At 43.0% G+C, this 144,179-nt stretch overlaps 2 protein-coding genes across 3 annotated transcripts; both read left to right on the top strand.

Moving 5' to 3' along the window:
• Positions 1–24,847: 24,847 nt before the first annotated feature.
• CEP170B (centrosomal protein 170B) lies at positions 24,848–112,541 on the top strand. Of its 2 annotated transcripts, XM_030558614.1 has the most exons (20): positions 24,848–25,203; positions 28,806–28,941; positions 53,248–53,337; positions 55,983–56,061; positions 60,211–60,269; positions 61,661–61,799; positions 73,181–73,294; positions 74,141–74,617; positions 77,877–78,640; positions 79,959–80,147; positions 81,462–81,585; positions 83,403–85,199; positions 89,412–89,658; positions 94,903–95,062; positions 105,773–105,811; positions 106,783–106,926; positions 108,464–108,552; positions 109,303–109,396; positions 111,039–111,090; positions 111,727–112,541. In XM_030558614.1, exons 2-20 carry the CDS (start codon positions 28,837–28,839, stop codon positions 111,960–111,962), a joined length of 4,998 nt encoding a protein of 1,665 aa, XP_030414474.1. In that variant the 5' UTR covers positions 24,848–25,203; positions 28,806–28,836; the 3' UTR covers positions 111,963–112,541. The 2 variants fall into 2 exon arrangements, with proteins under 2 accessions (XP_030414474.1, XP_030414475.1); XM_030558615.1 differs by lacking the exon at positions 105,773–105,811 and having other exon boundaries at positions 24,849–25,203.
• A 7,488-nt stretch (positions 112,542–120,029) lies between these two features.
• On the top strand, positions 120,030–139,566 carry PLD4 (phospholipase D family member 4). The gene is made up of 12 exons (XM_030559353.1): positions 120,030–120,037; positions 121,241–121,394; positions 124,259–124,348; positions 127,563–127,771; positions 128,136–128,319; positions 129,366–129,486; positions 129,896–130,023; positions 130,263–130,463; positions 131,220–131,359; positions 135,953–136,118; positions 137,480–137,576; positions 139,050–139,566. The coding sequence occupies exons 1-12, from the start codon at positions 120,030–120,032 to the stop codon at positions 139,265–139,267; spliced, it is 1,716 nt and encodes a 571-aa protein (XP_030415213.1). The 3' UTR covers positions 139,268–139,566.
• Positions 139,567–144,179: the final 4,613 nt, after the last annotated feature.

Below are 144,179 nucleotides of genomic sequence, written 5' to 3'. Positions count from 1 at the left end.
AGCATGGCATATATTAAATGGATCAAAAACTGGTTAACTCTGGCTAGGTCTCAAAATGTAATTATAAATGGGGAGGTATCATCCAGCAGGCGTGTTTCCAGTGGGGTCCTGCAGGGATCAGTTCCTTCCTCTACGTTACTTAACATTTTTATCAGTGACATGTAAGAAAACATAAAATCATCACTGATAAAATTTGCAAATAGCACAATAATGCAGGGGAGCGGTGAATAATGAAGAAGATAGGTCACTGCTACAGAGCGATTGAATCGCTGGGTAAACTGATGGCAAACAAACAAAATGTGTTTAATAATGACCAAATCTAAAGTCATACACCTAGGAATACAGGATATAGGCCATATTTAGAGGGTGGGGGACTCTATCCTGGGAAGCAGTGACTCTGAAAAGGACATAGTACATGTAATCAGCTGAATATGAGCTCCCAGTGCAATGCTGTATCCAAAAGAGCTAATGACAGCCTTGGATGTGTAAATAGGAGATTCTCGATCGGGAGCAGAGAAGTTACATTATCTCTGTATTTGGAACCGGTGCAACTGCTACTGGACTACCAGGCCTAGTTCTGGTGTCCACTCTACAAGAAGGTGGTTGATAAATTGGAGAGGGGTCAGAGAAGAGCTATGAGAATGAAAAAAAAATGCTATAGAGTGAAAGATGCAAGGAGCTTAGTCTACAGACCTGATTAAAGAGAAGGTTAAGGGAGACCCGAGCACACTCTGCGAGTACTGACATGGGGAACAGAAATTTGACAGTAGACGACTTTACAATCTAGCTGATAAAGGGATAACAAAAGCCAATGGCTGGAAGTTGAAGCTAGATAAATTCAGACTAGAAATGAAGTGACCAGGGAGGGTAAATAACCATGGGAACCACTTAGCAAGGCTTGTGCTGGATTCTCCATCACTGGAAATTTTTAAAACAAGATGGGTTTGTTTTTTTTAAAGCTATGCTCTAGTTCAAACAAGGATTAATTCAGGGAAGTCCTATGGCCTATGTTGTACAGGAGGCCAGAGTAAGGTGATTAGAATGGTCTGATCCAGCTTTGTAATCTATTAATTGTTTGTGAGGTGCTTAGTTACTATGGTAATGAGGGCCATATAAGAACCTTAGACAGACATGCTGCTGAGCTACTATTGTAGCTAATAGGCAGGAGTACTGGCTGCACAGTGCTTCTCCCCCTGCATTGGATTTTGAGCCAGTGGAGCTGCATGGGGACACCTTCTTGTGGGCCAAATGACTGCCCCGCTCCTGATTCTCCACACTCCTATGCAGAGAGTCTATATGGAGCCTGGCTCTATGATGCACGGGGGGTAGGGGTGTGTATCTGTGTCAAATCCCACTGTGTTCAGGTTGTGTGGGGACGTTTGCGTTGTTACCCTCAAACAGAGCAGTATTTCTGTCCTAACACATTAGATCTATTGTGTGGGGGGAATCAGCAAAAATACGCTGTAGGGGAACTCCAGACCCCCACCCCCACCTTGCTGCCCAATGAGCCGAAGTCCCCTGTGCTAGGACAGGGGCATGGACAAAAACTCTGCAGGAGTCACTAGGAGGCATTTCCAAGTGGATTTTTCCATGGTCAGGCCATAATTGCTTATGTTACATCAAAAAGTGTTGCTCTGTTTCCCAAACAGGGCTCATCTTTGGGCTCTCTGCAGCTCCACAAGAAGAGTTAGTCATCTTCCAGCCGGCAGCGGGGATGCATGTAGAGAGGGCTGGAGCTTGCTAAGCTGAGCACAGGGCTGTTTGCCCCTTCCTCAGACAAATAAGTGGGATTTTAAAAGGCAGCCATTCACGTTAAAACTTGGCTGTGAAACACGCCTCTGCTTCTATGGAGGAAGTAGCTGGAAATAGGAAATCCTCCTATTTCTTCACAACACCACATCATTCCTTTGGAATTTATGCAGCGACCAAGTATGAGCCCAGCAGCTGCACACAGCTCCATAATATTTAGCATTTATATAGCACTCTCCTGTGTACAAACACTATCGAATGCATCCTCACAATACTGCTGTAAGGCAGATCAGTAGTGCTATCCCCATTTTACAGATGGGCAAAGAAACAGGCAGGTAGAGAAAGCAACTTGACCAAGACCACACAGTGACTCTGGATTTCCAAGAGAACATGCTTGGGAAGCATAGTTCCAGACTTCCACCTCGTCCTCTGGATCATGCCATCTCCAGCAAGGGACTGGTAAACTGGTTCAGATATAAAAGAACATTCAGCTGAAATCAAATCAAACTTTAGGTTGTGTAATGGAGAAAACTTGTGTGGGCCACTGAAGCAGGAGTCAGGCAAGGTAGGTTTCTTTCCTGGTTCTACCAGTGACCTGCTGTATGAGTTTAGGTAAGTCATTTCAGCCCTCTGTGACTGTGTATTTCCTCCTACTCTGATCTATTTAGATTGAAGGCTCTTTAAAATAAAAGTGCAGGGGGTTTCACTAAGTGTTTGTACGGTACCTAGCACAATGGGTGGTGGCCTCTTGGTAATTACTGTAATATAGTTAGTAGTCAATAAATTGAAGTTGCTACTAGTCAGTTTTAACTGCTGCTTTTCAACTTTGCTCTTCTTTGTCATATTTTTAATTGAGAAAAACTATAGAGATTTCATTTACAATTGGAATCAGACAAAGGAAGAGAAAACAGATGTTGCTTTATCAGAGCAAATACATGATTACCGAGAGCAGGGATCACCTAGAATGTGGAGACGTTGAGAGGTCTGTATAATCAAAATTGGGCAAGGATTGGTTACTTGGAGATTCCGCAGATGGGGTGTAATTTGAAGTGACAATAGAGGTTCAGCTGTAAAATGCTCCCTATTCCCAGGCCAGGAAACAGTATCTGTTTCTTACTAGTGATGGCACTGATACATTGCTCTATGAAGAATCAGTGTTGAATCAACTCCTGGAAAAAAATAACAGCAAAGCGAGGAATCCAATGTAGATGTCCAAGGTGATTTTCTAAATATGGGCATCTCCTGACCTGATCAACCCTATGAAAGAATAGAGCCTTTAACTCCACAATCTGTTACATCTGTGAGAGGACTGAATCCATGCAGTCTAAGTTTGTTGGTATAATACATTTTATATATAGCCCATTACAGAGGAATTATTTGATACTATATGAGAAAAGCTGCATACCTTCCCCGACTGCTGTCTTTTGTTAAATCAGTGACCAAGTCAGACTGTGGGCATATATTAACTATATAAGGTCAAACTCAGGGATAGATTTTCAAAAGGTAGAAGACTAATGTAAAAATGTGAATGCAGTCAAGTACCTAACTGGTATTTGCATCTGCATACCAATTAGATACATGTGCACACTCACTCTTGCACATGGGCCTAAATGTCTGACTTTTTTATAATCTGGCCCTTAGTGTACAGTATAAATCCTATCAAGCCTAGTTTCCACCGACAAAATTAATTCTCACTAAAAATTCATATATTCTATGTAGCCATATGTTATGATCCCATAGCTGAAGAGAAAATAGACATCTTTGAACATATGGGGGTCTCTGGAAGTTCACTAAGATATCGTCACAGCCTTGTCGTAAAGGCAGCCTCGTGGTCATCAACTGACATATATATTTACCCTATATAAATACATTTTGATTTATCAACATTAGGTCAGAATTTAAAGCAGCTGTTTTGTAATGATGGTGGGAGGAGGTGGTTTTGGATGGATGTACTAAATCATCACCTACAGGTAAAAACTGATCAGGAAGTACAGAGACCTGGACCAGGCTGTACTCAGAGATTGGTAAATATGATCAGATCTTATTTAATAAAAATAAGAGGGAACATTCCATGTGTTCTTGCTGGTCTCAAACTATATTTACTATCTGACCACCACCCACTTCTCAGCAGCAGCGTCCATTCAGACTAATGCAATGTTGTGGGATGCTTCTTCCTTGCATGTCTTCAGCATAGATCTGTTTGCTCCCAAGCACGATGCTCTTTGATGGAGCCTCACAGTTAGGATAAGGGCAAAGTGAGCACCTATCCTGACCAGGTTAAAAGAAAAAGTATTGAGCCAACAATGCTGTTAGAACTTGTTCTGGGACTCGATCCAGCACCACTTAAGTCAATGGGAGTTCAATACTACAGATGTCTGTTGGAGTCAAATCTGACCACTAATGAGCTGCGGTATGATCTAACCGTTCTTCAACTCTTCAGCTTAATGCTACTGATAAAATACCATCTACCACATTGATTCCATGTTTAGTGTTTACAATAAGCTTCTCAAAGATCTTCTCCCCTTGATTTAGCTAATCCCCACACAGTTAATTCTCTCTGAGGCTCTCTCTAGCCAGGCTTTCCCTGTTCACTTCCATTGCCTTCTCTTATTTCTGCCTTTTCTAACCTGATGCTTCTGACCCTAACATACTGTGCCTGATCTTGCAAGATGCTGGTGCCCAGATCCACAAGGGTGTTTAGGCCCTGATTCCCATTGATTTCAAGGGGAGCCAGACACCTCTGTGCCCTCAACTCTGACTGAGATCTCTGGCAGTTGAAGGCATTCAGCATCTTGCAGTGGAAATTCTGAACCCTGCAGGACTGGGCACTTCTGTATCAGTCATTGGATCTTCTGCTTCCTTCCCTGTCCCAGAAATACCCCTCTGAGTAGCCCCTTCTGTTACCATCTGCCCTCAGCAACTACTCTTGTCTTTGCATTCTCGGCTTCTAGCTGGAGCATTCCCTTGAACAGCCTCAAGCCGCTCTGCCCCAGCCATTATGCAGGGCTTGTGCTAACTCCAAAGTCCATAATCAGACATGGCTGCTAAATGTCTTTGAAGCCTCTCCTCTCCTGTGTAGGTTTAGCATTTACAGGTTCCTTTGTATCCATCTCTTGAGTGCAGCGACACCGATGGGAAGCTTTCCAGGGCCACGTCGCCACTTGGATGACACCTAACCCAGGTGAGTCACCAACACCATCGAATGCCAAGAAATCAAAGTAACCATCCAAAAGCTGTAAAGAAAGACAGAGAGGAACAAGTCGACTTGCAGCAGGATCTTTTAATCAAGCAGGTCTTTTAAGTGTAATGTACCTTTAAAATATAGGTAAATTTTGCCCTCACTGACACACAGGAAACACCAGGGTGTGCAGGGGTTGCACGTGGATAACTGAAGGCAGAATGTGGCCCATCAAGATTTATCCCCCAAGCTCACTGATCTCCTGCTGTCCAAGCTGAGAGCTGGAATGTGGACCCCACATACACGGAAGTACTAGCCCTCCACAACATACCTGAGGTGGTGCATTTCCTGGTGATTAAAAGCACTCTGTTTTGCCTGCTTCCCTGCTGTCATAACATGTGAAGGAGTCTTTCTATATCTGAGTATCCTGCCTGCTGTCAAGAATGGTGCAAGTAAGCACAGTGTGAGGCATAGGCCCGAAAACCAAACCACAGCTGGTAGATGTAATTTTAAGTCCCACTGACTTATGTTTCCCTCTAAATAGCTAAGAGCCTAAATCAAACCCCAGTCCAAACACAGCACAGTGGGTACTTGTATTAGGCAAGGACACAAGTGGGGAAAGCCTAGCCCCATTGAAGTGAACGGAAGTTCAGCTAGTGACTTCAATGGAGACAGGATCTCACCTCCCCACATTCATTCCTATTATATTCCAAATAAGGGAGAGAGAAAAGTTCTGTGTAACAATCATAAAAGTCAGTGGATTCCTCCATTTTAAAGCACATAGAGAATTTATAAGCTTTGGACCAAATCCATTATTAGTAAACAGAGGTTGTGTTGAAATCTACTATTTACTACAAGACAAGCATAAATATAGCACGTATTTTAGTTTTTAATTCATGAATGAATTTGGTCTTCCTCGTGTGACTTTGCTGTGCCTGTCCTGCTCCTAGTTTAATTATTTCAAGGCTTACTGGTCCCTAAATATTCTGTCAATCTTTCACAGACAATAAAATAACTATTATCAAACAATAGTGGTAACTATATTGTAATTTTTTTTCTTCTGCCGTCCATAAAGTTGTGTTAACTTTTTGTAAAAAAAAATATAAACTCAAATGGTCACCTCAGCTCCCTTGTTGATGTAAATTAACCTAAATGGAGCTACACCTATTTACACCAGCATAGGATTTGGCCCAAATATTATACCAAAAAGAGAGGAGAGAAAACAAATCCTCTGAGAAATTCTGAGGATAAGGTCTCAGGACTGAGAACCCTCCTGTTTACTGGGATTAATATTTCTCTGTGTGTGCATTTTAATTGCCTTTAACTTTTATTCTTATGCTGTCCAGCAAGCCTTCTGAGTAGACAAGGCACTACCAGAGAATGTCAGTCTATACTAAAGTCTGTCAGTTCCCAGTTTTGCTGTTTTGATAGTCCAAAACCAGAACCTCAAATCTCAACTTCTTTGCATTCTGATGGGTGTTGATGGGAGATTTCAGATCGGAATGAACTAATCCAAACCTTCCCAAGTGGTTTTAGTTTGGGTTGGAACCAAAAGTGGAAGGGGCCCATTTTCAGGTTTAGGTGCCACCTGAAATCACACGAGAAAAGCCATTTTCACAACATTTTGGGCTACAATGGCCAAAATATTGCAAGCACAGCTGCTCTTGTCTGATTTCTTTCATTTTTGGATTAAAATTTCACATGAACATAGAGTTTAAGGCCAGAAGGGATCACTGCATCATCTAATCTGGCCTCCTGTATCTGACAGGCCTTAGCACCTCACCCAGTGACCCCTATAATGAGCCCAATAATTTGTGTTTGACTAAAGCATATCATCCAGAAAGGTAGCCTGTCTTGACTAAGATTTCAAGAGAAAGAGAATTCACCACTTCCCTTGGTAGCTTGTTCCAGTGATTAATCACCCTCACTGGTAAAAATCAGTGCCTGATTTCTAATTTGAATTTGTCTGGCTTCAGCTTCCACCCATTGGTTCTTGTTCTGCCTTTCTCCAATAGACTGAAAAGCCCTTTAGTAACTGGTATTTTCTCCCTGACGAAGGTTCAACACTGTAATCTAGTTACCCCTCAATCTTCTTTTTTTTAATAAACTAAACAGATTGAGCTCTTATGTCTCCTACAGTAAGGAAATTTCTCCAGCCCATGAATCATTTCTGTGACTCTCTTTTGCACGCTCTCCAATTTTTAACATCCTTTTAAAAATGTGAATACCCAAACTATATGCAGTATTCTAGTATCTGTCCCACCAATACAGCGTTCAGAGGATGAAATCACTTTCCTAGTCCTCCATTCAGACATTCAAGGACTGCCCTTTTGGCCACAGAATCACACTGGGAGCTCAAATTCAGATGATCCCAGGAGTCACTGCTTTGCAAGACACACTCCTCTGTTCTGTACATATGGTCAGCAATCTTTGTTCCTAGATGTCCAATCTTGCATTTGGCTGTATTAAAATGCATTTTGTTTGAACAGGCCAGGCTTACCAAGCAATTCAGATTGCCCTGTGTGACTGCCCTGTCCTCAGTGTTACTTACCATTCTTTCAATGTTTGTGTCATTCTCCAATTTTATCAGCAGTGATTTTATATTTACTTCCAGATCATTGAAAGAAATGTTGAAAGGCATCAAGTCTAGAACTGATCCTTGCAGAACCCTACTAGCAACAACCCCATTTGATGATGATTCCCCACTGACAACTAATTTTTGAGATCTGTCAGTTCGTCAGTTCTTATCTCAGTTAACGGGTGCTTTATAGATATTGTCTAATGCTAATTTTCAATGAGAATGTCACATGGTAATAAGTCAAATGCCCACATCTACATAGTTACATTTATCAACCAAACTTATAACCTCATCAAAAATGAAATCAGGTTTGTTGGAAAGGATCTATTTTTCATAAAACCATATTGAAGGGCATTCATTATATTCCCATCCTTTAATATTTTATTAATTGAATCTTGTATCAGCTTTACTATTGTTTTGCCTGGTATTGATGTCAGACTAACTGGCCAATAACTACCTAGGTCAATCCACTTGTCCTTTTTGAATATTGGCACAATACTCTTCCAGTCTTCTGGAATTTCTCTGGTACTTTGAGATTTATTAAACATTAACACCAGCGGGCCGGAGATATCTTTAGCCAACTCTTTTTTAGCATTCCTGGGTACAAATTATCCTGGCCTGCTGATTTACATGTTCATTCCTAGGAGATGCTGTTTAACATCCTTCTAGTTATTAATGGACTGGAAAGTGCTTCCATCATCCTCATGTGATACGAGTACATCAGCCTATTTCTTTACAAATACCGAACAAAAACATTTATTGCACACTTTTATATTTTCTGCATCATTAACATTTTTACCATCTACATGTAGTACTGTTTCTGTCATGCTAGCGCTCTCGAAACAAACCCCAACGCAAATGTAAGCTTGATCCAAATGCCAGCTCATTTTCCCATCTCTGTATAAAATAACTGTGACCTGTTTAGGGCCTGATCTTTCAAGACAGCAGCAATGTGAAACTCCCAGTGAAACCCGCAGTGAAACCACAAAGGACATGCAGTACTGGACTCTGCTCCTAATGAGATTTTTGGCGTCTTTGTTATTCAACATCAAAAATGATTTACATGATGAACTGGGCAATTTGATTACTATCTCACATGAGCCTATTGAGTTCGTTAACACCAAAAATGGCTGGCATTAAGTTTTAAAGTAGCCTACAGTGGATGAATTGCTCATTTTTTTTAAAGCACTGAAATTGCCTAAAGGTTTTTATAATGGGATGTCTTCTTTATTTATATTTTTATAAATCCATACATTCTAGGCACCCATGATATTAGACAGGAATTCAACCAAATTAATGCCCAAACATGCCTAAATTTCTTAACTATGTGACTCCAAAAGGCACCATAATTGCAATGGGAAACTTTTATGTACATCATACAAGACTATAAAACTGCACAATTAGGTAATTGCTTAATAAACTTTAGTTTACTGACTACATCCTACAGCCCTGATGTTGCAACTTGATCCCTGAGGGTGCAAGTGTCTGCCCCCACATGGATTTGTTTGCAGCACTGGGACCTTCTTAAGCTCTTTTTATAGGCTGTAAGCTCTTTGACTGTCAGTTAGTGTATGTTTCTACAGTGTCTTAGCATGCTGGGACTCTGACTTGGTTGAATCCTGTAGGCACTACCATAATAGAAATGTTAAATAAAAGTAGCAATAAAGTTCAATTATTTCCCACTGCTTTTTTAAAAGAGGAAATTAAAAGAACATTTTAAAAAACAGTTATGAAAATATTTACCATATATACTCGTTCATAAGCCGAATATTTTTGGTAAAAAAGTGACACATCAAAGAGTGGGGGTTGGCTTATAAATGGGTCCACACCAAAATTTGATGATTTTAAACTCTATGGAATCATTGAATTGAATATCTAATACATTGTCGTTTTGTTTACCTGGAGTGTCTTCAGACAGGGAGCCCCTTGGCTCCCTGTGGCCGCTGTTCACGCCACTCCCCGCAGTTCCCATTGGCTGGGAACAGCAAACTGCAGACACTGGGAGGTGAGGGGATCTTGTGCCTGTGAATGCTCCAGGTAAACAAAACATCCAGGCCCACTAGCGGCTTACCCTGATGGGCCAGGAGCCAAAGTTTGCTAACCCCTGAAATATAGGGTCGGCTTATGAAAGGGTTATACAGTTTTTCTATTTTTACCTAGCCATCTTATGGGGCTGGCTTATAAATGAACGGGCTAATGAACGAGTATATACAGTACTCTGTTGTTTCTTAAAAGCAGGAAAATCCAGATCTTTTAAAGCCATTTTGTTCTTTTCCATTTGTAAAGACTGATCTGCTGACAAAAAGCAATTTGTAAACTGAATTGTCATTTCACTTTTCCTTCAAGATAAAACAAACCAATCTGGCAAATGATTGGCCAATATGCTAGCGAAATCACCGAGCATTATGAAATATCCATTTGAAGAGGACCGAGTTTTTAACATGTACAATAACTTTTTCTTCAAGTAATTCAGAAGGATATTTACATGAAAAGTCTGACAAACTCACTGAAAGGGGGCAGACACTACTTAATCTCTGGCACACATGGGGTTAAACTCAGCTGAGCTTTCATTCTCCCCTTGCTCAGGGCAGAACTGTAGACTGACTGCTTGGAACACAAGGGCCATAAAACGATGTTGTTCCCTGTGCTATTTCTATTTCCTGTTCTGTTTATGTCAACAGAGTATCTTTTCTGCTTCTAAATGTGAACTCTTAAGGAAAATACTTTACTCACTGAATTTCTTTTTGCTCAGCTACCACCAGTTGAGTCATCAATAGGCTTGGCAGATTTTTTTTTTTAAATGTTGACAGATAATGTCAATGTTAATTTTTAACCATTTTTTGTATTTTTTTGTTTAAACTTTCACAGTTATGGGAATTTATGGGGGGAGTCAGATGATTAGGCAGTCAGACAATTATTTAATGACAATAGACACTGAAATTCAAAAAGTTAAAGCTTTATAAGTGTTAAAACACGAATTGTCAACACCCCACAGCAAAATATACAAAGTCAATTTCCTTAAATCAAACTCTAATATGTTCTCAAGCAGCATTTTTCTTATCTTGCCTTTCTGTAAATTTCTATTATCATCGATGGAAATTTGTTTTTGTCTGTTTGCAAGTGTACAGGGAAATTGAAGTTTACTGACATTTACTGATAAAAATTGAATCTAGCCATCAAGGTAAGAAATTATAGACCATATGATCTGATCTAACAACCTTTTCTAGATCTTTACATTCAGGAGAGCCTAATGTGAATTTACAACTCAGTGTGTCCTATAATAGTTATCTAGTGACTCAGCATTGGTCTAGGTCGATCTGCTTGCTTTCACTGAATTACTATGACAATAATGCCGAGAGGACCCAACTGAGACTGGGCCTAGAGCACTGTACACACATAGCAAGAGACAGTCCCTGCCCCAAACTTAGTATCTAAACACACAAGACAGACAAAGAGTGGGAGAGGAAACAGATGAAATGCCTTGCTCTCACTCAGTGCAAGGAATACAACACTGTCTCTTCTGAATCCTAATCTAGCGACCTAACCACTAGATAATGTTGCCTCTCTTATGTGGTTATGTCTTTAGCGTTACAGTGAAAGGGTATCTCTTCTTTCATTCTGCATTTTCCTTATTTTTCCATCATTCCAGTTATTTAAAGAATTGTTTTACATCAATGTCATGCTGTAAAGTAGTGCTATGTACTTCCCTTTGTACTTCATAATTGCCTTATATTGGTAGTTTTGTAAGTGCAGATCCTGAGACTTAAATAACAGTAAAAAAGGGGAAAATGTAGATTACTGAGAACATGAGGAGACACTGAAAGGCAGAGATGGAAAGGCAGAATGCAATGTGATTGAACACATCTGTACATAAATATTGAGCTCCTGCCAACTTCTCGTGTCTGGGCCAAAAGGACTAAGGAAATCTGGACCCCGTATGAACTTAGGACCTAAAATGGCTAGACCCCAATAGGCTTAACGGAATAGATAATGTGAATGGTTCAAGTCACTGCATCCAAATTTAGCCCGTTCTCATATCTCAGCATTTGCTCATTGGGCAAGCCCATCTCTAGTCAGTGTTCAAGCTCCTATTCTTCCATGCACATTACTGGCTGGCTGGTACTCTTCCCCCCCCCCTTTCCCTACCATTTCTGGCACCCTCTTACGCCAGGGATTGGCTGCAATGGAATATACACTAACCAGTACGTCAATGAAACTCAAGGACAGTGGACACTATAGGGAAATAAGAAGTTGCGAGAAAAACCTAGCACGCCTGTGGGTGAGTACGGATTGTTTCCGACTGCCAGTGCAGAAAGCGAAAACTTTCACCCCTGTGACTAGCTGGCTAATACATCATACTCTTTGGCAGCTGTTAAATTCTCCAGCAGCGGAGCCAGCCAGTGAACTATCACACAACTTCTGGCTACAGTGGGATGTACCAGATAGGTGCTTCCTCTGTGCACCCTGCAAGAGTATTCCCTGCTAGAAGGCAGGTAAGGCAGTTCAGACTAAAATTGAACCTGACATTAACAAAGGCAGCCTCCACCATTCCCTCCTCTCCCAGTCAGCAGCAGGGGAGTGTGAACGAAGCCACAGTTTTATTTAGGGGGAAAAAAAACTATAAAAAGACCTTAATGCATCTTAATAAAGCCTATCAAAGAGCTGAGACATTTATTAGACTTTGCTCACTACACAATTAAATCAGGGACTTTTTTCTCTTATTTACTTCACCGTCTGCAAATCAGATCCAAGCTACATGGAGTCTCTTTGCCTCTTGTTCAATATGCCCCCCCAAAGTCCCAATTCATCGTCTGAGAATGTAGCCCCGTTAGCTTGTTTACCCTGAGCTGCTTTTGTCTAGTACTGTGCATGTACACTGAGGCTAGCAAAGGGGACAGTGCAAGTGCAGACAGGTCACAGGAGCTTTAATGTCTCATCCGGATCTGCTTAGGGCTGAGCTAGGATGACACAGCGATATAAACACCTACAGCTGCTCTCTCCTGGCATTCTCACCCATGGGAATCTTCCCATTGACTTTAAAGGGAGATGGATTGGTGAAATGTGCAGTGAAGGGAGGTTGTGCTGAGTATGCGTGAATAATTCAGAGATGTATTTTACAGGATGCACATGAGCTGAGAGGCAAGGGCTCTCCATTGAGGGTATGACAAGATGATCGAATTGCCGCGTAGCACACAGGAACCCAACCACTGCTAATGAAACAAGATTAACTCAAGATATCCTGAAGCTTGCAAAATAATGCATGTAAACTAGATGCACATGTCCTGTGCTCAGAGTACTTTTCTATCAGACTCCTCCTGGTTGCCCTCCTTTGCCTTTGATGCTTCTAATCCCTCCAGTCCCTCTCAAGGAACACAAACATTTCTCTAATGATTTATTTTCAAAGGTACAGCAAGCGCATAAACCTACTACTGAAGACACTTACGTGATCATTCAAGTTATTCAGTCCCCTCCACCCAGTATAAGCTGGCTAGCTCGTCCTGACAGTGATGACCTTTTAATATATATTTATGGCCATCTTCCTTCCCTCTGAGTAATTATAACAGAACAACACCATCAACCCATTATATAACAGAGGAAAAGCAATGCCAAAGGATGATATAGTTGAATCTGACTTTAACTTCCACAGCGCAGAAAATGGGTGTCAGTGAAAGCGGAAACGTAAATCATTCCTTGTACACTGTCAAACATTATCTTATTCTTGGTGCTAGGTTTTAATTGCTGTGGAGGATACAGTCGAGAGACGCTTCAATTTATATGGAACTATGATTCCATTTATAGAGCTATTAAATATTTCATTGAAGGCTTTCAGTTTACAGGCAACACGACAGTGCAACAGAACGCAATAAACGAAAATCAAATATACAGTTTCAAGCAAAAGTGCTTAGACTTGGAGATTTCCATTAACAGAAATATTACCATCTGGCACCGGTCAGACTGGCAACTACTTGTGACTAGTGAGACCACAGTTATGATTCATTTATGGAAACACCTGTCTCTGCAATAACCTTACCCTCACCTCACCCTCCCTGTTTGTTAACAAGAGCTGGGCAAAAACTTTCACAATTTTAACAAAACTTTGAATGTTGATTAAAAAACCAGGATGAAATTTTGGTGAAGGTTTTCATAAACATTACAGCCCTCCCCGCTGTATTGTTCAGTTATCGTACATTGTCTAAATCTTGGAGTGTGAGCTCTTAGACCCATTTATTTGCACAGTACCTAATACTGTCCCAACAGGGGTTGGGGACTTGTTGTATTAATAACAAGAACAGATGAAGAATTTACCTTCATCTTAAATTGAGATTTATATCTGAATCATAATCATTAGTACATTTAGATGGGTTGATTGTCAAGTTTTTTTCTCACAAATGTTAAACAGCAAAATGATTTGCCCCCAAAATTCTAAAGGCTGGGTGAAATTTACCAAGTGATAATGGATCCATACTAGCCACGCTGCTACCCCAGCATAGGATGGGGTGTGGCTGAGTAGCTAGGTGTTGGGACCTCTACAACCACAACCTGCCAAAACAAGATCTGTGCTGGTTGGCTCTGAATTTAGGGAAAAATTGGTGCTGGACTAGTGGACAGGGCCGGCACTATCATTTAGGCAGCCTAGGCAACCGCCTAGGGCGCCAGGATTATTCGGGGGGTGGCATTTTGCCGGGGGGGGCGTCAGGCAGCTCCGGTTGACCTGCCGCAGTCATGCCTGCGGATGGTCGAGTCATGCCTGCGGACGGTCGGCTTCTCGCGTGGCTCCGGTGGACCGCCCGCAGGCATGACTGCGGCAGCTCCACCGGAACCACAGAGCAACGGATCCTCTGCAGGCATGACTGTGGCAGCTCCACCGGAGCCGCGGGATCAGCGCAGGGGGCAGCGAAATGGCCGTGCGCCTAGGGCGCGAGAAACCCTGGCGCCAGTTCTGCTAGTGGAGGGATCATTTGAGCAGCATTAATTCAAATCCAGTACCCAGGAAGTCCTGCATCTGAGGGGGAACAGCAGAACCACCTTGCCCATAGGCTGGAGATTAACTTGTGTCCCTTCACTCCCTTGCATCACACAGCAGCTGCTTATCCAGGCTGGGTGAGAGAATTTTATCAATTATGTGTACTGGCAAGCTCAAGCTTGAGAAACTTACAAACCAAACAGAAAGTCAACTCATCACAGTAGAGAGAGCAACAACGTGGGCTGCTGAGGCCTGTCCTTTCCATTCTCCCATGTAGGAAACTGCAAAACCCTGCTGCTTCCCTAATGAAACCCATCAACTTTCCATGAAGAATGATTTCTTTAAACATAGAATTGAAATAGCTCTGGCTTACAATAGATGGCTCCTATTTAACAAACCACATGATATAACCATATATCCTTGACCTAATCTCATCAAACAGCTTGGTATCTTCATTGCTGCGCTTACTAATTACAGCTGCCCAACACTAATAATTAAAACACACCTTTTTTATTCTTTTCCAGCAAAGATTAACACTGCACACATCCGAGGTGAAACATTATAACAGGGGACCGTCACCACTCTTGTACTGATATTTCTTGATTTTACTGAGGTTATGAAAGGCTTACATTAAAAATAGCTTTATGATTTAGACTACATAATAAAAAGGAAATCATTATGCTAACTCTTTCATGGCATATCTGAGAGAAGGAATTCAACAAAGAATGGCATGTGTATCCTCACAAAAACTGCTAATGCCAAATAGATTTTATTTTAGTGAATTTCACAGTACTAACATTAAATGTCAGGCTGGTCTAACAGGGATATGAAGTCACTATAAAAATACAATGTATTGCAAAGTGAGAAGATATAGGGTCAAAGCCTCAATTGCTATAAATTGATGCTGCTTCATAGGCCAATACAGACCAACTGCAGGTCTGGTCCTACAGTTTTTAAATCATGGAGCTTAAAAATATTAACATTGTGGAAATCACGCATTAAATCCTCCAAAACGATACAGAGGCTTTTACCAGGCCTTGTCAATCAATCTATACATCTGAAGAAGTGGGTCATACCTCACAAAAGCTTATGCGCAAATAAATTTGCTAGTCTTTAAGGTGCCACAAGACTCCTTGTTGTTTTTGCTGAAACAGACTAACTTGGCTACCACTCTGAAACATATCCTGTTGCTCTGGCAGAGAGGGGGGAACTGACCCAAAGTCTCCCACTCCCAGCTCAGTGCTCTAACTTCTGGGCTAAATGCTATAAGGTGGGCTCCTCTTCTGGAGATTGGGCTGTGAGCACGCCTACTAACTCGAGGAGCCGAATGCCTGTCTTCCCTCAGTTTGTGATTGCTCTGGGGCTTAGGCAGGAGATAGACACCTGGATGATTAGAGGGAGACAGCGGGGGTAGGGGGTGCTCAGAAACAGAAATAGAGGTGCTCAGGGAAGTTTTACTCTGAAAAGCTTAGGCACTGTATGAGTTTAGGCAACTACAGGGCTCAGTGGGAGCCAAAACTGGGACTTAGGTGCCTAAATACCTTTGTGGCTCCTACCCTTAGGCCCCAGTGCTGCAAATGCTTATGCTAGTGACTAACTATGGCCCTCAGCAGTCCTCTTTAGTTCAATGGGATTACTCGAGCCTTAAGTATTTGGAGGATTGGGGCCTCTTGCTAGATGTAAAATAGACTGGGATATAATGTAAATGTTGGCACACAACACTGCCGGAATATTCTGCAGGGCTGGAGATAATACTTAGCATGAAAGGAGGACCTGATTCTCCTCACTGCCACTGCTGTAAATCAGGAGCCAGCAACGTGGTTACGCCAGTGTAAAACCGGAGTAAGTGAAAGGAGAACCAGGCCCGTAAGCTGTAGAACAATTTATCATTGAAATACAACTACCAAGAAGCTGTATTAACCATTCAAAGGGGCAGAGGTCAGGCTTTCAAAAGTGGCTAATGATTTGGGGGTGGGGGGCAAACTGAGACCCCTTTAAAGGTCTCTGGTTTGCAGAGGGCAGGTGCTCAGCATCTTTTGAATATCAGGCCCCTCTAAGGCATCTCACGTATGACACCTCAAAAAACAAGTCACCCCCATACAATTCTGTTTGAAAAAGGTGTTGATAGGAATACTACCCCCATGAAAAAGTGGGAGGGAGATGTGGACAAAGAAATTGATCTAGATGAGTGTGTATCTCTATGGGAAAGGGTATATTCATCTTCAATTTGCATAGCTCACAAAGAAAACTTTTATAAATTACTGTCTCGATGGCATTTGACTCCAGTTAAGAGCCATTAGGTTTTTGCTACCAGGGAGGCACTTTGTTGATGGGATTGTGGGGAACATACTAGCATATCTGGTGGTTGTGTTGCAGAAATTAGACAATCTGGGGAGGAAATTATTAAAGAGATTAATTTTATAACAAAATGCTGCTTTCCAGAGATTCCCTGACCTGCTTACTTAATGCTCCAGTGAGTAAAGGGTCTACATTTTAAACAGAACAAATTAACTTCTTTTATTGTTAACAGCAAAGCTTTGTATTGCTTATCACTTGAAAAATGTAACTTCTCCTGTAGAATTGTGGTATAGCAAAATATGGACTGTCCTTGTAATGGAAAAGCTTTACATCAAATATGGACACAAGAGGAGTGCCTCAAAGAGGTAATTTGGTCACCCTTTTTACAGTACTTGGAGGAGGAGAACACCCCAGCCAGCAAGCCAGAATCTTTAGCCAGGTTCTTTGGGTATTAACCTGATACTAAATGAAGTAGTAAGTAAGGTATGATTAAGTATTTTTAATGTTTTATTGTAACCTTGCCTTAATAAAAAGTTTTAAAAAATCAACTGACTTGTAATTTTGGGGGACCTTGGTGTAGGACTCAATTGTGCATGCCCTGCTGGAAGACAATGAATGTTTTGGATATATGAGGGATGCTGGATCAGGCCTTTTAAAACGCCCATAGATTCTTCCTCCTGCCTCTGACAGGATGTCTGGGAATACTGACCTGAGGTGACATGGGAGAGCTCCAGGCACACACTAATCAAGACAATATGCAGTAGCCGCAGGCAGCAGCAGCAGGACTCTGAAGAAGTGGTCCTCCTGCAATTAAGAAATCCTTGTTTTCTGAGAGACAGGTGACTACCCCAATAGAACTGTGCCCACTGGGTAGCAGAATGCAGCTGCGTGGAGTGGGTTAAAATTCATTTCAGACTCCATGACCTCTTGGGAGCCTTTACTAATGTATCTGAAAGTAAGTTATTCAAAAGTGGCTGAAAGAACCTGGGGGATTGGTGAATGGCTAATATTTATATAGTGCCTTTCATCCAAAGGTCCCAGAGTGCTCAGCAAATTTACAAACTGCACGTGTACACAGAGCTCACTCCAGCCTGCATGTTATGAGGTGGACTGTGGCAGATTTTAAGCAGTGCACAGTAACATTTTCTATCTTGTTTATTTATAAAAGGTATCTACCTGATAGTCGGAAGCCTGGGTTGCTGTGGCCTGAGCATTGTTGCAGAGAACTATTTCCTTGAAGGGGGGGAATCTGAGGTAGCTATATTGAAATCCATTATGGCATTATACATTGTGTTCAGGATACCAGCTGTACCATGTAAATTAGAGCAGTCTTAGGACAGTCTAGCTTAAATGTGCCTGCCAGCAATAACCCTGAGGAGCTGTCCTAGTAGCCAAAAATAGCAAGATTGCAGCAGGGCCAGAGCTTTTAAACCATTCAAAAATCAGCTAGAATTATTCTCCAGAGTCCGTTTCTACTAACTTTTTGCTCGCACTACATCATTGGAGCAGCACAAAGGGGCCATAACAGAATGTATATTAGGCCCTGCGTGTCTGCGTGAATGGTATTAGGATAGAAGGAAAGGTCCAAGGAGCAAGGACAAAGGTGTCTTCTATACTTTGTACTGTACTGACCACACTGACAGTACTCATGGTGGGTGTGTGCACCTACACACAAAATAATATCAATCTCAAAGGTACTAACCCTATAGAGAAAGTGACTAAAACCTTTTTATAGGTACTTCCGAACAAAGATTTGCCTAGAAGATAGTTGGCTCATGTAGAGAAATAAATTGTATCACTATAGTCCTATTGGGTGATTAGGCCAATAGAGAAACTTCTCAAGTGTAGTTCAACAGGAAGTGATCATACTTATGAGATAAACTATACAATAGAGAAATCAACCATTACTGCACAACACAACCAAAGCATAAACCAAATAATGCAGGAAAGGTCACATTTATTTATAAAGGCCCTGTAATAAATTATACCAATATTCCAAAAAATGCACAAGCAGATCTAAAGGGCCAATGAAAATGGCTCTAGAAAGGAGAGTGTTCTTCACCTTGTCCACCTACAGAGAATCTACTGCTGGCTAAAGTGCTAGACTAAATACATGTGCCTTGCACAAGATCTGAAAGGACACCAAAGGCAAGGGCTTGCCACTGAGAAAGCTACTGTCAGTCCCATGGAGCTCAACGCTGGAGCAGACAAGAAGAAGAGAATCCTAGCCAAGGATCACTCCTGCAGGAGAGGCAGTCTCAGGCACAGCTGGATTTTAGGTCAATTAGGTCTCGGAAGAGAATCAATGCATTGAAATATATTTGGACACCAGGTTTTTCCCAGAGAAGAACTCAAACATTGATTGAAGTGGGTAATCATAATACAAATTATTAATAACTACTACTTTTAGAGTGGGAGAGGAAGAGAAGAAACGCAGTCTCCTCTCCCAGTTGTGCTGTAGCTTATTTCTCTCCCCTAACTCTGGGACTTCCAATCAATGGCCTTTCCTCCTGGTAAGCATGATACCTACTAGTATTCACAGAGTGCTAATCACTGTATTATCTAGACATAAAGATATGAGAATGGATTCCGAATTCAGTTGTGACCAGTGTAAATCGGGGTAGCTCCACTGTAGTCAATGGAGTTATAATGACATAAACGGTAGAAGTTAGTGTCCTCTGTAGCCTGTGTCACCATCTCCTACTATAAATAGTTGGTTATGTCCCTAATTACAATTCTTAAACATAACAAAGATGCCCAGGTAGGTTCCTGGAGACCACATTGGTCCTGGTTTTCTGAGCTAGGTACTCAATAGCCACAGCTCTCATTGATCAGAGGGGTAGCCGTGTTAGTCTGGATCTGTAAAAGCAGCAAAGAGTCCTGTGGCACCTTATAGATTAACAGACATTTTGTAGCATGAGCTTTCATGGGTGCATCTGACAAAGTGGGTATTCACCTACGAAAGCTCATGCTCCAAAACGTCTGTTAATCTATAAGGTGCCACAGATGGCGTTCACCTTTCGAAGCGGGGAAAGGCCTTATTTGCGCACAGACTGGCTAACCTAGTAAGGAGGGCTTTAAACTAGGTTCGACGGGGACAGGTGAGCAAAGCCCACAGGTAAGTGGGGAACAAGACCTGGGAGATGGGTTGGAAACAGGAGGGAGCACGGGCTATAATGGCAGAGAGGAAGGAGGGTCAGGGCGAAGCTGGGAGGCAAGATCAAACCAGTATCTTAGATGCCTTTATACAAATGCAAGAAGTATGGGTAATAAGCAGGAAGAACTGGAAGTGCTAATAAATAAATACAACTATGACATTATTGGCATTACTGAAACTTGGTGGGATAATACACACGACTGGAATGTTGGTGTGGATGGGTATAGTTTGCTCAGGAAGGATAGACAGGGGAAAAAGGGAGGAGGTGTTGCCTTATATATTAAAAATGTACACACTTGGACTGAGGTGGAGATGGACATAGGAGACGGAAGGGTGGAGAGTCTCTGGGTTAGGCTAAAAGGGGTAAAAAACACAGGTGATGTCGTGCTGGGAGTCTACTACAGGCCACCTAATCAGGCGGAAGAGGTGGATGAGGCTTTTTTCAAACAACTAACAAAATCATCCAAAGCCCAAGATTTGGTGGTGATGGGGGACTTCAACTATCCAGATATATGTTGGGAAAATAACACCGCGGGGCACAGACTATCCAATAAGTTCCTGGACTGCATTGCAGACAACTTTTTATTTCAGAAAATTGATAAAGCTACTAGGGGGGAAGCTGTTCTAGACTTGATTTTAACCAACAGGGAGGAACTTGTTGAGAATTTAAAAGTAGAAGGAAGCTTGGGTGAAAGTGATCATGAAATCATAGAATTTGCAATTCTAAGGAAGGGTAGAAAGGAGTACAGCAGAATAGAGACAATGGATTTCAGGAAGGCGGATTTTGGTAAGCTCAGAGAGCTGATAGGCAAGGTCCCATGGGAATTAAGACTGAGGGGAAAAACAACTGAGGAAAGTTGGCAGTTTTTCAAAGGGATGCTACTAAGGGCCCAGAAGCAAGTTATTCCGATGGTTAGGAAAGATAGAAAATGTGGCAAAAGACCACCTTGGCTTACCCTTGAGATCTTGCGTGACCTACAAAATAAAAAGGCGGCATATAAAAAATGGAAACTAGGTCAGATCACGAAGGATGAATATAGGCAAATAACACAGGAATGCAGAGGCAAGATTAGAAAAGCAAAGGCACAAAATGAACTCAAACTAGCTATGGGAATAAAGGGAAACAAGAAGACTTTTTATCAATACATTAGAAGCAAGAGGAAGACTAAGGACAGGGTAGGCCCACTGCTCAATGAGGAGGGGGTAACAGTAACGGGAGACTCGGAAATGGCAGAGATGCTTAATGACTTCTTTGTTTCGGTCTTCACTGAGAAGTCTGAAGGAATGTCTAGTATAGTGAATGCTTACGGGAAGAGGGTAGGTTTAGAAGAGAAAATAAGGAAAGAGCAAGTAAAAAAGCACTTAGAAAAGTTAGATGCCTGCAAGTCACCAGGGCCTGATGAAATGCATCCTAGAATACTCAAGGAGTTAATAGAGGAGGTATCTGAGCCTCTAGCTATTATCTTTGGGAAATCATGGGAGACGGGGGAGATTCCAGAAGACTGGAAGGGGGCAAATACAGTGCCCATCTATAAAAAGGGAAATAAAAACAACCCAGGAAACTACAGACCAGTTAGTTTAACTTCTGTGCCAGGGAAGATAATGGAGCAGGTAATCAAAGAAATCATCTGCAAACACTTGGAAGGTGGTAAGGTGATAGGGAATAGCCAGCATGGATTTGTAAAGAACAAATCGTGTCAAACTAATCTGATAACGTTCTTTGATAGGATAACGAGCCTTGTGGATAAGGGAGAAGCGGTGGATGTGATATACCTAGACTTTAGTAAGGCATTTGATACAGTTTCGCATGATATTCTTATAGATAAGCTAGGAAAGTACAATTTAGATGGGGCTACTATAAGGTGGGTGCATAACTGGCTGGATAACCGTACTCAGAGAGTAGTTGTTAATGGCTCCCAATCCTGCTGGAAAGGTATAACAAGTGGGGTTCCGCAGGGGTCTGTTTTGGGACCGGTTCTGTTCAATATCTTCATCAACGATTTAGATGTTGGCATAGAAAGTACGCTTATTAAGTTTGCGGATGATACCAAACTGGGAGGGATTGCAACTGCTCTGGAGGACAGGGTCAAAATTCAAAATGATCTGGACAAATTGGAGAAATGGTCTGAGGTAAACAGGATGAAGTTCAATAAAGATAAATGCAAAGTGCTCCACTTAGGAAGGAACAATCAGTTTCACACATACAGAATGGGAAGAGACTGTCTAGGAAGGAGTATGGCAGAAAGAGATCTAGGGGTCATAGTGAACCACAAGCTTAATATGAGTCAACAGTGTGATACTGTTGCAAAAAAAGCAAACATGATTCTGGGATGCATTAACAGGTGTGTTGTAAACAAGACACGAGAAGTCATTCTTCCGCTTTACTCTGCGCTGGTTAGGCCTCAACTGGAGTATTGTGTCCAGTTCTGGGCACCGCATTTCAAGAAAGATGTGGAGAAATTGGAGAGGGTCCAGAGAAGAGCAACAAGAATGATTAAAGGTCTTGAGAACATGACCTATGAAGGAAGGCTGAAGGAATTGGGTTTATTTAGTTTGGAAAAGAGAAGACTGAGAGGGGACCTGATATCAGTTTTCAGGTATCTAAAAGGGTGTCATCAGGAGGAGGGAGAAAACTTGTTCACCTTAGCCTCCAATGATAGAACAAGAAGCAATGGGCTTAAACTGCAGCAAGGGAGATTTAGGTTGGACATTAGGAAAAAGTTCCTAACTGTCAGGGTAGTTAAACACTGGAATAGATTGCCTAGGGAAGTTGTGGAATCTCCATCGCTGGAGATATTTAAGAGTAGGTTAGATAAATGTCTATTAGGGATGGTTTAGACAGTATTTGGTCCTGCCATGAGGGCAGGGGACTGGACTCGATGACCTCTCGAGGTCCCTTCCAGTCCTAGAGTCTATGAGTCTATGAGTCTTTGCTGCTTTTACAGCTCTCATTGACTTCATCTGGAGTTGTGCACACTCAGCACTTCTAAAAATCAGATCCTTCTCTCTACCAGCATCAGCACACAGCTGGATACATTCAGTACTTCTGGGCTTGGCACTTCATAGACCTGGCACCTCTGGGCTTGCTATGTCAGTTATGAAAGTAAAAAAAAATTGCTTTAGCCCCGGCAACTCTTTCATTACAAATTAAGCACTGGATGCATTATAATAATACTCAGTGGCTCCAGTTTTCCTTCAACAGAAAAAAGCTGCCTGACTGCTATCCATACCAGTGAGCATCAGTGATTTTCTAGTTACATTTGTAGATCACTATCAACGACATGTGTTTTCCTGAACTTGTTCCTTTAACAGTCTCTTCTTCCATTCACAAACTCTCCAGATTACTCCAATCCCTTGTCGATCAAGATATGTTCCTTCAAGGAGTAGCAGCTAAGGATTCTAAGTAGGATAAGCATGCTTTAAAAATGCATGTTGAATGGAATTTCAGCCTACTTCACTAAGCCAAAGGAGGTATGTCCAGGGCTGGCCCTTCCATTAGGTCACCCTAAGCGGTCGCCTAGGGCGCCAGGATTCGGGGGGCGGCATTTTGTGCACTCCCTACGGGGCGCATGGGAGCTTCCAGTTCTGCTCCCATCACGCCACCGAAGAAGGACCTTCTGCCGATGTGCCACAGAAAACAGTGGCAAGCAATTGAGCAGCTCAACGACTGCCGCTGTCACCTGCGGCATTTCGGCGGAGGGTCCTTCTTTGGTAGTGCGATGGGAGCGGAACCAGAAGCTCCTGCGTGCCTTGTGGGGAGCACACAAAATGCCGCCCCCCGAATTCTGCCTAGGACGCCAGAAACCCTGGCGCCGCTCCTGGGTATGTCTACACAGCAGTGTAGCCCAGGCTTGAGCCTGGACTCACACCTAATCCCCCTTGCATTCACACAGCAATTGAGTTAACCTAGGGCTCAGACCTAAGGTCCCAAGACCCTGCAGGGCTGGAAGGTCTAAGCACGTGTTAAGCTGGGATCCAGGGTCTGAGCCCTATTGCTTTCCCATTTGCATGTAGCCCTGGCTTGACTTGGGTCCTGGAAATCTTCTGGATGTATCCCAGAGTTCCTTGGGGAAACCTGGAGGATCAGGAGCAGTGCTGTCTGTTGGTATCTACTGGGGCACTGGGTATCAGAACTCCATTCTTAATTCTGACACTCAATTTGCTGCATTCATTTTATAGCCTTGCAAACTGAAGATAAAACAGTCTACATCACAGAAGTGTTGCAAAGCTTAATTAATGTTTACAAAGCCCTTTGAGAACCTCGAATGAAAAACACTATAAAAGAGAAGTACGTTACTATTATTATTAACATTCATTATGAATGGAAAAGTCAAGTACCCAGCAATCAGATTAGGATCTGCCTACTGTGCCATTACATTGGGTGTTCAGATACCAGGATGAGAGGCACCTTTGAAATACCAGTGAGAGCTAGATAGATCTCTTCTGCATCATCAGCTAAATTTGGCACAACAACCAGCTACTAGCCTGCCAGCTGTTAAGGGAAAGGCCTTCTGCCAACATTTTCATTAATAAATGGGTGAAAGTAGACGCACACCCTGGCATGCTCCGACTTGTGCATATGCAAGGAATGGGTGTGCTCCTAGAAGCTGGGGTTGCAGATGAGCATCTGGCCAACTTTTTATGCACATTGGGCAATGTGCCTGCAAGCAAAAATGCCCACCCATTTTTGCACCCATGCTTTTGACAATGTGGGCAAATTGCATACTGTAGCATTTACTGCAAAGCCTGATGCACAGCTACGATGCCCTATAAATAATAATCAGAGTGTAGCTCAGAAACGGGGACTGGAGGAAAAAGCCCTGCCCATTATCACGTCCTAACTCTTGGTTGGAACATGTCTGCTCCTTGCTGAACACACCCAAGCGCGTTGCATGCCCGGCTGCAAACAACTTCGCCGTGACTGGGGTCACAGCAGAGCTCAGGCTGCAGGCACCTTTAATGTTTAAACCAGCTTGTCACCTGACCTAACCTGGATTGTCTGCTCCGGGGAGGGCGGCTGCAGGAGAGACGGGCTCGGGGGTGGTGGAAGGGGTAGGAGCCGCCTACTGACGTCTAGAACCTGCTGTGCAAGTGCAGGCGGCGCTGCCTTCCCCTGGCAGGAGAGGGAAGGAGCCCGGCGGCCGCTGACAATGTGCAATGCCAGAGGAGCGGCCAGTCGGGCAGGGAGAGCCGGCTAGAGGCAGGCGCTGAGCCGGTACCTGCCGCCACCCGCAGCTGGCGGAGGGGCAGGGGCAGGCAGCCGCAGCGGGCTGGAGCAGGTACCGGGAGGCCGGGCCGGGGAGCGAGCCTGCGGTGGCGGGCGGGGGAGGATGGATCGGCAGCCGACAGGAAACAGCTGATCCTCAATGGCTTTGGCCTGCGGCCTCCGCCACAGCAGCACCTGGCTGGATTGCAATGCACCAGCCGGCCCGGGCCTGCGGGCGGAGTGGGGAGGAGAAGCGGGGCCGCTGCCCGCTCGGGGCCGTGCCCAGGGGGCTGTGAGATGCGGTGGGGAGCCGGCTGCCCCCGGGCAGGGGCAGAGGCGCGGGGCAGTGAAATGCGGAGGGGGGGGGTCTGGGCTACCGTGCAGAGAGCGGGGCAGGGGAGGAGGCGCAGGGCGCTTGGACCGAGAGATCTGCCAGGCTGTGGCCCCGGGGGAAGGCGGCCGGGCCCCTTTCCAAGTCTTGGTGGCTGCGATTGATCTGGGGGAGAGCTGTCCGCCGCTCTCCAGTCTAGGGCTGGGGGGTGGGATCAGAGCTCCCTTCCTTCCCCGGCTCTGCTCTGTTCCATTCTCCACCGCACATGATTTTGGGCAGGGAAATAGACAATGTGCTTTAAACCATCTTATCCCTGATCTCCCCCCCCCCCTTTCCCCAGCCTGGTCCTCTCTAGACAAAGAGCCGCGATCTGCCTCCCCCGTGACTAATGGGCTCCATTCCCCCTCCAGGCTCCTTGGTCCCGCGGGCTGGAGGGTTTGTTGTCGCACCTTGTTTGGTTGGTGTTTTCCCTGGGTGTGGATGACTGGCAGCAGCTTTCTAATGCTGGCGGATCATGGAGGAATATACAAGCCAGCCAGTTTATTGGCATCGGTGGCCCACCACACATGCAATCAGCATCTTAAACATCCCCGAGCGGGTTTTGTTCTCAATCTCTGCCCCTCCATTGTGGTGGATTTGGTCCCGTGTGCGGCTTGGTAAATCCTCCCTCCCCCTCCTTTTAAAAACAAAAACACTTATATATTATGTCAATGGGATTAAGTGGCTTTGTTCTGTCTCTTTTTGCTTCTTTTCTAAATAACCCTCCTCTCCTAGAAGTGTCCATAATAAGCATTAGTTTCAGTAGTGTCTGCTGCTAGGGGTGAGAGCTGATTAAAGATACAGCCTCTCTCCACTGACTCGAGCTAAGGGTTGCAGCTTCAGTTCCTCCACTGACTTTCTGCATTGTGGCCCAATAGCAGCTTTATGGAGTGTTTATTCCCTTCCTCCTAGCAACAAATGGCAACGCAGGCTCACTGCATGGCATTAGAAGCAAAATGTAATGTCAAAAGAGGTGGGCTGAGTATCTTTATCCCCTAGCGTTTGTGTAGGACTAGCAGCATAACAGGGCAGACCTTTCTGTCTGGGTCCCTGCCCTTCACAAATAGTTTTTGGTACGAATGCACGGCCTCCTGGCGTCTTGCACCAGCAGAGTGCCCGTGCGGTTGAATAGCATTGTGCCCACTCAAGTCAGTGAGGCTGTTTTGAATAGGCTAGAGGTGACAGGGGAGTGGTTTTACAGAGACCTCCTTTCTGCAGGAGAAGTCCTTCCCTTCTGTCGACTCCTGGGGCACTGGTGCCAGGCGGCTTTCTGTGATTGTCCACATCTTGGTGCTTTTATGTTTCCAACAAGGAATACCTGAGAAGGGATGGATGGAACCAGAGGAGCTCAGGGGTACTCTCAGATGCTAAAAAAGGAAAATAAAGGCAGCCCAGTAGTATGTGTGCTTGGTGCCCTATGGGATACAGATGAAGTCAGAATCCATGCCCCAAGGAGTTCCTAATCCAAGACAGACAACATCCAGAACCTCTCTCTGAGCCTCCCAAGGCAATCACTGTCTTGGAACTCATTTCAATGTCCTTTGGGTGGACAATGGCATTTTTACTGATGCAGGATAGCGTTTGTAGTATTATTGCAGCTGTGGTCCCGTGTCCCAGGAGTTAATTGTTCCATATCAGCCCAAAAGCCAAGTTAGGCACTTGCCTGAGAAGAGGATATAAAGCCAAAGGTGCATAGCACAAATTGCTCAATAATGAGGGGTATCTTTTCATGTGAACTTATTGTCATGTGACTTTGTTTACACACAGTAAACGGGATAGTAATACTTGCCTCAGGGCTTATGAAGTTTACTTCATGTTTGAAATATGCTTTGAGATCCTCAAAAAGAAGATTCTGTAATGCAGAGATCATGGGGCATGTATGTTAAGTGATCTCTTTCCCCTTCTTGCCATTAGTGTTGATCCATCCTGCTTTGTTAGATGGACATTGTGCACACTCTCACCTATAGCTAGAAACAAAACAAAACTTTGCGAAGAGGAATATGGTGGCGGGGAATCAAATGGATAGAAAAAAAGGGAGTCTAAATAGTGATACATCCTTTTTTCTTCGGAGATGGGGGGGAGGGAGGGTGAAGAGAGAGAGAGAGAGAGAAACCCTCTTCCCCCAAAAACAAATGGCTTTCTTCCCTATCCACCCTTGCCCAGGGACATCAGAAACCTAATGGGAGAGCACAAGCCGCGAACAGGTTTGCTGGAACAGTAGCCTGCAGAAGTCATACTCCTCTTAGAGTGTCCCTTTATGCATTAGCATCGCTGATCTCTGACCAGTCATACTTTAGAGTTAGACTGTGATTTAACAGTGTGCCTGGTATAATGGGAAGTATGTAGCTGCGCTGTCCTGGAGCAGACTGGATACAGCGCGGATAGCCACAGTCTGTTCCCTGGTTCTTCCCACTTGCTGTGGAGGTGGGGTGGGAAAGTAAAGAGCTACTGATACAGAACTGTAGCAGGTTGCATCCCCCACCATATACCAGCTGAGCTCCTCTGGCTGGCTCATTGTGATAGGGGGAATACAAGGCTCTGCCTGCTCCTTGCCCCACCTGCTCTTCCCCTCCCCGGGCGTTGCGTTGTGCCTGCGATGCAGATATCCCAAAAGGAGAATAAGAGGGCATGTTATATCTCCTTACTCCCGGAGTTAGTATGGCCAGTAGTTATGGACCAGCTTAGCTATTTGAATATGGAGGTGGAGGAAGCATGCTCTGTGCTCCTTGCCAGTCTGGAGGATGCAGTGGGTCCAGAGAAAGCCTGGTCTAGAGAGCTTTCCTGCTTGAAAACAAAAATGGCCATACTGGGTCAGACCAATGATCCATCTAGACCAGCATCCTGTCTTCCTACAGTGGCCAGTGCCAGGTGCCCCAGAGGGAATGAACAGAACAGGTAATCATCAAATGATCCATCCTCTGTCGCTCATTCCCAGTTTCTGGCAAACAGAGGCTAGGGACACCATCCCAGCTCATCCTGGCTAATAGCCAGTGACAGACCTATCCTCCATGAATTTATCTAGTTCTTTTTTGAGCCTTGTTATAGTCTTGGCCTTCACAACATCCTCTGGCAAAGAGTTCCACAGGTTGGCTGTGCATTGTGTGAATAAATACTTCTGCTTCTATACCATCTGTTGGCTTTGTAGCCATTGGATTCCAATAGCCATGTATTTTAATCTGTTTATAAACTCCCACAAAACTTACTTAATGCATTCAGATTAATTTCAATGCTGTCAATTAACTTGCTTCTGTTATTGGCCAATAACTAATAACAAACTATATATATATGTTGTTTTATTTGTTCAGGATGTTTCAAGGTTAAGTGCCAAACACCAAAATGAGTGTGACTTCGTGGTTCCTGGTGAGCAGCACTGGTATTCGCCACCGGCTCCCTCGGGAGATGATATTTGTTGGCAGAGATGACTGTGAACTAATGCTCCAGGTAACTATATTTTCATAAAAAATGTTCTGATCTGGTAAATATCCCTTGAAGATGTAGTAGATGTCTTGACTGTGAAGTTAGGGGTCTAGAAGCTGTTGCAGACCTAAATGTTGCTTTTAAATAAATCCCCTAATTCATAAGAACTTGATTTGAGGCTAAATTTACCATATCCACAGAGGTTTAATGGACTTGTGAAAGTGACAGCGAGCTTTCTCAAATGGCCCACTGATTAGTTTGAGAATCAGGGCTTCATTAGCTGTAAGATAACTGACTGGAACAGATTAACAGTGCTACTCCTGAGGGAATTCTGTGCCAAAAAGTTAAAAATTCTGTGCCAAAAATGTAAAAATGGTGTGCATGATATTTTAAAATTCTGCAAAATTCTGCATGTTTTATTTGTCAACACAATATAATTATGCCATTTTCAATTATTTTGGTCATTTATTTCAAAATACCTATCAGCAAGTATGTCTGTAACAATACAGACAACAACAAAGAGTCAGGACATTTGTTTTGACAAATAGATTCCTTTCTCGAGATATTAGCACATTTATATGCAGAGGGCGATACTAATATTTCCATGTATGTCAAGCACAGAAGTCTTCAAGGGTATGTCAACACAGTAAAGGAAAACCCGCGGCTGGCCTGAGCCAGCTGAATGCGCTCAGTCTGTGGGGCTGTTTCATTGCTGTGCAGAATTACAGGTTCAAACTAGAACCAAAAGTCTAGGACCCTCCCACCTTGCAGGGTCTTAGAACCTAGGCTCCAACCCCAGTCCAGAAGTCTACACAGCAATGAATCAGCCCTGCAGCCCAAGCACTGTGAGCCAGAGTTGGCTGGAACAGGCCAGCCAGAGGTTTTTCTTTGCTGTGAAGACATATCCTAAAAGACAAGACATCCTTAGGAGTGAATTTAGGCCCTAATCTGGTACAGCACTGAAATATGTACAGATAGTTCAGCACTTGACTAGCAGCTGAAGCCCAGAGCATGTTCGGAGCCACCGGCTGGGGGTTCCCCGGCCCTGCCCCTCTCTAGCTCCAGGCGCACTGCGGTAGCAAGCAAGAGGGACAGAGTCTTGCACACACGCCCCCCTATGTGATGATTTATGTCCCCCCTGGCTGTCCCCTCCCCTGTCTCCCCAATTTCTGAACCAAACGCACCCGCTTGGAATGTGTGAATCAGTTATTCTGCTCGGAAAGAGTAAAATCTGCAGGGGACATTAATTCTGCACTTGCGCAGTGCTGCAGAATTCCCCCAGGAGTAACCATGTGGCTGCTCATACAGGCACTACACAAAAGAAACACGATTCTGTCCTGTCATGCTGAATGGTTAGGTTGTTTTTTCTGTAGATTTTATGGCATATACCATCCATTGATGCTTGTGATTTTGGTTTTCGCTAATTTACTATTTAATTACATTGTTAGTGCTTTCAGAGTAAAGATCCAAACCAGGGACTTAAGAGAAACACAAATGTTCAGTGCAGAAACTAACTGATGTGGTGGCGTGAATGAGATGGCATCCTTCTGTCCTAAAAAGTTACTGTGTTGCTTTTACATAAAGATGCCCCTCGCCTTCCCCTCGGTGGAATAATCCAGTTTGTTTGCAGTCCTGGCCTTGATGGTCAGATGTTTCAGCTAAAGAATGCTACATATTGTTGAACATAGAGATGTACAGACTGGAGAAGAACGTTAACCAGGAGCCCTTCACCTTAGGACTTTGTGGAAATTCAGGACCAAAATTCTTGGCTTTGGCCTAGTAGAAACATTAATATTTAGATGCCGAGAGATCTTCATTGTGAGGTTGGTTTTTGTTTTTTTTTTTTTTTTTTTTTAGTTACAAATGAACTGGTCTACAAAGAGGGGAAACAGCTTTGTTTTGCCTATCTGAAGCAGAGGTGCCTGTACACAGGGGCTGCTCCAGGCACCAGCACAGCAAGCGCGTGCCTGGGGCGGCAAGCCGTAGGGGGTGGCCTGCTGGTCGCCGTGAGGGCGGCAGTCAGGCAGCCTTCAGTGGCGTTTCTGCGAGAGGTCCACCAGTCCCGCGGCTTCGGTGGCGGTTCGGCGGCGGGTACGCCGAAGGAGCGGGAATGGCAGATCACCTGCAGAGCCGCCGCCGAATCTGCGGGACTGGCGGACCTCCCGCAGAAACACTGCCGAAGGCTGCCTGACTGCTGTGCTTGGGGCTGCAAAAATCATAGCACCGCCCCTGCCTGTACAATGGTCCCCAGATCACTGGTTGCAGCGTTTAGTGGTGATCGGGGGAAAGCTGGCTGGCTGTTGCGCAGTGGGGCTCTCTTCTCGGTTCTTACCTGCTGACTAGTGTAAAGACATGTCATAAATGCTTTTCGAATATTGTTTTCTGGCGCAAACAATGTTTGTAGCTGCTGCAGGGACTTTTTGTGATTAGGGCTGGGAGGGGAGAGATTGGGTTTCCAATCAGAGAGGAGGCGTTGACAAGCAATCAATCTATTAAGATGTGGTCTAGCTATAATAACGTTTGAGAAACCTCTACTCAAAAGGAAAACTTGGTGTTTTGGGGGCACTGATTTGCAATGAATGAAATGGCTAGACAGGGTTTTCCAGAGTTTGACACTCCAGCATCATATTGTTTCATTTGTTGGGGTTTCCCTTTATCATGCTTTCTTGGTTTGTCTTCTTACATGTCTATGTTTGGGAGTGGGAAGTAAGACGTGCAGAGGTTTAAAATGTCCTAATATTTTCTGTAGGGCTGTATCTGACTGTTCAAAAATCCTGATTGTTCCAAAGGGCTTGAGTTTTTAAGTGACCAACTTGAGGCCTTTTAAAGGAACTTGATTTCATAGGGTGGATGCTTGGCACTTTCTGAAAATCAGGTGTCTCTAGTTGGGCACTCAAAAATGGAGACCCCAAATCAGTAGTTACTCTTAAAAATCTTGGTCGCTATTTCTTCCAGCGTTAGCCCATTTCAGAGCTATCAAACTGAACCCTCACCATTCCTCTGGTGCAGCATTTCCGGCTGAGGAGCTGCTCTGTGAGGCTGAGAGTTGATTCAGTGCTGTGCTGCTCCTGGTCTAACAGACTCATGCCATCAGCAGCAAAGCCTAGCAGCAGGGATCCTTTTAAACTTCAGTCTGGCTCTTTTTGCTGGGTCACAGGAAGGGGGAAATTAAGTAGGCGCCAATAGAAGTTGTGAGGAGGATGTGATTGTGGTTGGGAGTCTGGGAAAGAGAGTGAAGGGAGGCGGGTTTAACTGCTTACCCAGACTGAAAGCTTATTAAGGCCAGTTGGTCGATGTTCATGTGACACATCAAACATGACCCTTTCTGAGTGTATTTCTTTGCTGTCCTCAGTAATAAGTCTTTTGCTCTCAGGGGTGCCCAACCTATGGCCTGTGGGATCCATACATAGCCCACCAGAGCATTTCATAAAGTGGCAGGGCTTGGGCTGTCATCCCCAGGCAGAGAATCTGTTTGGCCCACACAAGGTTGTGCTTAGGTTTATGTGGCCCTCCTGTGTAATAAGGTTGAACACCACTGCTTTAGATGATACTTAACTTCTCATTTGGAGAAGCATAGTGGATTATTGTACTAGTTATTCACTTCTAGAGATGTTCTTCAGAGCTTCTTTTAGGTTCCAGATGAAATGAGTTTACAGTAATCTAAGGCAGATTATAGAATTTTCACGTCACATATGTGTTTGCAAAGGTGCATGTGAGCAGATGGAGGTTGGGGTCTAAAAATAGACCTCTTTCTACAAGACCTTTATCACAAAACCACTGTGCAGACTGGCCCGACAGTTTGTCTTCAGAGGGGCCTAAGAAGTGAAGGCATTGCACGATGCATTGCATAGAGGTGTATTAGCAAAGCTCTTCTGTGGGGACCATACTCCTAGTTTACTGGAACCGGTACGTTTGTTTAGAACTTCTGGGTCAGCATGCTTACTGCAGAGTTATTTTGTTTGGAAGTGTGTTTTCGGGGATCGAGCCATTTGCAGTAAATTATTCCTAGTACACATACAGCAGACTGGTATTGTCAGGGGAATGGAATGTATAACCTAATAGGTCTCGAACATTATGATTATTTAGTAGTCGTATTGTGGTAATGACTAGGTCAGGGCCTCACGTGTTGCAAAAGACAGTCCCTACCCCAGAGAGCAGACTATCTGTTATTCTGCTGCTCTAGGAATTATTTGTGGGCGGGGATGGGAATAGATTCTTATTTTTAAGTTTCTTTAGTTGAGTTGTTTCCAGGTAACAATAGATTCCTAAACAATTAAAATGCTTTACGGTTTTGTTACAGAATTATAAAGAGATGCTATATGCTTTATTTTGACCCGGGTTCACTTATTTCATCCAGTGGGCTGGATCTACTGTTAGCAGTCAACTAGTTGAAGAAGATTGTAGCCTTAAAGCTTGAAACTAAATTGGTTTGCTGGGCAGGAACTTAATCTTTCTGGAAATCTTCTACACCTACTTAGAGGATTAGAAATATTTAAAATACTTCTGCGGTGTTGTCAGGCTTTTTAGTGCAAGTAGTTGTGAGGCATGTTTTGGTTCTGAACATAAGTAAAATGGAAAAACTGGGTTTAACTTGTATTTTGAGGTGCAGCCTGGATTATTATAAATAGTTAGGGGCTCAGTTGTGCCATTCTCACGTTGAGTTTCCTCTTCAAGCAGTCCTCTTGATTCCAGTGAGATTATCCAAGGAGTAAGATATTATTCAACATGAGTAAAGGTTTCAAGGTCCGTCTCTAAATAACGTAGTAAAAAATGCCAAGTTTGCATGACCTTTTTTTGGGGAAGAGAATCAATTAAAATTTTTTCTCATGAAAATGTTTTGGATTTTGATCAAAACAATTTTTTTCGCCAGGGAGAATTTAGGGGGAAAACAATAACTTTTTTCAAACTTTCCTGAAAAATATAAATGGCATTTTTAATCAACTCTGACCACCTTTCTTAATCTTTTTTGTATTGGAGGCTTTAACAAAAATGAAGAGAATTAAGTTTTCATAAACTGAAAATTCTTGCCGAAAACCAACCATTAAAACAAAAAAGCTGGCACTGGGAGCTGTGTGGGGGGAAGAGGAAGCTGGAATTGGTTGGGCACCAAGGGGTTGGGGATTAAGAACCAATGTGATGAGGGGAGGGAGAAGAGCAGCCCTGATAAGGCCCTGGGATGCAGGGGAGGACTGGGAAAAGGAGCCAGGAATGGGGGGAGACTGGACCAGGAGCCTGGGAGGGTGTGGGTGGTAGATTGAGATTGGCTGAGGAGCCCCCAAAGGGGCACATTAGGAGTCGGAGCCAGGGGGAGGGTTAGGGAAGAGACAAATCACACAAGGGGCTGCAAATGGGGAACTGAGGTTGGCTGGGGAAGGAAACTGGGACTGTGTGTGGGATGGTAAATACTCTGCTAAATCAGGTCTGAAGTGTCTAAAACTGGGCACCCAAAATTAGTGGAATCTTTTGGCCTAAATAATTTTGTCTCAGCTCCCTATCTGTAAAATGGGGATAATACCCTTGCAGGGGTGTTGGGAAGATAAATTAGTTAATGTTGATGAAACACTCAGCTACTGACTCACCAAACTCTTTATGGCAAGGCAATCTAAGGGATAAGGAGTTCAGGAGAGCTGGCAGTTTCTGAAAGAGGAAAGACAAAACAGCAAACTGTCCCCATATAAAGAAAAGGAAGAATAGTAAGGGGCCAATATGGCTCCATCGTGAGCTCTTTAATGACCTGAAAATCAAAAAGTGGAAATATAGACAATTTGCTTGTGTTATTCTTTTGTACTCATGTTTTGCATGTCGACACAAAATGAGAACTGCTAAGGCACATCATGCATTACACCTAGCAAGGGTCATACAATGCAGTAAGAAGAGGTTCTATAAATATATTAGGAGCAAGATGAAGGAAAGTTTAAGTCCTCTACTTAATGGGGAAGGAGAGCGAATAAGGGATTACGTCAATAAGGCTGAGCTGTTTAATGCTTATTTTGCTTTAGTCTTAACTAAAAAGATTAATTGTGACCAGATGATTAACACAGTTAATATTAACAAGGGGAAAGGAATAGGGAAGAACAGGTTAAAGACTATTTAGATAAGTCAGAAGTATTCAAGTCAGCAGGATCTGATGAAATGTATCCTAGGGTACTTAAGGATAGTGCCCTGCAAATCCGTGGATATCTGCAGACTGTTCTTGCAGATTGCAGATCAGATGCTGATACAAATTTTGTATCAAAAGCTCTACATATATGTGGATATCCGCTTTATATCCATGGACCATTTTTGTTGATCTCTGATCGGATGCGGATACAAAGGTTGTATCTGTGCAAGGCTCTACTTAAGGAACTAGCTGAAGCAATTATCAGTTGTCTTTGAGAACTCATGGAGAGTGGGTGAGGTCTCAGAGGAATGGAGAAGGGCAAACATAGTCCGAGGTGGCTCTATGCAGCAGCACAGCAGTCAAGTGGCCTTCGGCGGCATCCCTGCGAGTGGCCTGCTGGGGACACGGATTCGGCGGTGTTACTGCGGGTGATCTGCCGGTCCCGCGCCTTCAGTGTATCCGCCGCCAAATTGCCGCCGAGGCTGTGGGACCGGCGGACCTCCCGCAGGCATGCTGCTGAAGGCAGCCTGACTGCCGCCCTCACGGTGATCGGCAGGCTGCCCCCCACGGCTTGCCACCCCAGTCACGTGCTTGCTGCGTTGGTGCCTGGAGCCGCCTCTGAACATAGTACCTGCCTTTAGAGAGGAAACAAAGAGGACCCGGGGAATTATAGACCAGGCAGTCAGCCTAACTTCAATACCTTGAAAGAAACTGAAACAAATTAATAGCAATCAGTTTGTAAGCACCTAGATGATAGTAGGTTAAAGACTCATAGACTCCAGGACTGGAAGGGACCTCGAGAGGTCATCGAGTCCAGTCCCCTGCCCTCATGGCAGGACCAGATATTGTCTAGACCATCCCTAATAGACATTTATCTAACCTACTCTTAAATATCTCCAGAGATGGAGATTCCATAACTTCCCTAGGCAATCTATTCCAGTGTTTAACTACCCTGACAGTTAGGAACTTTTTCCTAATGTCCAACCTAAATCTCCCTTGCTGCAGTTTAAGCCCATTGCTTCTTGTTCTATCATTGGAGGCTAAAGTGAACAAGTTTTCTCCCTCCTCCTGATGACACCCTTTTAGATACCTGAAAACTGCTATCATGTCCCCTCTCAATCTTCTCTTTTCCAAACTAAACAAACCCAATTCCTTCAGCCTTCCTTCATAGGTCATGTTCTCAAGACCTTTAATCATTCTTGTTGCTCTTCTCTGGACCCTCTCCAATTTCTCCACATCTTTCTTGAAATGCGGTGCCCAGAACTGGACACAATACTCCAGCTGAGGCCTGACCAGCACAGAGTAAAGCGGAAGAATGACTTCTCGTGTCTTGTTTACAACACACCTGTTAATGCATCCCAGAATCAAGTTTGCTTTTTTTGCAACAGTATCACACTGTTGACTCATATTAAGCTTGTGGTCTACTATGACCCCTAGATCTCTTTCTGCCATACTCCTTCCTAGACAGTCTCTTCCCATTCTGTATGTGTGAAACTGATTGTTCCTTCCTAAGTGGAGCACTTTGCATTTATCTTTATTGAACTTCATCCTGTTTACCTCAGACCATTTCTCCAATTTGTCCAGATCATTTTGAATTTTGACCCTGTCCTCCAAAGCAGTTGCAATCCCTCCCAGTTTGGTATCGTCTGCAAACTTAGTAAGCGTATTTTCTATGCCAACATCTAAATCGTTGATGAAGATATTGAACAGAACCAGTCCCAAAACAGACCCCTGCGGAACCCCACTTGTTATACATTTCCAGCAGGATTGGGAGCCATTAACAGCTACTCTCTGAGTACGGTTATCCAGCCAATTATGCACCCACCTTATAGTAGCCCCATCTAAATTGTACTTTCCTAGTTTATCTATAAGAATATCATGCGAGACTGTATCAAATGCCTTACTGAAGTCTAGGTATATCACATCCACTGCTTCTCCCTTATCCACAAGGCTCATTATCCTATCAAAGAACGCTATCAGATTAGTTTGACACGATTTGTTCTTTACAAATCCATGCTGGCTATTCCCTATCACCTTACCACCTTCCAAGTGTTTGCAGATGATTTCTTTAATTACCTGCTCCATTATCTTCCCTGGCACAGAAGTTAAACTAATTGGTCTGTAGTTTCCTGGGTTGTTTTTATTTCCCTTTTTATAGATGGGCACTATATTTGCCCCCTTCCAGTCTTCTGGAATCTCCCCCGTCTCCCATGATTTCCCAAAGATAATAGCTAGAGGCTCAGATACCTCTTCTATTAACTCCTTGAGTATTCGAGGATGCATTTCATCAGGCCCTGGTGACTTGCAGGCATCTAACTTTTCTAAGTGATTTTTTATTTGCTCTTTTTTTTATTTCATCTTCTAAACCTACCCTCTTCCCGTAAGCATTCACTATATTAGACATTCCTTCAGACTTCTCAATGAAGACCGAAACAAATAAGTCATTAAGCATCTCTGCCATTTCCAAGTCTCCCGTTACTGTTTCTCCCTCCTTACTGAGCAGTGGGCCTACCCTGTCCTAGGTCTTCCTCTTGCTTCTAATGTATTGATAAAAAGTCTTCTTGTTTCCCTTTATTCCCATAGCTAGTTTGAGTTCATTTTATGCCTTTGCCTTTCTAATCTTGCCTCTGCATTCCTGTGTTATTTGCCTATATTCATCCTTTGTGATCTGACCTAGTTTCCATTTTTTATATGACGCCTTTTTATTTTGTAGGTCACGCAAGATCTCATGGTTAAGCCAAGGTGGTCTTTTGCCACATTTTCTATCTTTCCTAACCATTGGAATAGCTTGCTTTTGGGCCCTTAATAGCGTCCCTTTGAAAAACTGCCAACTCTCCTCAGTTGTTTTTCCCCTCAGTCTTGATTCCCATGGGACCTTACCTATCAGCTCTCTGAGCTTACCAAAATCCGCCTTCCTGAAATCCATTGTCTCTATTCTGCTGTACTCCCTTCTACCCTTTCTTAGAATTGCAAACTCTATGATTTCATGATCACTTTCACCCAAGCTTCCTTCTACTTTCAAATTTTCAACGAGTTCTTCCCTATTTGTTAAAATCAAGTCTAGAACAGCTTCCCCCCCTAGTAGCTTTTTCAACTTTCTGAAATAAAAAATTGTCTGCAATGCAGTCCAGGAACTTATTGGATAGTCTGTGCCCCGCGGTGTTATTTTCCCAACATATATCTGGATAGTTGAAGTCCCCCATCACCACCAAATCTTGGGCTTTGGATGATTTTGTTAGTTGTTTGAAAAAAGCCTCATCCACCTCTTCCACCTGATTAGGTGGCCTGTAGTAGACTCCCAGCACGACATCACCCGTGTTTTTTACCCCTTTTAGTCTAACCCAGAGACTCTCAACACTTCCGTCTCCTATGTCCATCTCCACCTCAGTCCAAGTGTGTACATTTTTAATATATAAGGCAACACCTCCTCCCTTTTTCCCCTGTCTATCCTTCCTGAGCAAACTATACCCATCCACACCAACATTCCAGTCGTGTGTATTATCCCACCAAGTTTCAGTAAGAGTAATAGCCAATATGGATTTGTCAAGAACAAATCATGCCAAACAAACTTTATTTCCTTCTTTGACAGGGTTACTGGCCAAGTGGATGGGGGAAGCAATGGATGTTGATTTTAGTAAGGCCTTTGACACAGTCCCATATGACATTCTCATAAGCAAACTTGGGAAATATGTTCTAGATTAAATTACTCTGAGATGGGCTCACAACTGTTTGATAACTATTCATTGATAGTCTGTCAATGGTTCACTGTCAAATTGGGAGGAATTATCTAGTGAGGTCCTGCAGGGATCAGTTCCAGCCCGGTACTATTCAGTATTTTCATTAATGACTTTGATAATGGAATGGAGAGGATGCTTATAAAATTTGCCGATGACACCAAGCTGGGAGGGGTTGCAAGCACTTTGGGGGACAGGATTAGAATTCAAAATGACCTTGACAAATTGGAAAATTAGGCTGAAATTAACAAGATTAAATTCAATAAAGACTAGTGTAAAGCACTTCACTTAGGAATTAAAAATCAAATGCACATCTCCAAAATGGGGAATAACTGGGTAGGCAGAGTACTGCAGCAAAGGCTCTGGGGGTTCTAGTAGATCACAAATTGAATATGAGCCAACAATATGCTGCAGTTGCAAAAAAAGGCTAATATTCTGGGATATATTAACAAGAATGTCATATGAAAGATACAGGAGGTAATTGTCCCGTTCCCCTCAGCTGGAGTACTGTGTCCAGCTTTGGGTGCCACATTTTAGGAAAAAGGTGAAGAATTGGAGAGCGACCAGAGGAGAGCAACAAAAAATGATAAAATGTTTAGAAAACTTAACCTATAAGAAAGTGTTAAAAAACCCAACAACCTGGGCATGTTTAGTCTTGAGAAAAGAAAACTGAGGGGGGACGTGATAAGTCTTCAGATAGGTTAAGGGCTGTTATGAAGAGGACCGTGATCAATTGTTCTCCATGTCCGCTGAAGGTGTCACAAGAAGTAATTGGTTTTATCTGCAGCAAGGGAGATTTAGGTTTAGCCCTTGTCTACACTACAAAATTAAGGTGACCTAAGTCCACACTATGTCCCCTTTGTTGGTGATACACGTCCTCACTAGGAGCGCTTCCATTGGCTTTACTTTGTGGGACACTGACAGCTAGAGTCCACCCCCCTCGGATGGTGGGGCTCCGGCTGTCATTCGCACAAGGGGCTGACAGCCAACAGGTGATGTAAATAATGCAGTGTGTACACAGGCACTCCAGCGACCTAACTGCATCGACCTACGTACTATGCCTCTCGCAGAGGTGGAGTTGTTCGGTTGGTGTAGTGGGCAGCTTACATCAGTGGGAGCAAGACTGTAGTGTAGATACTGACCAAGTTAGACTAGGCCTAAGGTATTAGGAAAATCGTTCTAACTCTAAAGATAGTTAAGCACTGGACAGTGGTGTGGCTACTGTGGTGCAGTATCAGGGCCCCATGAGGTAATGGGGCTCAATCATCCCTGAAGCTGAGCTGGACCACCATGGACCAGCAGAAGGCAATGGGTGAGGCTGGAATGGGGGCTCTCTTTCGCTGGGGTAACCCTGGCCATGAATAACTGACAAAGACACATGGAGAGGGAATGGGGGGTGGGGTGTCAAAGTGCCTGGGGATGTGCAGGGACAGGGGTTGCCTGAAGATGGGAGATAGCACACAAGGTAAAAGCCACTTTGTATGGAGTGGGAAAGTTTTGGGGGAAGGGGACTACGGGATTGGAAGAAGGGAGCTGGAGGGCCTAGATCAGAGCTGGGAGGATGGGAGAAAGGGAGATGGAGCAGAGCTGAGTGGAGCTGGAGTGCTTGATTACAGCTGTTGAGGATGGGGGAAGAGGGTTGGCGTGCAGCTTGGTGGGTCTGGCTCACAGCTGGGGAGCTGCAGGGTGTGGGAGGCTGGGATTGGAGCAGAGGTGGAGGGGACTGAGTGGGGAAGCTAAGGGAGGGCTTGTGGGGCCTGAAATGGGGCTGGGAGGGGGATCAGGAAAGTTGGAGGGGTAGAAGGGGAACTAAAAGGGCCTGGAGGGGTGATTGGACTGGGGTTGAGAGAGCTGAGGGTTTATAGGGAGGGAGCTGTGAGGGAGCTGGAGGGAACCTAGGCAGGAGCTGTGGGATGGGAAAGCTGGATTGGGGCTTTGCAGAACTAGGCAGGAGCAAGTGGATGGAGGGAGGGGGGCTGTATTGGGGTGGATTTCAGAACTGGGAAAGGGGCCCCTAATTTATTCTTGCCCAGGGGCCTTCTGGGGCCTTGTTAGGCCATTGGCTCTGAAATAGGGTTACCAAGGGACGTTGTGGAATCTCCGTCATTGGAGGTTTTTAAGAACAGGTTAGTCAGACACCTGTCAGGGGTGGTCTGGGTTTACTTGATCCTGCCTGAGTGCAGGGTGCTGGGCTTGGTAACCTCTTGAGATCCCTTCTAGCCCTGCATTTCTGTGATTCTGTAGTGACAAGCATCACTGAAAAGCCTATGAGGAAATTAATAATTTTGTCCTCAGAGCAGGGGTTGAACAATGTGCAGTAAATAAGGAACCGCATATAGAACAATGAGGAGAAAACAAAATATTGAAGAGCTGCTCATTCAGTGAGCTCTGTCTGCTCTGTGCGCTGAGTGAGATGGGGACCTGGTGGGGAAAATACTACGTGGTTATGTAATTAAATGCTGTTTCATAATGCATAGGTCCAACATGTCTGAATTAAGATTGCATAGGCAACTGTACTTCTGATGTTTCCTAACTTCTGAGAGTTTGAATTTGCAGCCTTAATGATGTTCTTTTATCATGGTTTTTTGGTCTCATATGTATAGCGTATAATAAACCATACAGATCTGTGGCTTCGAGTTTGACATGAACTTTTTAATCTGCTTGGCTACATTTTCACTCTAGCCGATGCTCATTGGGTGAATTCATCTTGTGCTGTAGCATGCTTCCAGAATACCCAGGCTCAGGAGACTCTCTATGGGTTCTGCAGAGCAAGCTCCACTGGGTCTAATGCCCCTCTGTCCCTCTTGTGGAGGCATTGGTGCTGGCATTGTCTGGGATGGAAGCAGGGCCGCAGAGAGCGGGTTCGGGCCCTGGTGAAAAAAAGTTTTTGGGCCCCCCAGCAAGGGTGGACCAGCTAAGCAGGGCAGCCGAAGCCCGGCCCTGGGCCGCCTTCTGGACTGCCAGGCCCCAGTAATTTGTACTGGCTTCCCCCACTCCCCACTGTTGGCCCTGGGTGGAAGCAGGACAGGTCAGGGCAATTCTGTGCTCTAGCTTTATGGTACCATTGCAGGGGTCCATAGGAGCTGAACCAGCCCTTCATTACAGGAGGCAGAAGCTGCATCCCTTCTGCCCTGGGACTGACTTTAGCACCAGTGCTGGAAGGGCAAGTCTGACCCCAGGTCTCAGATTATCCTAAACTATTTATTTGTTCATTAAGTGGCCTAGGCGCTTCACAGACATGTCTGAAGTAGGGCTGTCGATTAATTGCAGTAACATGCAATTAACTGCACTGTTAAACAATAGAATACCAATTGAAATTTATTCAACATTTTTGTATGTTTATCTACGTTTTCAAATATATTGATTTCTAGTACAACACAGAACACAAAGTGTACAGTGCTCACTTTATATTATTATTTTTATTACAAATATTTGCACTGTAAATTATAAAAGAAATAGTATTTTTCAGTTCACCTCATACGAGTATTGTAGTGCAATTTCTTAACAAATGTAGATTTTTTTTTTGTTACGTAACTGCACTCAAAAACAAAACAGTGTAAAATTTTAGAGCCTATAAGTCCACTCAGTCCTGCTTCTTGTTCAGCCAATTGTTAAGACAAACAGGTTTATTTACATTACGGGAGATACTGCTGCCTGCTTCTTATTTAGAATGTCACCTGAAAGTGAGAACAGACATTCGCTTGGCACTTTTGTAGCCGGCGTTGCAAGGTATTTACATGCCAGATATGCTCAACATTCTTATGCCCCTTCATGCTTCAGCCACCATTCCAGAGGACATGCTTCCATGCTAATGATGCTCGTTTAAAAAATAATGGTTAATTAAATTTGTTAAAATTCTCCCCCAAGGAGCTCAGTATGTTTTCTACTCCGTTTTACCCACATTCTGCCATATATTTCATGTTATAGCAGTCTCGGATGATGACCAAGCACATGTTTGTTTTAAGAACACTTTCACTGCAGATTTGACAAAACATAAAGAAGGTACCCATGTGAGATTTCTAAAGATAGCTACAGCACTGGACCCAAGGATTAAGAATCTGGAGTGCCGTCCAGAATCTGAGAGGGACCAGGTGTGGAGCATGCTTTCATATATCCTAAAAGAGCAACACTCAGATGCGGAAACTACAGAACCCGAACCGTCAAAAAAGAAAAGCAACCTTCTGCTGGTGGCATCTGACTCGGATAATGATGGTGAACATGTGTCAGTCCTCTCAGCTTTTGATTGTTATTGAGCAGAACCTGTCATCAGCATAGACACATGTCCTTTGGAATGGTGGTTGAAGCATGAAAGGATATATGAATCTTTAGTGCATCTAACATGTAAATATCTTGTGATGCCAGCTACAACAGTGGCATGTGAATGCCTGTTCTCACTTTCAGATGACATTGTAAACAAGAAGTGGGCAGCTTTTATCGCCTGCAAATTTTAACCAAACTTATTTGTCCGAGCGATTGGCTGAAGTAGGAATGGGTGGACTTGTAGGCTCAAACTTTACATTGTTTTATTTTTGAATTCAGTTTTTTTTTGTACATAATTCTATGTTTGTAAGCTCAACTTTCATGATAAAGAGATTGCCCTACAGTACTTGTATTAGGTGAGTTGAAAAATACTATTTATTTTGTTTTTTACAGTGCAAATATTTGTAATAAATATAAAGTGAGCAATGTACACTTTGTAGTCTGTGTTATAATTGAATCAGTATATTTAAAAGTGTAGAAAACATCAAAAATATTTAAATGTCATTCTATTGTTTAACAGCGCAATTAATGGAGATTAATTTTTTTAATCGCGTGACAGCCCTAATCTGAAGACAAAGGTCCCTGCTCTGAGGTGCCTGCAGCCTTACAGACCACATATAAATGGGGGCTGTTCTCTAACAGCAAACAAGTGAAAGAGCCGGGAGGTTAGCACGTCATCCTAGTTTCATGATGTCTGACTATAGCCTTGCTGTTATGGTTCTGTGTTTTCCTTTGTCTGTTTTGCTAACACTTAGTGGAGGGTGGATTAAGGCTTATCCAACTCACCCAAGAAGCAGGTCTTGAGGGGCCTGGTGGCATGGTAGACCCTGCGGGGAAAGGCCGGAGGTAGTTCCCATGCAGCAAGCAATCGGGAGGGAGGAACGGGGTGAGTAGTGTGATGTGAAGTGGGCAGATCTCAGGCAGCTTGAGCAGAGGAATGGTAGTGAGGGCTTAAGCAAAAAGAAGAGTAGGAGCTAAGATGAGCAGAGCTTTGAAGACTGTAACTTGGGCTGGAATTGAAGGACACGAGGCAAAGGGGACCAGAAGAGGGTTGGATGTGACTGGACTATTTATATGTGTGTTTGGGAGAAGGGGCATTAGCGTGTCATCGCTCCTAGTAAACGTGCAAGCCAGACTTTTGTGGCAGCCTTTTGGACAGCTTACAGAATGGCACAAAGAGAGTCAGGGAAGCCAGGGAGGAAGAAGCTGCAGTAGCTGGGTCGAGAGATGGTTAACAATGAGTTATAGACGTGTTATTTCAAACTGGGTGAGAAAATTCAACGTATGTTCTAGTTAAGACTTATACTCCTGGAAGAGTCTATATCCTGACCTGCTGAATTACGGGTTTTTTCCTTCCCCTGTCTAGAATCTTACCTTGGAGATCCTGACAAGTGGCAAGAGTGCCACAGACATTGAACCACAAAAGTGCTAGTCAGCCGCAAATCTAGTCTGTTTCAAAATAATGGATTAAATAGTTTCCAGCACTGCACCCACTTCTGAATCCCCTGGCCAGCTGCTGGGAGTTTGCAGTTTTATATTCCAGGGTGGTGTGTGTGTTTAAATATTTTTCTGCTCCTGGTTGCCACCCTTAGGACCCCAGTCCTGCATTGGAATCTGTTTGTGTCCACTGTCTTGGTTGTGATGGGACTAAAACTGTGGTTCCCAAACTGGGGTTTGTGAACCCCTGGGGGTTCACAAAGTGTTACAGGGGTTCTTGGAAAAAAAAATCCCTAATGGCGGACTGAACTGTCCTTAGGGACCCTGGGCAGCACAGGGACAGCAGCCCGGAGCCCCGGGACTTCCAAGAGCTAAGCAGATCAAAGGAAGCATATCTATCACACTGAGGAGATGTAAATTTCAAAACTTTATAAGAAATGGAAAGGGAGGTGGATATTTTTTGTTGTTTTTGAAATAAATAGTGAGTGTTATTTTTAAAATTATTATGAAGAACAAGTTTAAGCTTTGTTGTAATGTGCGTTGTTTGCTTGAACTGCTCAAGACCTGAATCCTTGTGTAGGAGGAACTCTTTGAGTTGGCTTCTTAAAATACCTTTATGCTGTTTCACATCTGATACTCCTTGATGAAACATAGGAGCCTTGTCTTATAACAGGCTTATTCAAAGTGATGCAAATACAAAAGTGAGATCTTGGAAGCATGTTGCTGTTTTCATAATGTAATAAAAATATTGTAATGATGAATAATAATTCATAATAAATAGTGTGTAATAATCATGTCATAAAAACACATTTTATATTTCCAAGTTCACTACTTTTATAACTTATACTCAGGTAAAGGGGAAAATCTCTGGAAATATGAACTTTTAGGAGGGGATTCGTGAGACTTGACATTTTAGTGAAAGGGGTTCACAGGTTGTTAAAGTTTGGGAACCACTGGACTAAAAGCATCACCTCAGTTGCTTGAGTCCTGGCTCTGTTCCTGGGACTGTAATAGGCTCATATACCCTGTGGATTTGGCACAAAATGGAGATGCATAACACTCACCGACCAGTGGACTACTCTGGCACAAACCCCTGTGCTTATGCAGAGTCCCATTGAAGACAAGGCATGCCCTACTTTGATGTGTGTCCATTGTAACAGATCTGTTGCAGGGCTTAACTGATTGTACTAGAGAAATACTGAGATGGACTGTACACAAAATGCTGTCTAATGCACAAAGTAGACAAATCCAGCTGGGTAATCTCTCTTGGTGGTGTGAATTTTGGGTATTACTTGTAAAAATAATAAGTGAGCAAATTTCAAATCAGAGTATGCGGTTTTTAAATTGCTCCAGTGGTCCAGTTTAAAAGGTTGGCACCACGAGGTTTAAATTTCCTTACTGGGACAGTCGCTATTTTGCACTGTGGCTAGCTCTGAACATTTCCCAGAGTGCTAGTAACAACTGTTACTGACAGAAGTGTAACCTGCTCAGCATGGAAAGTATTTGACTTAGATAACTGCAGCGCTCTGGCGCAACCTGCAACAAACATTCATTCTAAGTGCCAGTGACACACATCAGACTATCGTTAACATACAGAATACAGCAACTGCCATTGTGTATTTATTTGATCTCAGAAGCTCTTAGGAAGTTGCGGACTGCACTTTTGTTGTGGAAGCAACAACTTTCTGCATTCATGGCAGCTTTTTCACAATGCCACTCGCAAATTTTGCCTCTGTCATGATGGGGGGGGCAGCTGAGCTGAATTTCAGGGAGTCATGCAAGGGCACCGTTTAGATAGGGTGGACCAGGGAGCTGACCCTCCTGTGCTTAGCCTACACACAACTCAAGTTGGGCTGTTCTTCTTGTCAGAGGGAGGCTGTTTGTGGTCCCATCCTTGGGGGCGGGGAGCTGAGGCGCATGGAACCAGTTGTGGAGAGGCTGGCCCCTGCTGCTGACAGCAGCATCCAAGGGCTGGTGGTGCTGAAATGAGCATCTGGAAGCCAGGCCCAGCAGGGAACTGGAGCATGGAGGAGGTGGGGTATGGGGAGGGGGAGCCTGTGCTGCCACTGGAATGGGGGGCCTGGTCCCTGCATTCCTGTGCACTCTGGGCTATGATTGCAACTGGGTGGGGGGAGGGGGCATGGCTGGATGTGGTGCACAGAGGGAAGACCCTACATTCCTTTCCCCCACACATGGTGCCCACACTTGGGGACTTGTTCGCTGCAGTGTATGCCTGCACTGGGCCTAAGTGGCCCCTGGACTGCCCACTGTAAGCTGCCTCCGTCACTGCAACCTTAAATGGTGCCTCTACCTCAATGCCACTTATATTTGGCCCAGACGCAACTTCCTTTGACAAAACCGTAGTTTTAACACACTGTGGCCACAACCTTTGAGCCTAAAACCACAACTTTCTGACAGCCTTACTTATCTCCCGTACCATAATCCCTCCTGGCACTGAGTTTCAGATCCAAAGGTCGAGTTGTAAATCTTGATCCTGTGCATAGAGCTGAAGCGGAAGAGTTTTGTCTGTGGGTCTTGTGCCGAGCCTAGGGAGAAACGGAATCTGGATCTATGTAGAGACCCAGGGTCTGACTGCTGCTAAACCGTATGGGGAAATATAAGGGACGGCTTGATTCTCCCTCGTCTCTATCCCCAGGCAGGTTTCTGATCCTGTGGATCTCACTTTGAATCTGTTAGCGGCCCACTGTTTTCGTTCCTCTCTCCTCCCTGCATCATTCCTGGAGCCCTCCCTGCTCTCTATCCATAGAGCCATGGAGACCTGTCACACAATATCTGTTCTCTGCGGTATGGGATCTCCCTCCATGGGGACTCCTTTACTTTGGATTCCTGCAGTGCAGAGCCACATTTTTAAGCTGCTTATAGTTCTAACCCAGCAGGCTCAGGATTTGAGGCTATGTGACTAATGTGGTGAGCGTGTTTTCAAGGACCATAGACATACCACTTGGCTGCGTGGGTAGTCGCAGTAAATGAAAGGGCTGATGCAGGGTGCTGGTGGAGGTTTTGAGATTGGCACACAAAGATTTAGGTAGGTGTGTTTGGAAATATGCTCCCATCTAATGTAGGCTTTAGGGGGGTTATCAAAGTGTACAGTACCTCTCCCTTTGAGTAACTTTGTTAATTTGAGGTAAATGGTTAAGTTTTAGGTATTTAAAACATGGTGTATTATAGACTGTGTTGGAGAAACAGAGCAGCATAACGTTATTAAGAAGTGATTATATTTATGGAAAAGAAATACCGTGTAAGTCAATATTGTATCGTTCCATGTTACCCTTCAGAAAATGTGGTAAATGCTGTTACTGAGTGTTCAGGAAAAGCACACTTCTTGTCTACAAGAAAAGTTATTTGAACTGATAGTAGGCTCTGTACTAGAACTGGAGAAACTTTGAATTTCTCCTTCTGCCTCAGAGTGGATTTGATTTAAATCAAATTGATTTAAATCATGATTTAAATCACTAGTCAGGAGGACTTGATTTAATCATGGATTTCTACATAAAAGTGCATTCTTGTTGGTTGTTATAACCTTAATACATGTTCTTCACAACTCAGAGATAGATGTTTCATTTTTAGAAGGTACACACTATACATTTTTAAACAGTGATTTATTTGAAAACTTTTCAGATTTGTTTTATAGCTATATAAAAAAATGAATGATTGTTTGGTTATTTCATCTACCAAAGGTAATTGAAGCAGATAGTTCACCTCCCAATGACTTCAGAAATATCTCCAATTCAACAGGTTAATCATTAATATTTGGAGGATTTTCTTGTCATGCTGTATTAGGAGGAGAACATCACCAGACAGACATTTAAATTGTTTTTATTTAACTAAAACAATGTTAAGTATTCTGGATTTTTTTTCTTCAACAGCAAACATATAATATTTTAACAAAACAAGTTTATGTCCCTGGCTTCTCACATTTATCTCCAGTCTTCTTCTCCTTGTCCAGATCTATTCCACCCCCAACAAGCTTCTAATTCACTGAACTTTTTGAAACTTTGCACTTTTAGATAGAAATAAGGGATTAACTCTGTGTTTACAAATTTGCAGAGAGACAATAGCTGTTATTTGTCACCTCTATATATTATTTATTTAAAATATTTTTGCTGTTAGCATGCATGTTACCTCTGGAGACACAAATCCACAGTTTGAGAACTGCTGCAAAACTAAGCAACTCTGATGGTATCTTCTAGACTGAGCACTAAGTCCCATTGGGTAGACAGAAAGATTAACCTAAATAATCTATACAGAAGCCCCTGGAACCCCGTAAAATTGGGTCCCTAATCCATGAACTGTTGGAACTTATTTACAAAACTTTTCTTAAACATTACATGAATATGTTGTCTTATACTATAGAATTAGAATGTATCTTAATTAGAATTATCTTTAGATAAGTTTTTTCCTCAAAAAGCATTTTATCACCAAAAATCTGATTTTAAATACAAAACAATCCAATTTTTTTTCATTATTATTTTTAAATCGATTTTTATCCACCATGTTCTGCCCCCTCCCCATCTCCTGAGGTGTAACCCTCTGTCTGGCTCTTTTCAGCTTTAGGCTTCCATTCAAACAGTTGTTCCTCCACCCCTTCATTTGAGAAGATGAAACCCTGTTTTTGATGTTTCCAAGTGGAATAGAAGTGATACTTGTATTAGTGTTGGAATGCTTCAGGGCCCTGTTTATCTCTGACTTTGCTCCTCCTGAGAAATACTTACAGCTGTCAGTTTGTTTCACTTGTTTTTTGCTTTATGAAGATTGTTTTAGACAAGCTGTTGTGAATTTTTTTAAGAGAAGCGCATGAGAAATTCAGATAGCAGTGTTTCCATTTTGACGTGTCTGCCCCCGCCCCACATGTTACGTAGAGCACTGTTGTATTTTTGCAATGGAGGATGCAATTGAGCATGTTTCTCACTCTATCACCTTCATCAGCCTGATTGAGTCAAAATGCTTAATAAGCTGATGGTTCCTAAAATACTGATATAAATGAGGCTGTTCATATTCTGGGTGACTTTATCCACCAGGGGTCTGAGTAACTCCCAAGGAGGTCAGTGAGAAGACTCCGACTTCAGTATGAGTTGGATCAGGTTCTAGTCTTAACAATCTTGAAGCTGATCAAAGTCCCTCTTGTTCATGAGTAGGATTTGAAACATTCTGCTGGAAACTGGAAGAACAAAGGTTGATCAGCCTCTAGCCCTTGAGGTTACTGTTACTCTGAAAGGGAGAGCTATTTCTCTTAAACTTAAGGGATGTCAACATAGGCCACTTCTGCTCCCAAATGAGCATGAGCAGATTTGTGTGGAAATAACTGAAGGTGTGAATTACAACTCATTTTAGTTATTTTGCTTCTGGTTTCCATGTAGGCAAGCCCTCAAGAGCTCCTGTTGCTGATTCTTATGGTGTGCATTTGTTGACACAACTGAAAGCAAAAAAATCCCCTTTTCTGCAGGAGAGCACAGCATTTCGCATCAGTGTTAGTTGTAGAACGGTTAAAATATGAACTTTTTTTAATGCTTTCTTTAAAGAGATGCTGCCAAGTAGTTTCAAGACCATGAGCCAGATTCTTCACCCTATTTCTGATCCTTTTGCATCACCAGTGTTGTACAGGAAGATGCAATTTGGTTACAGCTGAAAATTCTTCCATGGAGAAGGCTTATTGGTTCTAAGTCAGCAAAGTCAGCTCCTACACCAACCTACCCTCTCTTGGTGTAGGAGTTGCAGTGGGAGTGGAGCAGATCTCTGCTCCCCTATGGCAATTCTCAGCTAGCACATGGGCCCTAGGGGACTGTATCCAGCTGTCATAAGTTCCAGTAGCCCCAAGGCCCCACTAATGTACTTCAAGGCCATAGCCAGGGAAGCCTGAGAATCAGGGAAACGTAACCAAACCCCTGATGTCCACACTTCCTGTGTCCCCTTTCTACACAGACTGTTATCTTGCTGCAAGAGAGAATCAGGACCTCTATAACCTGGTGCAACAGAGAGTCTGTCTTGCATAAATCTTTTTTTTGGGGGCGGGGGGGAATCATCACGTTTGCTGCGTTAATTTCTGTGTGGCACACCGTAAGTGCCAGCTGGCTCTACCATAAATGTTTATTAACAAACATTGTGCCCAGAGCTCTCCATTTCTGCAGACACCACGGATGACTGTGATGCCCCAAGCATTAGCTAGCCCAGGAACCAGGGAGTCCTTGTTCATGTTAGCTGCTGGGTCATCCAGCCAGAACATCGCTGATCTGCTTCTCTGTGTCCCGTGGCTGGTACGAGACCTTTCAGTATGAATGGTGCATCCAAGAACCTGTATCAAAGGGGCTCTTCTAGAGTGAGGCAATAACTCAGAGCAGTAGTAAAGCTTTTACCTATGTCTTGATTTTGGCTCATCATTCTCCTTCCTGGTCTAGTTCTGCACGGTGCTGAGCACCCACAGCTTCCATCGATGGCAGCAGGTTTGTCTTGACTAGGATTCAAGAATGTGTTGCTGTTAGAAGATGAGTTAATGTCCCAAAACTCTAGTCTAGCCAAGTCAGTGTAGATTTTTAATAAGTGCTAAGAAGATTGAGTTGCCACTAGACTTGAACTGGACCAGCTTAGCACCTCCTTCCCTGACTTGCTACATGAGAATAGGAGGACCTGTTGGCCAATGCCTTCCAGCAGCAACAAATCTTTAAATCCTAGTCGAGGCAACCTAATGGGTAGAGAGCACTCGACATTTTGAAGGGCAGGTTCTTTGGTCGTCTCCCATTATGACAGCGGTATATCCTGCTTGCACCGCTGGGCCGTCTTTTGGCATTGTGAAACCACATAACAGATTGTATTATCCATGAGGGCAGGGCAGGGTGGCTTGAGTGGCAGCTTGTGGAGGGAGATGAAGTCTGTATCAAAGGCACTCATGGTCCTGAGGCATGTGCAACCCACTCATATGATCCCTTGTTTTAGGCCCAGAGTTGCCCACATTGCATACACATTTGGCGGGACTCTCTTCTATCAAGTTATTTGCATCAGAGGTAGAGAGCCATGAAACCGAGGTTACAAAAAGCATTACAATAAAGGGATGAAGCGTGCAACTTCAGGCAGGGACCATTTTGTTGTTGTTCTGTTTGTACAGCACCCAGCAAGATGGGGTTCTGGCTATAACTGAAGCTCCTAGGTGCTACTGCAATACAAATAAAAAGTAAAAATGAACATATTTCACTTCCTGTGTGAGTAGCCCTGTGTGTCCATGTCTGTGTCCGTCCCTCTCTCATCTCGGGTCTTCGTCACACACTATGTGGTCCGATGGCTAGGGCAAAAGCCTAAGACTTGAGAGTGGGGTTCAATTCCCTGCTTTGCCACAGACTTCCTGTATGACCCTGAGTAGCTCACGTAGCCTCTCTGCGCATCATCTGTACAATGGGGATAATAGCGCAGCCCTCCCTTAGAGGTGTTGTGAGGATTAATATGTTAATGGTTGAGAAGTACTTTGAGATAGTGATGGAAAAGACACTATATGAGAGCTAGAAGGTGCCTTACCGTAAATGTGTTAGCGTCTGGTGTGCAGTCTTGACTGTTACTTCTCTGTGTGCAATATCAGTTGTCCGGAAGACATTTTCATATCATGGGAACTGTTGTACAGCTTTAACTATCATGGAAACTTCCTGGCGCGACTGCCTAGAGTAATGACACCTATTGGATGGCATGGCAGTTAAAATTGCCTCAGCAGTAAGGATCATTTTTCATTTGAAACTGACTGTATTTACATTCAGTGGTGACCCACTTAGAGGTTGTTTTTTTTTTCATGAGATATCAAAATATTAGTGATGCACCCTGAGGCAAACCTGTTTTGTTTTTTTTTCATATCTAAGCAATAACTTCTGCTTTCTGCAGTAGGTTGCAAATGATGTAGGCTATCTCATGATATATAAATATAACCTCCAAATTGAATATATGTTTGTTTCCAATCAACCAGTTGGGGTCATTCTGGAGGACACATTTCCATGGTTGAAACTTAGTCTGGAAAAAAGAAGAAAAAGCTGAGGATTTATCTGCTGCTGGGAACATTATCAACATGTTTGACATCAGCAAGGGAGAAAAAATTCTAGGAAACTGTTACAATATTTGTCACAAAAAAGCCATTCTTTTGTTTTAATTCTCGAATTCTCATGAAACAGTGCTGGCCTCTCTTTGCTTAAAAGCAGGTTGGTAGAGACATTTTTAGAATAGTGTTGTGGAAGCCAACGTGTCTATACCAGGAGAAGGGGAGCAACTCCTCTCTTTCAACAGCTGATTGATAGATCTTCAGTAAAAGTGTAGCTTTGCCTCCTTACTTTGGTGGTTTGTTCATTTTTGCAGATACCCAGAGATACTACAGAGGTTTACATTGATGTGCTTTTCATTGACTGGTCTAGTTTTTCCAGTTAGAATTCAGGTCATATTGGGAAATTGAAAATAATCCTAAATATAGAGCAGAGAGTTTCTGTGACCTCATTTAAATTTTTCAAAACTGTAAAGATCATGTAAAAAAATTGAACACAGACCCAGTTTATTTTACCTGTAGTTAATTCATGCATTTTGAAGATTAAATATACTGAGTGCAAGTAACATTATGTAGAGTCAGTGGGACTATTTGTTTGAGTAAAGTTACCCATGTGTAAGTATTTCCAGAACAGAATTCTTACATAATAAAGTAATTAATAATATGTAATCTTCCACCCACCCCCATACCAGGTGAGCCTAATATCATCATTTTTTTTAATTAAGATAACCTCTTGTGTCTGACCAGTCTCAAATTCATTATATCTTTGTTCCCAGTCCCGCAGTGTGGATAAGCAGCATGCTGTAATCAACTATGACAAGGACAAAGATGAGCACAGGGTGAAGGATCTTGGGAGCTTAAATGGGGTAAGTTGTAAATGCTTCAGCTGGCTAAGACGTATATACTGTGTATGTCTAGGTCCTAATCGTGTGACCTTTATGAGCATACTTAACTTTACTTGTGAAAGTAGACCCATTTTGAGTCAGTGGGACTTCCTAACTCATGGGAGTGAAGCCTAACACCTGCGTAAGTGTGTGCATGGCTGGTTTGAGCAATGAGTTGTTTAACTAGAAAATAAACACACATCCATTGAAGTTATTTTCCTTTATGTTGCTGCTCCCTCTCTCTCCACCCCTCTGCCCCCCTCAACCTCAGCCTGGCTGAACTCTTCAGTTGCTAATAAAATAGTAGAGCTGGTTGGAAATGGGTTGAAATTTTCTCTCTGTTTTGCACTGAAATTTTCTGACTGGCTCTATAAAACTGCAAAACTAGTAAAGATTCTTCAGTCAGCTGTTCATGCTAAGCAGGGTGACCTTGGACAAGCCAACTGCCTTATTAATTAAGGATGTGCAGTATGGAATGCCTTTTAATTTCTCTGAGATAAGCCATTTAAAAATTGCCTTTTAAATAATGAGAATAACCCCCCCCCCCGCCCTGTTTCTGTTATTAAGATTGAAGGGCAGCGTGGCCTAATGAATTCAGCATAGAGCTGGGAGACGCACTCTTGAGTCTTAATCTCTGCTGTGGCACCAACTCACTGAGTGGCTTCAGGCAAGTCACTTAGGGCTTGTCTACACACACAAGTTGTACTGCTTTAGCTAAAGTGTTGTAGTTAAAGCAGTACTGCCTCCTACTGTGGATACAGTTATATTGGTATAAAGGTGCTTTATACTGGTAGAGCTCTTTCTGTAGGGAAAGGAGAATACACTGTATCTGTATAAGATACCTTTATAACTATGTCCACATTGGGGGTTGTACTAATATAACTATTTTGTTTTAAAAAAAATAATTCCCCTTAAATAGCACACTGGTACAAAAACTATATGTCGTCCAGGCTTTGGGCTCTCTGCCAGCTTTGTCCTCTACGAAATGTGCACGATCATGTGTCTTTATGTACCTCACAGAGTTGTTATGTGAAGGGTAACTAATTGCTGGTAAAGTGATTTGAAAATGGAAAGCTCTGCAGAAGTGCCAAGTATTATTATTTTGTTACATAAATACTGTAGACGGCTCACTAGCTCAGAACTTGAGGCAGGCAAGTCACTGTGGCAAAGCAGCAGCAACAACTGAAAGGGACTGATAGGTGACGGCAGAGATGATGCAGGCTGCTGTGCTCTTGCTTTAAATAAATATGAATATTTAGTAGTAGTAAATACAACATACAAGCATTCGTTAGAAGAGGTAAGCTCTATGTTGGGACGTTTGTACTCTGTACGGGGAGACATCCCCTCTTCCGCCCCGGTTTGCCATGCCAGGCCAATGGGGGCTGCGGGAAGTGGTGCGGGCCGAAGATGTGCTGACCACCGCTTCCCGCAGCTCATTATTGGCCTGGCACGGTGAACCGCGGCCAGTGGGAGCTGCGATCGGCCTAAACTGCGGACGCTGCAGGTAAACAAACTAGCCCGGTCCACCAGCGGATTTCCCTGATCGGCAGTGTGCCAAAGGTTGCTGATCCCTGTTCTAAACTATATTTCACTGGATTTAATACTTGGTCTTGTCACGTGTGCTTATCCTGGGCCATTGTGAAAGGATTAGGAGGGGGAAGTTATGGCCCGGCACTGAAGGCATATTTGCTCATTTTACTTTGTAAACCTGTTTCTTCAAAGTCATTTTTGAAAAAGTCAGTTTTCCGGTGTGTTTCACAAGCAGTGACTCCGCCCTTATCCATCCAGGGAAGGAATTGCACTGCAGCTCTGAAAACCCGACAACTGGCAGCTGCTTCTCATTTCCTATCTATATAGAATTCCACCTCCGAGCATGTGATAATTCCCAGTGTTTGCCAGTGCCCATCTCTTGATCTAAGTGCAGCTGTGTGCCTAGCCCCCAGCAGCATACCGGCATTTGTTTGCTTAAATTTATGAACTCTTTTTATTTCTGAACTGGACATACAAAAAGCATTTACACGCAATTGCCTGATTCTCACATGTGGATTAATTTCTTTTCTATTAGGAGGCCTGGAGTCAATTTCCAGCTCTGCCTCACACTTCTTGTGTGACCTTGTGCAAATCTCTTAATCTCTCTGGGCTTCTCTTCCCCATCTGTAAAAAGGGAATAATTAGCTTGTAAGCGCTTTAGGGGAGGGGAGCATCTTTTAGTTCTGTGTTTATACAGCACCAAGCATAATGTGGCCTTAGGTATCACTTCAATACAAACAATAATGATGCTTCCTTTCATGCCTGTCCCCCATCCTTAGCCTCTCCAGTTTATTTAAATTGTAAGCTTTTTGAGGCACAGACCTGTCTCATAGTATGCACATGTGCGGAGCCTAACATGGTGTAGTACTCATCTCCATGGTGGCATGTGGGTGTTACTGTAATGGCTAAAGAAAATTAAATCCAGTACACAGAATATGAATAGTTCTAACAATTGTCGAACTATATTTTGTTTTTATTGGCTTTTAGGTGGAGCTAGGTGTTTTCAGAGTTTATACATGTGTTCCATTGGGTTGCTTGGCTAAATATGTAAACATTATGCCTTTCATCAAAAGAGGGTCTATGTTTCTGTCTTGCAGACTTTTGTGAACGACGTACGGATTCCTGACCAGAAATACATCACACTAAAACTGAACGACGTGATTCGCTTTGGCTACGATATCCTTATTGCCTGAGCAGAACATTACACACTATTTTTGTTTTTAAGTTCTCTGTTGTTATGTTGAGGGTTAAATACTCTTAATTATGGCTAATGACTAAGTGTGTTGATAATGCCTTTCAGAGCCTCTGGATGGCTCATCAGCTTAGAATTTCTGCACCGTGGGCTTGATCCAAAGCATGCAAATATCAACTCCCTTTGATTTCACTGGGCTTTGGATCAGGCCTTATGTTGGCAGTAGCTGCATCCATCATAGGTACCATCTCTAGCTCTCTCATCTTAATGGGACTAAGTAAGGGGTCCCAGATAATCTCCATCCAAGAATATTAAATTAATTGGCACATGAAATTGCATGTCCAATAGCAGAGATTTTTAATGAAATGTAAACTGGGGGTCAGGGGGTGGGAAGAGCATACCTTATGACTGGAGAATTGCTAATATAGTTCCTATATTTAAGAAAGGGGGAAAAAAGTGATGTTGGAAACTACAGGCCTGTAAATTTGACCTAAATTGTATGAAACAAATTTTGAAAGAGAAAGTAGTTAAGGGCATAGAGGTGAACAGTAATTGGAATAAAATACAACATGATTTTACAAAAGATAGATCATGGCAGACCAACTGATCTTCTTTGAGAAGATAACTGATACTTTAGACCATGGAAATGCAGTAGATCTAATCTCTACCTGGATTTCAGTAAGGCATTTGATACCGTTCCACAGGGGAAATAATTAGTTAAATTGGAAAAGATGAGGATTAATATGAGAACTGAAAGGTGAGTAAGGAACTGGTAAAAGGGGCAAGCGACTACAAAGGGTTATACTGAAAGATGAACCGTCAGGGAGGGAGGTTACTAGTGGAGTTCTTCCGGGATTGGTCTTGGGACCAGTCTTATTTAACATTTTTATTAATGAACTTTGCACAAAAAGTGGGAGTGTGCTAATAAAATTTGCAGAAGACACAAAGTTCCTCCAATACAGATGAAGACCGGAATATCATACAAGAAAATCTAGATGACCTTGAAAACTGGAGCAATAGAAATGGGATGAAATTTAATAGTAGAAAGTGCAAGGACATGCACTTTGGGACCAACAAGAATTTTTGCTGTAAGCTGGGGACCTATCAATTGGAAGAGACAGAGGAGGAGAAAGACCTAGGTGTATTGGTTGATCACAGGATATCTGTGAGTCGCCAATGTGATGTGGCCATAAAAAAGGCCTAGGATGCATCAAACATATTTCTAGTAGAGACCTGGAAGTGTTAATACCATTATACAAGAAACTGGTGAGACTTCATCAGGAATACTGTGTGCAGTTCTGATCTCCCATGTTTAAGAAAGATGAATTAAAGCTGGAAATGGTGCAGAGAAAGGCTACTAGGATGATCTGAGAAGTGGAAAACCTACCTTATGAAAGGAGACTCGAAAGAGCTTGGCTTGTTTAGCTGAATCAAATGAAGGCCAAAGGGAGGTATGGTTGCCCTCTATTAAAATATCAAAGGAATAAATACCAGGGAGGGAGAGGAGTTATTTAAGGTAAGCACCAATGTGGCCACAAGAACAAATGGATACAAACTGTCCATCAACAAGTTTATGTTTGGAATTACTTGAAAGTTTCTCACCATCAGAGCATTGAAGTTCTGAAACTGCCTTCCAAGGGGAGCAGTGGTGGCAAAAAACCTAACTGGCTTCAAGACTGAGATTGATATGTTTTTGGAGGGGGTGGGATAATGCAACTGCCTACAATGGCATGTAACCGATCCATGACTGCTAGAAGCAAATATCTCCAGTGGCCGGTGATGGGCCACTAGATGGGGAAGGCTTTGAGTTATTACAGAGAATTATTTCGCAAAGTGTCTGGCTGGTGGGTCTTGCCCACATGCTCAGGGTCTAACTAATGACAATATTTGGGGTCAGGAAGGAATTTTCCCATGGGTCAGGTTGGCAGCATGGTCACTTGCAGGTTTAAACTAGAGTAAGTGGTGGATTCTCTGTAACTTGAAGTCTTTAAATCATGATTTGAGGACTTCAGTGATTCAGCCAGAGCTTAGGGGGTCTGTTACAGGAATGGGTGGGTGAGGTTCTCTGGCCTGCAATATGCAGGAGGTCAGACTAGATGATCATGATGGTGCTTTCTGACCTTAAAGTCTATGAGTAGAATTTTTTTTTTTAACAGAGCCCTGGATGTTACACTTCACTAGGCACCAGTCTGGGAGCAGACATGAAATTATGTATAGTTTTTACAAGTGTGTATGAGAGAGAGAGAGGTGGAGAGAGAGAATGAGAGAGAGAGCTTGCACAACCTCCTCCTAGGATTTTATTTTTTTACCCCTTCACAGTACAGATTTTCTGCTATACTGAGGCCCATCCTGTTATTTTCAGGAAAAACTTGTCTGCCAAAAAATTAATCTGTGTTGCTCTGCCTGCAGGTGACTTGTGCATGCAAATCTTAGTAGTTAAATGTCTAGCTCCTGCAAATTGCTGCTGGCACTAAATATGTGGACAAATCTATTCATTTTGCCGCTGCAAACTGCACCTTGGTGAGGGAGGCCAGGCCCTGGACATGTGACTGTTTGGTTATGAAATGTGTAGACAACCCGTCTGTGCTGAAACATCCTTTGATCTTTGATATCTGCATCCTCCTCCTTCCAGCCCGCCTAGTGGTTTGTTCCATCCATCCGTCACATCTCGTCTTTTAGGCTGTAAGCTCTTTTCTGCAGGGACCTGTCAATGACTAGATGTTTGTACAGTGTGTGGCACGATGGGGCCTCAGCCTGGTGGAGGCCTCTCCGTACTGCAGTATAAGGCACTGATCCAGCAAAGTGGTTACACACGTGCCCCATCTTGAGCGTGCGAGTGACAGCAATAGAACTTCTTGCATACTTAAGGTGAGGCATATGTTCAAGTGCCTTGCTGAATTGTGACTTGTATGGCTAATATGTTGGCATATTATTAGTAATACTCCAATATCACCTCTTGGGACCTCTGATTTGATATATACAGAAACCTGAAGAAGACTGTTGTAAACTTGAATGCATCAAAGGTATTAAGCCAATGGCTAGAGTGCAGGTAGCTTTTAATGACTGTGATACAGATCTAAACTTTCCCCATAGCTCTGGGCATTGTACGTCATAGTCCCAGGGCCTAATCGTGCAGCCTTTACTTGTGACTATTCCTGTTGAAATGAAATATTGCAAATGACTAGGCATCTGTGCATTGCCCCTCAATGGGAAGACTTCCGAGAGTGAGGGCTGCAGGGTCAGTCATCATTAAGCACAAACTGCACCAAATATGATTTCTGCCCATTCTTTGCCAGGACATTTTTAAGAGTGCTTTCTGAGCCTCTCTTGTTCAGCCCTATACTGAAGCAGCATCTTTTCTATGCTATGAGTCAGCTGAGCTCTGTTTCATAAGGGCGTGCAGCTCTTTTTCCATTGAGAGTGGCACTCACAGGCTAGTGAGGCTTCCCTGCTATGCTCATGCCACTTGTGTCTATTTTTAGTTTAACATTTCCCACCCTGTTTTTTCCCCCCCCTTCTGCTCTGTGTAATCTTTATAGGGCTGCTTTTGACCACATTATTGAATGTTTCCTTTATGCATTTTCTGTGCAGCAGAAATGATCTGAGCCCAAACACATAAGTATTGCCCTTTTTGGGAGGTTTTAGCATTTCACCCCCCCGAGTTACTCTCCACACAAGAAGCTGATACTGACCAAAAACTTGTTAGTGCAGAGCAGGATTGAGCCCTGGTCCTATGTGGCTATGCAGGGAACTAAAGCTACCCATCCGCCTCTTGCTCAGCCACATAGGACTATTCCAGTTCTGGCTTGGGCATTGAGGGGGAAGGGCCGGAGGAGCTGTGAGTGAACAGTCATGGCTCTGAATTCCTTCCCACGGCTCCTCCTAGTCCAGTCCAGCTGTGTATCACACTGTGCTGTGCCTATAGAAATTGATCTGTATGTTGCAAAATATACAGTGTCGTTCTAAGGCAATAATTACATTGGGCTGTTTAGTTCTGGTAGAGTGGCGACAACTTTCAGTTTCTTCATCAATCTTTTCCTTTTAGGCTTTTCCACTTGTATAATCACGTCTGTTTCAGTTACACTATCGCTATGTATTTAATTCCTTCCCTGCTTCCTTAACAAGCGCCGTACATTCTAACATGTATGTCTTGGAACAAATTCAACACAAAGTACCAGAGGAAGCGTTAAAGGTAAGCACGCATGTTGTTTTTGTATGGAGATACTGGTACTTGTGAAGTGATGACGGCATTAAACAGCAAAACCCTACAGCATGTTCTTAAACAACATCCTACCTTTTTCAGCACACCGGTGACAGCTTTGATAATGAATTGTGGAAAAAACCACAACTTAAGTTTCCCTTCAAAATGTGCTTGGGAGGACCTCACCTTGAGGATAGATGTATCTCCCAGCTAGCCCAGATCTACTCTGTCCTTTCCCAACACTAGCATCTAACTGAAATTATTCATGATTTCATGACTGCCTGCTAAACAAAGGGCACTTTGGTGTATAAAGATGAACCCTCAGCACATTCAACTTTTCTTCAGCAGGAAATCAGTGTCCTCCTAGAAATTAAGCAATGAAGAGTGAATACCTTTCTCTGGGTGCTGTGGCTTATGTCAGCCCCTTAATGTTTCCTCCAATGAGCCAACGTTTGCTCAATTTACTCTCAGTAGCATTCTCAATTTCAATAGCCTCTTTCTCTCTCCAAAGATCCTAGATCTTCCTTATGACTTTCCTTATAGAGCAGTTTCACTTACTTCAGTGAAATGGCTCCCCTAAGCATGAGCTGCAGGATCAGATACAAAGCATACCAGACTCACTTCACCCATGACAGAAAGTCAGTCCCCTCTGGGGTGGAATGCCATAGGTGTTTCACAGCTCACAGCGTCACTACACAGCATTTAGAACAAGAAATACCAATGCCAAATGTCAACCTTCAATTGACAGTTATAGTCTGACACCCCAGGTTCCATATTTGTCTACTTGTGTAGGAGGGTAGGACTGGGTGAATCATTTACTGAACTTACTCAGACCTGATTTTTATGGAAACACCCTTTTCTGTAGATCCAATTAGATCATTGAACACTGCCCAGCCCTAAGGGGAACGTAACTTTATGCAATACAGCTTTCCGCACCTTCTATCCAGGTGTGAAACAATTAAAGATAAAATATGTTGAGGTGTCACCGAAGCCTTAAAGAAGATAGATAAAAGGATGGGTTTGGAAGACTTCATCATGCTGTTGTGAGACTAAAGAGCGGTGAGAAGGTTCAGTATTTGAATCCTGAATGGAAGGGGCATTCATTCTAACTGTCTTTAGGTTATTTTTTAAAGCATTTCCTAATGAGATGTTTCTTGGGGCAATGTCACTTAATATCCTTCTAAATGAGGTATTTGAAAGCTTCTCAGCTGGTAGTTATTTAACTCCATAGCCTTTGTTCAGGCATGTCTTTTATTTTTGTTCTCGAGCACAGCCACGATATTTGTTCTTATATGATCACGTGGGGAGATAGTTTGTCCTTTTCATTGCCTGTTGTATGGCACTGCATAGCCTTGTCCACATTTTTGCTTCTGTATCTGCAGCATGAAAAGTATACTAGCCAACTTCAGATGAGTTTCAAGGGCACCATGATGAAAAGGGTGGAGCAGCCGGTGGAACATGGTGGTTATACTGAATCCCCGCAAGCAAAACTGGAGAGAGGAGAGAAGAAAGCAATTACAGGTACTTGCTCAGAAACCAGTTAGTCAAGGTTCAAAACAGTCACTTCCAGTGCATCTTGATTTCTTTGCTGATTCAGAATTGAACTCCAGTAATGTAGGCTACTTTTAGAAGCAATTTAAGTATTCTTGTTTCAGACAATGAGCCTGGCTGTCTCTGATGCAGTCTTCAGGAGAAATTTACCAGTCTGACATTACAAGAGAGCTGTGCTATTGCAATGGTATTTGCAGTGAGATGTGGGCAGAGCAGGCCTGGCTAATTCTTGGCACCTGTCTGGTTTATTTTTAATTTCTTACCCGGGAACTGGCACATGAATGGTGCGAGTGACTCAGCTTGGAAAGTGCAAGGCTTCTGTGGATGGGTGCCAACATGCAGGGGATGGCGGCAGTATTGGATTCACTGCAAAAGCCCTTCATGGTCTTAAGTAACTGCACTTCCTAACGTGGTGGGGGGATTGACCTCTGTTGTATTTCGGGATGAGTGGATTTTTGCAGGCAACGTAAGGACCATCGTGAACCTTTTCAGTTCAGCTGAGCCCCTTCCGATATCTTCTCCCTCACTCCCTTTGTCTGTTGTTCCTGCCTACCCACCTCTGTGTTCCTCTTCCCCGTGTCTAATGCCAACCAAGATGCCTCCTGCTTCTTCCCTACCCCTATGGTGTTTACAGACATAGCAGCCTCTCTTCATTTACTTTACGCTCATCAGAGTCGTGATGCAGCCCCTTTAGTGGTAGCCAAAGTGCATCGCTTAATTTTGGAGCTTGAGGTGTGAGATGAGCAATGATCAGCGGTAATGCACTTTGGTGGCTAGTTGGCCTGCCATGCATTCTAGATGCCCCAAAGTGCCAGGAAAGTTGAAATAAGCAGTAACCTGTGGCCTAGCAGAGAGGCTGTCGGACATACTGAATGGGCCCTGTAGACCCGCAAAGAAAGGAGAGGTAGGTGGCAAGAGGGAAGGGGCTGGGGGAACATTGTGTGGTTAAGGGAGGAGATGCAGGGCCTGGGTTGCAGGAGAGGGATGAGAGGGGTGTGTGGATTTGATACAAAATCTTTGTAGAAGCATCTATCTATTTAGATACTCAGGTGGATCTGTCACTAGTCCTTGCCAGACTGAATGTAGTGACCTTAATCTGCCTTATTGTGTATTGCCCTTGTGAAAATCCCACTAAGCTGGGAGAGTGTCTTAAAGCAGCATAGCATTTCTTCTCTGTATTTTCCCCTGTTCTTCGCTCCTGCTGTGTGTGAAAGCGCACATGCGTTCCTGCTCCTGACTCTCATTCCCTGCCCCACAGAAACCTTTTCCCTGGCGCTTTCCATGTGTCCCAATGTCACTCTTATTTGTAGTGAATACAGCAGACGTGGCACATTCCGCCTTGCCTCCTCAAGAATTGTTCACAAGCGCTCCGTTAGAGGGATGAGCTTGGCTGTGATTAGCTGTAACACAGAAGAGGGTGAAAGGAGATGACCTGGCTTTGGGGAAAACTGTCTAGCCCTAGTGTGACATGAGCCAGATTCTTGAAACGAGTTGCAAATATCCAGTCTGTATGCTCCAAATGTAATTAATTTACATTTGTCACTTACTGGCTGACATCTTGGCAGCATGCAGGGATTATGCAGGCGCTTTCCTACTTTGGTTCTTTTTATCACTTGTCACCTTGCAAAATATGCAGGGCTTTTTTTTTTTAATTGTTTTCCGATTGAACCCATGTAAGGTAAGCAGTTGATATTTGGAAATATCTGCAAATGCAGCATCTAATGTGATACCTCGAGCACGGTGACCTACTTTCCTGGTGTGTAATTCTTGCTAACCCATATTTAATTTTCACTTGCAGGAACAAAACTTAGGCAAATCCATAATGATTCAGATTGCCTAGGAGGGGTGAATTTTAAGGATTGTATTGCTTGCTCCCACTGCTCAGTGTCCAGTCTGGCAAGAGGTTGAGTGTCATTTGCCTCAGGTCCCCTGAATCCTCTGGGCGGCCCTGTTATTTAGTGGCAGTGGGAAAGAGGCTTTGGAGAGAGAACCGTTCTGCTAAGCCTGTAGCTTGTAGCAAATTAAAGCACGATCTGTGGTGACAATGGCCTTTAAAAATCTATATTATAGTTCCAGTGGGAGGAAAGGGAGCAAAGAGGCAGGGCTTTTATAGGAGGGGAGGTTTAAAAAAAAATGCTAGAGCAGGTTAGGAATGGGGGATGATATTGAAAACAATGAATCGGAAGGAGGGATCTCAACTATGCTTTTCTGTTTATTCTTTCCCATAATATCCAATAAATCTTTATACTATTGAAAAAGTCACAAGCATTCTTTTTTTAAGTGTATTGCCTTTAAAGTGCAACATATCATCAACCATTGGAGCTTGCTCCTACAGGATGTTATTGAGGCAAGTAGCTTAAATTAATTGAGGATTAGAAATGCTTATGAATAAGAAAAGCAGCCACAGGTTGACTAGCTAGTGTTAAAAATAAGCAGTATTAGTTCTCATGCTTTATGGGATAAGCTGATCCCTGGCTGGATTAGGGAGACATAACTCCCCATGTAAATGGTGTTGCACAATTACTTTGTGTTATGCAGATCTGAAGACTATCTCTGGAGCACTTGCCATTGGCTGTGGCATATTGGGCTAGATGGACCATAGATAGATTTTGACATGACAGCTTCTGTGGTCTCCGTGCATAATTATAGATTGGTCATACAAAGGGTGATGTGTGCATAAACATCCTGCAATCCTAGAGTGGTGTTATTTGAACGTACTATTGTTGTAGCTTAAAAACAGTGTGGTGCGTGTTGTTTTTTTTAAAAATCCTTTAGTATTCCGAACCTTACAGTGCTGGCAGATCAAAATAAACACTGGCGGCTTGATTTTCAGAAGCGTGGCATGCCCAGAGCTCCCATTTGAAATTGGTGCCTTTGTAAACAGGGCCATAATTTTTAATTTCCTTCGAATTCTGTGAAACAATCTGCATATAAGTGACCATTGGTTAACTATACTGCTGGGTGCCGGAGAGGACAGAGGGTCTTGTGCTTGAGACACTGGATTGGGACTCCGGAGATCTGGTGTCAGTTTCTGTCTCTGCCACAGAGTTCCTTGGACTAGTCATTTGGGCCTCCATTTCCCATCTGTAAAATGGGGATAATACTTCCTTTGTGTCTGTCTTCCTGTCTAGATTGGAAGCTCTTTGGGAGAGGGGCTGTCTCTTATCCCCTGTTTGAACAGCACCTAAAACAGTGGGGCTCTGATCTCTCCTGGGTCTCAAGGCGCTACCATAATACAAGTAATAATATTGATAGAAGTTTAAACCTACTATTGAGGATGAGGAACTATAACTTTTGTAACTGATTTGCTGGAGTGCTTGCTTCTAACAGTTCTATGTAGACTCATAGACTCATAGACTCTAGGACTGGAAGGGACCTCGAGAGGTCATCGAGTCCAGTCCCCTGCCCTCATGGCAGGACCAAATACTGTCTAGACCATCCCTGATAGACATTTATCTAACCTACTCTTAAATATCTCCAGCGATGGAGATTCCACAACTTCCCTAGGCAATCTATTCCAGTGTTTAACTACCCTGACAGTTAGGAACTTTTTCCTAATGTCCAACCTAAATCTCCCTTGCTGCAGTTTAAGCCCAATGTAGTTAAATTGGGCTTAAACAATGTAGTTAAATTGTGGTGTACTGTAAATGAAATGGGCAGTTTTCAAGTCTTGGGGCCAAATCCGTCACTGGAGCAAGCTGGTGCAGCTCATGTGGAGTCAGTGGGAGCTGTTGCTGCTTGTGTAGTGGTGGATTTGGCTACTTTCACCCTGAGGTCATGGTAACAGCTGCATTAGAGGATAGGAGAAACCATCATCTTAGATATGCAGCTATCTATATCTATATCTCATCCGATCCAGTTTCGAGGAACCTACAGCACATCAAATACTGACTAAATAATTGACACAAATAAGTTTGGCCATTGCAATGCAAAAACCTCCAATATTAATGTATACTCACATCAGTTACAAGAGACCATGGTATAGGTTTACCCCACTTAAAAAAAACCAAAATCCTTACAGATAAAAACTGCCAAGGATTTCTTTAGTTCCCGCCCCACCCCAAGTAAATTGTAATCTACTATTAGAAAAAGCGATAGAGGTTTTAGGAATTACTTGACTTAAAATATCAAAATTGGATCTCCCCCCCACCCAGTCCTATTCCTTAATGAGCCTGCTATACTACATCTTCAGAAGATGGAAGTTGTGCTATTAATAATTAATCAAAAAAGGCTTGACTGAGGCAGCGTAGATTTCTGATGCTTTTGTTGTGAATAGCAAGCTTCAAAAACTGGTTATGCTCTCGTCAGCAAAGGAACTTACCATTATTGTCTCTTTTTTCCTTCGTAATTTTAACCTTATTTGGGCTACTGGGTAAGTACCAGCCTTTAGCACTAAACCAGGAGGCTGCCAGGAATCCCATCAGTTATATTATCAAAGAAATGGAACCCCATCGTGATCAAAGGTGCGTGTCTAACGTGAGAGCTTTCTCCCAGGAAGCTGTCCGAGTGGCTGCATTAATGCATAGTTTCCTCTTTTCCTTGTTAAGCTGGATTGCATTTTTAGTCCTGACCCTTGGTGCCTTATCACTTTTTTTAAGAGACTACCCGTCCCCTTCCATTACAGGAGTACACTGCTGAACATAACACATGCACGTCAGTAGCCTTCTCTGCATGACACTGTCACCAATAATTCAACATTTATCCAGCTGAATGGTCATGCTGATCTCAGTTCTGTCATCTACAAGAATAGTTTTCAGACTTTCTGCCTGAATTTCTGAGCCAAGAAATACATTTGAATGAATTGGCATCATCTGGACAGATTGCCATGACACTGAGATGGGTGGTAATGAGCTGCTATCAATTAAACTGACCGTAATATGGTTTAAATGACTGAGTGGTTATTTTTCATTTATGGTCCTCATGGCACCAGCAGTTTGGGCAGTTCCCATGTTTCTGTGCATTACCCAAATGCCTTGTGGGAAAAAAAGCCGAAAAGCTGTGGCTTTAAGGCGACTTGTGTCTAAGGTGGTTGGTGTGTATAATAGGGCAGGCAAAATCGTATAATCCATAATTCCCCACAGAATGTAAGAAATTCTCCTTTTGGTGCCAGATCCTCAGTTGGTGTAAACCAGTGTAGCTCTGCTGAAGTCAGTGGACCTATGCAGATTTACATCAGCTGAGGATCTGGCCCTTTGGGTTAGAGTTGAAAGTTAGCAAGCTCCACTCACTTAATATAATTGCTTATTTAAAGTCGAGTTTAATTTAGAAGCTAAAATGTGATAGGAAATTAATGGTTCCTACAAAATATTTTAGCCAGACATAAAAAGAGAGAAATGCAGTCACCTCCCCCTCCCCTTCTAACTGTGCTCTTTGCATTCTTCTTGGAAGTTGAGTGGAATGAAGTTGTAGTTTATTCCCTAATCTTTAGGATGATCAGGGACAGCAGATAAACCCCAAAAGAAATGGATTCCCCCCCCCAAATATTTAATCTTAAAATACTGATACTTATTAACATACTACGTCCAATCTGGACTTGCCATCAAAGCTATGTGGGCAGACTCTGTGCGCTGTTCGGTGCCCCCTAGGAGGTGGAGGGCATTAATTGGCTTCCAATCTTGGCAGTGTAAGGTAGAGCAGACTTTAGGCTGCTCTGATGAGTGCTGGCTGGAATGGCCACCCAGAGCAATGCATTCTGACCATGCCCCTTCCAACTTTGATATGTTCCTTACACTTGGCATTGCTCCATCTTTGTCACCCATGGATCCCCTACACAAGGGGAATACCCAGCTGCCCCTCTGAGGTTGCTGGAGCAGCATAAAGCAGCTGGAAAGAGGGGCTGAGGATCCCGCTAGTCAGTTTTTGTTTTCTCCTCCCCCCTTCCCCCGTTTCATTCTATCTTCACAGATACGTAAGAATGGCCATACTGGATCAGACCAATGGTCCATCTAGCCCAGTATCCTGTCCTACAACATTGGCCAATGCCAGGTGCTTCAGAGGGGATGAACCAAACAGGCAATCACCAAGTGATCCATGCTCTGTCATCATGCCCAGCTTCTGGTGGTCAGAGATTTAGTGACTCCCAGAACGTGGGGTTGCATTCCTGACCACCTTGGTTAATAGCTATTGATGGACCTATCCTCCAGGAACTTACCTAATTCTTCTTTGAACCCTCTTACAGTTTTGGGCTTCACAACATCTCCTGAGAATGAGTTCCACAGTTGACTGTGTGTTGTGTGAAGAACTACTTCCTTTTGTTTGTTTTAAACCTGCTGCCTGTTAATTTCATTGGATGACCCCTGATTCTTTTGTTATGAGAGAGAGTAAATAACACTTCTTTAGTCACTTTCTCCACACCATTCAGATATCTATCATATCCCCCTTAGTCATCTCTTTTACAAGCTGAATATTCCCAGTCTTTTTAATCTCTCCTTACATGCAAGCTGTTCCATACCCTTAATCATTTTTGTTTCCCTGCTCTGTACCTTTTCCAATTCTAATGCATCTTTTTTGAGATGGGGCAGCCAGAACTGCATGCAGTATTCAAGATGTGAGCATACCATGAATGTATATAGTGGCATGATGATATTTTCTGTCTTATCTATCCTTTTCCTCATGGTTCCTAACATTCTTTCAGCTTTTTTGACTGCTGCTGCACATTGAGTGGATGTTTTCAGAGAACTTGGATCCCTTTCTTGAGTGGTAACGGATAAATTGGACTCCATCATTTTTTATATATAGTTGGGATTGTTTTCCAACGTGCATTACTTTGCATTTATCAATATTGAATTTCATCTTCCATTTTGTTGCCTGGTCCCCCAGTTTTGTGAGATCCCTTTGTAACTCTCTGCAATCAGCTTTGGACTTAACTACCTTGAGTAGTTTTGTATCATCTCCAAATGTTGCCATCTCACTGTTTACACCTTTTTCCGGATCATATATGAATATGTTGAACAGTACTTGTTCTTGTACAGACCCATGGGGGAGTCCACTATTTTACCTCCCTCCAGTCTAAAAACTGACTGTTTATTTCTACCCTTTGTTTCCTGTCTTTTAGCCAGTTACTGGTCCATGACAGGACCTTCCCTCTTATCCCATGACTGCTTACTTTGCTTAAGAGCCTTCCGTGGGGGACTCTGTCAAAGTCTTTCTGAAAGTCCAAGTAATCTGTATCCACTGGATCCCCCTTGTCCATATACTTGTTCATGCCTCAAAGAATTCCAGTAGATTGGTGAGGCGTGATTTCCCTTTACAGAATCCACACTGACCCTTCCCCCAACAAATCATGTTAATATATGTGTCTGATAATTCTGTTCTTTGCTATAGTTTCAACCAAATCCTCCCCAAAGGGATGTCCCTGTCTGAACCATATGCTCCTCTGCACTTGTTGGCCTTCTCCCAGCATTTAATTTAAAAACTGCTGTATAACCTTTTTAATTTTTACATGCCAGAAATCCAGTTCCTTTTTGGTTTGGCTGGAGCCCATCCTTCCTATATAGGCTCCCTCTTTCCCAGAAGTTTCCCCAGTTCCTAATAAATCTGAACCTCTGCTTCCTATACCATCATCTCATCCATGCATTGAGACCCTGCAATTCTATCAGAACTAAGAGACGACTAAGGGTGATATGACAGAGGTCTATAAAATCATGACGGGTGTGGACCAAGTAAATAAGGAAGTGTTATTTACTCCTCATTACACTAGAACTAGGGGTCACCAAATGAAATTAATAGGCAACAGGTTTAAAACAAACAAAAGGAAGTATTTCTTCACACTACGCACAATCAACCTCTGGAACTCTTTGCCGGCAGATGTTGTGAAGGCCAAGACTTATAACTGGGTTAAAAAAGAACTAGATAAGTTCTTGGAGGATAGGTCCATCAATGGCTATTAGCCAGGATGGGCAGAGATTGAAAACTATGCTCTGAAGTGTCCCTATCCTCTCTTTGCCAGAATGGGCAACACAGGATGGATCACCTGATTACCTGTTCTGTTCATTTCCTCTGACACAACTGGCATCAGCTACTGTCGGAAGACAGGTTACTGAGCTACATAGACATTGATCTAACCCAGTATGGCCATTCTTATGTTCTTAAAGGTTTTGGTCAGTTCTTACTCCTTTTTAAAATGGTTTGCCAGTCCCTATTTGTCAAGTATCAGAGGGTAGCCGTGTTAGTCTGGATCTGTAAAAGCAGCAAAGAATCCTGTGGCACCTTATAGACTAACAGATGCATTCCTCAGATGCATCTGAGGAAGTGGGTATTCACCCACGAAAGCTCATGCTCCAAAACGTCTGTTAGTCTATAAGGTGCCACAGGATTCTTTGCTGCTTTTACAGTCCCTATTTGTGATACCTATCGCTTAGCAATTACAATTCATTCATGGTGCGAAATTTTCCTGCTTTGAATTTTTAAAAGCCGCAGGAACACTGTGAATGTAGCTTTCTTTTAAACGCTGTAGGGAGAAAGTACATAAGATAAGTTTTCAACCTCACTTGATCTGTAGTCCTACGAGAGACAATATGTTTATAATTTCCGTACATGAAGAAAAGCCCTTGGGAAGGGCCTGTGGTCAGTAAATGCTGTATTTTTAAAACAAAATTACTATATTTGGACTATCATTTTCAAAGCCAGCATTCCAGATTTATTAGTTTCTCATTCGGATTTCTTCTAAAATATTCCAAGCAGTGGTTTTAGGTTTGGGGGAGGGGTTAACTCTTCCTTCAGATGTACTTTTTAACTGTATATCCTATTGCTGCCATAGCAATAAGAACCAATTCCCACGCTTTCCACACTAAGCTGGCAAGACAGATCAGTGCAGCGGCAGTCCGACAATTCCTTTCAACAGCTCAGTGTGTGGTTTTTAAAGCACAAGTCAAGTAACTGCTGTCTAGGCAGCCGTAACGTGAATATGATGCCACAGAAGAAGTCAGGATTTAAAATATGTCCAATAATGGACATGCTGATAGCTGCCATTGCTGGAGGCATCTAATGCATAGGTATGAGGGGCTCAAGAGTACAGATATTCATACTTATGAAATTGCTATGAACATCTGCTAGCCCAAGTGTGCCATCCACTCTTGGTCCCCACCATGCTGAGAATGACAAATGAAAGCTATTTTTACTTGCCTCTCTAAATAAGCAAAGAAAACCTTGTCTCAGACAAGCTGGGGGCTATAATCTTTACTTTTTACATTACAGTAGCATCCAGAGGCCCTAATCAGGATCAGCTAAATGTTTTACAAATGTGAAGAAATTCCCTGACTGCCTAGGACCCGATCTTAATTAACTTCAGTGGGGAATTCACACTACATGATTCAGCTGACCAATCAAAACTGGCATTGCCAAGGCACCTTCCAGAAAAAAGAGTGATAAACAATAAATGGTAACCGTTTCCCGGGGTGGGGGAGATAGGATGCGGCGGAATAGAGAACATTTCTAGAAAGTCTGGTTATGTTCATGCAAATGTTTGGGGTTTTTCCCCATGTGACCAGATTTCATGGGGACAGTGTTTTTGAATGAATTTTTTGGATCAGTTCCATTAGCCGTCATTTTCTCATAACAAAGACCTGACATTGCACGAATATCTGTTTGAGTGAATCCCTGAAATCGCATAGCGCTTCATTGAATCCCAACACAGGAGACATCTGCCTGAGTAGAGGTTACTACAGGATCAAGGCTAAGTGGCTACCAAGCAACTGTATGAGTTGTGTGAGTTGTACTTCGCACAATATGGCTTACATGGTGATATCTAGCAACTCTAGAAGTCTAGGTTTCTTTCGCTTTTTGGGACAGGGACTGTCTCTCTCTTCTTTGTGTGTGCATGTGTGTGGCGGGAGGGCAAATGGCCAGTGCGATGGGGCCCTGATTATAGAAACAATTAATCATTCTGCAGGCTCGTAACAAGGTTGTGCAGATTTGCTCATGACAATATTTATGTATCAACCTGAAATTCACCCTTATGTATCAACCGAGAGTCATCATCTGTAATTCATAGATGCCAATCCAGCTTTTCATTGGAGAGTGAGTGAGAGAGTGAAATTCGGTGTATAGTGTGCTTAGCCCATAGTGAGTCTGAGTTGCCTTTGGTTACTTTCTGTGGCTTTGTGGGCTGAAGATAGTGTGGTGGCCACACAGAGGATCTATGATCTCTCACTCTAGTCTTGGGGAAGTAATGGGGGAAAGGATTTCTTCCCACCCCTTCGCTGTATCAGTCTCCTCTTTCCAATATAAACGTTGTATGGTTCAGAGCAGCACCGGCATTCAGCACAGGTCATTGCTCAGGGTAGGATCCCTGCTTGCCATGGGTTGAAATGAAGGTCGCTGACAGAAATCTGGAGCGTGCCTAGTCAAACTGGTTTAAATGTCAAGAGCTAACACCACTTCCACCCATGTGCCTAGTGAGGAGAGAGAGTCTCCCACGGGACACTGAGAAAGGATTTGTAATGAGGCTCAGCGTATCTGAGCATTAGGAACCGTGAGATGTGCCCTGGTAGCACTGGAGGATCTTGCAGCAGCGTGAGTGTCGTTTCGCAGTGTGGCTGCTGTCTCTCATGCTGAGCTACTGCAAGAGAAATAACTTGACTGCAGCTCACTTAACTCTGCAGTGAAAAGTCACCGTAAGAGAGTGCCAGCCCGATCCTGTTGTTCAGGACTTGGGTTGTAGGCAGGATTTGGCTTTTACTGCAGACTTCCTCTTATTTATACCTCCCTTCACCTTAACTACCTTGTGTTTCCATACTGAGCCCAGCCCTGCAATCCATCAAAGACAAAGCTCCCATGATTTTCCCCTGGAGGTTTGCATCCAATAGAACTGCCGGATTGGGAACTGTAAGTTTAAAGAGACACAGTTAAGTCATCCATTAAGATGCCCATGTCTGTTGAAAACCTGGAGGAATTTAAATTTCACATTTTTTCACATTTATTTTGCTTTTTGCGTTTTGCTCAGCTGGGACAATGAATTGTGGTAGTCTCTCTCTTTGGTTTCTCAACAATAAGATAATGCTACCGTTTGGGTTTGCAGCACAGCAGGGCATACTTAAAATCCAAAAGAAAACAGACAGTCTTCACTGTAATTTCTCTCTTTTTTTTTGCTCCTTCTTTCTTTCTCCCTGCTCCCCTCACCCACCAAAACTCGGGGTCTAAACTAAATTGGGAGGAGACGCTAGCAGTTTGAGCCAACAATATTTTGTAGTGAAATGCTGGAAAATTGCTTGAGTATAAGAACGTCCATTGAGACTCCATCAGTCCACTTGCACCTCCCTGTTAGCAGACTGTACTCTGTTGCCTTTGTGAATCTGATAGCCACCTTCTACTGATATTTGCTCTCATGGTAACTTCTTGCTTTTCCTTCCCAGAGACAGCTCATTATCGCACACCCCTTTATGGTCAGCCTTCATGGTGGGGAGAAGATGATGCAAATAACAAACTAGAAAGGCAGGAGGACAGAAGGCAAGAAGAACATTATTCAGGTAATGGAGATGGTCTTTTGGGGAAAATTAATTCTTTTTATTTCCTGCTGCACGACACTCTCCTTCAGAATTCTAGTGACTAAAATTCGTGTACTCTTTAAATTTGCATTCATTTGTAATATTTTTGTTTAAAACAAAATGGGAATAGGGGAAATTAAATAATGTGTGTTTGCTTGACGTTGTAGGAAATGATAAATAGTGAAAGTTGCCTACTTTTAATTCCAAATAAATAAATACCAAGAACACCACCCCAAGGGACCTGCTTGATTTCTGTTAACACCATGAAGGACACTAATACTTTATGAAATCAAGCTCTGATCCTAGCTTCATATCCATAGGTAGTCCCATGGAAATCACTCATGTGTCTACAGTTAAGTAGAGGCTGATGTGATCATGCAGGATCGGGGCTTAAGAAATTACATTGAAGAATAAACTTGGCTATAGTTATTAACTGTGGGATGAAGTTGCACCTAAGGACCACCCCAAGCCCTACCACCTTCTGCTGCATGTTCAAGGTCCACTTCATTATCCTGCCCTCTCTAACATAAACACAAAGCAACCTACAAATTCAGGGGGGAGCCAACCCAACAACCTCCCAAAATAAAACAAAAAACTTACCCAAATAAATGTTGCACTGCACACACAATTCTTCTGAGGAGAGAGAGAACAAACCATACATAACAGATGTTAGTCATGTTGCTTATTGAGGTTCTCAGATTCTACAGCGATGAGGGTGGTATACAAACAATTGAACTATACAGTTACCATATATAGTAATTTAGGCTTTTAATCTAACATTGATGTGGTGCCTGTAGGGTGTGTTCTTCCATATTTTTGTATCTATAGAAAGAACGAAGGAGATATCCCAGCATGAAGGGGAGATCAATGGTAATGTTATTGCTTATCGAGATTCCCAGGAACAGTCTGTGTATGCATTCAGAAGAGAACCCAGTTATTTTGAAATCCCAACGAAGGAATTCCAACAGCTGGCAAAATCTCCTGAAACACAGGTCCATGAAATCCCAACGAAGGACATCAATGCTGTGGTGCCACCCGTTGTGCAAAGCCATGCCTCTTTTACCATTGAATTTGATGACTGTACCCCTGGTAAAATAAAGATAAAAGATCATGTAACTAAGTTTTCACTCAGACAGAGAAGACCTTTCAGTAAGGATGCGGGTCACACAGAGATGATGTCAGCAGAGAGCAAGGTGGCTGATTGGCTGGTTCAGAATGACCCAAGTTTGATGAGAAGGCAGTCTCCGGGAGACGATGTGTACAGTACAAAGAGTGATCTTCCGGTTCATGTGAGGACACTGAAAGGTAAGCTGTTGGTTTTCATGCTGGCTAGTCCATGTGCTTGCCTTCCAAGTATACCATAAATAAGGGGAAAAAATGTTGCCCTTTTTCTCAGCCCAAAGTTCGCAGGGTAAGAACTACTTCTCTGTGACAAGTATTTTTATAATCTCTGTCGACACTTCTAAGTCTAGTTCAGCTGGCCGCTGCCCACCTGCTGGACATGGATGCCACTTGTGATGCTGGCAGTGGAATGCTCTAACCCGGTTCCCACCTGGCTTTATCACGACAGGTCGTCAGACATACTCGTCTCAAACAGTTTCAGTTTCAGATGTTCAAGTTTTTCTTCATGCCGTTAAGGCAGGTTAGAAACAGGTTTAACAGTTTGTTAATCTCTTCTCTTGGCCCCTTCTCGGGGTAGGAATGATGTTTCCTTTTTTAGCACTAGGTTCATAATTGCCAAATGTAGCTAATCGCCCTTGCTCTTGGTATAGAGTGGACAGTCACAATTCCAAGACAGTGGATGGGGGCTAGAGCTCCAGAGGCAGAGTCTGAGGAGTAGGGACAGAGGTTATTGAAATTCTGTGCCATGGCTGTGAGAGAGGTTCTTTTCCTTAACCAAAGTGTATCTGAACCCTGCCTCTCCCACTATATAACTGTTCCAGGTGAACCCAGGTTGCCTGCCTTTGGGAAGAGGCACGCCTGTCACTGTGAGGTGTCTTCTGTCATCTCTTGCAGACGAGGGGAAGATTTTCAAAGGCCCAAAATAGTTTGGTGTCCCACTGCTAATGGCAGTCAGGCATCTAATGTTCATCCGAGCCTTTGGAAATTCCCCCCCTGATCTATTTGACCTGAACTAGTTTGTCCGCCTCTATCAGCGCAGTTCACTGTCAAATGGGGAAAAGGCAACATCTTGTTTGCTCATGGAGGCCTTGCAAGTGCTGGAGGAGCTACAGTTTGTAATCCTGCTGCCTGTTAAAGTCAAGGAGGAGGGCTGTCAGGTCCACCAGTGGCTGAGATTAATGGCCCTTTACGGGATGGCAAGACACCGGCTTCCTTCAAAGGAGAAGTCACTAGGCCCTCGTCCAAAAAAACATCTTCTGATGTTGACAGTCTTGCTTACCTTTGGCGTAATCTGCCATGGTGTGTAGTGTTTGAGAAGGTTGTGTAGCGAAGGAGCTCTGGTGTCTTCCAGGGTATGTCTACACTGCAATTAAATATTCACAGCTGGCTCTGGCTAAGGGGCTGCTTAATTGTGGTGTAGACATTTGGGCTCAGCCTGCAGCCGAGCTCTGGGACCCTCAGAGGTGGGTGGTCCCAGAGATCGGGCTGCAGGCCGAGCTCGAACATCTACACCATGATTAAACAGCCGCTTACCCAAGTCAGCTGGCATGGGCCATCCACGAGTTTCTAACTGCAGTGTAGACATATCCTATGTGACTGCGTTTTGTAATCTCGGATGTGAACCTTGGCTGTAGTGTTTGGGAATGCACTGGAATAGTGCTCTTCCTTTCCAGAGAGATGCCAGGGGCTGGTGGCAGGCATTTGCTCATCTGCCCCTAGGATTTTCTCATATGGTGTTCTGTACAGCTGTGTGTGTCTCCACGCTCAGTGTCTACATGAGGTTGGGGGAGAGAGAGTGAGATAATGTGAAGTTTCAGTATGCGAATGATGCACATAATTGTCTCCTTTTCATCAAATACCTAGTTAGTGTATATATCCATCTGTATGTAGGCAGAGGATTCTCTGATGAGAACTTTGCAACATTTATCCCTGCCTTTTTGACCTCCAGATTGGTTTACTGTGTAACACGTTCCTATGTGGGGCTGTCTTCGAAGAACACTTGTAAGCTACAGTTGGCCACCTCCTTAATTAGCATTGTTGTCCCTAAGGAACATTTTACACCAGTTTTCTGAGGTCTTCACTTGCTGCTTCTTTCCTTTTGGAAACAATTCAGGCGTCTTGACATCAGAATGTAAATACTCTGTAGTTTGGGTCCTGGCCACCAGAGGAAAGATGTAGTCTCTTACTGACTCTTACTGTGCTGTCATAACATCTGAAATCATCCAGGGAACTTCTCACAGCCCCAAGATTTTAACGTTGAGAGCAGGGTTCCCAGCCATTAATTTGAGAACTTGCTGCTTACCTCAGTCCAACAGAGACCAAGTTTACTGACCTTCAGGGCACAATACAAGGTCCATTTCTTGCTCAGCCTTTTTCTTGAGGAAGGAGCTAATGAGATCTTTGAAAGGCTACATTAGGGATTGAGTGTTAAATCATGATGCTCTTTACCAGTGTGATTGGGCCACTTGCATTTGCAAAACAGGTGCAGTTTTCCTTTCAACCGCATGGTGTTAAACCTCTATCTCTTCTTATCACGCATGGATACGGTCTAGAGTACAGAGGTCTTTTCACAGTTCTCCTGATGTAAGTCCTTGGGCAAGTCACCCACAGCCTGGATGCCTCAGATTCCTTCTTGGTTAAATGTTGGGGGAACCGGGGGAGATATTAAATGTTACAGAGATTCTGTACTAAAAATGTTACTGCTCTTGGTGCAAAACAGAACTTAATAAGCAAGAACCTTCCATAAAATAACCAAGGTAACCCTTGCCAGGAGGGTGAAGAAATGATGTGGAAGCCATATACATAATTTCTGGGAATTTTATGGCCTTAATCCTTTAGATAAAACTGAAAATCCTGCAACTCCTAAGGGGGAGAGAAAATAGAAGTTCAGGGGCGCTTTAGCTATGAATTCTGTCAGCCTGCTGCTCTTTCATCATCTTGGTTTGAGTCCATGGAATGCAATCTACAGGGCTTTTGTTTTGCCTTGTTTTGTTTCCCCTGCTCTGCAGGATAATTTTTGTCCCGCAACAAATGATGCATAACAAGATAATCTTTGAGACTAATGAAATTGCACAGAATGGTAAAATAATTACTGTATTTATTTTGATTTAAATAATAAAAAAGATGCACATAAAAACCTCTAGATTCCCTGATGCATAATTAATTTTACAATAACAACAAAACCAAAACCCCAACCGTATTCAAAAGGGAACTTCATCAGCCAGCTCCCTACAACTCCTCCTACTTCCCACCTTTTTATCATTCTGGGACGCAAACCATCAGCTCTCTCTAAACAGCAGATCAAACAGTGTCTTTTGCAGCGTGCCCAGTATGAACTATTCCTTTACAAAGCGAAAATCCAGGATTGACCGTGCTGGGAGGTGGTTACTAGGGTTACAGTGAAATGTTGGTGTAGGAATAAATTGCGTGTGATCGTTTTCAGGTAACAGACATGAAGATGGGACGCAGAGCGATTCCGAAGACCCCGTTGCACCCACAGCAGAAAAGGAGACCACCAGCAATGACCATGCAGCTGAGCAAGCCAGGCTTCAGCGCCAGATCAGACGCGACCCCCACGAAATGCTGCATAACCAGCAGGCCTTCGTCATCGAGTTCTTTGATGATGACACACCTCGTAAAAAGAGGTCACAGTCTTTCACGCACAGCGCACACTCCTCCCAGAGCGACACAGATCCCGTGCCGAAAACCAAGGTGGAAAAGCGCAAAGCTGCCATGCCTGCTGAGAAGCTTGGTAGCCCAGCACCACCTCCTCATCTGGCTGCCCAGGCAGTCAAGCCGGCCAGCAACTCCTTGGGGACACAGAGATCCAGCTCCTTTAAGAGAGAGAAGACAGAAGATCGGATCAGCTCTTCGTCATCCTCTGCTTCAAGGCCGTCTGCAAAGAACTTCGGCAGCATAGGAAGAAAGTCTAAAATTGCTCAGGATTTTGCTGCTGAGTATCTAAGGGAGAACTCTCAAGCTGGAAAGCTCAGTGCTGAGAAGCCAGCACCTCTGCAGATGCCAGTGGCTCCTCGGGTAGTAATATCGTCTGCACCAGACCCTGCCACCACACCACCTACCGACCCAAAATTGGTCAAGGCTAGAAAGCACGATGAGGAGGATAGTTTAAGTGAAACGGGCACATACACCATTGAGACGGAGTCACAAGATAAAGAAGTAGAAGAAGCTCGGAAAATGATAGATCAGGTAAAATCACTCCAGGGAACACCTCTTATAAACATGATCGCTGTTGGCCGACAAACCAGGGGTTGACCCAGGGACCTCTAGGGTACGTCTGTGCTGCAAAGCGGCAGCCCGCGGCAGCTAGTGTCAGAGCCCAGGTCTAAAGACTTGGGCCTATGGGCTTGTGCTAGAGTGCCAAAACAGCCTCCCCTCTCAGGCTACAGACCCTGAACCTGAATGTCTGCATGTCCATTTGAGTGCTGTAGCCTTGTTTGTAGACCTGGGCTCTGAGACGCTGCCGCTTGCAGTGTAGACATACCCCTCGAGCCAAAAGTATGAACTGCGATGGCTTCAGCTAAAGGGTGTGAGCTGGATGGGAGCTCTAAGGGATTCCTGTCCTCTGTGGATCCAGCACAGAGGAGATCCTGTCACACATTCATGAGCGCGTTACACAGGAACCATAAATGGTGGTAAAATATCCATTAAAAACCCATCTGAAAAGGAGCAGGGGGACCTTATTGCAACTCGCATCTTTGTGTCCAAATAGGATTTACATGCAAAGGTACAAGAATGGCCTTGTAAATGTACCAGCAAAGAGCAACGTGATGCTCAAAATAATGAAGGAGTTGATTCTGCCAAGATTTGTACAAATGAGTAACTTTAAACAATGGGACTGCTCGAATGCATAAGTCTTTGCAAGTTCAGGATCTAACTATGCATCATACCCTTTACCCCACCTCCTCCAGCCCTGCTGTTAATAATATATGGGGCACATATACTCTGCCTGGCAGGCTCTCCCTGGCAGGCCAAGAGAAGCTGAAACGGAGGACAGATTTTCTCTATCTCAGGAGCCCCAGTGACATCCCCAACTCGTAGTTGGGCATGGTTTGGTTTTGTTAAAGAGGACTTGTCCAGGCAGACGGCAACTAATTGCTGTAGGGAAGGGAGTGTCCAGGTGCGGTTGGTCATGGAAATGGTTGTATCTGTTGTAATTTAAAAAATGAATGTTAACTTAAAAAAAAAACCCAGCCACCCCAAACACAAACAGTTATTTGGTAAAGTGTGGCCTATTTCCAGGTTTAACAACAGAGGAAGCAGGCAGAGGTTCAAGTAAAATAGGCACGTGAAAAATAACAGAAATATAGGCAAAGGGTAAAGTAAAGTTTGGGGTGGGGGAATCCTGTGATTGTGTGGCGGGTGAAATACCTTACATGGAATATATGAATTGGTTTGTATCTGACCATTTGGGACCCCAGTTTCAGTGTGATTAGCATTTTTTGGATTTGACTTCCATGGTTACAGTGTTTTAATCCCTGCCCTCCCCCACCACACACTTTTTTAGGTTTTTGGCGTGTTTGAATCTCCAGAGTTTTCCAGATTATCTTCAGCCTACAGACCTGTTATAAAAGGCGAAAAGGAAGAACCAAGCTCTCACCAGCATCTAATCACTGAAAATGGCACCAGTCAGAAGACACTTCTGCTCCAAGCATTCCCTTCAAAACCCACTTGTGGGTCCCAGGCTGAGATGCAGGTACAGGGAACAGGGATGATGTATGTGCTTTTCTGCCTCGGTGGGAATGTATTGATTTGATTTCACCTTTGGGAGACCAGTCTGTATGTGCAACAGGCTCTCAGGAGGGCGTGACATTCCCTAGGGTGCAAGCTGAACCACTGTGTCCCTTCAGCTCTTCAAACTGAGATGCCTTTAACACCGCTTTGCTGCTGAATAGCAAACCTCTGCGGGTTCTGCTCACACACAGTCCCTGGCAAGTAAAGTCACTCCCAGCTGAGTACATGAATGCTGTGCCCAGCCATCCTTAAATTACATACAGGGCAACACCCGCATGTCCCTGAATCTCAGCCTTGTCCCCTAGAAATGTGCATCTTGTACTGTTCCGTACCCACTGCCAGTACAAGCTCATAAATAGTCTGTCATTCCAGCAGTGGGTCATGAATATGCAGCAGCCCTGTTGACCTAGTAGAGATTTATTAAAACACTTCAATCAAACACACTGGTTTAGATAAAACAATAAAAGAAGTTTATTAACTGGAGAAAGAAAGATAGATTTTAAGTGATCATAAATGGTAAGGCATAAAAGTCAGCACTGGTTACCAAAGAAATAAAAGGTTAAACACGCAAGCTAATTCCTAAACTTTTATCAGACTAATAGGCTTAAAAGCAAAAGGTTTGTCTCACCATGAGCTGCAATACATTTCACAGTCTGCATCTCTTTTCAGCCTGGGACCATTCCGTCCCTTTTTCAGTTCTTGGAGAGTTGTTGCTGCCATAAGCAGAGAAATGGAAGGGGGGGAGCGGCGTCCTGTAGCGGTCGCTGTCCTTTATTTTTATATCCTCGTCGTCCTCTCTCTGAGGATTATTGCCCTACCGGGGTGTACACAGTCTCTGTACATGAGATTCACCCTGCAGCTGGGAGGCTATGTAAATTTCTTGTTTATACTTCCTCGTTGCTGAAGGATGGCTGCTTAAGTAAGTCATAACTCACTTGACTTTGTTGGTACCTGTCTGGTGTTGCCAGTATGTCTTTTCCTCTGAAAAATGGGTTTGTTGGCATTACCCAGAACTACAACATATTTCAGTAACAATCATATAGCAAAATCTCATAATTTTACACATAGTGGTGTTATACACATTTTAACAGGACACTCATGTTCAGCAGATTGAGTTTTCAAATGATACCTCATACTTGGTACAGAATATGTCATAATCATATAAAGGGGTGAACATGGGGTACCGGGTGTCATGTGAGTACAGGGTGTCACAGAGGGGTTTTGTGACAAGACTTTGGTTAAAAAAAATTTAAACATTCCATTTGTCTCTTTATAGGTGCCTCCAGCATCTCAGGGTAGTCAGAAATGGGTCTCTAGGTGGGCAAGTCTTGCTGACAGCTACACAGACTCAGGGCTTTGTGAAGGTCAACAGCAGGGATTGGTATCTGGGGGCCATACAGGTAAGTACTGTACTGATGCCATCTTCAGGATGCTGGACAGTTTATTTAAAAGTGACATGAAAAGTGTGTATGTGGGGGGGGGGAGGGAAGATGTGCGTATGCTCTTTTTTGTTGCTTTCTGACGAACATAAAGAAAACTTGAAATGCTGTTAAATTTTCATACAGCATACTGTCTGTTTTAACTAACATATTTGGAAAGAAATCTTTCTTTGTTTAGCTGCCTCATCTGTTCAGTTAAGGGTTACGAAGGCACCCAGTGCACATTTGAGTCATCCAAGTCCTCCAACAAGAAAAGTGAAGACCATACTTGACATTCCTGATGTTTCTTAAGGTGGCATAGGGAACAATAACACTTAAGGGGGCAGGATTGGAAATAACCATCCATCAGGAATTGTTTATACTTCATTACAAAGGAAAAAAGAAAAGGCAGAACCCCAGTTTTTCCTTTGCAAGACATTTATGAAAGCTAGTACTGACCAGCCCTCTTTAGCTCTGGTTTTGTTGCATTTCTCCCATATTCTCAAGCTGTGCTGAGCATATCAGACTGTCCTTGGGTCTGGTAGAACTGGTTAGCAGCATTTGAAGTGATTTGTAGGAAGCCTGATGCATAGAACGAAGTACAAGAGAAGAAAAAACAAAATGAAGTCTTAGAATCATGTCAGAGATAGGAGCTAAAAAACTGAACGGGCCCTAAGACCTGATGTTGAGAATGGGAGTTGGAGAGAGTAGGAAATGTTGTAATCCAGAAGACAACCATGCCCCCTCTCTCTAGATAAGGAGCCATATGTCCTCTCTCCAACAGCTAAAAGACTGCAGAAAGCAATTATTTTGTTCCAGAGATTATTTCCATAATGTGGCACATTGTACGTGAATTCTCCTGGACAGTTGGGTGTTGTATCTTGCAATGCCAATCAAGTTACCAGCCATTTATTATTTAAACGAAAAATGACAGAAGATATGAAATCCTGAGCTGTGACATGGGGTAAAGTAATAAAACTCTTCTAGTAAAGTGTGTCCTTAATAACACACTGGCTTCTAATTCCTAACCCTGTTTGAACAGTAGGATTTCTATATGGAGACTTTGATGTGAAATACAATCTGCTAAGGTCTGTACAAGTGGAAAGTGGCATCTCTTTAGTGAAGTAAGCTACATCATCTAGCACATTTCTAAAATGTTGCATCTCTGGTCCAAACATATGGCTACGTGGTTGACAGCTTTTCCCTGTTCCCTTTGGCAGGAAGAAGATACAACTTCAGGGTCTCTTGTGTATTTGTATGATCTTTCCGATTTATGTATCAGAGGGGTAGCCGTGTTAGTCTGGATCTGTCAAAGCGGCAAAGAATCCTGTGGCACCTTATAGACTAACAGTCGTTTTGGAGCACGAGCTTTCGTGGGTGAATACCCACTTAGTCAGATGCATCTGACAAAGTGGGTATTCACCCATGAAAGCTCATGCTCCAAAACATCTGTTAGTCTATATGGTGCCACAGGATTCTTTGCTGCTTTTCGATTTCTATAACTCTGATAAGAGTGCTACATGGCTGGGATGTTTGAATGTCAAGGTTATTAAATCAGATTTAGGACTTGATTTTGCAAGGTGATGAGCACTCTGGCCCTGATCCAGCCTGGGACTTAAGCAAATGCTTAGCTTTAAGCATATGTATGGGACCTATTGATGTCAGTGCTTAAAATTAAGGACGTACTTAATTGCCTTTCTGGATCTGCGCCTCGCAGGCTCAAGCCCCTGGTGAATAAATGCAGTGTTCTAGTACAGTGTGTAAACAGCATTTAATGGGTGTCTTTTAATCTTTCTTAGAAAGTGGCACAGCTCATAAACCAGGAGAACCAGAGACCATTGTGCCTTCAAGAACAAGAAGGCTTCTTCCCCAGCTCCCACCGAGTGATAAATCTGACAGCCCAACACCCACAGTTTTAATTTGTCAAGACTCGTATCCTGATGTATCCAAGAGAAAAGTTGTAAAGGAACAAGGTAAAGAAACCTATGGTGATCCCAGCACCCAATTGTTCATCAAAGAGGACTTGGATCCTGATAGCCTGAGTGATGCCAGCAAGTCCGACGACGGCTTTGGTTTGGAAAAAGGAAAGAAATGCAAAGAAAACACTAAAATGCCTGAGCAGGAACGACGAAGGGGGACAGATTTAAAACCTGAGGTCCGACAGGCAGCAGCACCAGGGGTTTCAAGTATCACAACTGTAAGTGAGCCAGGATCTACTTCCTTCTACATTGGTGATGAAACTAATGAGGTTGGGATTCCCTCCAAGCTTTCTCTAAGCATGTCTCATTCTCGAGCAGACAAAGAATGCAAGGATCAAGAGTTTCCTGTCAAGTCACCCAGTATAGCTGCTTCTGGAAAGCCAGTGGTCAAAGACGTTAACAGCACTTACATTAGTGCATCGGGGAAAATGGTTATTTCCCTTCTTCAGAATCTTGCTCAGGAGCAAGAAAACATAGCCACAAAAGAAATATCCTCCTTCATTAGGCAGGAAAGTTTTACCAAAGATAAATCGAGCGGCGTTGTTCCTGAGAATAAACTTCCTCATATTTCAAGTCACCCTCTGCTTAAAGATTTAGATGTTGCACGATCAAGCCGTATGGACTATAATCAAGACACTCATCTTATCCTTAAAGACACTGAAACTGCTTTGGCAGCACTGGAAGCCAAAATACTCTGTCAAAACCACCAGCTGGACCTTTCAGAAACTGTTCCCGGGCAGCTAGAAGACTCCTTATCTGGGGACTCAGATGTGGACACGGCAAGCACGGTCAGCTTGGTTAGCGGTAAAAACGTGCCAAGCAGCACACCGAAATGCCAAGTTACGAGCAGCTTGCAGAAGGAGAAATCCTCCTCCACGCCCTCTATCCAGGACCAATGCAGCCAGCCCAGTGCTCGTGAAAGGCTGTCAGAAAAACGCAGGATGCTTCCGCCTGAGGCGGGAAACAGAGGAGAAACCACCAAACGTTTCCAAATCAAGCGTAGTGCTGGGGCTCGTGGGTCACTGGATTTTACGGATGACGAACGAAGCTCTAGTCTTCCTTACTTCCCAGTAACTGAAACAGCCTCCTCTGATCACGAGCATTCTGTGTCAAAATCTGTCCCCAGAAGGAAACCTTTCACTCCGGCTATGAAAGAGGAGCGTGGCAAAGTGACTGCAAACATGCAAAAGATCCAGCAAGTTCTCACCAGGTCCAACAGTTTATCGACCCCCAGGCCCACAAGGGCCTCAAAACTCCGTCGCGCCCGGTTGGGAGATGCATCAGATAATGAATGTGCCGACACCGAGAAAACAACTTCCAACCTCGAAGCCACAACTGCGTCTTCTAAACAATCGGTGGAGTCTAAAAAGCTGTCCAGGCTTGACATCCTTGCCATGCCAAGGAAACGGGCAGGTTCGTTTACAGTGCCAAGCGACTCTGAAACTACGCAGCCAAAAACTGGGTTTTCAGGACGCAGTGTGGAGTCGTATTATGCAAATCGGAAGCCACCTGTGTCAGACGCTAGAACTGCAGCTAGAAAAACTGCAGCTGCTGCTACTACAAAGCAACCTTTCAGTAGAACTCGTTCTAGCAGTGTCAGGTATTCGTCCACCTCCAGTAAGTGCTTATGTTTTATATTTCTCCCTCGTCCCTCTCTTTTATGATATACAGACTCTCTATGTGGGATCCAGGTGTAGTTCTCCTAGGAACAACAAAAGCCCGGCTGTGGGTGTGCCATGAGGAGGAAGAGAGGGAAGGGAACAAGGAAGAGGGACAGGGAGGAATGTGCACAAATAAGCATGTTGGCGCAATTCATGAACAACACAACTTAACACGTCAAGGTATAGAAATAGCACATATACCCAACTGAGATTGTTTGATCAACCAGAAGGATTTCATAACTGATTAGTGATTTTTTTGAGTGCCTCAGTTATTGCATGCCCAACCTGAGATGCTTTAATAGGGGCTGACTTTCAGAAGGTGGGTATTGAGCACTTTCTAAAAGTCAGAGTGTCTCGAATTGCGCACCCAAAATCACTACTCACATGAAGATCTTGGCCCTGTTCACAAAGATAGAACTTCTTGACTATCCAGCGTCACACGGAAATTCGCTGCTTGTCTTTGGTTTTGAAGAGCCAGAAAACACGTGCGTTGACCCAGCAGAGAATTTATAACTGTGTCAATGATGGTTTGAGGTCAGAGTAGTAAATTTGAAGGCATCAGAGAAGGCAAAACGAGAAATAAGCAAGTGAGCAAATAATTTGGAAGCAGCTCTGCTGCTTGCAGCAAATTCAAAACATTGGATGATTGGACAATTGGCATTGAACTCTGATAGCAGAGCCATCTCCCCCTATGGGCGCCTTTTTATTATCTGGCATGCAGCCTCTAGAATGTGCCATGGTTATAGTAGCTGCATGCTTAAATCTCTCATTGAGGAATATGATGCAGATTATTTGGCTGCCTACCTATGCAGAGCCATTGGCTATTTGTGAACTGTGTCTCGAACATTAACAGTTATGTTTAAACTGTACTTAAATTAATAGATGGGAAAGATGCATATGACAGATACTGCACAGTAATCAGAGATGGCTGTGAACATCATTTGGTCTGATACCCTGGTTCCTTGGCCTTCGGGCATAAGAACGTAAGAATGGCCCTACTGGGTCAGACCAAAGGTCCATCTAGCCCAGTATCCTGTCTTCCGACAGTGGCCAATACCAGGTACCCCAGAGGGAATACACAGAACAGGTAATTATCAAGTGATCCCGTCGCTCATTCCCAGCTTCTGGCAAACAGAGGCTAGGGACACCATTCCTGCCCATCCTGGCTAATAGCCATTGATGGACCTATTCTCCATGAATGTATCTAGTTCTTTTTTGAACCCAGTTATGGTTTTGGCCTTCACAACATCCTCTGGCAAGGAGTTCCACAGGTTGACTGTATGTCAACCATGCAGCAAGTCTTATCAATTCACTTGGGCTTTCAATGAAGGAAAGGAATGAAGAGGGTGAGGAATTCTGTGGCTTGCTGAGTTTCACGGGGGCTGTTGGGACAGTGACTAGTTTCAGCCAATCTGTTTTTTGTAACTTGCACCAAAGGCCTTTAGGGCTTGTCTTCACTACTAGAGTAAGTCGATCTAAGTCAAGTTGAATAACGTAGCTGGAGTCGACATAGCTTAGGTCGACTTACCCCGGTGTCTTCACTGTGCTTCCTATTGCATGCTGGAATTGTTATTCACTGCTGTTATTTTAATTTTGACTTTTTAAATGATCTAATCTCCTTTTATTTTGGTTGGGATGGGGGTTGGTTACACACTGATATGCAAAGAAATAAGCATAGAGTATGAACAAGCTAAGAGTATATATATAATATTTCCTTTGTGTTTTCTGAGACAGGCTCCTATTTACATTCTCTTGTGTTAGAATATTGACAAATTCAAAGCGCAGGGGGTTGGACAAGATGACCTCTCGAGGTCCCTTCTAGCCTTACATTTCAGAGTTTTCCAGCTAGGTTCTTCCCCTGCACTGGACCACACTGGACTTTGAATGTTAAAACAAATTCATGCCCAGTTCTTGTTCTAGATGAATTGGTTTTCGGCTTCCAGTACTTTGTTACAACACACTAACAATGTTCCTTGTGTAGAATTACAGCAGAGAATTATAATGCTTTCTGTTAAATCATTTTCTATTAAAATACTAATCTTCTAATTCCTTGATAGAATTCTGTACCTTGCACAAGTTCTACGTAGACTGGGGTACTTTAATATGCTTTCTCATACTGTAGATAGTGTTTGATATGTATTCCTGTACTAATGAACAAACAGCTAGTACCCCCTTATAAGAGGAAAAAAATAAACTTGAATAAGCTTAAATGTTTCACTGTGCTATCAAGGTGTTTTTTAACATGATACAGTAACAATTTGAAAGTGATGTGCTTTCACACTGGAACCAGAGATTCTGGGTGATGTGAGGACTGGGAGAGAGCAGTGAGGTAGATCTGGCTGCCTTACTCAAGGATTTCTTAAAATAGTTAGCTAAGAGCCATTAACTCTATCCATTCCAGTGAAAACGTAATCCTACCAACAGAGAAACAGAATGAATACGTGTCCATGGGACATGAGATGCCAGGATGTTGTCAGCCTATCTTAAGCAATTGTACTGAGATGTCAGGATATTATCAGAATGTTTTGAAAGCTCGGGGCCACATTTGTCTCACTTATGCTGGATTTATGCAGCATGATATCACTGGCTTCAGTGGATTTAATTCTGATTTACACTAGCTGAGGTGAGTGGTGGATCAAGCCCTTAATTTTGAAATGTCGACTGAATGCAAAAATAACCTCTTGATTCTGAACGTTCAATGGCTTTTTAGGGTTTTTTTAAATACTCTCTCAGCTGAATTATGAACAGATTCAATTTTCTGGTAACTCTGTCATGAGCCAAGGCTCTTAGCAGGGGTGGCTCCAGGTCCCAGCAGGCCAAGCGCGTGCTGGGGTGGCAAGCTGTGGGGGGCGCTCTGCCAGTCGCCGCGAGGGCGGCAGGCAGGCTGCCTTCGGCGTCTTGCCTGTGGAGGGTCCGCTGGTCCCGCGGCTTCAGTGGGCCTCCCGCAGGCATGCCTGCGGAGGGTCCGCTGGTCCCACGGCTTCAGTGGGCCTCCCTCAGGCGTGCCTGTGGGAGGTCCGCTGAAGCTGCGGGACCAGCGGACCCTCCACAGGCAAGTCGCCAAAGGCAGCCTGCCTGCCGTCCTTGGGGTGGCAAAATCCCTAGAGCCACCCCTGGCTCTTAGAAGGTCGTAACCAAGCTAGTAACGTGTCTAGGAATGTTCTGTTCATAGTTAAGGGGTAACTGCATGTCTATAGATCGTTGCTGTCCACATTTTATATGCCAAATGCAATATTTTCATTTGTCTGATAACACCTATGTCCATTACTTCTGTCATTGGCTTTAGTTGATGGTTTAGTATTGTGATAACCTTGGTGACACAGTGAAGCTTTTAAGTGTATTCAGGTCATACTTCACTTTTAAATAAAGTGGCTAATATTGTCTTCTATAGATTATCATGGCCGAATGTAAGAAGTGAAACCATTAATCATTAAGTGATGTAATGGGATATTAAACAAATATTGGGAGCCCAAGTTTCAAATGTAGGCACTGAGTTGGCCTAACATCGATACGTAAATGCCTAAAAATGGGTATCTAACTGCTTAAGGGCCTGCTTCAGAGCCCAGGGAAATGAAGGAAAAGACTCTTATTGACTTTAGGAGACTTTGGAGCAAGCCCTAAGTACTCATTTGAATACTTTCCTGAGGCGTTTGAAATCCTGTTAAAAGGGAATGCAGATTTTCACAAATAAAATGGAGCATGAAAATCTATGCTTCACTTAACCCCTCCCCTCTCCGTTTTTTTTTTAATGTTTTTTATTTTTTACTTCCAGCTCACCTTTAAGATGCTCAGCACACTTGAAAATTGGGCCCTGGCGACTTCTAGGAATCTAACTTGTGTATTACTTATAGATGGGGCTTCTGTGTATGGAAAATCAAGTCTGACGATAATAATTGAGTATGTTTAGTTGATAATACAGTCAATATGCTTTTTCACTGGAATTTATAACTTCAAATTCATATAGCTTGTGGCAGATCCATTAAACTAGTGAGCGGTTTTTAAATAAGCTCTGCCAAAGTTTCCCTTAACTGAAAAGATGCACAGAAACTCTCCAGGCCTTTCTTTGTGTTTGTGGGCTAGTTTGTACGGCTCCTTGTTGTGCCCGCTGTAGTTAGTCTGAAATCTCTTCCGCTTCTTCTTCTTCTGAAACCAATTCATTTTTTATAAGCTTCAAGGCGGAGGCAGCAGGGTTCAGATTACACTTCGACTTCAGAGGAAGAGTATGGCTCAAATCACAGCTCCCCTAAACACAAACGCTCCCATACTTCAACAGCCACACAGACGCCTCGGCCGCACAGTTCTGGGCTGAGCCGGCAGAAGCACAAAGGGAGAGAAACGGACGATGACGAAGACGACGAGGAACCTGACCCCTTCAACTTCAGCGCGCAAACGGCCGAGATAGCCGAGATAGCCAGGTGAGCTGGAGTCACGGTGCCAAGCCGTACTGGGAAAACTGATCTCCTGCATTACCTCAGAGTTCAAACCAAGCTGGAAGGAGGGAGCCTGGAGAGAGAGAATCCAGCATTGTAAGAGAATGCAGTTAGAGAATAAAGTATACCCTCTAGGGGCACCTGTGAGCTGTGGAGTGACGCAGTACAATCTTTCATGCTGCCAAGTGTTAGTCCTTTCCTCCTCACTTGGAAGATCCTTGCGTTATATAATGGCATGAGCTGGTTGTATGTTTACTCCACCAGCTGAAATTCTATCACTCCTCTTGCTTTATCCGTTCATTCGCCCCCCTTCTCCCCCCCAGTTAAACACAGTTCTGGTTTTAGGGCCTGATCCGACTCCCATTTTCTGTTGCTTTCAGTGAGGGTCCATTGTGTTTTGGCTGCTTCTGTTCCTGCTTTAGCAGCAAACCTAAAATACATGCTTGTCTGTACCCTCCTGTTTACTTTAGCAGTCCCATTTACACTCCTGTAACTCCCCGGCTCATAGGGGTTTATAACTAGGTCATAAAACTTCTCTGTGACCCAGCCTGCAAGTTTATTTTATGTTACTGTTGGTTTAAATGATTGGGCCATATGGGGTCAGGGAGGAAAATACAGGAGTGGTGACAGCTGCACTGACAGATGTGCTGTGATGAATTGTATCTATGCAGAGGTACATTTGTCTTTAACAAGACTTCACGTGTAAAAGGCAGTGGGCATTTGAAGGAGTGATTTGAGGAATGATGGAGCAGAGGGAAGGAAAGGGTGCCACTGTAGTTAAGGCACTGGACTGAAACTGAGGAGATCTGACTTCAGTTTCTGGCTCTGCCACAGATTTTTTGTGTGACCTTGACAAAGTTACTTAATCTTGCTGTGCCTCAATTCGCCATCTGTAAAATGAAGATCATACCACCTCATTTCTTCCACCTGTTCTCTGACCTGTCTGTTTAGAGTGTAAGTTTGTCAGGGAAGAGTGGGAGCCGGCAGCGTGATTCCCTTTTATTAAAAGACAGTTACCTATTATAGTTAGAGGGCAACAAATACATAAATACTCTTCTCCTTCCCTGTTGCTGTAGTTGCTTTTGGGTTGTCACATGTTTGCACTTCAGAGGTGGGGGTGAAGTGTTAATGGAAGGGGGAGTGGCAGTGCAATTGAGACTGTAAGGTTAACAAAGCCACTGGGAAATTCCCTTACTAAGATACGTTCTGCACTGTGGCATAGTATGAACCCCCCCCTACCCCAGCATTTCTCAAACGGGGGGTTGTGGACCCCTGGAGTTCCCTGAGGGTACTCCAAGGGGTCCGCGGGCCCCAATGATCAACTCTTCCCCCTCCCTTTCAGGGATGTTCTCCAGCATGCTGGAGGTGCTGGTATGGATGGAGCGGAGTAGGGACAGGGCACACTCGGGATGGGACAGAATGATGTCCGGGGCCACTGGCTCTGCTGATCATATAATGTTGCCAATCCTCCGGGTTTCACCGGGAGTCTTCCAGAATCAGGTTCTATCTCCTGGAGGCTACTAACACTGAACCGGAAGATTTTAGGCGCTAAGGGCTAAGGCAGGCTCCCTGCCTGCTCTAGCTCTGCACCGCTCCTGGAAGCAGCCGGCACATCCCTGTGGCCCTTGGAGGGGGAAGGGGTCTCCGTGCGTTGCCCCTGCCCTGAGCGCCAACTCTTCAGCTCCCATTGGCTGGAAACTGAGGCCAATGGGAGCTGTGGGGGTGGTGCCTGCAGACTGGGGTGGTGCACGGAGACCCCCTGGCCTCCTCACCTAGGAGCCGCTGCCAGAGGAATTACCAGTTGCTTTTGGGAGCCACCCTAGATAAGTGCCGCCCAGCTGGAGCTGCACCCCTCTCGCACCCCAATCCCCTGCCGCAGCCCAGAGCCCACACCCCCTCCTATGGGGGCAGGAAGAGGTGGGGTGGGGGTGGGTCATTGGGGGAAGGAGTAGAGTGAAGGCTGGGCCTGGGGCTGAGCGGCAGAGTCATCTCTTGGGTAGGGTGAATCGGAGCAACCGCTCCGGGCCCCACGCTTTGGGGGACCCTGTGGGCTAGTGCGATTGGCCTGTGCGGTCAGTCCCGGAAGACCCGGTGCAGCGAGGCCCCCAGCTGGAGCCCTGAGCCGCTGTGGCACTATATCCAACAATAGCCCCACGGTAGCCGCCGGCAACTGCCAGCAGCCGCAGGTGGCCCAGCACCAGGCTGGATCCATCCTGCCGGCCCAGCCACCGATGCAGAGCTAGGGCCTCAAACTGGTGGGCGCTGATTTGCAGTGGCACTGGAACATTTTTAATAGTGGGGGTGCTGAAAGGCAGCCCCCTCACTCCTGTCCATCCCCCACCCCCCGCTGAGGCCGGGAGAAAAGCCCCAGGTGTGGGGCTAGCAGCTGGGACTCTGGGCGCACAGGGCTGGCAGCCAGGACCCTGGGTGTGATGCAACACCCCCCGTACCCTTAGTTCCCATGCCTATGCTGATTTGTCCCTGGACCCGCATCCCCTTAGGGACAGCCTTGCTGAGCAGGGTGACTTGGGGGGGGTCCCTGAAAATTTTTAAATCAAAATGAGGTTCCTCAGATTGCTAAAGTTTGAGAACCGCTGCCCTTCACAAAGGTTTATAGCTCTCCTGGAGCCCAGCACCCTTTGCTCTCTCACCAACATCTTGAGAGCACTTACCACGGTATCTTAACAGCTCCCACCATCTGGACATTTTCCAGCAACTACCTGGCAGCTCTACTACTCCTCCCCTGGTGGGCTATACATTGCCTGTTTCCAGCATCAGGCACTCACCCTGCTACCTACTTTCCAACTGCAAAGCTGTCCAGCTAGCTCCCTGTCTCTGGCACTTTACCTTCTCTCCCACCAGAGTCTCCCATGTCCAGCTACCAACCTGACCTCTCTGCCAGCAGCTACTCATCTGAATTTTGCCCTGCTAATATTTTCTCCCCTTCACACCTGAAAATTAAAAAATCTGGTTTGAAGTGATTGATTAAGCCTCACGGCACAAGTAAGGTAGGCAGGCGGGATTGCCCCCTTCCTTTGAAGGCCTGCCGAGGTACAAGGAGGCTGTGATTTGCCCCACATTCACACAGCCCATGGCACATGTGGAACAGAACCTAGGAATCCTCACTCTCAGGCCTGTGCTCTAACACTAAAGGATAGTCCTTGTCTTTCAAAATTTAACAGGCTTTGAAGCCACTGATGAGCTCATGTGGAGTAGATTCTCTAGCCAGAATGTCTGTTATATATAGTGGGTTATTCTGGCTGTTTGGAAGCATCTGGCTGTTGGCCTTGTGGAAGTGCATCAGTTTTTAAAGTGGTGGCGTGTGTAAAACAGCACAGTTGGATAGTAAAGAAATACTAGTTTTCTTGATTATAGGAATTCTGTAGTGCCTGCCATTCTTTACATTCTTTCAGTTTAAGAAGCCAACTCTTATCTACAGTCAGTCAGTCTTTCCACATTGTCCACAGTATGGATTTTCTAAAGGTTTTTTCTTTTACAAATGTTTCAATTTAAAGGTTAAAACATCCAATCAAAGTAGAAACAAAGACTTTTCTTCATAGGAGATTCCCTAAAAGAGAGAGCACTTTTGATTGCAAAAGCTATAAATAAATGGTTACATTGGATTTGTTTAGCATTGCCCTGTGAGCACTCTGCAGAACTCGGTCAACTAGTCTGGTTCATAATTGCTGCTCTGATTTTCCACTTCTGCTCCTGAATTAACTGGGCGTGGTTTAGAATAGTGAGTGAGAGTTAAAGGAGAAAATTCCACTTGTTTACAAAGAGGATAATCACATAATTGATGCAGTCTGTGACAACTCTATCTGAAACAGACAAGTGTAGATGGTGCATGAGACGTGCAGATCTAAATATTATTTCATTAGTTCAATTATACTTCTTGTTTCAGAGGAAATCACTTCAAAATATTTTGGTGATCTCATGGTTTAATAAATTACTTGATTACTCCAGTAAAAGAAATACATCAAAGCAACACTCGCTGACTGGGAGACAGCTTTAAAGAAATCACATCAGCCTTTTTAAACAACTAGACCAAGATTTTTAAAAAGTGACTAGTTAGTTTGGGTACCTGATTTTTTTGGTTTTAACTTGATTCCTTAAAGGGGCTTAGGTATTAGATCCCTTTAAAGTATTTCAATCCGGGTGCTTACTTTTTCAAGCCTTTTCATTTTTGCATCTCACTTGAGTTGAACAGTGAAACTGAACTGGTCAGTTTCACTTTTGTGGTTTTCATACCTAAGAAAAATATTGTTTATCTACTTAGGTTCTTCGGATTCTCATTACCACAGTATCTGGGAGACCGAGTTTCCTATGCAACAAGGGAATGCCAAAATTTAAAAAAAAATCATTAACATCTGAAAAGCATCCATGAAAATATTTATTTTCATGTTAGGTTTTATAAATGTCATTTTTTATGTGTGGTTTTTACAGGAAAGAAATTGTAAAATTTGAGGTCTAAAGAAAGTTTTTATTTTAAAAACAAACAGATTTGGTTTTGGGTTGCCTATATAATATAACATTTCCTGATGTTATAGTAGAGCCAGTAGAATCAGCCTTTGCTTAGAACATCACAAATTTTGAAACTCCTCCGGCTCCACTCTAAAGAAAATGGACCAGATTCAACCCAGGTTTATGTGAGCTTCTGCCAGTGAAAACCATGGCCCAGGTCCGTGGCGGTGGACAATGCAGCAGAAGAGATGGTTGTGCTGATGTAAAGCAATTGCAAACTTCCTTTTATCAGAGTTTAGAGGCATAGGAATCCAGTGTGAGGACGGAGTGTGATGTGCAGGAATGTGGATTAAATCAGCACCGTTTCTTAGCAATTCTTGATGGCAATGTTCCCTGGGATACCCAAAGCACCAGCGGCTGCTCTCCCTCAGGCTGAATCCCCCAGGGCTTCTATAGCCTCTGCAGAGGTGTAATTCATACAGTTTTAGTGCATCTGGCCCAGTAAAGACTCCTTTGTGGCCATGGGACAATGACACCTGCCATTAGAGACTTGCCTGGGATTAGTGTAGAGTCCTGCAGCAGGACTGGGGTCCCACCATGCCCGCTGCCATAATAGCGGGAGTGGGATTAAAGAATAGTCCCAGGCAGGGCTCTACCTGCTGTTACATTCAAGGGACTTTACACAGCCTTTTAAGGATCAGTGTGAGGTTTGTCAGTTGCAGTGAGGTCTAATAGATCTGCCTTGTGCTGTGCTGTGTGCCCTAGATTAAGCCAAACCTTGGTGAAAGATGTAGCCATCCTTGCTCGAGAGATTCATGATGTTGCAGGCGATGGGGATTCCCAGAGTTCGTCAGGAACCGGACCAAGCACCTCCCTCAGCTCTGTACCCAACACCCCTGCTTCTACCATATCAGCAAGGGAAGAGGTAAGATTGTTGTCGTGGCAAAAATCTGGGCCACAAAACTGAAGCAAATGTTCATCTACCCATCCGTGGCAAGGGGAGGGCAGCAGCGCCAGTCTCCAGTTACTACCAGGAGGGGCGGAGAATGCAAACAAAGGAACACTGCCTCTGTGGTGCACGCAGCTTTTGTTTGTCATGGTGGCCCCTTCTCTGGCCAACTTAGACCGAGGTGGGGCCAAGACTTTCCTCAGCTTGATTCAAAGGAAGGAGTCTTCCCTTACCAAATGGTAGCAGACTTGCTCAACCGGAGGGTTGGAAATATGTCATTTTATTTAGAGTCTTCAGCAAGCAGTAGAGCTCTGTGGTGAGGGTAAAATAGTCAACTCCCCTGGGAATTGAGACCTCCTGCTCAGGGAGTCTCCCTGGGTTAGGAGAATCATAGTCTTCGTGGGGAAATCAGTTTCCCATAGTTTACATGCTGTACAGTGATATGATTTTATGCATATTATAAACTAGATCCAAAGATAAGGGAAAAGTTAATGATCCTTGTGTATTATTTGAGTTAGGTTAGGATCTAAAGGCCCCATTGTTTTTATTCCTGGAGCCTCAGAATGGAGTTTTAAAAGAGTTCCTGAAATAATACTGATAATACAGTTTATCCTGCTTTCCACTTGCGATTAAACCAGGTACACCTGCACCCCTGTCAGAAAATGGTATTTTCCAACTTAGACTGGGCTTGTGTTTCTATTGTGCAAAGCACAGTTGCTTCACAATAGCTTCAGGCAGTGGGATGATAAAGATTCTTTTATTGCTTTCTTTGAATCCAAGTACCACACCTGCAAAACTGCTGTTTTGAGCAACTAGATAACAAATTTACCCTTTACTTCCCAGCTTCCAATGACTTTCTTTTAATACTTTTTAATAGAAATCGCAGAGAAACATACTTATTTCTATTTATATAGTGCCATTGGGAGTGTGGCACTTTGTACATATGCAAGAAAGAGACGTTCCCTGCTGTAGAAGACTGCTTCCTATCTAGGTGAAATAGGAGGGACATGGGAGCAGAATGTTTGTTTGGGGGACGTGTGCTGACTGTGCGTGTGCTGAGCCTAACGGCCTGCTAGGCAAGGCTGAGAGCTTCTTAACCAAGCTGTGATCCCTAAGCCTTTTAGCACCCATCAACCTTTAACCAAGGGACAGGGTTACTCGAGGCTACTTAGGGAGACCAGGGCTTTAAAAAGCCTGCGACCAAGCGACCAGAGGAGCTAGCAAACAGGGGATTTTTGCGAGGGAGTTCTCCAGGTGAAGGAGGAGCAATTACGTGACCCTTGGGGCAAGTTTGTTGCCTGTAGTGTGTGTGTATCCCTGTTTGTGGTGTGCTTGCTGCTTGACAGGGCTAGTTAGACAGGCAGAACTGCAGAGTCTCAATGTGTGGATGAGACAATGGTGTAGAGAGGAAGGGTTTAGATTTGTTAGGAACTGTGGAAGCTTTAGGGGGAGCCTATACAGAAAGGATGGGCTCCATATAAACCAAAATGGAACCAGATCGCTTGGCACTTAGTTTAATGACCTTTTTAATGTTAAGGGCTGGAGGAAAGCTGGCAAGTGTGGAGGACCACATGGTTCGGACATCCCTTAGGGGAGCATCTATTAATAGAGAATCTCTGTGTCCTAGTGAGGACAAGAGGATGGAAAATGATCAAATGCAGGCAGGGCCTTATCAGAAACAGTCAAATAAAAAAGAGTCCCATTCAATTACATCGTGTAATGGCAGACAGCTAAAAGGAGACAAGTTTTTAAAGTGCTTATATACAAGTGCTAGAAGTCTAAATAATAAAATGGGTGAATTAGAGAGCCTTGTATTAAATGAGGATATTGATATAATAGGCATCACAGAAATTTGGTGGAATGAGGATAATCAATGGAATACAATAATACCAGGGTACAAAATATATCGGAAGGACAGAACAGGTCGTGCTGGTGGGGAGTGGCATTATACGTGAAAAAAAGCCTAGAATCAAATGAAATAAAAATCATAAATGAATCAAACTGTTCCATGCTCTAATAAGAACATAGTGATAGGAATATATTACCTACCACCTGACCAGGATGGTGATAGTGACTGTGAAATGCTCAGGGAGATTAGAGAGGCTACTAAAATAAAAAAACTCAATAATAATAATAATAAGATAATTAATAATGGGTGATTTCAATTATCCCCATATTGACTGGGCACCGGCACCTCAGAACAGGCTGCAGAGATAAAGTTTATTGGCATCTTAAATGACTGCTTCTTGGAGCAGCTAGTCCTGGAACCCACAAGAGGAGAGGCGATTCTTGATTTAGTCCTAAATGGAGCACAGGATCTGGTCCAAGAGGTGAATATAGCTGGACCGCTTGGTAATAGTGACCATAATATAATTAAATTTAATATTCCTATGGCGACCCAACACTATATAGCATTTAATTTCAGAAAGGGGAACTATGCAAAAATGAGGAGGGTACTTAAACAGAAATGAAAGGGTACAGTGCCAAAAGTGAAATCTCTGAAAGCTGCGTGAAAACTTTTTAAAGACACCATAATAGAGGCTCAACTTAAATGTATACCACAAATTAAAAAATGTAGTAGGAGATCCAAAAAAGAGCCACCATGGCTAAACAACAAAGTAAAAGGGGCTGTGAGAGGCAAAAAGGCATCCTATAAAAAGTGGAAGTTAAATCCTAGTGAGGAAAATAGAAAGGAGCATAAACACTGGCAAATGAAGTGTAAAAATACAACTAGGAAGGCCAAAAAAGAATTTGAGGAAAAGTTAGCCAAAGACTCAAAAAGTAATAGCAATTTTTTTTTTAAGAACATCAGAAGCAGGAAGCCTGCTGAACAACCCGTGGGGGCACTGGACAATCAAAGTGCTAAAGGAGCACTCAAGGACAATAAGGCCATTGCGGAGAAACTAAATGAATTCTTTGCATCAGTCTTCATGGCTCAGGATGTGAGTGAGATTCCCAAACCTGAGCCATTCTTTTTAGGTGACAAATCTGAGGAACTGTCCTAGATTGAGGTATCATTAGAGAAGGTTTTGGAACAAATTGATAAATTAAACAGCAATAAGTCACCAGGACCAGATGATATTCACCCAAGAGTTCTGAAGGAACTCAATTGTGAAATTGCAGAACTACTAACTGTAGTCTGTAACCTATCATTTATATCAGCTTGTGTACCAGATGACTGGAGGATAGCTAATGTGACACCAATTTTTAAAAAGGGCTCCAGAGGTGATCCCAGCAATTACAGGCGTGTAAGCCTGACTTCAGTACCGGGCACACTGGTTGAAACTATAATAAAGAACAATATTGTCAGACATATAGATGAACATAATTTGTTGAGGAAGAGTCAACATGGTTTTAGTAAAGGAAATCATGCCTCACCAGCCTACCAAAATTCTTTGAGGGGGATCAACAAACATGTGGACCAAGGGGATGCAGTGGATATAGTGTACTTAGATTTTCAGAAAGCCTGTGTCAAGGTCACTCACCAAAGGCTCTGAAGCAAAGTAAGCTGCCATGGAATAAGAGGGAAGGTGCTCTCATGGACTGCTAACCGGTTAAAAGATAGGAAACAAAGGGTAGGTATAAATGGTCAGTTTTCAGAATAGAGAGAGGTAAATAGTGGTGTCCCCCCAGGGGTCTGTTCTGGGACCAGTGCTATTCAACATATTCATAAATGATCTGGAAAAACGGGTAAAGAGTGAGGTGGCAAAATTTGCAGATGATACAAAATTACTAAAGATAGTTAAGACCCAAACAGAATGTGAAGAGCTACAAAAGGGTCTCTCAAAACTGGGTGACTGGGCAACAAAATGGCAGATGAAATTTAATGTTGATAAATGCAAAGTAATGCACATTGGAAAGCATAATCCCAACTGTACATATAAAATGATGGGGTCTAAATTAGCTGTTACCACCCAAGAAAGAGATCTTGCGGTTATTGTGGATAGTTCTCTGAAAACATCCACTGAATGTGCAGCGGCAGTCAAAAAAGCGAACAGAATGCTGGGAATAATTAAGAAAGGGATAGATAATAGGACAGAAAATATCATATTGCTTCTATATAAATCCATGGTACGCCCACACCTTGAACACTGTGTGCAGATGTGGTCACCCCATCTCAAAAAAGATATTTTGGAACTGGAAAAGGTTCAGAAAAGAGCAGCAAAAATGATTAGGGGTATGGAACGGCTTGCGTATGAGGAGAGATTAATAAGACTGGGACTTTTCAGGTTGGAAAAGACGTGGCTAAGGGGGAATATGATTGAGGTCTATAAAATCATGACTGGTGTAGAGAAAGTAGATAAGGAAGTGTTGTTTACTACTTCTCATAACACAAGAACTAGGGGTCACCAAATTAAATTAATAAGTAGCAGGTTTAAAACAAATAAAAGGAAGTATTTCTTCACACAGCACAAAACCTGTGGAACTCCTTGCCAGAGGATGTTGCGAAGGCTAGGACCATAACAGGGTTCAAAAAAGAACTAGATAAATTCATGGAGGATAAGTCATCAACAGCTATTAGCTAGGATGGGCAGGAATGGTGTCCCTAGCCTCTGTTTGCTGGAAGCTGGGAATGGGGGATGGGATGGATCACTTGATGATTACTTGTTCTGTTCATTCCCTCTGGGGAACCTGGCACTGGCCACTGTAGGAGGACAGGATACTGGGCTTGATGACCCTTTGGTCTGACCCAGTAGGGCCGTTCTTATGTTCTTATGTCCCCAAACTGTGGGGTACACCCCTCTTAGGAGGCACAGAGGGACATTCAGAAGGGGCACAGCAGGGTTTGCGGGGAGGGAGCACCATCCAGCCCTGCTGTGCTCCCAGCTCTGTTCTGGCCCCGCCCCTAGCTATGGCCATGGCTCCGCCCCCAGCCTTGGCTCACGACTGGCCCAGCTGCAGCTCCGCACCTGGCCCCGGCCCCACTCCCAGCCTTGGCTCCTGGTCTGGGCTCCCTTCCTGGCCCCAGCTATGGCCCCAATCTCAGCTCGCTTACCTCTGTCTGTGTCTCCCCCACCTCCCCAGGATCCAGGGCCCTGCTCCCAGCCTCACCTCCAGGGGGAGGGCAGGGATGGTACAGATAGGGATAAGGGAGGGCATGACCCGGAAAAGTTTGAGGACCACTGACCTAGAAGCAAAGTGTCTGAACAACTGTGCTTAGCAGGCATCTTCTTAAACCCAAGGTTTTTAGTCATGGTTTTGGAACTGTACTGTGAGTTCAATTAGAAGGTTTTAAGGGCCCAGGAGGGCCTTAAGAAGTGATTGGAAGAAGATGGAGTATTGAACTCTGGAGCCTTGTCTACATTAAAAATCTTTTCCAAAACATCCCACTATTGCTAATGCCATTTAATCTCCACTACTGTCAGCAACAGTGCAAGCAGAACAGGCTGAAACATTTCCCAATGAAAAAAAGAGGACACACTTTTTTTTTTTTTTTTTTTTGCAAAACATAGAATCATAAAAATGTAGGGCTGGAAGGGACCTCAAGGGGTCACCTAGTCCAACTCCTTGCGCTAATGCAGAGCTGAGTAAACCTAGACCATCCCTGACAGGTGTTTTATCTAACCTGTTATTAAAAATCCCAATGATGGGGATTCCACAACATCGCTTGAAAGCCTTTTCTAGGGCTTAATTATCTTTATAGTTAGAAAGTTTTTCTTAATGTCTAACCTAAATCGCCTTTGCTGCAGATAGTTTGCTGTTGTGCTTTTAATATTGTCTCTTTGAGAAACTGCCAACTCTTTTAACCTCTGTTTCCTTTAGATTTTCTTCCCATGGGACCTTACCTACCAATTCTTTGAGTTTGTTAAAGTCTGCTTTTTTTGATGTCTGTTGTCCTTCTTCTGAAGCTCTTACTGCTTCCTTTCCTTAGAATCATTAAATCTATCAATCTTTGACCTAAATTGCCATCATTCTTCACATTTGCAACCAATTCCTCCCTGTTGGTCAAAATCAGGGTTAAAATGTCTGTCTCCCTGGTTACTTCCTTAGACTTCTGAAACCAGAAGTTGTCCCCAGTACATTCTAAGATCTTACTAGACATTTTATGATTTGCTATATTACTTTTCCATAGATTTCTAGATAGTTTAATCCCCAAATAATACCAAATCTTGAGTTTTGGATATATCTCCACTAGGACTGTCAAGCGATTAAAAAAATTAATCACGATTAATCGTGCAATTAATTGCGTTCTTAAATAATAATAGAATACCATTTATTTACATATTTTAGATGTTTTCTACATTTTCAAATATGTTGATTTCAATTACAACACAGAATACAAAGTGTACAGTGCTCATTTTATATATTTATTACAAATACTTGCATTGTAAAAAACAAAAGAAATAGTATTTTTCAGTTCACCTAATACAAGTACTGTGGTGCAATCTCTTTATCATGAAAGTTGAACTTACAAATATAGAATTATGTACAAAAAATAACTGCATTCAGAAATAAAACGAACTGAAACTTTAGAGTCTACAAGTCCACTCAGTCCTACTTTTTGTTCAACCAATCACTCAGACAAACAAGTTTGGTTACAATTTGCAGGAGATAATGCTACCTGCTTCTTATTTAAAATGTCACCTGAAAGTGAGAACAGGTATTCTCATGGCACTATTGTAGCCAGCGTGGCAAGATATTTACGTGCCAGATGTGCTAAAGATTCATGTGTCCCTTCATGCTTCAACCACCATTCCAGGGGACATGTGTCCATGCTGATGACAGGTTCTGCTCCATAATGATTAAAAGCAGAGTGGACCGATGCATGTTCATTTTCATCATCTGAATCAGATGCCAGCAGCAGAAGGTTGATTTTCTTTTTTGGTGGTTCAGGTTCTGCCGTTTTCACATCGGAGTGTTGCTCTTTTAAGACTTCTGAAAGCATGCTCTACACCTCGTCCCTCTCAGATTTTGGATGGCACTTCAGATTCTTAAACCTTGGGTTGAGTGCTGTAGCTATTTTTAGAAATCTCACATTGGTACCTTCTTTGCATTTTGTCAAATATGCTGTGAAAGTGTTCTTAAAATGAACGTGTGCTGAGTAATCATCCGAGACTGCTATAACATGAAATATATGGCATAATGTGGGGAAAACGGAACAGGAGACATACAATTCTCACCCCAAGGAGTTCAGTCACAAATGTAATTAACACATTGTTTTTTTAACACACATCATCAGCATGGAAGCATGTCCTTTGGAATGGGGTGGCCAAAGCATGAAGGGATATATGAATGTTTAGCATGTCTGGCACATAAATACCTTGCACCATTGGCTACAAAAGTGCCATGCAAACGCCTGTTCTCGTGTTCAGGTGACATTGTAAATAAGAAGCAGGCAGCATTATCTCCCTTAAATGTAAACAAGCTTGGACTGAGTGGACTTGTTTGCTCTAAAGTTTGTATGCTCTTAAGTTTTACGTTGTTTTGTTTTTGAGTGCAGTTATGTAACACGCCAATTTTTTTGTTACACTTTCACAACAAAGAGATTACACTATAGTACTTGTATGAGGTAAAGTGAAAAATACTTTCTTTTGTTTATCATTTTTACAGTGCAAATATTTGTAATAAAAATTAATACAAAGTGAGCACTGTACACTTTGTATTCTGTGTTGTAATCGAAATCAATATATTTGAAAATGTAGAAAAACATGCAAAAATATTTTATACATTTCAATTGCTATTCTGTGTTTAACAGTGTGATTAAGCGTGATTAATTTTTTTAATCACGTTTAATTTTTTTTGAGTTAATTGCATGAGTTAACTGAAATTAATCAACATCCCTAATCCTCATCTTTCATGTTCCCGCCTTTCATCCAGCTCTGTTAGTCCCAGTGTGTGTGGCCAGCAATGGCTGACACCATTTTAAGAGTCATGTTGATTAGATTTGCTTCAGACACATTTAGATGGTACAGAATGGCTCAGAAGCTGGTGGGCCATTTGTATTAGGGTGCCTAACATAACTAACACTGGTGGAGCCACACTGATGTTAACAATAGTGGGAAATAGGATAAATCAATGGGATTTTCTAATGACTTCACTGAGAGTTAAGTCAAGCCTTTAATGATGAATGGCTTGAGATGCTGAGCTCACATCCTTGTACCGTGTTATTAATAGCACTAAATATGCATTGATATGGGAATTGATAAAAGTGCATAAAATCTGTACGACATTGGATTAAAATCAATAGCGATGTGCCTACAGAGACAGAGGCATTGAAGTGACTTTATATGCTAAATCCAGGCTAAAATGATTATTGTAGATTAATCCAGGGAAGACAAATAAGAGATGGTCAAAGATCATGAGAGAGGGATGCCAAGTAATGTTAATCAGTGGACATTTATGAAACAGCTTTATATTAAATGTCCTAAGTGTCATCCTATATGGAACAGAGCTTTGGGAAAATAAGAAGTCCATTCAACACAAATTGAACTGCTTTCAGTGCAGGAGTCCCTGCAGAATATTCCAAGTAAGCTGGATTTATAGAAGAAGTAATGAAGAGGTCCTAAAATAGGCACAATTACCTACAACAATGCTATGGAAGAAGAGATGGAACTGACTTTTAAGGATGTCTGATAATAGGCTATCCAAATGAGCATTTCTTTGGTAACCCGATGGCAAGAAATGGGGAGGTCTACCTAGAGATACACTCCATCGCACAATAATGCCTGAAGCATTGTCATTGCATCTGAATATAGAAGGTCTAGAAAAACAAGCCCAGGATAGGGATGATTGGCTCCATTAGACTTCTGCCTTGTGCCCCTGATGGTGTGGGAAGACTAATGATGACAATATTAAATTTGCATATGTGAGGGTGCAGAGTGAGGGAGCAGACACTGTTTGTTAAGCAAACTACTGTAATTGTACCTGGTTCAATAGAAGGCTGTTTGATAAATGGTCACTGGACACAGGTAGAGCACTCGTGTGAATAAGCAAAGCAGTTTGTTGCACTTGACCTGTCTGGCTTATACTAAGGGTGTGTATATAAAACATAGTACACCACTAATCCAGTGCCCTGGATTTCCATTGCTGAGTATCCATTCCTTTTCTAAGAAGGGAAGAATTCAGGGGCTCAGCATCTTCTTGGTCCCCCAGGCACAGTAGGAAAAGTAGTAGCAACTTCTATAATCTTTTTAAAGCTTGGTCAGTGGGGACTAACCTGGAGTTTGGTAGAGGGAAAAAGTATTTTAGAATACAAAATACTATTCAGATTGCCCCAGCTAGAAGTACCTCACTGTAATTCAATGTCAGTGTTTTCAGTCTATGCCGCTGTTTTCAGGGGTTTATAAAAATGACTATAAATATTCACTCTGGACTCATACTTGGCACAACAGTTTGGAGCCCTAGCCAAAATGATTTTTTAATGTCTTTTATTACCACAATCGATTAAAAATTTAAAATTAGCTGTGCCCTTTTAGAAGATAAAAATGGGGCCATAAAACTGCATTTTTGTGCTTTAATCCTGATATTTTGTCCTCTACCAGTACTGGATTGGCTTGCAGTAAACCCAGGATGTTTTTCAAGTTTCCAAGTGCACATTTAGTGAAGATTGTAGTGGCCTCCATGTTGTATAGTGTATGGATTGTATAGTTCCCTGAAGGGCAGGCTGGTGCACTGCTGTGAGTTTACATGGCTTGCATTTTCAAAAGTGACTTGTGATTTTGAGTTCCTCGATTACTGGATGCCCAAACTGAGATGTCTTTTAAAGGGTCTAGTATTCAGAAGTGCTGAGCACCCACCCTCGGAAAATCAGGTCAGTTGAAGGTGTCTCCAGCGAGGCATGGGGAATCACTAGTAACTTTTGAAAATTTAGGTTTGTGTTTCTTAAAAAAAAAAAAAAAAAAGTCTAATGATATGTGAAAAACGTTTGTCTCCTTCAGTATTGTTATGATGTATGTTATGATGTATGTATATTAAGAATGACATGGACGAATACTTGCGGATATGATAGAATTGTTAATAAGTATAAGCCAGTTTCTCATGAGACAGTATTTCACAGGTTGTAAGTCCCTAAATATTGGGTGTACACCATAGTAGGAATGTCTCATTTGTCACCATTGATTTTTAGTGAATCTTCCACCACCACTCCCAACATAATGCACTAAAAGCATTTCCAAAGTTCTGAAAGGATATTTTAAAAAATGAACAATAGAGGGCAGAATGGTGGATATAATCCACCGTAAATGAACATTTTAGATGCTGTATGTATTTAACCCAGTGTCTCTTGCTTTCTTACTGTTTATAACTCATTCTCTGTTGTGCGATGCTTGAGTATACACCCGTTGCCCCAGGATCCCCAGTTTCTCTTCATTTTGCTTAAGAGAGTTGTGTGCTATCCACCAAAAGCCCACTGCACTTTCTTCACAGTTCCACAATCTCTATTGCATAGCTTGTCTGATTTCATTAAAGATAGTCCATATTACTGCAGTTCGTTTCTTTTCAATGTAATTGGGGAATTGCCACAGATCATCTCTGAGGAACTGATGTGTGAACAAATTCTCAAGATGCCACTATGCATCTCCATGTTTGGGAATTTCCCATGGAAGTATGTTAGTGTTTTTAATGTTCTCTGGAATGAGCTTTTTTTAGAATGCCACCCATTATGGTTTATCTTCCTTAGATAACTACTGTCCAAGTCATGTGGTCAGCATTGATCTCTTTATCTCATTTGTTTCTGTTTTAACACAGATTGCTCGTACATCTTTACGGCCGGCATATCCATCTCAGGTGCACTTTTCATCCCATTGTTTTGTATCTCTCTCTCTTTAATGTTGTTTTCCTTGCATTCTCCTATGTTTTGTCTAATGGGTGTTATCAATTTTAATCTAGTTGTCTTGCTTATTGTGTTTATCCTTTCTAGTATTATTTACATATTTTAATTGCTTTTTCATCTCTTCCGTGTATTGAGATTGGCTTTGCTTAATTTTAACGTCACTTTAAGATTGTATTAATTTTTCAGATATTAATATATTAAAACAGAGGTCGGCAACCTCTGGCACGTGGCTTGCCAGGGTAAGCACCCTGGTGGGCCGGGTCAGTTTGTTTACCTGCCGCATCGGCAGGTTTGGATGATCGCGGCTCCCACTGGCTGCGGTTCGCTGTTCCAGGCCAGTAGGGGTGGTGAGAAGCTGCGGCCAGCACATCCCTCAGCCTGCACTGCTTCCCGATGCCCTATTGTCCTGGGAAAGTAAGACACGGTCAGTGGGAGCCGCGGTCGGCCGAACCTGCTGATGCGAGAGGTAAACAATCTGACCCAGCCCTCTAGGGTGCTTACCCTGGCGAGCTGTGTGCCAGAGGTTGCCGACTCCTGTATTAAAACATAAAATGCACATGTGTGAGCAAGTCTTATCTGGAAACAGTCATTTTTCTTTTGAATTCAACCATGAATTCATATTAGGCAGGGATTTAAGTTGTAAGGACTTGCTGTGATACCAGTGTTGCAAACATGCACAGGAGTAGTTACGTTGAGTTTCATGGGACAGCCTCAATATATAAAAATTTGCAGGATTGGGGCCCAAATGATTTGTTTCAGAACCCATTCCTGCTTGGTTAGGACCTGAACTATGGAGCACTCTTCTTGGGCTTGCCTCGAAATCTGTAATACCTTTGGAAACGGGCCCGTTTGCCCGCTATGTTTTGTTTTTTTTTAATCTGCACCACAGATAATTGCAACTGACTCATTGCTTATTATTTTTAAGTTGGTGCAGCACATTCCAGAAGCAAGTCTGAACTACCAGAAGGTGCCTCCCGGGTCAACAGGATTCAAGGATTTTGATCAAAATATGAACGACAATAGAGAAGAGGATCTCTCGAGAAAAACGAGGGCAAGAAACCGAGAGGAGGCAGGTTTTTTTCTCCTGTACTTTATAAGCTTGTATGTAATACTATAAGTTGCAACCCATATGGTTATACTTCCTAACTAGCTAGCTAGCTAGCTGAGGGAATTCAAAGAACTCCAATGCTCAGGAGTCCTTGACTTTGTAACTATAGAAATACCTGTTTAGAAAAACCCTTATACTGGATGCTGGGTAGAGTTTTCTTTTTGATGTAAAACACTGATAGAAACCTGGGCATTCTACTAAAAGGAACCAGGGAGCTACGGAACAAGATTTTCAAAGGTCACTAGTGATTGTATCAGAGGGGTAGCCATGTTAGTCTGGATCTGTAAAAAGCAACAAAGAGTCCTGTGACACCTTAAAGACTAACAGATGTATTGGAGCATAAGCTTTTGTGGGTGAATACCTGCATCTGATGAACCCACGAAAGCTTATGCTCCAATACATCTGTTAGTCTTTAAGGGGCCACAGGACTCTTTGTTGCTTTTTAGTGATTGTAAGTGCCACGCTTTTTGGATGCCCAATCTGAAACTTCTTAGAAAGGCCTTGTTTTCAGCACTATCTGAAAATTGGGCCTTTTTTGAAAAGTGCGTCAAGTTCAGCACCCACAATCGCTAGTCACTTCTGAAAATCTTGGCCCTTCAGTCAGTATTTGTACTTCATGTTTTTGCAGCTGGTACATAGCCAGTAAGACCACTCATAGAACAAGATAATATTCAGGGGTGGCAGAAGCTAGACATTACTAATGAGCTTCTGCACTGGGGTTGGGTGTCCTACCATGGCCTACATATTGTATTCACCTTAACCCTCAGTAAAGCATGAGAAGCTCTAGATTCTATCCCTACAAATGCTCCATTTTAGGATAGCAATACAGTAAGACATGATGTTTACTGGCTATTCCAATTGAGGTCTTTGCCAGGTAAACTGGAAAGATTGCCCCGAGAAGGCTTGGGAGTCTCTGACATATAGGGTACTGACTGGTGTGCTGTGAGTTTTTTATTAGGTGGGTTAGGCTGATTGCAATGAGAATGTAAAGATTTCATTCAAAAGGCCATGGATACTATATGGTAGAGACTTGGGTGTATTGTTTTTTCACAGGAGGTTGTAACATTGCTTTTCCAAGACTAACGCTGTGAAAGTAACCTGGTTTTGAGCTACAATATGAAAACGCATTGAACATTTGCAATGGGGGTTTTCTGTTTTGGTCTTTAAAACCATGGGAGGAGTTCAGTGATTGGTTTTAAAAAAAAATGCTTGAACAGTTTTATAACTGAAAGCAATTCTGCAGGCCTCTCTCTTCCTTTACTCTTTAAAATAAAATCTTAACAGATTAGTGCTAATCCCCTCAGTGAAGTACTGCAAAAAAGCTGCTTTTTCGCTCATCTCCTGTTGAGTTTTAAACATGATCCAGATTCAGGAAGCCTCAACTGAAATGCTACCATCTCCAGTAGCAGAAATAAACTCTTTTGGCACAACCGGTATAGTATAAAAATGGTAGCTCTGAGGGCACATTTTCAATATGATCTGATCTGTTACATTTTAGGTCATCTTTGACAACTTGATGTTGAACCCAGTGTCTCAGTTATCCCATGCGATCCGTGAAAATACAGAAAACCTGGCTGAAAAAATGAAGTAAGCTTTTAGCTCTGATCTGGAATGTTCTCTTGCCCGTTGAGATGTTCCAAGAGAGGGCGTGATTAATTTATTATTTATAAAAGGTACTGGATTGTCATCCCTGGAAACTGTGGTTCCCTGTACGCAGAAGGGAAAGAGCACAGACTGCAAAATTAGAAAAAGGTTTTTACTTCCCTCTTCCGTTTCATAGGCTCGTCCTATAGCATAGTCTGTCCCCAGATAACTGAAGCCTTGACCCAGCTTCGTAATGCAATGTTAGGATGTTTGCATAAAAATGTAAAGTTCACTGTGTATGGCACAACTAACTTTTTGTTATGGATGACAGTGTCCAAATGATAGTAACTCAGAGCACATGCCTATTCTGTCCTGCCTTCCTGATACATCTTAGCCTTCCCTGGAAGAGTCTCACTTATGATTAGATGGGGAGCTCATTCTCTATTCCGTTCAGTCCATGGACCCCCCATTCCAAAACTCCCAGCACGTATGCAGATTGTGATGGTATTTGTTGTGATGCCCTCTTGGAACAAGATTGTCAGCTCCTAGGCCTTAGGACAGGCAGCAGGTGGGGAATGACTTTTGGTTGCTTGTGAGCTAGATTGAAAGTGGAGATGAAAAGCCCTTCATCTCATCACTAATCTACAGAACCTCGTTGTTGCTGTGTTTTGTGTCAATTGTACACTGTAAACAAATGTAAAGGATATATTTTTGGTGGACATTTTGTAAAAGGTCCAATCTTGTGCCCTTCAGAATTGTGTTTCAGAACACCGAGAGGACCTGGGAGGAGATGGAGGCCAAAATTAATTCGGAAAACGAAGTGCCAATTTTAAAGACCTCAAACAAGGTAACGTGTTTGTGCGTAAGCAGGCTTCTTGGCACCTTGCTTATTTCTTAAGACAAGTCTTTGCCTAACAATTTATGGACTTAGGCTGAGACTTTCAGAGCAGTTAGATGCCCAGCTGGCACTGAATTTTAATGGGATGTGATTGCCTAACTTCTTTAGAGTCTTCTGAAAGTCTCAGCCTCAACTTTGAATGTAAACATAAAAGTGACACATAGTCACTGTAAAAGAATTTTCCATTGCAAGTAAATTTTTTTTTTTTTAAGAAACCAAAGCAGTGAGCTTCAGAGCCAACCAAACCTATTTCCTAAATTTTTATTAGTTCAAATGTATATATTGAACTTCCTCCTTCTTCTGTTTTACGGTGTGACTATTATATAGTTGTGATGCAGTAGGGACTGTCTGTGTGGGGAGTGGGAGAGCAGGGGAGGACTTTAGGGGATGGACGATGCCAGAGCCTGTAACCTGAGCTAGGTAAGGGAGGGGAAAGGTCAACACCTTTGCCCGGGAAGGGGACAAAGGAAGGGAGTGGCAGGAGCAAAGCAGTTTGAGTTTGGGCTTGGGGCTGGATGGGCGGAATTCAGGGTATCCTAGCTAGGATCCAAGCACCCTGAAAGCCCAGAAGGACTCGGTGGAGGGGTCCTGACTGTGCCTGCAAGCCCTGCTGTAACCTGTGTTCCTGTTGTCCAATAAACCTTCTGTTTTACTGGCTGGCTGGCTGAGTCACTGTGGGTCCCAGGAAGAGGGGTGCAGTGCCGGACTCCCCCACACTCTGTGACAATAGTCTCATACTGTTATTTTAATGTCAACTTCACCTATGTCTCCCCTTTATTAGTCTTCAAGGACCCAGTCTTGCTAAGGGAGGCATAAACACAGATTCTTGTCTAATTACCACTCTTCTCAGTGTGCCCCACCAGCGCAGCTGCATTGATGACAGCATGAGTGTAGATGGCGCATAGGCGTTTTCACCATCGTGTTCTCTTCATTTACCACGGTTACACAAGAGAGTGGTAGAAATGTTGGTGTCCCAGTCAACGTCCTCTGTACTCCTGCACAGACTTCTGTTTTCATTAATAGGACTCCCTTGGGAGCAATGCAAAGATCTAAGAACATGCCTAGTTAATGGGCTCAGTGAAACCACTCATGTTTAAAGCTAAGGATGTGCATAAGTCTTCGCAGGATTAGGGGCTCGCAGACCCCTTTGCATTATTGGGCCATAATGTCTGTCCAACAGCTAGAGTCTCAAATAAAAAGTCTAGTCCAATGCACATTTTTACTGAGTGGCTTGGTAGTGCTTTTTCAGATATGGCAAACCAAATCCCACGGGTGTTTGCCCAGATAAGCATGTTATTTTGATGCTCAGTAACACAGTAGCTTGAAAAAATTCAGAACTAAATATGAACGTACCTAATCAGAAAAAGGTAGATTAACAAGGTATTCTATCAGGTTTCAGAGTAGCCGTCTGTATCCGCAGAAAGAGCAGGAGAACTTCTGGCACCTTAGAAACTAACAGATTTATTGGAGCATAAGCTTTCGTGGGCTACGGCCCACTTCATCGGATTTTATTCTATGTAGGCTTGATTCCTAAAGTAGCTGAATGGTTGGTTGGTTAGTTAACTGAACTTTTGGGTGTATTTGTTTCTAGGAAATCAGCTCTATCCTAAAGGAGCTACGAAGAGTTCAGAAACAGCTGGAAGGTTGGTAATTTTCAAAATGTTCTCAATTTCTCTCCTAAATGTAGATGACTAGTACAAAATAAAGCACCACTGTAACTCGTTGTGATTTGCTTTGTCAATTTAAACTTTGTAAATGTAAAGCACTCATGCATTTTGTGCCTGCATTGCTTCTCAATATATACAAACAGAAGACATATACGTGATGGATTTTTCTTGTGTTGCAAAAATAAGAAAGTTACTGACGTCTGAAATGCTGAAGTTATTGCTGTGGAAATGGTTAATTCACAATAATTAGGACTTTACCACAAGATGGACAAGCCAAGGCTTCTGTTGTTCAGACCCCCACATGGCTGACAGCCCTATTCAGCCAATAAGTCATGCCATAATATCATACTACTTTTAAGCAAGTGTTCATGTTGACTTGAATCCATTATGGAAGGTGCCACGCTATAGAGATGATAATATGAGCTCAATGCCTGACCCTTGTTTTATTTTAATGGTTAAGAAAATGTAAAAATGTCTTATTGGTGAGTGATTGGAGTTTGTGATTAACTGGGCACAAGAGTAGTCTAGAATTCTGAAGGTGAGAGTTTCTTTGTAGAAATGCCGCTGAGTGCTGCTAATATGCATTTTTCTATCTCTTTTCTTCTTCCCCAGTTATAAATGCTATCATTGACCCCAGTGGGAACTTGGATGTAGTTGCTACTAATAAAGCGTCCTCTGCTGCTACACAGTCTACAACCACTAAAGTCAGGACTGCTAACCATTCTGGCTCCACATTGGAGATTTTGTCACCAGTACAGATGAGAAATTACATCCAGAAATCGAACTGTGGATCTTCTAGCCTACAAGATGCTAATTTCATTCCAGATGGAGAGAAATACGTGATCTGATACAATATTTTATATTGCTATCATACTGTCATTTACTGTGGCGTTAGTTTTGTGTCTGAGTGGTTGTGGACAATTCATATGGAGCAGTTGTTTAGATTGCTAACACATTACACATGCACACACAAACACACAAAAAAACTATGCTGTGTGAATGAATGGCAAGTCTGTGTATGCCTTTTGAACAAGACTAGCACTGTGGAGCAGCACATATTCAGCATAGAGGCAAACTCTGATTTTTACAATACAACTCACTTAAATTCTTCCAATGTGCCATAAGAAACAGGCTTTGCATATCCTCCATTTGCTACTGCCGAAGCTCTAAAGTGTTCTGGGATTAGCCTGTTTATAATGCTCAGTTACTGGTAGTTCAGTTGTAACAAGGCTCTGTTTAAAAAAGACGTGGACTTTTTTTTGATTGGCGCTACATTTTGGACTGATTTTAAAAATAGAGTGTTACAGTTCTGTTGGAATCAGCTTGCTTACCTAGCAGTATAATGGTGCACTACAGTGGGTTTCTATAAGGAACTCTGTTTTGGTCATATGAAAATTGTTTTCAGTGTTCGGGGGAAAAAAAAAAAAGGAGGAAAGGAACCACTTTGAATCTATGTGCATCATGCTTTCAATCCAAAACCTTTGTTTTTCTATTGAGAAGGTGTAAAACTTCTAATATAGTTGTAGATTCTGAACATGTTTAAGGCACAAAGCTTCAAGTATACAGATGTAGATTAGCCATATAAATGAGAAGGTCAGTTTTGATAGCTGAGCTTGCCAATTCTCATTATTTCAGTTTAATCACTGTCTAAAACTTTTTTGAAAATATAATAATAATAATAATCATCTTTCATATTGAGCTGCAAATTCTCCTGAATGAGCTAAAGAGCAAGTTGTCTGTGATCAGCCAATTACTAAGAAAAACATCTATTTCATTGGCTCATGTACTAAGCTTAATTATACAATGGCTGTGAACTAATATTCACTCTACAGCTCTCAAAATAATGGCTTAAATGTGGCTCTGCCTTGACTGATTGTGTTGTCATGAGATTTTTCATATCGGTTATGCACGAATACACACCATCCTGTTGTATTCTTGAGAACCTACCCAACAGTGTAAAGCTGCTGGTGTTACAATGCAGCATTGGTATGGCTCTTTTGCTCCATTATAATCTTAGGAACGCTAAGGATTATTTTGCAGCAGCATTGAGAGTATACTGTAAAATTAGCTTTTTATATCCCATCTGTCAAGTGAGCTGCCAAATTCTAAACAAAGTATTTGAGTGGCTTTTTGGAGAGTCTGTTTGAGGCATGCAGTGTGCAAACTGGAATCTGTCCCTGTTGCATGAATTCCTCTTGACTGAAAAACAGTGATCAGGAAACGAAAGTGTAGGTGCAGAGTTGTGGGAAATACACTTACTGATGGAGGTAAGCAAACTAAATTCTGCTGCGCACTCACACAGTGTATAATTTTGCTAATGCAAATAGCTTCCCAACCTTGATTGCTCTTTATGTGCTGACTTCATGAGGCGGGGCTCGGGTTGGTTTCATAATTGGGTCAGTTAATTGACGTTTTCTCCTAGGATTTTGCTAAAGTGTCAGATATTTATGATTAAATAACTGGGCTGCTCACACCATATTTAGTGTACTAGCAAATGGCAGGATTCTGCTTCAGGTGCCACCAAGTGGGAGTGTTCCATTGATTTCAACAAGAGCGGTCCCAAAGGGGGAGTTTACTGGTTTGCCTTGCTAGTATGTCCTGCGAGCCTGCAAGGTTTTGCATGTGTGCGTGGGGGGGGGAATAGTGCAGTTTTGCTACCAATGTATCCAACAGAGAACATGGCTCATCCACTCCTGTGGAGATTTGGAGGAATATACTGGACTTCATTATGGACACTATGATGATGGGAGTAAAATTTACTTTGCAAAATAACTAGGAACTTGGCCTTTAAGTTTCTCTGGCTGCCTATGATGTTAATACTGTCTGATTGTTCCAATGTATCCTTTTGGAATACTTGCCTGTGTCCTTAGTTAATATCATAAATAGTGGTATGGCTCTTGACACATGATAATTTATTTTCAAAAGTCTCCTCGGAGAGGGTCCGATCCAGCAAGGTCCTGACTCCAACTCATTGGGAGTTGAAGGGCTTCAGCAGCATAGTCCACTAATTACAGTTTTGCAGTAGACAGGTGTGTGTTTGAGTTACTCATCAATGTCAGATTTTATTATTTGTTTCTACTTTTTACTACATTGTCCCATCCTCGTGGCTATGCTCTAGTGGTTTTGTTTCTTGACACCGTATCCTTGATGTGACTTCCATTTACTTTCACTTGGAAACTTACTAGTTTCTACTTTCATGAAGTGACCCATCAGAGATGAATTTTCTCCCTTTGCTGTTCCTCTGCTCTTGGTACCCAAATATCTTCATTGCTGGTTGTGTAAACCCAGAAATATGGTACCTTTAAGAAACAATTGGAAATAAAGCTGGAGTCATGAATCTCTAAAAGTTTTAGTCTGGGAGCGGGGAAAAGCACAACCTGATTTTGTTTCACTTTGAATAATTTGTTCAGTGTGATATTAAAAAACCACCTGTTTCCCAGCATAAAGTTCTTATTGAGAATTTTTCAAGACTATTTTAATTGCAGTCCTGGTATGTAATCATTTTGGTGCTGAAATGTAACAAATCTGTTTGAGGTACTTAATTAATCTGAAGTGTACCTCATTCTGCATTTGTCTGTTAGAATTAAACCAAAGAGCAAGCCACTTACTTATGAACCATTAGCCAAGGTTTGGTCTTATTAGCAGTATTCTGTGACAACAATAAAAAGTCTGTACAGTTCTGATGTGAGTATCACAAGCATTTAGGGTCTGATCCAATGGCTATTAGAGACAGTGGAAAGATTCCTTTTTACTTTAATAGGCATTGGGTCAACCTTTAGTTGGTTAACTTTCAGTGAGCTTGATGTGTGCTCTACTGACCCAATAGTCATTCATACAGTAAATTGTTTTCATATTTGTTGTATTTACATTTAAAAAATTAGGCTGGCATTTTCAAACAAGTCTAAGGAAGTTAAGCACCCAGCTCTGATTAAACCTTTCCAGGATGTGGATGCTAACACACTTAGGTGCCTTTGAAAATCCCAGCCCTTGTTCTTTTACTATACTTGAAAACTGTGCTCTCATTGAGATTGTTTTCGAATGTTAAACTCTTGAGACTTCATGATGATGGAATGAATGTAAATTCTTGGGAGAATGCATCAGTGCTTTGCGAGCAAGAGCCTAAGTGTGTCTACAGTACCGTCGTGTTGTGTTCATGCTGAGAGTGTGAATAAAGCCTAAGTCATCCTTGAATATTTTAATAAAGAAAAACCTTACAGAATGTTTACATACAGCCTACTGAAAAAAGTGTTTAAAATATATAAGTGCAAGATTCTACTAGTTTTTTCTTCATTTTTGCAGATCACACTAGATATTTTTAAAATTCAGCAAATATGTGTAATGATTTTGCAAAAAAAAAAGTTAATTACCTGTTTACTTTGGATGTGCCCTGTGCTGAATTGTGCCTATCTGACTATCTGCTGTTATGCTGCCGATTCTGCTGTTCTAAACTCTTCACTGGATCATTCCATTTGCATGCAACACAAATGCAAGCTGTATGAGAGTAAAACTGAAACACGTTTGTATACCTTGAATTGATCAATGACTCTCTCTCTTTTTTTTCCACACTCTCTCTTCTTGAAACGTTGTGTATAATTTTGATTTCCTATTTCTCCCACCCTGTTTCTTTCTCTTGTATTTTGAATGGTAATTTATTTTGTTTTGATGATAGACAGTATCTGTACATTTTGTTCCAAGGTGATATTGTGGCTGTCTTTAAAAATAAATTGTTATTTTATATAATTTTATCATAAAATTTCTTTAATAAATCATTCTTTTATCATGTGGCAAATCTGATTCTTTTGGGTTTTTTTGAGAATTAATTTTAAGATATGGGAAAATATTTGGAGAATTAAACTATTGATCTTACACTGCTCCTTATAATGGCATGAAGGATCATATTACTACATAGTAACAAGCATGATTGGAGTCTCTTACAACTATATTGTTGCCTACATAGAGCGCCCATTTCTCACACACTGATTCACTCATGTGGATTCAGTTGCAGGGTTAGGGCCTGAAAATCACTTTCTTTTCTTCCTTCTGAATATTTGATGGGTTTGCGTTGCATTGCAGTTGTTGGGACGCAATTCGTTTGCTGCAATTAGTGAGGATATTTTTAAGGTTTAAATCCAGCTCAATTTTTACATGCCTCTCCCCCATTTAATCCTTTGAGTTAAGGTCTGTCCCTGCCTGAATTCTGCATCCTCTCTCACACTGCTGAAAAAGCATCATTTTCTCCTGCTCAGCCTAAGGAGCTCTCACTGCTCTGATCAGTACAGAAGTGGAACTTTGTTTCAGCTTCCTCTGTCACGTCCGAGTTTCTGAACAAAGCAGCATGATGGAACGTGCATGGCAGATGCAACATTGTGTGATGAGCTGTTCCAGCAACGAATCAAAGTATTAACAAAAGTCAATCCCATTTTTTCCATCTATTTGGGGCCTGATGCAAAGCCCAACTGAAATCAATGTGAGTCTGTCCATTGACCCCAACAGCCTTTGGATCAGGCCTTTGAGAACTGAACGTTTTACTTTTAACAAACTAGATTTGGCTTTTTTCACCGGCCATCGGTTTTGTCAAATGTTCCTGCCTCTGTTAAAAATGCTTCCTCTAGCTCTGCTGGTGTCATAAGTGCTGGAGGGAAGGGGAGGGGGTGCTGCACCCCCTGGCTTGAAGGAATAATAACAACCTAAGTACATGGTTTCCGCCTTCAGGACCTTCCACTATAGCAATTGTTTCAGCACCATTTGCTAGTGTAATCTCTTACAGAGAGAGAGAGAGACACCCTTACATCCCCTAAAATATGGCACCGATTGTATCCTTACTGTGACACTCTCCACATCCTGACTTAGCAACACTGAGCAATATTTCTGAGTGTTTTAAACGTCGAGCCAAGTGCCCTTTGAAACCAAAGGGGCAGCCATTTCCGTCATTTTTAATAAGTTATGGCTGAATAAAAATAAGATGTGGTGGAACTGCTGCCAAAACTAGTCCCTCAGTAATGAAGGCTATTATCATTCACTTTTTAAATCTTAGCAGAGGAAAGGCAGAAGCAGCTACCACTACTGCTTACCGCTGAGTACAGCAGTCAGTTGAAATCCTGCCATGCTCTTTCAACTTTTCCTGGTCGGTGTGAGACAAATACATGGCCTGATTCCCCCATAATCTTACAGAAGTAGCCCATTGGGATTGGGGATTACTCCCATCTTTAAGGGTTTGCGGCATCTGTCCATATTTGCAAAAGTAACTCCCATAACTCATCATTGATCTCCAATTCCGAACTGTTGCTCTCTTACAGAAATGCAATTTATAAACATGGGGCTAATCACTTATACTGGACCTTGCCAATAAAGATGGGGAGGATGTAGGGGAGCCAATGCATAGTTTGTCTTTTTTTTTTTTTTAACCATCTTGAGTGAAATCACATTCATGGCTGGATGAAAGCAGGATCCTTGTGACCCCGGTTCCATGCTCAGATAGCTCACCTGGAGCTCTGAGTGAGCCGAGAGAGAACAAGAGGAGGCAGCATCTACCACAGCTGCCTACTGAGGACCGGTTGCCTGATTTAGGCGGGAGATGAAGGATTCAGAAATGGAAAGCAGGGATCTGTCAGAGCTCAGACTGTTCAAGAGACCCAAAGTGTTGGTGTCTCAGGATCACATCCTCTAGAACTAATAGGGAAAGGAAGACCTGATATTTTTAATGTAAAACATGGAGATAACTTTGATGGCTGCCTGTCCTGGTGCTCTGGCTGGTGTGGCTGTAGCACCTCCAGCCACCGTTGCTGTGGGCAGGGGGCAGGGAATGGGGTTAGATAGAGGGCAGGGGAGTTTGGGGTGGTGGTCGGGGGCTGGGATGTGGGTAGAGGTTGGGGCAGTCAGAGGGTGGGGAACGAGGGATTTAATCGGTCCTGGGGGAGGAGTCAGGATGGAGGGGGGGTTGGGTGGGGTGGCAGGGGGCAGTTAGGGGTGGGAGGGTCTGGGAGTGGTCAGGGGACAGGGACCAGGCGGAGATGGATTTGGCAGGAATCCCGGGAGAGTTGTCAAGGGACAGGGAACGGGGGCATTGGATGGGGCAGGAGTCCCAAGGAGGCTGTCGGGGTGAGAAGCAAGGGGGGGGGTTGGATAGGGGATGGGGACTGGGCCCGCCTGGATATTTGGGGAGGCACAGCCTCCCCTAACTGGCCATCCGTACAATTTCTGAAACCTGATGTGGCTCTCAGGCCAAAAGGTTTGCCCGCCCCTGTACTAGAGCAGTGGAAGAACCCATTCAGTGACTGTAGTACACGTCTATCCTACAGCAGCATAGCTGTAGCAGCATAGCATTTCTAGTATTGACATACCCTACTTGTAGCAGGAAGGAGAAGTATTCGCTCTCTGACTCCAGGGGAAGTTTGTTTACAGTGGGATTCTAGCACTCAAGAGGCAGCCACATGGGTAGTTGTCACTCTCCAGATCCTGGTTGTGGACAAAGAAAGCTGCAGTTTGCATGAGTAAAGAACACTCTGGTTTCAAGCAGGGGAAAGCCCCACGGTCACACATCACGGCTTTGCTTATTTATGCTCACACTGGGCCTAGCCATTGACTGATGGAATTAAGGTATAGTCCCCCTGAAGGAAAAGGTCTCTCGTTCACACATCCCCTCTCCTAATCTGCTCAGCTGAGCTGTACCATGTTGCTTTGCCACAAGCAAACCTTGGAGCGGAGGCTTGTTTGTTATTTTTGAAAGAGGTGAGAAGAATGACACTTTGTTCTTTGTTTTCAGGAAGCTAGAGTGAGCAGGAGTCAGGCCTTTTCTCTGTTTCTCTCTGCTGTTAGGTCGTGGGCAACTCCAGGAGGCAGACAGAAGCCACATACCCCACTTAAAAAAGCTACTGTTAAAGTGGGAAAGAGCATGCAGGAGGCTTCTGTCAGCATCTAGTGAGCTTCATGCATATCCTGGCCCTTGATAAATTATGGGTCACTGCACAAGAGAGACCCTGCCCCATCACTGATGGGAGTTGAATAGTAGAGGACTGGAACCAGGATCTTTTGTCTTCCCCTCTCACTCATGATCCTTGTGGTGTCATTCAGGTACCACCTACATAGCCCTATAAACCAAATTGATTTTTTTTTATGATAATCTTAAAATAACTGCAGCATCTTTATCTATTATTAACTCTGGCAATGAAAGCATTTTAACTCAGCGGCTTCTGTTTCACAAACTTCCCATGTCTACCAGTGCAATGTCTTGTAATATATCATCCTTCCCAGGGGTGGCTCTAGTCATTTTGTTGCCCCAAGCACGGCGGCATGCCATGGGGGCACTCTGCTGGTCGCCGGTCCAGCGGCTCCGGTGGACCTCCCGCAGGTGTGCCTGCGGATGCTCCACTGGAGCCGCGGGACCAGTGGACCCTCCACAGGCACGCCTGCTGGAGGTCCACCGGAGCTGCCTGCCACCCTCCTGGCGACCGGCAGAATGCCCCCCACAGCATGCCACCACAAGCACGGGCTTGGCGTGCTGGGCCTGAAGCCGCCTGTGATCCTTCGCCTGCCCCAAAATAGGGTTCTAACTTGTTTGTCAGAGGGAGAGTGTGTGTCAGTCCTGGGCTAAAGTGAAGAGGAAGGTTTTTTAAGTGAGAGGGGTTTGCTCTCTGTAGGAGGCAAGTGTGAGATTACCAGCTGGTTGCTACAGGGAACCCCAGCTGTGAAGAGAGGAGGGGATGGAGAGAAGGCTAAGTTTAGAAATGCAGAGCTGGCAGAGGAAGTGAATGTGAGATCAGACAAATAGGGGGCAGCTAGACCACAGAGGGCTGAAAAGCAGGAGGGCATATTACCATCAGAATTGCAGCTGGACAGTGAGCCAACCATGGGGAGGAGAAATGTCTCCATTTCCTGGATTCTGGTGGCAACATTCCAGATTCCCTGTGGGTTGGTGCATGTGCAGGTAAGAAGATCATTATGGAGAGGATTTTCCAAATGTGACTAGTGCATTTGGAAGCCTCGGCTTGAGAATGCCTTGAAGGAGCCTGAAGGTGCTCAGCACTTTCTGAAAACTAGGCACCTTTCAGGCGTCTCAAGTGGGCTAGAGATTTTTCCAATTAAACTCCCTTTCATTGCCAAAAGGGGCAACCCAATTACAGGGTGGTGTCCTGGGCGATCTGGATTTGAAAGGAAGATTTGCTTCTAACAAACTGTTCATTGTTGTCTTGTGCAATTTCAGAGTCCTGGATCTTTAGCCTCTTGCAGACAGCAGGAATCACTCCTACCACCAGCTCCAGTATCATGGTTAATAAATGAGAGAGGATGCTAATAAACCGGCATGATGATGTGCTAGAGGGGATCAGAATTAAGCCGGCATACAGCACTCAGTAGTGGGCGGTGCTGCACCTGGGACGAAATCCCAGCCCCTATCGAAATCAATGGAAGTTTAGTCATAGACTTCAGTGGGGTCAGGATATTGCCCTGATATGTAGTCAAAGCAGCGTGGCTGGCTGTTAAATCTGTGCCTTTGGTTCAGCCTCTTTTATTTCTGGTGATAGAAACACCTAATCTAAGAGGGGAGTGGTGGGCTAGGGGATGGGCCCAATGATGAGGTATGGAAGTCCTGCCTTGACTGCAATGGGGCCAGGATCTTGCCTGGTGTTTTAAAAACCTTTATGCACTAAGGTTTCAATCCTGCAAGATGCAAGCAAGGTATACTAAGTCCCCTCAGCACCCGCTGAAGTCGATGCAAGTCCAGGGTACTTAGCACAGCTTGTTACATGGCACCTTGCAGGTTTGGGCCCTCAGCGCTTCTGCTAAGTGCAATAAGAGTTGATATTATTGAAGTAAGCCTGCTGGAACATCTCATGTGGACACTGCATTGAAGAGCTATTACTCCCCCCAACACATCCTTTCCTCTGTAGCCTTTCAGTGCTGATCTAGGATTTGATCCTGCACCACTGAAGCCAGTGGAAATTTTGTCATTTAGTTCAACAGAAGCAGGGCCCTAGGAGCTGTTTGGAAAGCCACTTCAATGGAATTATGCTGATTTACACCAGCTGAGGATTGGGCCCCAGAATCTGAGGTGTCACTCAGATAGGCAAAGCCAGATAGTAACTTGGGATCTCTATCTATTTATGAGCTTTGTGAAACCCCTGCCCTGAAGAGGAAGTTATCTACAGCAAAAAGCAAACGTGGAATGGAGTAGAAGGGGGACAAATCTGTTGCAGGAGATTTTGCCTGCTGGCTGCCAGAACAGCAGCTGTGAGCCTGATCAAAAGAAGGGAGAGCATTTTCACAGCAGACAGTCTGCCAAGATGGTAAGTACTTTGAATGATTATGCTGTCATCTTGTACTTTTGGGAAACAGGGAGATGAATGCACCTTACTAATTTGAGGCACATAAAACAGCTTCTATCTGTTTTATCTGGGGACGGTGTTTTATTCTAGAGACTCATCTTTGTAAATGTTTGAAATTCGGAATCTGAAACAGTTCATTTCTCCCAGAGAAAAAATCTCACCAGAAGCCCAAACTGAGGCTCTTTTGTTGCTGTTACTATTTAACAGTCCCTTAATACAACATCATCAAAAGGGATTTTGGAGGGCAAAACCCCACTCCACCTCTATATGATGCTTAAATGCCCCAACCTGTATATATCCAGGTAGTCTAGTATTAGCCTACTGGTTGAAATCTGATAAGCAAAATTGAATAAGACTTTTTTTCTTTGTACTTTGTCACTTTCTTTCAGTGACTAAAGTCCACCAAAGTCAAACAAAGCTGTTAACGAGTTGTGGTTCCTTATCGGGCTACTACTTCTGCTTTTCTTTTAAGAGTTCTGTTTGATTCCAGAGTGTATTCTTTTTTTATTATTATTATTATTATTTTTCATTTTTTGAAAATTAAACTTTGGGGCCACATCCTCAGCTTGTGTAAGTAGGTATAGTTCGATTTACTTTAATGCATCAGAGTCAGTGGTACAGAGAATACCCGATTTTGAACAAAATGGGGTTTTTATTCTATGTGCTTTTTATGGCAAGTGGGAGGCTGTTCATGACAATATGTAAAAGAGAAATGCTGTTGTCCAAACCCATCTTGTAACTGTTACGGGAAAAGAGAAGTGAAACATGTTAATTGCCGCTTTTGCAAGTTCTAGATGCTAAGGCATAATGTATCTGTAGACGCATATAATGGGGCTGCAGTTCTTTAAAGGGATCCTGCTGGCATCAGACAACAGGCGGCAGAAAAGGATTTAACATGGGGAGTGGGATGGGCTAGATGGCACCTCACGGGGCTTTCCTATATCTGAGTTCTCTAATTCCACCAAGTGCACTCAGAATGGAAGGTTCGTCACCAAACGCTGTAGCCAGAAGCAGCAGCTGCTGGGATTGCTGCACTGGGCGGAGGGGGTAAAATGGGGCCTAGCCTGGTCATCCTCTCTCCCCAATACCCCATTCCAGACCCAGAGCTGTGCAGGGGATCCCCCCCCCCACATGTTTTGGAGGGACTAAGACCCAGGTGGTGCCTTCCGCATGTGCAGCTGCAAAAGCTGCCACAGCAGGGACCTCTGGACATTCAGAGAATCTTCTACATGTTTGACTGGACTTTCTTTGCTCTGTGCTGACTAGCTGCTTGCTCCAGGTATCCCCTTCTGTCCCAGCAGGGGCTATGGAGTGCCATTTAAAGTGGAGGGATACATTGCCCTTTCTTCCCCCTCCTAACCCTGCCTGAACTTCTTCTTTCCCTCTCAGGCACATCACTTACCCCACCATCAGCCTGCCCATCCCTGCCCCCAGGCCAATGAACCCTTACACCCACCTCCTCCCAGGAGCCTGAGCCCTTGGGGGACTCTCCCTACTGTCCCCTCCCAAAAGCCCCTGCGACCCCCACTCCACTCCATCCCCCACCTTACCCCTCCCTGCTGGCGATCCTCGCCCTCGGGTAACAGGTCCCTCCCTCTTCCAGTCCCATGCCCAGCACTACGAGGACCTGCATGGTTTCAGCAGCTGGCAGGGGAAGGCCAGGCATGCAGCATACTGCCTGCTGTGCATGCAGATCGGGACCTAGGTGCCGGTTGCAGCGTGCTCCCAACCGTGACGTGCACAGTCACTCGTTACGAGACTCCCCAGGCACATGGCTGTGCAGCCAAAACCCCAGCAGATTACATCTCTTGACTAGCAACCAGCACGAGAATAGAAAACTAAGATAGCAATCTTATTTGCCATGTACCTGCTTAAAAATGGTGAGGCCGTAGCCTGGGCAGTGCCCCTCCCCCAGCTCTGTAGCCAATGCCTCACAATCTCTTCCCTTCAGCCTCACTCCACACCTACCTGCTTAGCCTCTTTTCATCTGGCCTGTCCCCCACATGACCCTTCCTTTCGATGTCCCCTTTCCCTTTTCTTTCCATTTAGGTGACCGCCTCCTAACTAAACCCACATCCCACACAATGTAGTGGAACTAAGATGGCGTTTGCCACCATCACATGGGTCACTCTATACCCCTTCCACAACCTGGTGTCTGTCTTGTCTATTTAGACCGTAAGCTCTTCAGGGTAGAGGCTGCCAATACTCTGTGTTTGTATGGTGCCTAGCTCAAAGGGGCCCAATTCTTGGTTGGTCTTTAGCCACTACTGTAATAAACATGATTAAAAATAATAATAACCAGTCCCATAGATGGAATCACAGCTTTCCCTCCTGAGCATGTGTGGGCTGTTGTTTATTATCTGTGGTTGTATACAATCTAAGAAGCCAACCCCAGTGCACAGGGTAGGGAAGAAGGACAAAATATACAGTGAAAATGTTAGACAATTTAGATTTGAAAAAGAACCACTATCCCCTCTAGCTTCTGTACTTTGGCATTATTAGTTGGCTAATTTATTTGTAGGCACCATGATAGAAGTGGATCTTGAGGAGAGATCTGAAGGATGAGAGGGTCATTTCCGTGCAAATTAGCTACAGGGAATGCATTCCATGTGCAAAGACTGGGCCATGTCATCTTGGTATCTAGTAATGTCACCAAAGCTCCATAACAAGATGGCTGTTCTGTACACTTGTCATTTCCACAACTCCATAAAGTACAACTATAGTAGCCTGGTTTTCTGTGTGTAACAGACTTTATATAAATGTTGCCATAGTATGTAATTCAGTTTCTTATTTTTTTCCTCCGTACATATGTTTCTGTTTCGCAGATTGGAAAAAATGCTTTTAAAAAATCCCTGCTGTTAAATGAGTATTCCTATGTGAAATTAAACGCAAATGACCAAAAAGGCATCAAAGTGGTAGGTATTCAAACACACCGTGGTGAGTGAATGAGAACTGAGAATACACAGCATTGTATCAAGATCACTGGGAAAAAATAGCAATTTATTAATAATATTTTGATTATATGGGTTGAGCCTGTTTGCAGCAAAGTCAGTGGCCAAAATCCTCATTGACTTAACCGGGGGCCTGATCGGCCCCATAGTGTGTGACAATATACAGACCAGTCCTGCAGCCTTTGCTTGTGAGAGTAACGCCCACTCGTGCAAGCAGTGCCATGTACTTCATTGGTGCTCAGATCCAACAGTTACAGGAGGCAAATAGATAAATAGATAAATAGACAAATTTAGTGGGCCACATCTCCAGCTGGTGTAGATCAGCACAGCTTCACTGAAGTCAATGGAGCCCCGTCAATTTACCCACCATCTGAGGATCTGGGCCACTAACTTCAGTGAAATTACTGTGGATTTACCCTTTAAAATGCCCCATGTAACACAGAAGATGAAATTCATCTGCAAGGCCGATGTACCATTTGGATACTATTTTAAGGGATTAAGCAATTCATCGAGCCTTGTGTGTGTATGTGTCTTAGAATCATAGCCCAATTCCCTGCACTCATGGCAAAACTAAGTATTATCTAGACTGGGGTGAATGTACTGGCGTGAATGTTCCCCCTGATTGAGCCACCAAGTAACAATCCATTAGAATTATTTTATCCACCCAAGCTTGCTCCCAGCACTCTGGCATAGGGGTGCTAAGCACAGGTTGTCTTCTATGTGGATTTCTTCCCTTGCAAACTCATATTACAATATAACCCATGCCATTAACATTCATTCAGAGAAATCCTCACCCTGACATCACGGAGAGTGGGAATGGACTGTGAGTCACACCATTTCTTAATTAGATGATCCATCTGTAATCTGTTAACGTTACAGGCCAAAATGCTCAATCTAGGTGGGTTTATACAGAGGTTCACCCTTCAACTGATGGTACTGTTGCAAACATTAGAGAGTATCAGAGGGGTAGCCATGTTAGTCTGGATCTCTAAAAGCAGCAAAGAGTCCTGTGGCACCTTACAGACTAACAGACGTATGGGAGCACGAGCTTTCGTGGGTGAATACCCACTTCGTCGGATGCGTTGGAGAATTTACATAAAAATTAAAACCAAACAGAGATTTACACTATAAGTGGTATTTTAGATGTTTTCTTAGAGTGTTTAAAATCTAATTGTGCTAATTTCTATTATTTACAATTTGTCATAAACAGATAGTAGGAGTTAATAGAACAGAAGTACTTTATATCTCTTTTGCCTGTAAAGGGTTAACAAAATCAGTGATCCTGGCTGTTACCTGACCAGAGGACCAATCAGGGGACAGGATACTTTCAAATCTTGAGGGAGAGAAGTATTTGTGTGTGTTGTTAGTTTTTGGTTGTTGTTCTTTCTGGGTTCTGAGAGTGACCAGACGTGCAACCAGGTTTCTCTCCAATCTCTCTGATACAGTCTCTTATATGTCCAGAATAGTAAGTATTAGGTAGATAAAGTGAGTTAGGCTTATGCTTGTTTTCTTTATTTGCAAATGTGTATTTGGCTGGAAGGAGTTCAAATTTGTATTTTGCTGAAAGGATTTTACTTTGTACTTGTATACATAGGCTGGGAGGGTATTCCCAGTATCTATAGCTGAAAGACCCTGTAACATATTCCATCTTAAATTTACAAAGATAATTTTCACTGTTTTTTCTTTCTTTAATTAAAAGCTTTTCTTGTTTAAGAACCTGATTGTTTTTTTTAATTCTGGTGAGACCTCAGGGGACTGGGTCTGGATCCACCAGGGACTTGGTGGGGAGAAAGGAGGGAAGGGGAAGAGAAAGGTTAATTTCTCTCTCTGTTAGGATTACTTTCGCTCTCCGGGAGAGTCTGGGAGGGGGAGAGAGAAGGAGGGGGGAAGGTGGATTTTCTTCTCTGTTTAAAGATTCAAGGAGTTTGAATCACAGTGATCTTCCAGGGTAACCCAGGAAAGGAAAGCCTGGGAGAGGCAACAGTGAGGGAAAGGGTTTACTTTCCTTGTGTTAAGATCCAGAGGAACTGGGTCTTGGGGGTCCCCGGGCAAGGTTTTGGGGGGACCAGAGTGTACCAGGCACTGGAATTCCTGGTTGGTGGCAGCGCTACGGGTACTAAGCTGGTAATTGATCTTAGAGGAATTCATGCTGGTACCCCATCTTTTGGACGCTAAGGTTCAGAGTGGGGAATTATACCATGACACAAATATTTGTGTTTGTTCACATTTACACCTAGGGCTTATCAGGCATTTTCAAATGAACAGGAAAGGAAGGTCCACACCCTGGAGGTTTTAGAGCCCAGAGGTGTTGAGTGCCTTCCACAAGGGATCAAACATTCCCAGCTCCTAAGAGTTGCAAGAGGTACTCTCTAGAGTTGAAATCAGTGGGAGTTAGGTGCCTAAACACCTTTGAGGGTTTGGGCATGACTAGATAAAAATGATCCTAATATTTATAATTATTGCTCCATTGCTTGATCTCCTTAATATAGGAAAGTCATATAGAGGTCACTATTATGTTGTAAGTTTCATAATGAGTGCATGGACTGTACCTGTATGTAAGTAAGTTCACCAGACATTCTGGTTATGAAAGAGACAGAAAAAGGGAAACACCAAGCTGTTAGGCCAAAATGAAAGCATAAAGAGGAACACTATCGATCTCATGGACTAATGGTTTGCTAAGTTCCACTTTCCAAAGTGACATTTGAGGTATAGAAGTCTAAAAACAAACAATGGCCTGAAACCAAAAAATGGCTTTATGTTTCTGATTTGTATTTATATTTATATTTCTGACTTCTGCAAAACTGCTTGCTTGTTTTTTTCCCAAGTTTGTAAATATACTAATTATGGTTATGACTCGGTATTTCAGGCTGCGTTACAGATGAATATCTGCTATTCTTGTGTTAAAGAAAAATGAAACATGTCAAATAAAGTTTGATTAAAGAAAAGATTTTTGGTGTATTGGTATAAAATAAAATTTAAAAAGTAAAATCAGCCCCAAGCTCAGAGTCCTTGGTCTGAATGACATATCTGGTGCAAATGAACTGTTTGATAGTAGCTGAAAGCAGAGTTAACATTCAGGTACTTGTTTGTAAAGTGATAGGTACCCGTTACAGTATTAATGGCTCTTGGAAGGCTTTTCAGCTATGACAAACCATCTCTAACATGAACTTTCTTCTAGGTCCAGTTCATACGAGTGATTTCAATAGTTGTGTTTGTTGTCCTGATGGCTATTTACATCATAAAACCAGTCAACATAGATTTTCCAAAGGACAAAGAAACCATTATCAGCAGTTACCAGCAGGTGAAGGAGCAAGGACTCTTTGGAGAGATCTTGGAAGACAAGACGATTAATGAAGACAATGTCAATAGATGTAATGATTCATGCAAGTAAGCCAGATCTGATGGTTTGGAGAGAGAGAGAGAGAGAGAGAGAGAGAGAGAGTTAATTAACTGATAGAGAAATAATCATAATGTTAACAACCTCAAAAGGAGGCAGATAGCAAAGCAACATACTGTAACAGTTTATAAAGCACCACTAATTTGGGAAGATAATTAAACTTTCTGATTACACATCTCATGGGATTACAGAAACTAGAGCCAACAAACACTCTCTGGTCATCTTGCCCAGCCCTTGGGGTTCTAATTTAGAATTGTCCATTACCGCAGATAGAGAGGAATATTCTTCAATGTCCTGCATGGATGACTTTCAGTTCATGAATGTTTGCCTCATGATATGCAATTGCCATTGCAGTTTTGAACTTGTGGAAAGTATTCCTTATGACATGCCTTATGAGACAAATAGCACCACTGTAAAACCCTTGTACCAAGCATGGATGGGCCTCCTCAACATGGCACAGGAAAGAATTCATGTGGCTTCTTACTACTGGTCTCTCACAGGAGAAGATACACATGTAAATGACTCATCTTCTGAAGAGGTAAGAGAAAAACAGGAATAAGCCCACATATGATCCATGGAGCAGTGCATCTATCCGGTCTGGCTCCAGGAGCCTCCATTGCCACAGTTTACCCTCATCTCATACCATTCTCTTGGCCTTCAGAGCTTGACATGACAGAGGTGGCTTAGCCCTCTAGCCAAATCACAAGAAAGCCAAGCTGTCCAGGATACCAGAGTCCAACCAAACACAAAACCAAAAGAGTCTTCCACTCTGATCTTCCTTTCCAAGAGTCTCTCTTCTCTTCCAAAGTTGCCCTTGCTCAGCTCTTCCCTTTCCTGGCCTCTATTCAGTCTTCATGTACCTGCCCTTGTTTGCAGGGATCACTGCTTCACCTCACTAGGTGGCAGTGTAGGAGAAACCCTTGCTCACCCTCTTCTATGGGTTTCCAGCCTTCAGAACCCGGCACAACAGGGCTTTCCACTATCTCGGCTGCCCTGCCGCTCCTTCCAATGTCCCCTTCCTGTTCTATCTGCCATCCCAGTACTTCTCTCTCTCTCCCTGTGACCCACAAGCTGCTCTTAGCCCTTCCTCCCTCCTATGACCTCCCTGTCACATGATTTTGCTCATTTCCTCCACTTGGGAGAAGAGACAGGTGTGGTAGAGGTGCAGCTGAGCCCCTACCTTCTTAAAGGGCCAGCTCATCCTGTTATAATGCCTACTACTTTCATCCTCAAATAAAAATGATTCAGAAAATCAATTCGATGTATCATCAGCCAATAGTTTGTGTTGCTGTTTATATTTCATCTTTGAACTGCAGAAATATTTCAGTTCTAATGTTTTCTGTGTTTGGCTGTAATGACCTTACAGCAAATTATATTAATTGATAGGAAGCAAAGTTGTATTTATAAATTGAATTAAGGTCTTTACTTTGTGTCTTTAGTCCATCTCTAGCTGAAACTCACTTAAAGATTAAACATTCCCATTCTTGTATTGTATGTGTTTCCTTCAAATGAAGTACCTGTTTTTAGAAGGTCCTTGCTGTTCATTGTCACAGTGCAGCATAATGAGAGGTGCATTATATGCAGGGTGAAGATATTCTGAAGAAGTTTGAAAGTTTACTTATGGAGAATGTCTCAGTGTATATTGCAACAAGCCTGCCAACTTTAGCTGTAAATTCAACTGATCTTAAGGTTTTGAAGAAAAAAGGTAACTGTATGTAATTCACAAGGCCTCTACAGTTCTGCTGTGTTGTAAACACGGACCCAAGTAAATAATGTTGTAAACAAGGACCCAAGGATCCAATCCAGCTCATGTTTAATTTGCAATCAATGAGACTACTCACATGCTTAAAGTTAAGCATGAGTTTAAGTGCTTTGCTGGGTTGGGTCCTTTGTGAATATTGATATACATTTAAGGTACTTTTCTGAAAGTTGTTTTAGCTAATATACATATATTATACAAATACTAGAAATCCATACATGTTCTGGTCATCACAAGAATGATACAGATTACACTCCATTTTCATGTTAATATTAAAATGAAAAACTGTGTTGGGAATTTCTTTAGCTAAAACATGTTTGTTTCCCCCTCCCCCTTACTCAATATCTTTCCTTAGGGGCTCATGTAAGAAGGGTCAATTTTGGACATTTGACAAAAGGTGTGCTGCATTCCAAATTCTGGATTGTAGACATGAAACACATGTATATTGGCAGTGCAAATATGGACTGGAGGTCATTTTCTCAGGTCAGATGTACTTTATACTGCTAAACATAAACTCACCTCAATACACATGGTAGAGATGATATCCATGGGATAAATTTCAGAGCTGTGTGAGAAATTATCGTTCACATATTTGATTATAGTTCTCCATGCCAACATATGACAATCATATAAAATATGGGCACATCAGGAAAACAATGTGGGGTGAAGAAAGCCTTTGAGGTGTAAGACCGGGTTTTGACATATGTTTAATCTCTCTGCAGGTGAAAGAAGTTGGTGCTGTGATATACAACTGCAGCTGCTTAGCCAATGATCTGTGGAAAACGTTCAGAACATACTGGGATCTTGGGCATGCTAATGCCACCATTCCCTCTCCATGGCCGAGCAATTACTCCACCAAAATTAACAAGTGTAGGCCTCTGGACGTGCAGTTTAATGGAACCTTGACAACAGCCTATTTTTCTGTAAGCAGATTTAAAATTAAAATATTTTTTGGTAAACTGTGGCAAACTATTTGCTGGAAATGTCATATTCTGTATTTTTCTCTTTACTCGGGCTCATTTACACTCTACTCAGGTTGAGTAGCAACTTATTCCACAATTCAGTGGAATACTGAATTCCCTCCATTCAGTAGGGCTACTCATGGAATAAGATCCTACGCAAAGTGAGTAAGGGATATAGAACCAGGCCCTGTATCTTCAGATGAAAACATAGGGACAGATCCTGCCATAGGTCACTCACATATTGTAGTAACCTACTGCTCAGGTCTTCCCATTCATTTGAAAGAGACTACTTTAGGATTAATGCATTACTCAGTGTGAATAAGAGTCTCAAAATCTGGCCTGTAGTAAATAGTGTGTTGCAATTCTAGCCCATGATGGTTTTTAAACGTTCTTTTACTACCTTATAATGGCTAGTAGATTTTAAATACAGAATTACTGACCTAATCTATAGGGTTTCTTCCTTATTATATTAGCTAGCTGGTGGGCACATTGATTATATTCTGGGATTTGGGGTCCAGTTTTCGAACCTAAAAATTGTTTACACAGTTCCTGAACCTGTAAATGAATATAGCTCGGGAAATTCTGTATGTGTAATCAAAACTGAGCAGAGGTTAATATAATTCAATCAATTAAAGTTTGTTGAAAGAAAATTTAAATAGTAGGACAGGAACAGAGAAATATACGATGATCATCAGACTTAGTTTCCCTTCTTTACAGGCCTCTCCTCCTGCGTTTTGCCCAAAGGGTCGTACTCACGACCTCATTTCTATTATTGACGTTATAAATGATGCAGAAGAATATGTGTATATCTCAGTCATGGAGTATTTTCCTACAACCCGCTTCAGACACCCAGCAAAGTAAGAGATTAAACCTGGATCAAGCGGTCAACTGTTTTCATAACTAAATGTCGTTTGCTTTTGCAGAAATTTGTTCTTACCAAAAATGCAGCATTTCCTCCCCCTTAGAAATATTAATATTATTTTTTTAACCCATGGAGTGAACTGAGACTTTGGACATTCTGCAGTTGTTATGCCATTACAAAGTGTGTGTAAAACACTACCCTTCTGTTTTGGTAGCATTTTACATTGCCTTTGCTCTCACTTCATAACTTCATGAAAATGTATGTAGGGCTGGAAGGGAGCTCAAGAAGTCATGAAGTCCAGCTCCCTGTGCTTAGGTAAGGCCAACTAAACATAGCCTCTCCCTGACAGGTGTTTATTCAACCTGTTCTTAAAATCTTTCAATCACGGGGATTCCTCAGTCTCTCATGGAAGCCTAGTTGTCGTTAACTACACTTACTGTTAGAAAGTTTACTGGAGTAAATACCTATGCAGGCTGAAGAATCAGGCCCTTTCCCTCCAAACTTTACTCAAGGCAAAAGAATAGCAGTTACAAAAACCTAGGGAGATATGTTTGGGGTAAAATTTCCATAGAAAATGTTGCTCCTCCTGGTATCTCTCAGTGGTCTCTGTCCTCCTCTGCTTCCTCCCATTATGGTTGTGGTATTAGATGAAGCTTTTTTACCTTTTCCTGCTACTTTACAAGTACTTCTATGGGCATTCAGACTCTTTACTGAGGCTGTGAACGCCTGCAGAAGGAGCTATAAAAGAAGGGAAGTAGCAGGCACTATATGGTCAGCTAGTGCTCTGTGGACCACCATCAGATTCCCACCATATCATAACCTTAGTCCCAGATTTGGACCTTAGCGTCCAAAATATGGGGGTTAGCATGAAAACCTCCAAGCTTAGCTACCAGCTTGGACCTGGTACTTGCTGCCACCACCCAAAAAATTAGAGTGTTTTGGGGCACTCTGGTCCCCCTGAAAAACCTTCCCTGGGGACCCCAAGACCCAAATCCCTTGAGTCTCACAACAAAGGGAAATAATCCTTTTTTCCTTCCCCCCTCCAGGTGCTCCTGGAGAGATACACAGACACAAGCTCTGTGAAACTACACAGAGTGACTCCCCCTCTCTGTTCCCAATCCTGGAAACAAAAAGAACTTTCCTATTCCCCCAGAGGGAATGCAAAATCAGGCTAGCAAATCCAAGCACACAGATTTCCCCTGATTTCTTCCTCCCACCAATTCCCTGGTGAGTACAGACTCAATTTCCCTGAAGTAAAGAAAAACTCCAACAGGTCTTAAAAGAAAGCTTTATATAAAAAGAAAGAAAAAATACATACAAATGTTCTCTCTGTATTAAGGTGACACAACACAGGGTCGATTGCTTAAAAGAATATTGAATAAACAGCCTTATTCAAAAAGAATACAAATCAAAGCACTCCAGCACTTATATTCATGCAAATACCAAAGAAAAGAAACCATATAACTTACTATCTGATCTCTTTGTCCTTACACTTAGAAACAGAAGATTAGAAAACAGAACTACTTCTCCAAAGCTCAGAGAAAGCAGGCAGCCAGAAAACAAAGACCCCAGACACACAATTCCCTCCACCCAAAGTTGAAAAAATCCTGTTTCCTGATTGGTCCTCTGGTCAGGTGCTCCAGGTGAAAGAGACTTAACCCTTAGCTATCTGTTTATGACACGCCCCCCAAATTGCAGACAGTGGGGAAGCTCACTGGTGGCGATTTCCTTCTAGAACTTGAAAATAAACAGATTAATACAACACATGCACCTTTACATATACTACTAAGTATATAACTAACAGACTTTTACATTTTAAGAACACTTTTTAACTACTGAATTCTGGGAAACTCTTACGGGAGAGTGCATCAGCAACTTTGTTAGAAGCTCCGGTGATGTGTTGAATTTCAAAATCAAAATCTTGGAGAGCTAAACTCCAATGAAGAAGTTTCTTGTTGTTCCCCTTGGCATTATGAAGCCACTTTAGTGCAGCATGGTCAGTTTGTAGTTGGAACCGCCGTCCCCAAACATATGGGCGTAGCTTTTCCAGGGCGTACACAATGGCATAGCATTCCTTTTCACTGACTGACCAGTGACTTTCCCTCTCAGACAGTTTCTTGCTGAGAAACACGACAGGATGGAAGTTGTGATCTGTTGCTTCCTGCATGAGCACTGCTCCTATACCACGCTCAGATGCATCCGTGGTTACTAGGAATGGCTTGTCAAAGTCCGGGGCCCTGAGCACAGGGTCAGACATGAGCATCGCCTTAAGCTGGGTAAAGGCCCTTTGATACTCATCAGTCCACTTAACGGCATTTGGCTGGGTCTTTTTGGTCAGGTCGGTCAATGGGGCAGCGATTTGGCTGTAGTGTGGTACAAATCGCCTGTAGTATCCAGCCAAGCCTAAGAAGGATTGGACCTGCTTCTTGGACTGTGGGACAGGCCACTTTTGGATAGCATCCACCTTGGCCTGTAGGGGGTTTATGGTTCCTCGACCCAAAGTTGAAAAAATCCGGTTTCCTGATTGGTCTTCTGGTCAGGTGCTCCAGGTGAAAGAGACTTAACCCTTAGCTATCTGTTTATGACAGACCACCATCAGATTCTCTCTAGGTTTAGAATTATATAGTCTCTGACCATAAGCTTCACTCTGAGTAATACAGAAATCTGTGGAGTGAGGTGTTTTTAAAAAAGTCTCAAAAACCCTCAGCTACACTTGAATTAGGAAGTTTGTATGCAGCCAACCTCTCTGAGTATTTTAAATTATATCTGTATCTAGCACTTCTGGGTTATCTAATCACTAAAAAAAGCCTAATAGAGATCATATGTAATTACATGTGTGTGTTGTTTCAAGTCTGCTGTGAGGAACATACTGGGTCCTGTGTTGCCATTTAGTGTATGCATCTATCAATAGTCATATCATGGTACATGTGCTCAGAAATGATCATTGTTCCATAATGAATGCACGGCAGTGTGTATTAACTGCAGCCCTAGGCATCTATAAAGAGAGATGGGTTATAGAATCATAGATATGTAGGGCTGAAAGGGATCTTGACAGGTCATCTAGTTCAGTCCGCCGCACTGAAGCAGGACCAAGTAAACCTGGACTATTTTTGACAGGTGTTTGTCTAACTTATTCTTAAAACCATTAACGATGGGAGTCCACAACCTCCCATGGAAGCATGTTTCAGTGCTTAACTATCCTTTTATTTAGAAAGTTTTTCCTAATATCAAAGTATTATCCAATCACTCACAGAGCAGCTGCCACCCGATGGATAATTTTGCAAATCAGACCATTCAGAGGAAATTCTGTTCAATGTCATATATTTGATTTTCTGTATTTCTCTTCTCCCATTCTTTTTCGCTAAGAATATTTGTATGAAAACAGGCTCTTTTTCCCCTTAGGAGTCCATTTATTAATGTTTTGCATTCTCCATTTGAAGCCTTAATCCCCCGTTTACGTTCTCTATGTTCTCTCCTGATCTGATGCAAATGGAAGTTTGAGGGTCCAGGGAATGCAGGATTGAGCCCTTGCACATCTCCACAGCAACAAGCTGTAATGTTACAAACTGTGGCTGATTAGTTCAGGTTGGGCAGAAAGAAGCAGCTGAGGCAGCTGAACTCAGAAGGAACAAAGCTTCTGTTTTCATACCCAGGGATTAATTAATTGAAAAAGGGTAAAACAATGGAGAATAGTCCCTAAACAGAATGCTTTTCCAAGACTTCCAAATATATTATGGCTCATGGACATAATTCTGAAAACACATGAGTAGCTCTGTTGCTTTCAGTGAGATGACTCTGTGTGTGTGTGTGTGTGTGTGTGTGTGTGTGTGTGTGTGTGTGTGTGTGTGTGTGTGTGTGTGTGACAGAGGGAGAGAGGGTCTGAGGAAACAAAGCCCTAGGTCTTTGTTTTGTTGGTTAATAATTCCCTTTGGAAGCACTCAGACATCTCCCAGTGGTAGGGGAATAGGTTAAGGAAATGAACCCACCATAGCCTTGCTGGGGAACCTTGGGCAAGTCTCTGTGTGTTAGTTTCCCCATCAGTATAATGGGGCTAATAATGCTCCCCTTCCTGTGTAAAGTGCTTTATAATCTAGGGAGTGAAAGTGTTACACAGGTGTTAAGAGTTAGTAATTATGGGCCATACTTTGCTCTCCATGGAAGTTGTCACCAGCCTTCCCCCACAGCGTGGCTCGTACAAGTGCCAGTAAGAACAGTAGTCCCTGCACTCAGAGCAGGGTCTTTACTCCTTTGTGGTTTTACAGCATACAAATGGGGGCAGGCAGGGATGGAGAGAAGATGGTGCCATGCCCTTTCCTCCATCTGCACTGGCTGATGGAGTGAGACCAGTGTATAGAGTGGGAAGAAGCCTATGTGCACATGACATATCCAGGAGGCATTCTGCAAAATGACTCCTGGTTTATCCCCAGGGCTCCCCATTGCCTTTGACTCCAGGTAGTACCTTCAAAGGAATGATCCAGCTCTACATTATTATTGCTATGCTTATTTTGTTATCAGTGTGCTGGGAGGTATTTCTTGTCTCAGTTTTCTCTGAATGTATTTTTCTGTTCATTTACTTTTATTCCTATAGATACTGGCCAGACATTGACAATGCTCTGAGACGTGTGGCATTCAACCACAATGTACAAATCAGGCTTTTGATCAGCTGCTGGCTCCACACTGACCCGTCCATGTTCCATTATTTGCAGTCACTTCGTGCTCTCAGTGATCCACATACCAACATCACCATCGATGTGGTAAGATAAGAAAACTCTTTTGACATAATGGGCCATCCTTTAAAAAAGGCAGCTTTCAAGCAGGCACCACAACTACTTGTGTGTATAAATGTACAGCTGTATACACAAATGCAAGTGCAAACAAATTTGATTAAAGACCTTGCAGCAATAGCCCTTTGAAATTTGGACCTAGGTGATGTTATTCAACATTATTCTTAACTGAACCCAGCAACCGCTTCCACCAGCACTGGTTTGATTTCAGCAGCTTTCTTGGACATATTATTAGGGTGGAAGACCTGTGAATTATGAAGCATATTTACCAAGGAATGCCACTATATGGATAGCGATTACGTAGTTGCCAAAAGCTTTGGTGGTGCAATGCGATTGCCAGTGGTAGATGTAAACTGAATATACAGCCGGACCATCTTAAGGATCTAGCTGAAGACCGAACCAGCTGGCACTTGCTCTGCAATCCCTGTGGGATTGGACATGATGATGATGATGATGATATTCTTCTAGGAAGCAATGGCTGTACTTATTTCAAGCCCATTTACAATATTACTGCACATGCAAAGAAATCTACAAAGAGGATAGCTGACTCATTGCAATCATTGTGGTAATTTAATTGATAATCTCTACTTCACAGCCTCTAACAACTTTCACAGCATCATCTTTCTGGCGTGGCATGGTTAAGAAATTACACTTTGATTAGTAGCACCACTCACACTTTTATGAATGGGACTGCTTATTAGTGACCTCCCTGCAAATACACCAATGTGGTTATTAGGGTGAAAGCCTTGGCTGTGGGGCACTCCCAGGTTGGTGCAGGTGGATGGATAGAGGAGAATAACAGAATCAAGATAGATGGATTTTTAGCAGGGAAGATAACAAAGAACGGCTTGAAATGTAATTTTTAATTAAAGTAAAAAAATTGTAAGGCACTGTTGCTCTTTGCAATACCAGCCTGTATCTGGGATCAGCCCATTCAACTGTACAGTAATGCTCAACAATCAATGATGAATGTAGAATAGTAAGACTATTAAACAGCTGTCTAAAACTGTATTTAGCTGTCTTTACTGTAATATGATAGCTCTTTCACAGATGGAACGTTGTGAAGTACACATTATACTTATCTGATCACGCTGTCTTACCCGGTTTTGCTCACAGTGGAGTCACCTGTTTGTTCAAGTTAGTTTTCTTGACTAATAGCAAAATCTGTTTTATAAACCATCTAAAGCCAGAGCTTTTGAAAATATTGTTCTGTTCTATTCTATTCTATATAGACTTTTATTTGAAAACAAAGAAAGTTTGCAGCATCCAATAATATAATCTATGCTTACTCCATTAATTCTACGTATGCTTTGTAATTATTTTCCATCCAGAAAATCTTCATTGTTCCAGTTCTGAATCACACAAACATCCCTTTCGGGAGAGTGAACCACCACAAATATATGGTCACTGATAAAGTGGCGTATATTGGTAAGCGTCCTATTTTGAATATGTTTAGTTTCAGACATTATCAGAACTACAGGGTTGGGACAGAGCTGAAATGGCATTGGGTGTCGTGTCAAATGTTAGCTAAATTTACCAGGAAGGATGCAGAAACATATAGTGGTAGCTTTAGCAAAATATTTGCACTGGATAGAAGAGTAAAGACATGATGGGAGAAAATAATGTAGGGCAAATTCAGCAAGAGATTATTTTATTGGATTGTGAACTATTAAGAATGAAGTACATGGCCTTGAATGAGCAGAGATTAGTATTATTGTCAAGCACTCACACTAATCTCATAAATTGTGTGTTTAGATTCATGTAATGACATTTAGTATTCCAAGGAAAAAAACATTATTTTGCTTTAACAAAAGCTTAATGAGAGGAATCCATTGACCAGTTGTTTGTTAAGCAGAATTTCAGGAGTGGAGTGGAGGATACAGGGGCCTCATACAGTCTAAATTTTTAACCACCATGTTGGTAGTGATGTCTCATTCTCATATTAGAATCCTAGATGAGAGTAAGCGATGGAAGAGGTTACCAAGTTCACCTCTCTGTCAGTGTGTGTTTGTGTCCTATTGAATTATCTTCAGAAGATAGAGGTGCAGTTAGTTACAATGAGAATTTATTTTCTACCCAAAGCACCTCTTGGAATGAATGAGAGATTTGTCTGAGTGAGACCACTTGCCACAGAAACCCTAAGTACTAAAATTTGGATGTATTCACAGTGTTCAATACATTGCGTTATGGTAGCTGTTGACAGAGTATCAGAAATCACATTCAGCTAAATCCCAAGTACAGAACACAGTGGTTGTAGGTGTTGTATTTAGCTAGACCCTGTTTTCTTTTAACAAGTAAAGTTCAGCTGCATACCTTATTTTCATTTAGTCTTTTTCTTCTGATGGTTTAAAAGCTTTGCAAAGATTGCATTGTCACTGAGGCAGCTAAGGCACTGCCACACAGAAAACTGAGAGAGAGAGAGTGCAGAGTGAAATAAATTTACTAGATATGGACCTGAACCAAAATATCAGACCTGGAATCACCCCTCCGCCCCATGCCCAAATTCAAACTTTGTGTCTTGCTCCTATTTCTATAATAGGCACATTCAGTGCATCTGTGCCACAACCTCCATTGTATTCGACTCCTAAAGAGTCTCCAGTTGACACTTAAAGTTGCTCGTCTGTATTGGAGCCCTCAAATGAAAAACAGCTGGCCTGATTTTCAAAGATGCTGATGACTTGCAGCTCCCATTGAGTTTAATGGCATTTGTGGTTGTACCACATTTCTGAAAATCAGTCCACTTATATTTCGGTGCCTTAAATATGTATTGAAGAGTCTAACATTAGAACCCAGGCTTGAAATTTCATCCAACGTCACGTCTCCCATTTGCCCCTCTGCCCAACAAAATATTTGAAATAAAATTGTTCTTCCTTGTTAACCATCAATGTTTCTATCCTGTAGGGACTTCCAATTGGTCAAAAGATTACTTTAGTAATACAGCTGGAGTTGGATTGATTGTTAACCAGACTTCAACAGATCCTCAAAGAAAGAAGCCAGTTATACAGGAACAATTAAAAAATCTTTTTGAACGAGACTGGAATTCCAAATATTCAGTAAATATGGAAGATCTACATGGGCAGAAAGACTGTGCCTGGGAAGAGGGATTAAGTTACTTATAAAGTTCAACATTTTTCTTTCTATTTGAAATATAATATACACAAAATACATAGTTTATTTTTTATTATTTGTCAAATAAATAATTTCCTACTGGTATGGCCCACTGCTTAATGTTCTGGACGCATAGTTCAATATACCTGTATAATCAAATAATTTTTGGCAGTTAATATGTGAAATATTTGTATATTTGTCTGGGACAGCATTAGGCATGGGCCACATAAGCAGCAACCCAGGGCACAATAAGGACCAGATTTAATCACCTAAAGATGCAGATTCATAGATTACAAGGTCAGAAGGGACCATTGTGATCATCTAGTCTGACCTCCTGTATCACACAAGCTTCCCCAGAATAATTTCTAGAGTAGATGTTTCAGAAAAATATCCAATCTTTATTTTAAAATTGTTAGTGATGGAGAATCCCCCATGACCCAAGACCCGGGTGTTCAGCATGGGAAGGGAAGGACCTGCTGCTGAATTGCTGCCGAAGAATGAAGCGGCGTGGTAGAGCTGCCGCCAAAGTGCCGCCGATCAAGGCTTTTTCTTTTTTTTTCTTTTCTTCACCACTTGGGGCAGCAAAAAAGCTGGGGCCGGCCCTGCTCTTCAGTGAACCTTTATCAATTAATCTTCAATTGTGGGCACCAGAACTGAACACAATATTCCAGCAGCGGTCACACTGGTGCCAAACATATAGGTAAAATAACCTCTCTACTCCTACTTTAGCTTCTCTTGTTTATGCATCCCAGGCTTGCATTAGCTCTTTAGCTTCAGCGTTACACTGGGAGCTCATGTTCAGCTGATTATCCACCGTGACCCTCAAATCTTTTTCAGAGTCACTGCTTCCCAGGACAGAGTGCCCTATTGTGTTAGTATGGCCTTCACTCTTAGTTCCTAGATTTAGCCATATTAAAAAACATATTGTTTGCTTACACCCTGTGATAAATGAAAGAGGGGGATAGCTCCCTTTTATGGATACCCAGCCAGCCAGTTAGCTATAAAATCCCTCTAGTAGTTGTTCTCTACTTGCTTTACCTGTAAAGGGTTAAAAAGTCTCCCTGCATAGGTAAAAGGAAGAGAGTGGGCATCTGACCAAAAGAGCCAATGGGAGGCCTAAAACTTTTTAAAATTGGGGAAAAACTTCACCTTTGTCTGTCTGTGTTGTACTCCGGAGAAAGGGAAGAGGGTAGCAACTATGCTTTAAGAAGCTTTGAGCTAGGTATGAAAAATCATTTTTATCATACCTAGAAACTCCTCATTTGAAACCTCCAGGTATGTAAGTAGATCAGGTTTATCTCCTTTTATTTCTTTATGGCTTGTGGACTCCTCTGTGCTAACCCCAAATGTTTTTGTTTTGCTTGTAACCTTTAAGCTGGACCTCAAGAAAACCATTCTTGATGCTTAACTCTTGTATTTGCTCTTTTTAAATCTAGCAATAGCCTAAGTTTTCAGGTGTATTTTCTTTCTTTTTGTTTTTAATAAAATTTACCTTTTTAAAGAACAGGATTGATTTTTTTGTGTCCTAAGAGGTTTGTGCACAGGTTGTTTCATTAGCTGGTAGCAACAGCTGATTTCCTTTGTTTTTTCTTTCTCGGCTCTTCCCCAGGGTATGTGTGTGTGAAAGGGCTTGAGGGTACCCCACAGGAAGGAATTCCCAAATGTGCCTTCCTGGGTTCTCGAAGGGATTTTGCACTTGGAAGCATCTACCCATCCAAGGTCAGAGAGAAGCTGTAACTTTGGGAGTTTAATACCAGCCTGGAGTGGCCAGTATTAATTTTTAGAATCCTTGCGAACCCCACCTGCTGCACTCGAGGTGCAAGAGTGGGGAACCAGCCTTGACATGCCCAGTTTACCAAATGATTCAGGTCACTCAGAATTTGTGACCTGTCCTCTAAATTATCTATCACTCCTCCAATTTTTGTGTCATCTACAAACTTTATCAGTGATTATTTTGTTTTCTTCTAGGTCATTGATAAAGATGTTAAATAGTATAGAGCCGAGAACAGATCCCTGGAGGACCCTAGTAAAAACACACATGTTCAATGATGATTAGCCATTTTTGATTACATTTTGAGAGATATCAGTTAGCCATTTTTTAATCTGGCTAATGTCTCCCATGTTAATTTTATATAGTTCTCATTTTTTAATTAAAATACTGTGCGATACCAAGTCAAGTGCCTACAGAAGTATTCATATATTACATCAACATTATTACTTTTATCAAGCAAACTTGCAATGCCATCAAAAAAAATATTAAGTTAGTTTGACAGGATCTATTTTCAATAAACTCATTCATGTTGGTTGGTGTTAATTATATTATCTTTTATTCTTTATTAATCAAGTCCTATATCAGTCATTCCATTATCTCGCTCATGATTGATGTCAAACTAATAGGTTAATAATTGCCTGGGTCATCCCATTTACCCTTTTTAAAAATGGGTACATTAGCTTTCTTCCAATCTTCTGGGACTTCTCTTGTGTTCTAAAACTTATTGAAAATCAACATTAATGGTCCAGCAAGTACCCCAGGCAGTTCTTTTACAACTCTTGAATGCAAGTTATCTGGACCTGCTGATTTAAAAATGTCTAACTCTTGCAGGTGCTTTTTAACATCTTCCTGAGTTACAGTTGGAATGAAAGCTATTTTATCATCATCATCCTGTGGGATGACTATAGCATCTCTTTTTTCACCAAATACAGAACAGAAATATGTGTTGATTACCTCTGCCTTTCTTCATTATTATTGATAGTTCTACCATTTCCATCTAGTACTGGATCAATACCATTGTCAGGATTTTTTTTGTTCCCAAATATACTTTAAAAACTTGCCTCTATTGCCCTTAACTCTGCTGGCCATAGATTTCCGCTTGTGGCCCTTTGCTTTCCTTAACAATTTTCTGCAATTGTGATTTCAAAATTGCCAGTTATGGAACAGTGATGATGATCTGCAATGGATGTGTCATGGGTTCCTTCCTGCTGGAAACCAGAAGGGACAGAAGCAGTGGTGGCTGTGCTGGAGGAAAAGAGTCTTGGATGGGTGGGGCATGTAGAGATGCTTCTGAGAAGTTCAAAGACTGTAAGGTTCAGGAAAATCAGTATCCCAGGTTCAGGAAAGAGAGGAGCTGGCTATGGAGGAGTCAGAGAGACAGGAAGTCAGAGAGAGGAGGCCTGGCAGTTCATAACCACTGGTGGCAATAGATCACACTGGCATTCCTCACAGCTGGAGATGGATGAGGATAAGCAGGCTGTGACCACCAGATAGATAGAAGTTTTCAGTCTATACCAGATGGGTGCCTAGAGGCTTTTGAAAATCCCACTAGGTGCCTATTTGCATCTTTGGGCACCTAAATACCTTTAAAAATTTGGCCCTACATTTTTAGAGCTGGCTTCAGTCCGGCTACTCCTTGCATCTCAGTAGTTAGGACAGCTTGGAAGGGTCTGTACTTTTCAGGGTACCTGTCATACCATTAGGAGGACAGCTCAGGCCAGAAGTTGATGAGGGTATGGCACAGCTGCCCTACTTCCAGCTCTGAACACAGCTATGGGATAGTGGAATGTAGGGAGGCGTATCCCTTTAAGAAGATCCCCTCTACTACACTGTCCGGCAGCAGAGACCTAGATAGCCAATATTTGCTGTGCTGGTCCTGATTAAAGTAAGCCCACATTTACAATGAAACATTGACAGCTACATTTGTTTATTAACGCATGTTGCATCAAAGAGCTGTCTTTTGCTTGAATTAATGTTGGGAACTGATACATCGTACCAGGAAGCAATTAGGAATCAAAGAAGCAGTTTCAGATCTTAGTAAAACTAATGGAAAAATTAGTGACTCAGCTGAAATCTGGAGTTATTCTTGTTTTGTCCGAGTGTAACTGAGCTCTGGATCTGGCCTAAAGAATCATAGGATATTAGGGTCGGAAGAGACATCAGGAGGTGATCTAGTTCAACCCCCTCCTCAAAGCAGGACCAAAACCAACTAAATCGTCCCAGCCAGGGCTTTGTCAAGCCGGGCCTTAAAAACCTCTAAGGATGGAGATTCCACCAGCTTCCTAGGTAACCCATTCCAGTGCTTCACCACCCTCCTAGTGAAATAGTGTTTTCTAATATCCAACCTAGACCTCCCCCACTGCAACTTAAAACCATTGCTTCTTCTTCTGTCATCTGTTACCACTGAGAACAGCCAAGCTCCAGCGTCTTTGGAACCCACCTTCAGGTAGTTGAAGGCTGCTATCAAATCCCCCCTCGTTCTTCTCTTCTGCAGACTAAACAACCCCAGTTCCCTCAGCCTCACCTTGTAAATCATGTGCCCCAACCCCCTAATCATTTTCGTTGCCCTCCACTGGATTCTCTCCAAATAACCTATTTCAGGGCCTAGTCATGCAGGATTCTGGGTGCTCTCAGTTCCCATTGATGTCAAGACGTGGGATCAACAGGGGTTGTGGGTGCCCTGCACCTTCTAGTCTGAAGCCTTGAAAAGGAATATCAATTCCGTGTTTGTTTGAATCACAACTGTTTACACATACAACACAATCAGGGAGCACATCAGTACCTTTCTGACAAGCAAATATTTCGAATTATGGGGTGTAAAGTCTCAAGACTGCCATTACACAGTAATATAAAAATCAGCTGCCAGGTGGTTACTTAGATATAAAAGAGTGTTAAACCTGGGGAGGATGCTTTTGTTTGTTTAGGTTCTGGTCATTTGAAACCTTAATCATTAGCTGGAATTTAATAACTGGATCATTAATAATTTGGTTGGCAGATTCCCACTCAGCCATGCAGTAGGGTGACCAAGTGTCACCCTAACATGTGCTCGCCAGCATCCAGGACACTGTGGGGTGCAGTGGTGCCTGGCTCAAGGAAGCCAGGCCAGCCAGTGGAGGGGTTGATGGATGGGAGGTGAGGGGAGAAGTGGGGGG

This window comes from Gopherus evgoodei, chromosome 4, assembly GCF_007399415.2.
Source record: "Gopherus evgoodei ecotype Sinaloan lineage chromosome 4, rGopEvg1_v1.p, whole genome shotgun sequence".
In the NCBI taxonomy this organism is placed as follows: Eukaryota; Metazoa; Chordata; order Testudines; family Testudinidae; genus Gopherus; species Gopherus evgoodei.
Note: the sequence above shows the minus strand (reverse complement) of the source record. Positions and strands in the feature narration are given on the sequence as shown.

Coding starts and splice junctions, on each gene's coding strand:
- CEP170B (XM_030558614.1), top strand. CDS start 28,837: ATGAGTGTGACTTCGTGGTTCCTGGTGAGCAGCACTGGTATTCGCCAC. Junction 61,800..73,180: donor AGAGAAGAAAGCAATTACAG/GTACTTGCTCAG, acceptor TTTCCTTCCCAG/AGACAGCTCATTATCGCACA. Junction 106,927..108,463: donor GGGCAAGAAACCGAGAGGAG/GCAGGTTTTTTT, acceptor GTTACATTTTAG/GTCATCTTTGACAACTTGAT.
- PLD4 (XM_030559353.1), top strand. Junction 131,360..135,952: donor CGCTTCAGACACCCAGCAAA/GTAAGAGATTAA, acceptor TTATTCCTATAG/ATACTGGCCAGACATTGACA. Junction 137,577..139,049: donor TGATAAAGTGGCGTATATTG/GTAAGCGTCCTA, acceptor TCTATCCTGTAG/GGACTTCCAATTGGTCAAAA.